Source organism: Macaca nemestrina, chromosome 5, assembly GCF_043159975.1.
Source record: "Macaca nemestrina isolate mMacNem1 chromosome 5, mMacNem.hap1, whole genome shotgun sequence".
Classification (NCBI taxonomy): Eukaryota; Metazoa; Chordata; class Mammalia; order Primates; family Cercopithecidae; genus Macaca; species Macaca nemestrina.
The window spans coordinates 27,570,428-27,714,606 of NC_092129.1; the positions used below are offsets into that span (position 1 = coordinate 27,570,428).

General features: G+C 36.5%; 1 protein-coding gene across 1 annotated transcript; it reads left to right on the forward strand.

Annotated features, from left to right (window-relative positions):
* Positions 1-40,780: 40,780 nt before the first annotated feature.
* Positions 40,781-112,486, forward strand: LOC105465536 (clavesin 2). Its single transcript, XM_011713988.2, has 6 exons — positions 40,781-40,919; positions 41,395-42,352; positions 55,175-55,349; positions 92,114-92,224; positions 98,837-99,057; positions 106,705-112,486. Exons 2-6 carry the CDS (start codon positions 41,964-41,966, stop codon positions 106,790-106,792), a joined length of 984 nt encoding a protein of 327 aa, XP_011712290.1. The 5' UTR covers positions 40,781-40,919; positions 41,395-41,963; the 3' UTR covers positions 106,793-112,486.
* Positions 112,487-144,179: the final 31,693 nt, after the last annotated feature.

Below are 144,179 nucleotides of genomic sequence, written 5' to 3' on the forward strand. Positions count from 1 at the left end.
TAGTAGAAGCTGAAGGGAAGCAAGGCACCTTTTTCACAAGGTGACAGGAAGAGGTGCAGAGTGAAGGGGGGAAAGCCCCTTATAAAACAATTAGATCTCATGAGAACTCACTCACTATCACAAGAACAGCATGGGGGAAACCACCCCTATAATCTAATCACATCCCACAAAGTTTCTCCCTCAACACAGGGAGATTACCACTCAAGATGAGATTTGGGTGGGGACACAGTCATATCATATCATTCATCCTCTGGCCTCTCTCAAATCTCATTTTTCTCACATGTCAAAACACAATTATGCCTTCCCAACAATTCCCCAAAGTCGTAACTCATTTCAGCATTAACCCAAAAGTGCAAGTCCATAGTCTCATCTGAGACAAGGCAAGACCCTTCCATCTGTGAGCCTGTAAGATTGAAAGCAAGTTAGTTACTTCCAAGATATAACAGGGGTACAGGTATTGGACAAATGCATCCATTCCAAATGGGAGAAATGGCCAAAATGAAGTGGCTACAGGCTTCACGCAATTCTAAAATTCAGTGAGGCAGTCTTTACATCTTAAAGCTCCAACATGATCTCCTTTGACTTCATGTCTCACATCCAGGTTACACTGATGCAAGACATGGGACTCCCACAACCTTGTAGCTTTGTCCCTCTGGTTTTGAAGGGTACAGCCCCTATCCCAGCTGCTTTCATGGGCTGTCATTAAGTGTCTGTGGCTTTTCCAGGTTCATGGTGCCAGCTGTTGGTGGAACTACCATTTTGGAGACTGGAGGATGGTGGCCTTCTTCTCACAGCTCCACTAGGCAGGGCCCCAGTGGGGACTCTGTGTAGGGGCTCCAACCCCACATTTCCCTTCAACACTGCCCTAGCAGAGGTTCTCCATAAGGGCTCCACCCCTGTAGCAGATTTCTGCCTGGACATCTGGGTATTTCCATGTTTCCATACATTCTCTGAAATGCAGAGGTTCCCAAACATTAATTTTTGTCTTGTGTGTACCCACAGGACGAACAAGATGTAGAAACTGTCAATTTTTGGGGCTTACCCCCTCTGAAGCAACCACCTGAGCTGTACATTAGCCCCTTTTAGCCACAGCTAGAGTTGAAGCAGCTGGAATACAGAGAACCACATCCTGAGGCTGCACAGAGCACAGGGGGCCTGGGCCCAGTCTGTGAAATCATTTTTTTCCTTCTAGGCCTCCAGGCCAGTGATGGGAGGGGCTGCTGTGAAGACAGATGACATGTCCATGCCAATTTCCCCCATTGTCTTAGTGATTAACATTCAGCTCCCCATTGCTTGTGCAAAATTTCTGCAGCTGGCTTGAATTTCCCCATCAAAAGTGGGTTTTTCTTTTCTCTCACATCATCAGGTGGCAAATTGTCCCAAATGTTATCCTCTGCTTCCTTTTGAATGCTTTGTCACTTAGAAATTTCTTCTGCCAGATACTCTAAATTTTCTCTCTCAAGTTCAAGCTTCCACAGATCTCTAGACAGGGGCAAAATGCCACCAGTCTCTGTTAAAGCATAGCAAAAGTGACCTTTACTCCAATCCCCAGGAAGTTCCTCATCTCCATCTGAGAGCACCTCAGCCTGGACTTTATTGTCTATATCACCATCAGCATTTTTATCAAAGCCATTCCACAAGTCACTAGGAAGTTCTAAACTTTCCCACATTTTCCTGTCTTCTTCTGAGCCTTCCAAACTGTTCCAACCTCTGCCTGTTACCCAGTTCCAAAGTTGCTTTCACATTTTTTGGTATCTTTACAGCAGCACCCCATCATCTGCAGTGCTAAACTACTGTATTAGTTTGTTTTCACATTGCTATGAAGACATACCCGACACTGGGGTAATTTATAAAGGAAAGAGGTTTAATTGACTCACAGTTCAGCATCACTAGGGAGGCCTTAGGAAAGTTAAAATTATGGTAGAAGGTGAAGAGTAAGCAAGGCACGTTCTTCACAAGGCAGCAGGAAGAAGCGCTGAGCAAAGAAGGGGAGGAAATCACCTTATAAAGCCATCAGATCTCATGAGAACTCACTCACTATTATAATAATGGAATGGGGTGGGGAATGGCACCCATGATCTAATCACAACCCATGAGGTCTCTCCTCCAACACGTGGGGATTACAATTTAGATTATAATTCACGATGAGGTTTGGGTGGGGACACAGAACCAGACCATATAAACTGCTATTGAAAACAGTGTGGAGAATTTTTTAAAGAACTGAAACTAGATCTACCATTTGATCTAGCAGTCCCACTGCTGGGTATCTACCCAGAGAAAAGGAAGTCATTATACAAAAATGATACTTGCACATGCATGTTTATAGCAGCACAATTTGCAATTGCAAAAGTGTGGAACCAGCTCAAATGCCCATCAATCAATGAGTGGATAAAGAAGATATGGTACACACATACCGTGAAATACTACTTAGCCATAAAAAGGAATGAAATAATGGCATTTGCAGCAACCTGGTTGGAATTTGAGATCATTATTCTAAGTGAAGTAACTCAGGAATGAAAAAAGCAAACATTGTATGTTCTCACTCATAAGCAGGAGCTAAGCTATGAGAATGCGAAGGCATAAGAATGGTACAATGCACTTGACTTGGTGGAAAGGGTGGAAGGGGGATGAGGGACAAAATAGTACATATTGAGTACAGTGTACACTGCTCAGGTGAGGGGTGCACCAAAATCTCAGAAATTCCCACTGAAGTACTTATTCATGTTACCAAACATCACCTGTTCCCCCCAAATCTATTAAATTTAAAAAAATGAAATAAAAAAATTACTCAAAACTATACAGTTGCATGGAAATTAAACAACCTGCTAGTGTTGAGGGAAGTTTATAGCACTAAACACCCACATCAAAAAGTTAGAAATATCTCAATTTAACAACCTAATAGCACACCTAGAGGAACTAGAAAAACAAAAGCAAACCAATCCCAAAGCTAGAGGAAGATAAGAACCCAAATCAGAGCTGAACCAAAAATATTGAAATTTAAAAAAGTTACAAAAGATCAACACATCCAGGAACTGGTTATTTCAAAGAATAAAGAAAATGATAGACCGCTAACTAGACTAATAAAGAAAAAGAGAGAAGATCCAAGTAATCACAATCAGAAATGCCAGAAGGGACATTACCACTGACCCCACAGAAATACTAAAAACCCTCAGAGACTACTGTAAACACCTCTATGAAACTCAGCACTCAGACTAGAAAACTTAGAACTCCATAATTTCCTGGAAACATACCACCTTCCAAGGTTGAGCTAGAAAGTAATTGAACCCCTGAATAGATCAATAATGTGGGCCATAATTGAATCAGTAATAAAGAGCCTACCAACCAGAAAAAGCCACCAGACCAATTCATAGCCAAATTCTACTAGCTGTGTAAAGAAGAGCTGATACCATCCCTACTGATATTGTTCCAAATAAATTGAGAAGGAACTCCTCTCTAACCCATCCTATGAGGCCACCATCATCCTGATACCAAAAACCCAGCAGAGACACACACACAAAAAGAAAACTTGAGGGTAATGTCTTTAATGAACATATACACAAAAATTCTCAATAAAATACTAGCAAATCCAGCAGTACATCCAAAGGCGAATTCACCACAAGCAAGTAGGATTTATCCCTGGGACGCAAGATTGGTTCAACATATGCAAATCTGTAAGTGTGATTCACCACATAAGCAGAACTAAAAACAAAAACCACATGATCATCTGAATAGATGCAGAAAAGGCTTTGGATACAATTCGATTTCCCTGTATGTTAAAAATCCTCAACAAACTAGGCATTAAAGGATCGTACCTCCAAATAATAAGAGCCATGAATGATAAGCCTACAGCCAACATTATGCTGAATGGACAAAAGTTGGAACTATTCTTCTTGATAACTGGAACAAGATAAAGATGTGCACTCTCACCACTCCTATTCATTGTAATACCCGAAGTTCTAACTGGAGCAATCAGGCAAGAGAAAGAAATAAAATGCATTCAAATAGAAAGAGAGGAAGCCAAATGCTCTCTTTCGCAGATGATATGATTCTATATCTAGAAAATTCCATAATCTCTCTCCAAAAGCTTCTAGATCTGAGAAGCAACTTCAGCAAAGTTTTAGAATACAAAATCAGCACACAAAAATCATTAGCATTCCTATACATTGACCATGTCTAAGCTGAGAGCCAAATCAAGAGTGCAGTTTCATTCATGATAGACATACAAAGAATAAAATATCTAGGAATACAGACAGTCAGGGAAATAAAAGATCTTTACAATGAGAATTACAAAGCACTGCTCAAAGAAATCAGAGATGATCCAACCAAATGGAAAAACATTCCATGCTCGTGGATAGGAAGGATCAATATTGTTGAAATGGCCATACTACCCAAAGCAATTTGTAGATTTATTGCTATTCTTATAAAAATCCCAGTGACGTTCTTCACAGAATTAGAAAAAAAAACTATTCTAAAATTCATATAGTACCAAAGGAGCCTGAACAGCCCAAGTCAATCCTAAGCAAAATGAACAGAGCTAGAGGAATCACACGACCTGACTTTAAACTATATTACAAGACTTCTGTAACCAAAACAGCATGGCACTGGCACAAAATGACCATAGACCAATGGAATAGAATTGAGAGCCCCAAAATAATGTTGCTCACCTAAAATAATCTGATCATTGACAAAGTGGACAAAGCAAACAATGGGGAAAGAAATTCCTATTCAATAAATGGTGCTGAGATAACTGGTTAGCCATAAGCAGAAGATTAAAACTGGACTCCTTTCTTACACAATATACAAAAATCAATTCAAGATGGATGAAACACTTAAATGTAAAACCTAAAACTATATGAAGCACTTAAATGTAAAACCTAAAACTATAGAAATTCTGGAAGATGACCTAGGAAATGCCATTTCCTGACAAAGATTTTATGACAAAGACACCAAAGCAATTGCAACCAAAAAAAAATTGACAAATGGGACCTAATAAAACTAAAGAGCTTCTGCATAGCAAAAGAAAATATCAACAGAGTAGACAGACAACCTACAGAATGGGAGAAAATATTTGCCTCCTATGCATCTAACAGAGGTCTAGTATCCTACATCTATAAGGAACTGAAACAAATTACTAAGCAAAACAGAAACAACCCCATTAAAAAGTGGAAAAAGGAATGAACACTGTTCAAAACAAAAGGCATACACATGGCCAGTAAGCATATGAAAAAATATTCAACATCACTAATCATTAGAGCAATGCAAATCAATACCACAATGAGATACCATCTCATAGCAATCTGATTGGCTATTACTAAAATTTGAAAAATGACAGATGCTGAACAGGCTGCAGAGAAAAGGGAATGCTTATACATTACTGGTGGGTGTGTAAATTAGTTCCACTATTGTGGAAAGCAGTTTGGTGATTTCTGAAAGCATTTAAAACAGAATTGCCATTCAACCCAGAAATCCCATTATAGAGTATGTAGCCAAAGAAATATAAATTATTCTACCATAAAGACACATGTGTGCGTATGTTCACTGCAGCACTATCCACAATAGCAGAGACATGGAATCAGCCTAAATGCCCATCAATGGTAGATTGGATAAAGAAAATATGGTACATATACACCATGGAATACTATGTAGCCATAAAAAAAGATAAGATATTGTCCTTTGCAGAAAGATGGGTGGAGCTAGAGGCTATTATCCTAAGTGAACTAATGCAGGAACAGAAAATCAAATATAATACTAGATGTTCTCACTTATAAGTGGAAGCTAAACATTGAGAACACATGTACACAAAGAAGGGAACAATGGACATTGGGGCCTACTTGAGGGTGAAGGATGGGAGGAGGCAGGCAGTAGAAAAACTACCCATCAGGTACTATGTTTATTACTTGAGTGATGAAATAATCTGTACACCAAACCCCTGTGACACACAATTTACCTATATGTAAAACATGACATATACCCCTGAACCTAAAATAAAAGTTAAAAAAAAAAAGAAAAAGAAAACATAAAAGAACCATAGCCTAGAAGAATGGTGGCCAGAAATTAGGGAGTGGGGACAATGGGATAATGTTTGTTAAAGGGAACAATCTTTCAGTTATGTTATGAATAAGTTCTAGAGACCTCATGTACAGCATGGTGACTACGGTTAATAATAATGTATCTTTGAAATTTGCTAAGAGAGTAGATCTTAAGTATTCTCACCTCTCTCTCTCACATACACAAGGAAGGTGAAGTTATAGATATGTTAATTAGCTTGATTGTGGACACTATTTCACTATATGTATATCAAACATCATGTTGTATATGTTGAATGTATACAATTTTTATTTGTCAATTATACCTCAATAAAGCTGAAAAAATAGTAATCTAGAAAAACCAAAATGAAAAGAAAGTTGAATAATAAAGAAAATTGTATAATTCTGGAGTGGAAGGAAGAATTGAATGGAGAGTTGCTGTTCAATGGATATAGAGTTTCAGTCATGCAAAATGAAAAAGTTTTGGAAGTTTGCTCTATAATAATATGCATACAGTTAATAATACTGTACTACACACTTTTTGTTTTTCAAGACCGAGTCTCTCTCGGTTGCCTAGGCTGGAGTGCAATGGCATGATCTCAGCTCACTGCAACCTCTACCTCCCAGGCTCAAGTGATTCCCCTGCCTCAGCTTCCCAAGTAGCCGGGACATTTTTGTATTTTTAGTAGAGACAAGGTTTCAACATGTTGGCCAGGCTGGTCTGGAACTCCTGGCCTCAAGTGATCCACCTGCCTTGGCCTCCCTAAGTGCAGGGATTATATGCAGGAACCACCTCTCTGGCCCTACACTTAAAATTTTAAGTGGGTAGATTGTATGTTATATTCCTTTCTACAAAAAAAAATTGTTAACGAGTGTTTCTTAGGAAGGAAGAAGGGAGTTTGCATAGATTCTTGGTAAGTGAAAACATTGTTAACGATATTCTATTAAAACAGAATCTTTGATTCATCACGAATCAGGACTGTACTTCAGTATCCAAGACTGAGATTTGTTGGCCTATGGTCTATCCATTTTAATTAAAAATAGAAAGAAACAAAGAAAGAAAAATTAGAAAGACTTATATGTTGTAATGGGCATAATATTATCTACCAGTTGTAGAGTTCCTACTACATGTCAAAATACTAAGCTAAGCCCTTTACATGTGGTACCTAATTTAACCCTTGCAATAATTCTATTACAGTAGGTACATTGATATCCATTTCATAGATAGAAAAATTAAGCCTCAGAGTTTCAGCAGCTTGCTCCAGATAAGTAACTTATGGAAGAGAGATTCAAACCCAAGCAGTAAAATAGCAAAGCCCACTCCCTTAGAACATTCCAGAGAAAAGTCAGAGGGCTCAATTATAAGAAAACTTGCCTTCGAGTTTATCTGCCTTAAGTGATTGACAAAGTCACTATAGAATCATAAAAGCAGAAAAATATTAACATTGATTCACAACATTTTGTGTAATCACTTGAAGGTAAAAGAAAGAGCAGGAATAATATAATGATCATATTTTATCTCTCCTAATATGGCTCCAACTTGTATTTTCCCCTTCACTGTTCTAGTATGGGATGACCTTGACTTTCTAACACAAAAATATGAATTTTGTTGTCCTAAGTTAATGCAGAAACAGAGACTCCTAATGTTTCCACCCTTCTCTTTTAACTTCTGCCTAATTATAGAAACCCCAAATATAATCAAATGCTCAGAGAGGTTGCCATAATACTTTGAGGTAGTTAGCTACTCTCTGCAGAAAGTTCAGTTCTGTGTTTCTTTAGAAAAGTTGGACAAATTGCTCTCATGGACCAGTAAGCAGATTGTCTTACTGGCCACTTGCTTTCTTATTCTGAGTGCTAATTTTTGTCACTCTGGGTAGGGGAAAACCTGATATTTCACGTCTTCATTTTTACTGGGTTAGGAAAAATATGTATTTCCCTTCACAGGTGACATACTAAGGGCCATCACACCTACTATGTGGTGCATTTATAATAAATCTGAGGTCATGTTCCTGCATCACTTTTCCCCTGTAAGGCCATAAAAGGGGTCCAGGGTAAAGCGGTCACACTTTTCATTTTTCTTTTTCATGCTATACTAAATTTGTTCCCATCCTTGGTTTTATTCTTGCATTATTTTAGAGAGTATTCTCTACGTTCCATAAAAATTCTGAAATTTAAAATGTGTCAAGCTATATGCATATTATAAAGAATTTGAGAATAATGTATTCAACTGGTGTTTTCTTATCATTTCCTTTTCCCAATAGCTCTTCTCATCCATTATTCTGAAAGGAATTTTAATTTTTGCTTTTATGCATAATTTTTCCATTAACTTTGTTTTCTTTGGCTAGCTCATGGAAGAATTTGAATACTTGGTAAATGTTTTTTGCAGAGTAAACATTTTGTTTATTGAAAGGAGATGAGTTGAAGTAGAATCTACAGGTCTAAAGCTCTAAGAGTTATAATCTTGGACTTCCTCCAGAATCATTCTGTTGTCAAGATCAGAAGGAACCATTTACTTGAATAATTTACCATCTATGCTCCCAAGTGAGTGTTTAAAATTGCCTCTATTTTCTTTAACTTTTTATTATGGGCATTTTCATACACACGCAAAATTAGAGCGAATAGCATGGCAAGTCCTCTATATCCATAACTGTGCTTCAACACTTAGCAACATTTTCTCAATTATTTTGAAACTTTCCACTACCCTCACTTTTTCCCCCTACAGTGTTTTAAAGAGAATCCCAGACATAACATCATTTCACCTGTATGTAACTTTATTTGCATGGAGCCCTTGTTAAAGGTTAAGGATTGTATAAAAAAAAGAATCAAATGAATGTGACAATCCCAAGTATCTCCCCTGGATATGCTCATGTGGTACAGTATTGAGGAGCCCTGGGAAGTTTCTAGTTTCCTTGAGTTAGAAGTCCTGACTCAGATATATGCTACCAGTGGGATTTTGGTCATGTACCCTGTGTTCTATGTCCTCAGTTCTCATCTCTAAAGTAGGAATTAAAAACTCCTTTAGCTCAGAGGCAAATACTGGCTTGTTGTAAAGATGAAATCTATAAAGAATACAGGTTCACTTTAGAAACTTCAAATATAAAGTATTAAGACACATTTTATAGACACTTGAGCATTGTAAACACCAAATAAATGTGCTAAATGGAAGAATGTGCATGTAAAAAATGAATTAAAGTTATTATCTGTACAAAGTTGTGTGGAAAGCATTAAGTTGGATCACTTAAACAAATATTTTGCTCAATTGACACAGAATAGGCAGCTTTTTAGAAATAGCAATTGTGTATATAGCCTATAAAATGTATGCCTTTAAACCATTTGTTATTTTAATCTTTTGTCATTAAAACGACCACATAATTGACAGATGTTTTTACTTTGGTGCTTTATTATAGTATTCAATAAGAGCAAGAAAAATGTTATGTTTTGCACACTACTGCTTATGTTAAATGTCAGATCTTTGCATCTAGTTTCTATCCTGTGTCTTTAGGGAACACTGCTGCCTAATGTGATCACAAAATGGATCTTCTTGCATGGACTCTTGTGGATCATAGATTGTCCATAGTGATCACAGAGGTTGACTGTTGTCAATATGTATTTTTTCTCTCTAAATCTCTTACAAGCAAGATTTTTTGACCTGGTTAGTTAAACTTAGTTCAATCAGACACAAGGTCTCTGGAAGCTACGTTTTTTTTGTGTGGCTGTTAGGTACGCAAACATGAAAAAGCCATGTGCGCCACTCTCTTAAGAGCTTGCACATCCTTCCATAGAGAAAAACACGCAGCAGAGATCCACTGCTGGACAGAATAAAACAAGTACTTTTATAGAGGTCCAAATAAATGAAGACAGAGAAAGGAGCAATTAAATCCAGAGGAAAAGAAAAGTGAGAAAGAAACAAAATGCTTAACTAGAGGGTTGCAATTTATCTCCAGAGCCTGAGAAAAATCAAATATAAGGTAATATATTTTCTTGCCCTGAGAGACCACTTAAAACAAAACAAAACAATCGTGTGAAACAAGTTTGAATTCTAAAGAAAACAGCATAGGTTTTTCTTTCTTTTTTTTTTTTTTAATCCACAATCTCAAAGGAAGGTTGATAATATGTGTGGTATTTGTAGTCAATAACAAAAAAAAATTAATAAGATAAAAGAGGGTATAATGAGGAGTTTTTCTAAATGTACCATAAAACATTATAGGTTTAAATAGTTTCCGTGAAAAAAATAGCATCAAATTATAGTACGCTTTTTAGTCAAAGCAGCTGCTCTCATGATTTGTATATGGTTTACTGAATTCACACAACTCAAAGAGCTTTTTCAGGCATCCTGTGGTTGTTCTTGTTTCATTGCACTGCAATGCTCAATTGTCTGTACAAGCCATAGAAGGTTCACAACATCTAATAAATGGAGCTGATGAGATTTTTTAGGCCTTCACTCTCACCATCCTAGTGCTATGTAGCAAAGTGTGTAAAATGTAAGAATTTGTTTTTTCTCTTTTAATAAATGTTGTTGGGGAACCTTTGAGTGTATGACAGCAGCACCAGGAGGATGCAGTATGGAACTCAGTTGTTAGGAAGCAGAAGGTAAGGGATACATTGACACCCACCAATTTAAAGCCAGGGACCTTATCCTTCCAATTTTTATTTTAGGTTCGGGGGTACATGTGCAGGTTTGTTGCATGGGTAAATTATGTGTCCCGGGGTTTTGTGTACAAAGTATTTCTTCACCCAGGTAACGAGCAGTGTACCCAATAGGTAGTTTTTCAGTCCTCACCCTTCTCCCACCCTCTCACCTCGAGTAGACCCTGGTGTCTATTATTTCCTTCTTTGTGTTCATGTGTACTCAATGTTTAGCTCCCACTTATAAGTGAATACATGTGATATTTGGCTTTCTGTTCCTGTGTTAATTCACTTAGGATAATGGTTAAACATAGAGTTACCATATGACAGCATTTCTCCCCAAGAAAATGAATATCTCCCCAAGAAAAATGAAAACACATGTCAACACAAAACAAGTACATGAATGTTTAAAGCAGCTATTCATAATAGCCAAAATGTAGAAACAACCAAAATGGCCATCAACGGATGGATAGATGCACAGAGTATCCTAACGGTGGGATACTATTCAGTCATATCTAGGAATGTATTGACACATGCTACAACATGGATAGACTTTGAAAACATGCTAAGTGAAAGAAGGCAGTCACAAAAGACAACGTATAACTTAATTGATATAAAATGTCCAGATTAGGCACACAAAATAGAGACAGAAAGGAGATTAGTGGTTGACTGGGGTGAGGTGTGGGAGGAGGAGAAATAAAGAATGACTGCTAATGGCATGAGTGATGAAAAAGGCCTGGAAGTAGATAGTGGTGATAGTTGCACAACCTTGTGAATATACTAAAACCCACTGAAGTGTACACTATAAAATGATGAACTACATGACATGTGAATTGTATCTCAATAAATCTGATACAAAAAAAAAAAGAATAAATGGGAGATGAGAAGGAAAGAAAGAAAAGTAAAGGCAGATGCTTTTCACTTTTGCTCTGAGGAATGCACACTGGCTGGCTCTAGTGGGAGAAGGGGCTTCTTCTGTCCCTCATCCAGACACTCAACTTAGTTCAATCTTCTTTGTCTTTGGAGAAGCCCTGGGTCTGGCTGAGGCCAGCAGTTCACAGTATTCCCTCTACAGTTCCCTCTACAGGCTGGCTGGCCACTAAGTAAATGGAGGGGTGTGTGTGTACAGGCCTATGTCTGGTGTTTCCTTGGCCACACATCCTTTGGGACTCACCCTCATCTTTCCTGAACTCCAATACAGCACTCATGTGACATATCGTGCCCATCTTTTTCCCCAGCTGTCTGCATGGCTCCTTCTCCAAGCGCGAAGAGGGGAACATGCTTATTATACAGATAGAGTCGATTGATTTCCATTCAGTGTGAGTCATGTTCGCTTTAATTGGTACATAATCAATGTCCATTCTACTAAGACAGTCCGTATGCTCTTTTGATGAATTGCTTTTAATTTTGCTCTGGCAGTTTGTGGATAGATTCTCAAAGGTGATATTACCTTGTTCATCTAAAACTGGAAATTCTAGATTTATAGCCACGTGGCAATGTTCTGACATTAAACTCATTTGAAGAAGTATAATACTAACGTTTGAAATTCTCTATGCCAGTTTCTGTATTTATCTAATTAAAGACGGCAATACATAGAAAGATACTAATAAAACACAGAGTCAGAGGAAATGACTATTCAATTGATAAGTGAGTTTTTATCTAAAGTTGAATTATACTGGTTAGAACTGAATTACTAAGAGAGGATTTAAGAGTGGGTTTCCAGGCACCATTTATAGTTGAGACAAATTGCTTTCCACTACAATTTTATTTAAGAATTAAATTTTTCTTTCAGTAGCATAATCACAAAAACAAACCAATTTATCAGGATAGTGTGAAAAATATTAGTCAAACATTGATGGCTTACAAAGATTTTTTTTCTCCCGCTTTCTTTTTAAACAACTGAATAGAAATAAGTAAACTACATTGTTAATTTTGTTGTCTGGGAAACATTTGTAACTTACATAGATTCTATCTACAATCAATTTTATTATCTGATTAGAGGATTTTAAATTTGAAAGAAATATTAAAAATAACTTAAAAGCACAGCAAGTAAGAAAGATGTAACTAATATTGAATCTCTTGAATTCTCCAATTTCTAGCATGTAATTTATAAAACTATTTATTATATGTTTTAGATTAATGCTATTATAATATTTTGCTTGATACATTAATTGATACATAATTTGCATTTCTTTAGAAACCTGCTATATTCTCTAAACAAGAAAGCCAAATACTGTTATACATTAATTCAACATATGTTTATCACATCACTACAAGACAAACCCCTAGCTTTACGAAATTTATGTATACTAGGGAGTAAGACCGAAAAGGAAAGAAAAGAAAACAATGCATTATATGCCTGTATCAAAGTATCTTATGAAAAAGAAAAGAAAAGAGAAAAGCAGGCACTTATCATGCAGTGGAGCATGATAGATGATAAAATATGAAGATAAAATATAAAGATAAAATATAAAATAGATAAAATATAAAGATCATCATATAGTATTTTGATTGCAAAGAAAGGGCACAGATCAAACTTTGGATGTGGTTGGTGGATGCCATATAACAGGGTTAATTTTAAGTTGAATTCTAAATGATTAGTTGTTACCATAGTGAAGAAAGATGGAAATATGTTCCAGAATTAGTGAAGGAAGTGTGGAACAGAGTTTGCAAAGGCTCAGAAGTAAACTGTGCAGTACTTTTGTTTCCATGGGGTGCTAGAAGACTGATTTGGCTGAAGCTGAGTTTGTTAAAGCTGGGTGAATAATAAGATATATGAATAGAGAAGTCAGCAGGGATCAGATAATACTTGGACTTAAAACTGAGGGAAATAAAGATCTGTTGAAGGGTATTAAGTAGAATGCACAGAATTCACTCTGATTTGGAGGGCAGGGACAGACACCCCTGTGGCCAGGGTGATCATTTTACTATGTGATGTTCTTGCTTCAAATCATACAATGGCTCTCATTCTCCCTAGGACAGAATGTAATATCCTTATAAATTTTACAGGAATCTGCCTTGGTTTCTTCCATTCTGATGACAGATAACAGCAACACTGGAACAGACGGTTTCATACTAAGAAGAATGGCCTCTAGAACATCAAAAATGCAGTTTCTGACCTGGGATACTTCTTTTCCTCTTTGTCTGACCAACACCTCCACATACTTTAGATTTCAGCACAGATGTTGCTTCCTCCAGGAAGCCTTCCTTGAAATAACCTACTCTAAGCTGGTTTTCATCTACTCTGTGTCTTTGAGATTCTCTGTACCATCACTATTATACCATTGTCATCCTATAGTATGATTGCATTAAAATGTTTGTGTTCTTAAAAAAATTGAACATGAATAAGATATGTGTATGTGTGTATAATATAGGAAATAAGAACCACATCAGCACTGATGAAAGCAGAAGTTACGATTGCAAATTTATTTGTTTCTCTCCCCAGTGGTTATAAACTATGCTCAGTAAAAGTTTGTTGAATAAATGAATTGGGATGATGTAAAACTGAGACAGTGAGTTCAATAGGAAGCAGTTACAGATATGTTGTAGGACCTGACCAAGGGAATGGCAGTGGAGTTGAATAGAAGTGTATGGGCTCTCGAGCTACGAAGGAGATAAAGGGGAAGAATCAACTGCACACAGGTATCAGTTGTAAGAGATGATGGCAGAATATTGGTTGACCTTCAGGTTTCTGGCTTGCACAATGGATTGATGATGGTATTAGGCACTGAAATGGGGACCTCAGAGGCCAAGTACTTATGGAGGGTCAAGATGAAGACTTTGGCTCTATGCGCATTGCATTTTGGGGCTTGTAGGATATACAAGTAGAACTGTGCTCAAGACTATGGCAGGTGGGTCTGGAGCTTCATAGGATAATTTGGCTAGAAATGTGTGAGTTAGTGGCACAGGAATGTCAGGGGAAGTATATAGAGTGATAGAAAAGAGCTGAGGTGGCAACCCTACTGAACAAAGCATTAGGATTGGGAGGAGAAGAAGAATGAAACTACAAAGGTGTAATGAAGTAATACAAATAGTTAACATTTATTGTGGGTTTATGATGTCCAACAGACAGTTAAACCCACAATAAATCCAGGCAAGTCCTGTGTCATTTAATCAACCTGACAATACAATGAAATCTATTACATCCCTATTTCTCACTTTCTCTTTCATATTTTATAGCTTTCAAAGTAATATATGCTCCTACAAAATTCAAAATGATATAAATATAGAATTTAGAAGGTAAATATCCTATGTAATCCACTCTACAAAACAACTTTTGGTAAAGCATAGCACATATTTCTTTAATTTTTCCTTCTCTGAGCATTTATATTGCTATCAACAATTCTTTTTTTTTTTAATGTGTTATTTTGTGCCACTTACTTTTTCCAAATGGTCATAACTGATTTACCTTATACTTTAAAATAGTTGCCTGGAATTCTCCTGTATGGACACAATAAGCAATCTAGGTCACACTGCAATGAACAATATTCACAGTGAAGAAAGTTAGACTTATGGGTAAAATTAGGTTTAGAGTAAAATTGTAAAGAGAAAGTGGCTAAGTGGTGAAAACTGGACTCAGAAGAGAAAAGCCAAGTCAACATATTATGGAAACCTAAAGATGACAAGATAATGTGACAAGAAAGATGAGAAGATTAACAGTGCAAAGGCTACAGAGATTAAGTAAGATTTAGCAAGAATTTGTTAGTGACAACTACTAATGCATGACTTCAATGTTAATGGAGTGAGTCACAGGACACAACTGAGGATGAATGGAGGGCAGCTAAGAGGAGATGGTTACTTTAAACAGCTTTTTTGAAATGTCGAAGTCGAGACGAAGAAAGAGGGTGGTAGTTTGAGAGGTTTATGGGGTTGAAGAAGCCTACAATCAATACGATTTTTTACAGATGATAGATATTGAAAATCGAAAGCCATCTCAATAGCTCATCAAAATATCTTCCTTTGATTTGTAATTAAATAACTATAAAAGCATCAGAGAAGAGGGGCGATCACATTCCTAAAGATAAAAAATTTATACTAAATAAATGTGTAGCACGTAATTTGACCTGCGTATAAGGTCATTGTAATATATGTATGAATGAAATAGCTATGATTTTTCATCTTTCTTAAAAGCTTACTATGAAACAATTAAGATAGAAACAGATACAGAGTATTACAAGAAAATCTTTATGCTCACCATATACCCTAAAATATAAAATAGTGCTGATCATTTAAACCCTCATGGGATACCTCTTTTATCTTATCCCTCTGCCTTTACCTGAATAGTTACAAATATTATGAATTTAGCGAATCCTCTGCGAGAGGTCAGTTTTTTTCTAAAAATATATTCTCATTTTGTCATTTTCATGGAGGTAAGATGACAGTTAATAAGAATTAGTATAATGTTGTTCTACTATTTGACAGTATAAAAATCTCAATTTTGAAACAGTTCAAAACTACTTTATTATACAAGTAGTAAAATGGACTTTAGAGGGTGACTTAAACCATACCAGCTAATGAATTTTCACATCAACCAGACAGTCTGGGCATTCATGTGAAAGATAAAACTTACGATATAAGCTAAAACATTTGCTTTGTCTAATGCTCCTGATTTCATATCATTTCCTTATTCTCATGGTATCTAATATAACATTTTATGCTCAAAGTGACATTTTTCAGGGTAAGTCTCTTAGGCTGAAGCACTTCCTTCTGAACTACGCTATTCATCTATTGGAAAAAGACATGATGAGTCTCACAGCAGTCTAAGTTCGGGCACTGGACCAGGGATGTGAGATGGAGGGAGGCTAAGACAGGACAGTATTCCAGACACATCAGTGGCTATTAAGCTCATTGCTCTTCCACAAGGTACTCCTCATCCACCCAGTGATTTAAATCCCGATCACACTGAGATCACTCTGCCACCAGAGTATAGCTAACCATTTCCTGTAAGGGTAGAGTGTTCGGTTGTGCATAGAAATATCAGTAGTTTATGGTGTTCAAAGATAAATAGTACAGTTTCCTATAAAGAAAGAGAAACTTTTTTTTTTTTTACCAGATTACTTTTGTTTCCCTTTGCTTTTTAAAACATTCTCAATTATATCTTGATTTATTGATCATTTTAAAAACAAATACAGCTCTTGATGCTGTAAGAGACCAATTTATTTTCTTTGGAGAAACACTATTTTTAGGCTCATAACTATAACAAATCAAATCGATAGACATTTAGAGTCATGTCTTTTGAATCAAGTTTGTATCCGTTACTGGGGAGTCAATGATGAACAAGGTCCTATCCTTTTCTTGAAGAAGCTGAAGGATCCTGTGGAGGCAAGACAGACATAGTTGTGCTTGCTATTTTTACTTCATTTAAGCCACAGGGTATTTCAAAGGTTGGAATTATACTCAAAGACACATTTAATTCAAATGTCCACAAAATATTTCTGAACTTCCAACTCTTCACCTCCTTGGTTCCCTTTCATGAGACTTTTGGAAGTAGAGTCTCTGCCCTACTTCCAAAAGTAGTTAGGGCAATCACATAAGATAGGTCAGATAAGTCAAATGACTGCTTCCCAGCCTGCAGGCATCCTTATTGAGCTCCTATGCAAAGTTCCTCTGGAGTCCACTCCTTATATTCCACCCACTGCCATTATCCCATAGTCTAGCAGGCTACTCTCCTGCAGACATTTGATCATCTGACCTGGCAGGTGCAGTGCCATCACCATGAGGTTGATGTTGCTAACCAGCTCCTTCCTGCTTCTGTTTCTAGTATTGATAAAAGAGGCCCTGTCTTTTACTGTTAAATATTACTCTTCTTTCTTCCCCTCTGTAGCCAACTGACTTTTCAACCAGGGTTGCTGGAGAAAAGATAGGATGTCTAATTAGATTTAAGTTTAACTTAAAAATTTTAAATTATGTCTCTAATACTGCATAGTACATACTTATTCTGAAAATTTTTATTTGTTGTTTATCTAAAATTCAAATTTATCTGAACATCTTTCTTTTTTTTTTTCCTCCATAAATCATCCAACATGGCATTCAATAGCCCAGAGCCCAAGTGACCACTAAGCTTTTGATCACTGGATGTTAGTCAAGGTCTATCAAATTTACAGCTCCCTCTGCTGGGAAGCCACACCAAATCTTCAACTAGAGCTCTGTGAGCATGGAGGAATGGAGGGCACTGGGAGAATGGATATGTTGATTACAGGGGATAGTGAGTGGATCACTTTGCGTGAAGTAGGGAGTATTTTGAAGATTTGGGTTGAAATTTTCTTCCATAAATTGTTTTATAGTTAAGAAATTATTACAGTCGTATTAAGTCAATTATTCTTTGACTAATTTTGAAATCATGATGCCAGTATTTTATTTCTTCTATTTGACAATAAATATATAACAAACTCTTTTGCTATTCCTTTTTACTGCCTTTCAGCAAACTTGGAACTATCTTTAGTGTCCTGTTTTGTAGCTTTTAGAGGATTACAAGATCAGAAGGAAGAAGTAAGATGATTTTCAGGGATTATTGTTTTAGCAACAGACAATTTGAAAGCACTAAATGGAGAAAATTGCTACTAACAGTTTAATGATGTAATATTCTTATTATGTTTTGTCTCATTGTGAGAGTTGCTCACATCTTTTTCAGAGTGACTTGATAGGCGTATGCTACAAAGTTGCGGAGTTGTAGGAAAGTATTTATAGTGAAGATGCCTCTTAACTTTTGCAACCAAGCAGCATGAAAATGAACCGTTTGGCCAAGCTGCTGGCTGCACAAGGCAGAGTATCCTGGTCAGTATATTATGAGTGGTTTTCCCTCTAGTGGTCAACAGCAAATTATCATGGTTTCTTGAAATGTGGAGAGAAACATGCATAATTCAGTGGGTGGAAAACTAAGTCCTATTCTGTCCTATTCATTGTATATTCTTTTTTTTTTTAATTTATTATTATTATACTTTAAGTTGTAGGGTACATGTGCATAACGTGCAGGTTTGTTACATATGTATACTTGTGCCATGTTGGTGTGCTGCACCCATCAACTCATCATCTACATCAGGTATAACTCCCAATGCAATCCCTCCCCCCTCCCCCCTCCCCCCTCCCTATGATAGGCCCCAGTGTGTGATGTTCCCCTTCCCGAGTCCAAGTGATCTCATTTTTCAGTTCCCACCTATAAGTGAGAACATGCGATGTTTGGTTTTCTGTTCTTGTGATAGTTTGCTAAGAATGATGGTTTCCAGCTGCATCCATGTCCCTACAAAGGACACAAACTCATCCTTTTTGATGGCTGCATAGTATTCCATGGTGTATATGTGCCACATTTTCTTAATCCAATCTGTCACTGATGGACATTTGGGTTGACTCCAAGTCTTTGCTATTGTGAATAGTGCTGCAATAAACATACGTGTGCATGTGTCTTTATAGCAGCATAATTTATAATCCTTTGGGTATATACCCAGTAATGGGATGGCTGGGTCATATGGTACATCTAGTTCTAGATCCTTGAGGAATCGCCCTACTGTTTTCCATAATGGTTGAACTAGTTTACAATCCCACCAACAGTGTAAAAGTGTTCCTATTTCTCCACATCCTCTCCAGCACCTGTTGTTTCCTGACTTTTTAATGATTGCCATTCTAACTGGTGTGAGATGGTATCTCATTGTGGTTTTGATTTGCATTTCTCTGATGGCCAGTGATGATGAGCATTTTTTCATGTGTCTGTTGGCTGTATGAATGTCTTCTTTTGAGAAATGTCTGTTCATATCCTTTGCCCACTTTTCGATGGGGTTGTTTGTTTTTTTCTTGTAAATTTGTTTGAGTTCTTTGTAGGTTCTGGATATTAGCCCTTTGTCAGATGAGTAGATTGCAAAAATTTTCTCCCATTCTGTAGGTTGCCTGTTCACTCTGATGGTAGTTTCTTTTGCTGTGCAGAAGCTCTTTAATTTAATGAGATCCCATTTGTCAATTTTGGCTTTTGCTGCCGTTGCTTTTGGTGTTTTAGACATGAAGTCTTTGCCCATGCCTATGTCCTGAATGGTACTACCTAGGTTTTCCTCTAGGATTTTTATGGTATTAGGTCTAACATTTAAGTCTCTAATCCATCTTGAATTAATTTTCGTATAAGGAGTAAGGAAAGGATCCAGTTTCAGCTTTCTACTTATGGCTAGCCAATTTTCCCAGCACCATTTATTAAATAGGGAATCCTTTCCCCATTTCTTGTTTCTCTCAGGTTTGTCAAAGATCAGATGGCTGTAGATGTGTGGTATTATTTCTGAGGACTCTGTTCTGTTCCATTGGTCTATATGTCTGTTTTGGTACCAGTACCATGCTGTTTTGGTTACTGTAGCCTTGTAGTATAGTTTGAAGTCAGGTAGCGTGATGCCTCCAGCTTTGTTCTTTTGACTTAGGATTGTCTTGGAGATGCGGGCTCTTTTTTGGTTCCATATGAACTTTAAAGCAGTTTTTTCCAATTCTGTGAAGAAACTCATTGGTAGCTTGATGGGGATGGCATTGAATCTATAAATTACCTTGGGCAGTATGGCCATTTTCACGATATTGATTCTTCCTATCCATGAGCATGGTATGTTCTTCCATTTGTTTGTGTCCTCTTTTATTTCACTGAGCAGTGGTTTGTAGTTCTCCTTGAAGAGGTCCTTTACATCCCTTGTAAGTTGGATTCCTAGGTATTTTATTCTCTTTGAAGCAACTGTGAATGGAAGTTCATTCCTGATTTGGCTCTCTGTTTGTCTGTTACTGGTGTATAAGAATGCTTGTGATTTTTGCACATTATTTTTGTATCCTGAGACTTTGCTGAAGTTGCTTATCAGCTTAAGGAGATTTTGGGCTGAGACAATGGGGTTTTCTAAATTCATTGTATATTCTTGAATTACAATTTTGGTGAACTGAGGAACAATGTTTGTTGGATAAAGAAAGAAGGATGGAGCCCTAAAATTTCTCTGAGATGCTGCTAGGCTTCAGATGCTTATATGGTGGGGATTGCATTCTTAGGTCACAGAATTAGAAGAAAGACTTGCTCTCAACCATGATTCTAGTAGCAGTAGATTCTGGGACCTGGCTGCATGTTCAGGTAGTCAGGCTGCAGCCTCCAGTCCCCATCAGGGTGGAAGAACATTCTGACGTCGGTGGGTCTGTGGTCAGCCTCCGGAAAAATTGTCTATTAATAGTGGGGACCTAATTTCAGACACAAGGCAATGTTCCAGCTGTTACAGGTAGATAGGCATGAGTAGAACAGCAGAGGTCTCTCCCCACACCCACTAGAAATATCGGGTGATGATTCAGCAATTATTGCATTGCTTCTCTCAAAGCGATAAATTGTAAGCCTGCACCAGTCAGAGGCGATTTCCTGATTGCCCACACCTGTTAACATTAAAGTGTTAATTAAAGGTAGACCCCAGGGACAAGCAACTTCCTGGGCATGCACATTAAGAGACAAAAATGGTGAGGTATGATCTTCCAGGTAGGTTCCACCAGATGAAGGAAGAAAGCCTCAGATGGTCATGTGTACAACTCCCTAAACAGGCTGTGCTTGCCCACTTCCCAAGGGTGAGGAGGACTCTGCTCATGCGGGCAGCCCACCCTAAGGGAAGAATCATGGGAAACAGGCAAGCCTGTAAAGTTCCAAGGATTGTGGTTAAATGGGGACTTGACCTCTCTCTTTAACCGTCACATGCCCTCTTGGATCTCTTCCAAGTGAACTTTCCTTTCTTTCCTGTTCTAATGCCTTTTAAATTAACTTCCACTTCTGTTCTGAAACTTGCCTCGGTCTGGTCTTGTTTTCTGCTTTATGCCTCTCAGTTGAATTTTTTCTTCTGAGGTGGCCAAGGCCGAAGTTGCTGCAGAGCGTATGGATTTGCTGCCGGTAACTTGGAGTAACTTAGATCTCTTCCACCACTAACACAGCCACAGGGAGAGCAACCAGAAGGAGCAAAACAGAGTAACAGGTGGCTAGTCAGTGTGTAAGGGTGTGGGGCATGCTTCACAGCTCAGTCCTGTGGATTGAGTCCACCTGTGGGTCAGATAGAAGGAAGTTTTCAGGTGCTGTTGGGGGAGGTCAGTGTGGGTGCACAACTTGAGCATCCAGAAACTGGAATGGTCCCCAAAATCTCAGGTTTGAAGAATAAGAGAGGAGTAGCTTGGGCAGAAGGTTTTCTACAATGTCAACAGTTGCAAACTGGTAGCCCAGCAGATGTTTTGGTTGCCTGTGCAGTATGAAAAGAAATCAGGACATGTGGAGGCTGAGCATGTTCTCTAGTTTGCCACAATTACCATCAGTTCTTGTGGCCTCACACAGGCAGCTTCATATCTTCAGATGCCCTGCTGGGCCCTTAATGACATTGGGGACCTAGGTTTACACTTTTGTTTTGGGTGATCTGGAAAGCAAAGAAGGACCAGAATCTTCTAATGCAGCCAACATTGATTTCAGCTATGCAAACCTGGGTCAATCAGAGGCAGAGAAAGTAAAGTTGCTGCTGACACTGTTAAAGGGAAAACTGTCATCAAAAGTAGTGTTATCAAAGGCATCTAATTATTCAGACACAGAAACTAGCTAAGCTTCACTTCAGTTGATGAAGCCAAGGCCAGTAGCTCTTAATTACAAGGAGCTGACACACATACTTTGTGAATGATCAATTGTGGTGTATTGCATGTAATGTGCTGCCACTAGGACTTGAAGGAGTGAAGTTTGAAAATTACTGACCTTTACACAGAAAATTGACAGTAAAACTCCTGGTTATATTCTTATAACTCATTCTCTTTTTTTCTGGTATACTTTTCTGAGTGGAAAATTACTGGACAAGGAAAGCTTTCCAGGGATTAAACAAAACCTAAAGGCCTATTTTCTCTGAGGGTTCATGGATGGTGTCCTCACATGTGTTGGTATCCTAAACATGTTGAGAAAACATGGCTTGAGTGGTTAAGAAAAACGAAGCTTCTCCTGAAGGGATGCTAAAGGATACCATTTTGGTATACCATTGATTTGAAAAGCTACAGTATCACTGGTAGTGACTGGTTGCTATCCTGACCGGTTTGTTTGAATTTCTAGATAGGTCCCCATCTTAAACTAGAAAACATGACTATAGCAATAAAATCCTAAAAATAAGCTTTTGAGAAATAAGCCTCTATTAGTTTAGATAGTTTACCTGCAGTATATCCTACAGTAGTGAGCTGACAATGAAGCAGAGGGGAGAGTTGCCTAGTACAAAGCCTGCATCATAACTGGTTCTCAACAAATATTTTGTGAAAGAATAAATGCATTAATAAGGGAATGAAACTCCATTTGTATGTTAAAACAACATCTTTTTCAAATTTCATGTGAGGATTAAATTCATGACTTATTTGAGTGTTTTTTTAAAGTGGCCTTTAACATATGGCAGCCAAAAAACATATGAAGAAATGTTCAACATCACTAACCATCAGAGAAATGCAAATCAAAACCACAATGAGATACCATCCTACACAAGTCAGGCTGACTTATATTAAAAAACCAAAAAACAACAGGGACTGGCCAGCCTGTGGAGAAAAGGGAACATTTATACACTGTTGACGGGAATGTAAATTAGTAGAGCCACCATAAAAAGCAGCTTGGAGATTTTTCAAAGAAATTGGAACTATGATTTGATCCAGCAATCCCTTTACTGGATATAAGCCCAAAAGAAAACAAATGGTTCTATCAAAAAGACACATGCATGTTCATCACAGCACTATTCAAAATAGCAAAGGCATGGAATCAACCTAGGTGCCCGTCAACAGTGAACTGGATAACAAAAATGTGGTACATACACACCATGGAAGACTACACAGTCATGAAAAAAGACAAAATCATGTCCTTTGCAGCAGCCTGGATACAGCTGAAAACCATTATGCTAAGCAAATTAATTCAGGAGCAGGAAATCAAATACTGCCGGGTTCTCACTTATAAGGAGGAGCTAAATATTGAGTAGTCATGGACATAAAGATGGAAACAATAGACACTGGGAACCACTAGATGGGAAGGAAAGAAGTGAAGAAAGGGTTGAAAAACAAACTATTGGGTACTATGTTCACAAACTGGGTGACTGGATCATTCATATCCCAGACCTAAGCATCACACAATACACTCATGTAACAAAACTCCACATGTACTCCTTGAATCTAAAATAAAAGTTGAAATTATAAAATAAGATATAAATAAATCTCCCCTCCTCCTACAAAACGTGGTTTTTAAAAAATATGACTAGGATGTTTTCTTAACAATCCATCAGTGAATATCCAACTGGACAGGCTCAAGGTCTTCTTGTACTGTATAAGCAACACTCGTTGCCTAGTAAGCCAGAAGATAAACAGTTTGGAAAGGCACATGAGTATCCGTAACTATTGCCGGAGAAAAGGTGAATGAATGGAAATCTAAGAGAAACAGTTTCAGAGGACTATTCAACTGAAGTGCAAAAGAAATCACAGCAATTGATCACACATTGAGTCAAATGTCAAAAAGAATTACTTTAAATAATTAGAAATATTTTATTTGCATATCATATGAAGTATTTCCACAAGGAAAACATGGCCCATATCTGGAACATATCAGGGCTTTTTTTTTTTTTTTTTAACCTTCATGAGTTTCACTTTTCTTCTACTTTTTTCCCTACTGGTGGCCTTTTTGAGTGTTTAATGCATGCTAGAGGCGAGGGCTATGAGGCAGGACAGACATACATATGATTTCCAGTTTTCTGGAACCCTGGAAACAAACTCGCTTGTGCTTGTGTTAAAAAACTTACTTCTAACACTTATAAAGTTTAGCTAATCATGTTCCACTAAAACAAACCCAGGTTTGGCCGGGCGCGGTGGCTCAAGCCTGTAATCCCAGCACTTTGGGAGGCCGAGACGGGCGGATCACGAGGTCAGGAGATCGAGACCATCCTGGCTAACACAGTGAAACCCCGTCTCTACTAAAAATACAAAAACTTAGCCGGGCGAGGTGGCAGGCGCCTGTAGTCCCAGCTACTCGGGAGGCTGAGGCAGGAGAATGGCGTGAACCCGGGAGGCGGAGCTTGCAGTGAGCTGAGATCCGGCCACTGCACTCCAGCCTGGGTGACAGAGCGAGACTCCGTCTCAAAAAAACAAAAACAAAAACAAAAACAAAAACAAAAAACAAAAAAAAAACCCCAGGTCCTATTGGATGATTTTTAACAGATAGGATGCAATTACAAGATTGTCAATATTTTTGAGAATAAAATTACTCCTGAGAAAATGAAAGGGGTTCAAATTTGAACAGTTGGTAGAAAAATATGTTACAACCGAAATTACATGTCTCAAAACAAGAGCAACGAGGCAGAATTGACTTTGTTCTTATCTACTGATGACACATCACCAACAGGGTGACATTTAGTCACAGCCATGTTTGCTGCCATTGACAGTCCTAGGTATAACTGCATTCATTTAAGAAATGATCACTCTGAGAGAGTCAGCAAAATAGCAGTTTTCGATATGTTTATCTATTGAGGTATCTTCACCCTAAATAGACGCTTTATGGGGGTTTGCATCGCTCGTATCAAGCTGCTGCCCAAGGATTGAGCACATGGTTGCTGATTATGTTAAAAACCGTTGAGACTCTTATATATCCATCCAGATCTTCGTTAGTCTTTGCCTGCACACGTGCATGCACAGTCATGCACACATACCCCTCTCAAAACTATTAGGGAGTGTTTTTCTTTGAGGTGGCCCTTGATGATTATTTCAATCTAGTTCTACCTGTATAATTATGTTGGAACAATTGACCCATGGAATTAAGTGACTTGAGCAAATTATATCCTTTTGTGAAGGCCCTTATTAAAAGTAGAGTGTAACGTTGCAAAATAAAATAAAATAGCCAAAAACTTGATTTAATATGATCCATGAAATGAAAACTGTTAAAAATATTTGTATATATTATGTGTTATAATTTTAGATAAAACTCTTCAGACTAATAAGATTTAATATAATCACCTCCTTATTACTGCTCAGAAAGAAAGGAGAGCACTACAATCTCCACTGCATCTAACAGGATATCTGGAAAGCATTTCTATCACAAAGGGACTAGCCGGATCAATTCGCTGTTACTGGCTTCTGTGAAGGTGTGATATTATTGATAACACAACACTAAGATGAAATGAGAATTTGCCAACTATATTTGCAACATCAATTCTATGCAGTGCTTTTAAAGGCAATACCCTCATTTTAATTAACTTATATGTAGTTCTACCTAGATCTGAAAAAAAAGAAAGAAGAAACTGACGTAAACATCTGGAGGTAAGCACTTTGCCTATTAAATACAACAATGACAACGGTGATTGTGAATTATTCTCATGACAATGATGATTGCCAAATTATTATTTCATTGTTCTTAATGTTCCCCTGTGTTTAGGAGACTCCTAGTTATGAACCCTGTAATACAGCAGGTCTCCCCAGAAACAGAAGACACTATGCTCCATGTACAGCCTGCAGAACCATAGCCAAGTAAACCTCTTTGCTTTATAAATTACCCAGTTTCAGGTATTTCTTAATATAGTACTCAATGAGGATATTGATATTGATACAGAAAAGAGTCTGTTCTGAGAATTTGCCAACTACATCTGCAACATCTATTCTATGCAATGCTTTTAAAGGTAATACCCTCATTTTTAATTTAACTTATCTGTAGTACTACCTACAGATAATTTTGGTATCAGCTGTCACTTGTCTGTGGGTGATACTTGCAGATGATGAAATAAATAAGCACTGAAAAAATAAATACTAAAGGGAAAACTTAGAAATATGTTTTAACGCTTAAGTAAAATGCTTTGTTGTCGTTATGAACATGTGAGCTTTGGGTAGTGATTTAAAAATGCAGACATAGTTTCTTTTGGTGAATTAGTTTCTAAATTATACATTAAATATAGAGATAGAGCAGAAAGAAGATTCTAAAGTGTTTGGTCCCTTTAGATATATCAGGGGAACTGGTCTTTTGGGGTCTGAGGGCTAAATAGAACTTATAGGAAGTAAGTTGGCTTTACAAGGACAACATGATAGATCCCTGTGTTGACCATTTTAGTCAGACTCTTTTTTGTATCAATATCCTGATTGTAACAATGTAGCATAGTTTTATGTATTAGTCCATTCTTACATTGCTGTTAAGAAACACTTGGAACTGGGTAATTTATAAAGAAAAGAGGTTTAATTGGCTCATGGTTCTGCAGGCTGCCTAGAAAACATAGTGGGTTCTGCTTCTGGAGAGTCCTTAAGAAACTTACAATCATGGTAGAAGACAAAGAGGGAGTAGGTGTCTTACATGGCAGGAACAGGAGCAAGAGTTGAGGGAAGGTGCTACTCACATTTAAACGACCAGACCTCATGAGAACTTACTATCGTGAGGACATTACCAAGAGGGATGGAGCTAAACTGTTCATGAGAAACGTGGTCCCATGATCCAATCACCTCCCATCAGGCCCCACCTCCAAGAGTGGGAATTATAATTCAACATGAGATGTGGTGGGGACACAGATCTGAACCATATCATTTTTTAAGATGTTACCATTGGGAGAAACTGGGCTAAGGGTCCATGGGATCACTCTGTATTATTTCCTAAAACTGCAGTGAATGTATAATTTTCTCAAAATAAAAAGTTAAACAATAATTCCTAATTTTAAAGTTTAATTTAATTAAATTTTAAATCTACAAATCTCTTCCCATACTTTTGGTATCAGCTATCACTTGTCTGTGGGTCATACTTGCAGATGATGAAATAAATAAGCACTGAAAAAATAAATACTAAAGGGAAAATTTAGAAATATGTTTTAGTGCTTAAGTAAAATTCTTTGTTGTTGTTATGAACTTGTGAGCTCCCAGTAGTGATTTAATAATGCAGACATAGTTTCTTCTGGTGGAATAGTTTCTAAATATCTTCTAATTATATACATAAATATGGATAGAGATATAAAATTATAATCCCTGACATTAAAAAATCGTCTACTAGTAATAAGAACATTTGGAAACTGGCTTAAGTTATTCTTCAGTCTCGTAAGGAAAAAGAATCAGTTTAGGTATTTTGGGAGATCAATTCTCTGGCTGAGGATGTCTAGAAGTGACAATAAATATAAGCAAGTTCTGCTTAGAGATATCAGACAGTTACTATGGTAGAATCAGAGGAAGTTTAGATGATATAAATCCAGTACTTGGGGCTACTTTTTTCACTGGAGACACTTGATGATTGAAGAGAGAACAGCTTACCGTTTGAGAGGCTGACCACTACTTTTGACATCTTTGAAGTTCTGGGGGATTGGTTAGAGTCCATAGCTTATAAAGGGGAAGTGTATTAGAAGCATCATAGTCTGTTTTGCCTGCTATAACAAAAAATACTATAAACTGAATGGCTTATAAACAGCAGAAATTTATTTCTCACAGCTCTGGAGACTGAGAGGTCCAAGATCAAGCCACCAACAGATATGTCTGATGAGGGCTGCTTCCTGTTTCACTGATAGCCATCTTCTTGATGTAATCTCACATGATTGAATCGGTGAACAAACTCTATGGGGTTTGAAATAATAGCACTAATCCCCCCATTCATGAGAATTCTGCCCTCATGATCTAATCACCTCACAAATGCCCCACCTCCAAACACCATAACATTATGAATTAGGATTCTCCTTATGAATTTTGGAGGGAACATAAACATTCAGTTCACTGCAAGAAGTATACTTATCCTCATAGAGTGTGCAGCTCATTTCCAAACAATTTTATTCCCTGAAATGGGACTGAGTTGATCTGCAGTTCTAGTGCCCAACTGTCCATGAGTGCCAGTGTTTTTAGGTGACTGATAGAGGCCAATGTAAAAACTCTTTGGAGACAGATAACATCATCCTAGGCCTCAATTTATTTTGCAAGTGTAAGGACAAGTATATAATAAAAAGATAGAGTCATACACTGAAAAAGATAATGCAATACAACTAAAAATAAACATAATCAATAGATAAAATAATAAATAATGAACATATCTACCAGGGACCCAAATATTAGAGTTATTAAAGACTTTAAAATCACTGATTATTATGTACAAGGATATAGAAAAATATTTTGTGTGTGTATATTTCTGTGCATGTATCAAGTAGAAATCCTAAAATCAGAAAATACAATAATTAAAAGTAAGAATCAATGAGGCTGGGCGTGGTGGCTCATGCCTGTAATCCCAAAACTTTGGGAGGCCAAGGTGGGTGGATCACGAGGTCAGGAGTTCAAGATAGTGAAACCCTGACCAAGATAGTGAAACTCTGTCTCTACTAAAAAATACAAAAAATTAGCAGAACATGGTGGCAGGTGGCTGTAATCCCAACTACTCAGGAGGCTGAGGCAGGAGAACCGCTTGAATCCAGGAGGTGGAGGTTGCAGTGAGCCTAGATTGCATCACTGTACTCCAGCCTGGGTGACAGAGGAAGACTCCATCTCAAAAAAAAAAAAAAAAAAAAAAAAAAAGAAAGAAAAAAAAAAGAATTCAATGAAGAGACAGTGAAGACAGAGAGCAGCAAATTAGAAAGAGCTGAAGAGTGACTTAATAAACTGAAAAACACATTAGACAGAAAATATCCAAAATAAAAGATGGAGAGAAAAAAATGATGAATAATGCACATGATACAGTAAGAGATATAGAGAAAATAGTGAGGAGATACAATATGTGTATAACTGGAATTCCAGAAGCGGAGGAGAAATAAAATGAAGCAGAAGTGATATTTGAAGATGTCAAGACTTAGATCACTCCAAAATAGATAAGAGTCATCAAGATAGAATCAAGAAGCCTTATAAATGCCATGAAGAATTTTTAAAATGTATAAAAAGTAATATAAGAAAAACAGAGTGATAAAAGAGTAAAGCAATAGGTGGCTGGAAAGATGGCCGAATAGGAAGAGCTGTGGTCTGCAGCTCCTAGCAAGATCAACCTATAAGGTGGGTAATTTCTGCATTTTCAACTGAAGTACCTGTTTTATCTCACTGGGACTGGTTAGACAGTGGGTGCAGCCCACAGAGGGTGAGCCAAAGCAGAGTGGGGTGTTGCCTCACCCGGGAAGCACAGGGGGTTGGGGAACTCCCTCCCCTAGCCAAGGGAAGCCGTGAGGGACTGTGCCATGAGGAACAGTGCATTCTGGCTCAGATACTACACTTTTTCCATGGTCTTCACAACCTGCAGACCAGAAGATTCCCTCAGATTCCTATACCACCAGGGCCTTGAGTTGCAAGCATAAAACCGAGAGGCCCTTTGGGCAGTAACTGAGCTAGCTGCAGGAGATTTTTGTTTGTTTATTTTGTTTTGTTTGTTAATATACCAGTGGCACCTGGAATGACAATGAGATAGAACTGTTTATGCCACTGGAAAGGGGGGCTGAAGCCAGGGAGCCAAGTGGTCTAGCTCAGTGAATCCCACCCCCACAAAGCTCAGCAAGCAAAGATCCACTGGGTTGAAATTCTTGCTGCCAGGACAGCAGTCTGAAGTTGACCTGGGACACCTGAGCTTGGTACGGGGAGGGGCATCCAACGTTACTGGGGCTTAATAGGCAGTTTTCCCCTCAGAGTGTAAACAAAGCCCCCCGGGAAGTCCAAACTGGATGGAGCCCACCGCAACTCAGCAAAGCTGCTGTACCCAGACTGCCTCTTTAGATTCCTCCTGTCTGGGCAGGGCATCTCCGAAAGAAAGGCAGCAGCCCCAGTCAGGGGCATATAGATAAAACTCACATCTCCCTTGGACAGAGCACCTGGGGGAAGGGGCAGCTCTGGGTGCAGCTTCAGCAGACTTAAATGTTCCTGCCTCCTAGCTCTGAAGACAGCAGCAGATCTCCCAGTACAGCACTCAAGCTCTGCTAAGGGACAGACTGCCTCCTCAAGTGGGTCCCTAATTCCTGTGTCTTCTGACTGAGAGACACCTTCCAGCAGAGGTCGACAGATACCTCATACAGGAGAACTCCAGCTGGCATCTGGCAGATGCCCCTCTGGGACGAAGCTTCCAGAGGAAGGAGCAGGCACCAATCTTTGCTGTTCTGTAGTCTCCACTGGTGATACTGAGGCAAACAGGTTCTGGAGTGGACCTCCAGCAAACTCCAGCAGACCTGCAGCAGAGGGGCCTGACTGCTAGAAGGAAAACTAACAGACAGAAAGAAATAGCATCAACATTAACAAAAAGGATGTCCACACAAAAACCCTATCCGAAGGTTACCAGCATCAAAGATGAAAGGTAGATAAATCGACAGAGATGAGGAAAAACCAGCGCAAAAAGGCTGAAAATTCCAAATACTAGAATGCCTGTTCTCCTCCAAAGGATCACTACTCCTTGCCAGTAAGAACAAAACTAGACAGAGAATGAGTTTGATGAATGGACAAAAGTAGGCTTCAGAAAGTGGGTAATAACACACTCCTGCAAGCTAAAGGAGCATTTTCTAACCCAATATAAGTAAGCCAAGAACCTCAAAAAAAAAAGTTAGAGAAATTGCTAACTAGAATAATCAGTTTAGAGAAGAACATAAATGACCTGATGGAACTGAAAAACATAGCATGAGAACTTTGTGAAGCATGCACAAGTATTAACAGCCAAATCGATCAAGCAGGAGAAAGGTTGTCAGAGATTGAAGACCAATTTAATTAAATAAAGCATGAAGACAAGATTACAGAAAAACGAATGAAGAGGAATGAACAAAGCCTCCAAGAAATATGGGACTATGTGAAGAGACCAAACCTAAATTTGACTGGTGTACTTGAAAGTGACAGGGAGAATGGAACCAAGTTGGAAAACACTCTTCAGGATATTATCCAGGAGAACTTTCGCAACCTAGCAAGACAGGCCAATATTCAAATTCAGGAAATATAGAGAATACCACAAAGATACTCCTTGAGAAGAGCAACCCCAAGACACATAATCATCAGATTCACCAAAGTTGAAATAGAGAAAAAAATGTTAAGAGCAGCCAGAGAGAAAGGTTGGTTTACCCACAAAGGGAAGCCCATCAGACTAACAGCAGATTTCTCTGCAGAAATCCTACAAGTCAGAAGAGAGTGGGGGCTAATATTCAACATTCTTAAAGAAAAGAATTTTCAAACCAGAATTTCATATCCAGCCAAACTAAGCTTAATAACCAACGGAGAAATAAAATCTCTTACAGACAAGCAAATGCTGAGAGGTTTTGTCACCACCAGGCCTGCCTTAGAAGAGCTTCTGAAGGAAGCACTAAATATAGAAAGGAAAAACCGGTACCAGTCACTGCAAAAACACACCATATTGTAAAACATCATCGACACTATGAAGAAACTACATCAACTAATGGGCAAAATAACCAGCTAGCTTCATAATGACAGGATCAAATTCACACATAACAATATTAACCTTAAATATAAATGGGCTACATGCCCCAATTAAAAGACACAGACTGGAATATTGGATAAAGAGTCAAGTCCGATTGGTGTGCTGTATTCATGAGACCCATCTCACATGCAAAGACACACATAGGCTCAAAATAAAGGGATGGAGGAATATTTACCAAGCAGATGGAAAGAAAAGAAAAAACGGGGGTTGCAATCATAATCTCTGATAAAACAGACTTTAAACCAACAAAGATCAAAAAAGACAAATAAGGGCATTACATAATGGGAATGGGATCAATGCGACAAGAAGAGCTAACTATCCTAAATATATATGCACTCAATACAGGAACACCCACATTCATAAAGCAAGTTCTTAGAGACCTACAAAGACATAGACTCCCACGCAATTATATTGGGAAACATTAACACCCCACTGTCAATACGCGACAGATCAATGAGACAGAAAATTAACAAGGATATTCAGGACTTGAACTCAGCTCTGGACCAAGAGAACCTAATAGACATCTACAGAACTCACCACCCCAAATCAACAGAACATACATTCTTCTAAGCACCACATCACACTTACTCTAAAATTGACCACATAATTGGAAGTGAAACACTCCTCAGCAAATGCAAAAGAACAGAAATCATAACAAACAGTCTCTCAGACCACAGTGCAATCAAATTAGTACTCAGGATTAAGAAACTCACTCAAAACCACATAACTACATGGAAACTGAAAAACCTGCTCCTGAATGACTACTGGGTAAATAACAAAATTAAGGCAGAAATAAATAAGTTCTTTGAAACCAATGAGAACAAAGAACCAATGTACCAGAATCTCTGAGACACAGCTAAAGCAGAGTATACAGGGAAATTTATAGCACTAAATGCCCACAGGAGAAACGGGAAAGATCTAAAATCAACATCCTAACATCACAATAAAAGGAACTACAGAAGCAAAAGCACACAAACTGAAAAGCTAGCAGAAGACAAGAAATAACTAAGATCGGAGCAGAACTGAAGGAGATAGAGACATAAAAACCCTTCAAAAAATCAATGAATCCAGGAGCTGGTTTTTTGAAAAGACTAACAAAATATATAGACGGCTAGCCACATTAATAAAGAAGAAAAGAGAGAAGAACCAAATAGACATAATAAACAATAATAAAGACGAGATCACCACTAATCCCACAGAAATACAAACTACCATCAGAGAACACTATAAACACCTCTACTTAAATAAACTAGAAAATCTAGAAGAAATGGATAAATTCCTGGACACATACACCCTCCCAAGACTAAACCAGGAAGAAATTGAATTCCTGAATAGAACAATAACAGGTTCTGAAATGGAGGGAGTAATTAATATCCTACCAAACAAGAAAAGCACAGGACCAGACGAGTTCATGGCCGAATTCTACCAGAGGTACAAAGAGGAGCTGGTACCATTCCTTCTGAAACTATTCCAAACAATAGAAAAAGAGGGGCTCCTCCCTATCTCATTTTATGAGGCCAGCATCATCCTGATACCAAAGCCTGGCAGAGACACAACAAAAAAAAGAAAACTTCAGGAAAATATCCCTGATGAACTTCAGTGAAAAAATCCTCATTAAAATACTGACAAACCAAATCCAGCAGCACATCAAAAAGCTTATTCACCACGATCAAGTCGGCTTCATCTCTGGCATGCAAGGCTGGTTCAACATACGCAAATCAATAAATGTAATCCATCACATAAACAGAACCAAGGACAAAAACCACATGATTATCTCAATAGATGCTGGAAAGGCCTTCGATAAAGTTCAACACCCCTTCATGCTAAAAACTCTCAATAAACTAGGTATTGATAGAACATATCTCAAAATAATAAGAGCTATTTTTGACAAACTCACAGCCAATATCATACTGAATGGGCAAAAGCTGGAAGCATTCCCTTTGAAAACTGGCACAAGACAAGGATGCTGTCTCTTACCGCTCCTATTCAGCATACTATTGGAAGTTCTGGCCAGGGCAATCAGGCAAGAGAAAGAAGTAAAGGACACTCAGATAGGACTAGAGGAAGTCAAATTGTCTCTGTTTGCAGATGACATAATTATATATTTAGAAAACCCCAGCATCTCAGTCTAAAATCTCCTTATGCTGATAAGCAACTTCAGCAAAGTCTCAGGATACAAAATCAATGTGCAAAAATCACAAGCATTCCTATACACCAAAATAGAGAGTCAAATCATGAGTGAATTCCCATTCACAATTGCTACAAAGAGAATAAAATAACTAGAAATACAACTTACGAGGGATGTGAAAGACCCCTTCAAGGAGAACTACAAACTACATTTCAAGGAAACAAGAGAGGGCACAAACAAATGAACAACATTTTATGCTCATGGATAGGAATAATCAATATTGTGAAAATGGCCACACTTCTGAAAGTAATTTATAGATTCAATGCTATCCCCATTAAGCTATCATTGACTTTCTTCACAGAATTAAAAAAACTACTTTAAATTTCATGTGGAACCAAAAAAGAACCCATATAGCCAAGACAATCCTAAGCAAAAAGAACAAAGCTGGAGGCATCATGCTACCTGACTTCAAACTATACTTCAAGGCTACAGTAACCAAAACAGCATGATACTGGTACCAAAACAGATATATAGATTAATGGAACAGAACAGACGCCTCAGAAATAACACCACACATCTACAACCATGTGATCTTTGACAAACCTAACAAAACAAGCAATGGGGAAATAATTCCCTGTTTAATAAATGGTGTTGGGAAAACTGGGTAGCCATATGCAGTAAACGGGAACTGGACCCCCTTTCTTACACCTTATACAAAAATTAACTCAAGATAGATTAAAGACTTAAGTGTAAGACCTAAAACCATACAAACCCTAGAAGAAAACCTAGGCAATATCCTTGAGGACATAGGCATGGGCAAAAACTTCATGACAAAAACACCAAAGGCAATGGCAGCAAAGTCAAAATTGACAAGTGAGATCTAATTAAACTAAAGAGCTTCTGCATAGCAAAAGAAACTATCATCAGAGTGAATAGGCAACCTACAGAATGAGAGAAAGTTTTTGCAATCTGTCCATCTGACAAAGGGTTAATATCCAGAATCTATGAGGAATGTAAACAAATTTATAAGAAAAAAACAACCCCATCAGAAAGTGGGCACAGGGTATGAACAGACACTTCTCAAAAGAAGGCATTTATGTGCTCAACAAACATAAAGAAAAGCTCATCAGAAATATGCTGAAAATTAAAGATGAGAAGAGAAAATAAAATCAGTTAGAGACAGATATTACTTTCAAAGGAATAATGAAAAAATTGACAGTTAACTTTACTACAGAGATAATACAAGCCAGAAAAAAAGAAGCGAAATATTTAAAGTATTCAAAGGAAATAGCTGCTAATTTAGAATCCTATAGCTTACAAATATGTTTTTAGAGTAAAAGTAAAATAAAATAACTTTCAGACAAATAAAACAATTTATAACCCTCAGATCTGTACTAAAGGAAACATTATAATGTGTTCAAATGAAAAAAAAAATCACTACTATATGGAAACTCAGATACAGGAAGGAATAAAGAAGAGTAAAAAGGATACATATGGGGTTAAATCTAAAGCATTAATTCTCAAATTTCAGTGTAAATTAGAATCACTCAAAGGACTGAGCAGAAAACTTTGTGAGCCCCTGAATTTTAGGGAGGATTTCTGATTCAGTATGTCAGGCATGGGAGTTACATTTCTAACAAATTCTCAGGTAATTCTGATGTTGCTGGTCTGGGACCCACACTTTGGGAACCACTGAGGAATATTGGTTGTATAAAAAAATGTGGAGTTTAAAATTTACGTTAAATCACAGTCTACTCACATGTGAAAAATTATTTTTGTGTGACAACAGTTACCCTGTCTAGTAGGGAAAAAAAAAAGGTGATCTTTTCAACAAAGAGTCTCCATAAACGGTACTGAGTAAACAGGTTACTGACATGGAAAACAAATTACTTGACCTCTTTTTCACCTTATGTGCAAAACACAATCCGGTGAATTGCACGTCTAAATGTGAAGGGCAACAACAACAAAATTTCTAGATGGTATACTGGAGAATAAATATCTGAGTAATTATGGGATATTCTAAGCAGGACTCAAAAAGCACTCTTCATAGAAGAAAAACTGAATTACTTAAAAATTTAAAATTGCCGGGCGCGGTGGCTCAAGCCTGTAATCCCAGCACTTTGGGAGGCCGAGACGGGCGGATCACGAGGTCAGGAGATAGAGACCATCCTGGCTAACACAATGAAACCCCGTCTCCACTAAAAATACAAAAAAATTAGCCGGGCGAGGTGGCGGCGCCTGCGGTCCCAGCTACTCGGGAGGCTGAGGCAGGAGAATGGCGGGAACCCGGGAGGCGGAGCTTGCAGTGAGCCGAGATCACGCCACTGCACTCCAGCCTGGGCGACAGAGCGAGACTACGCCTCAAAAAAAAAAAAAAAAAAAAAATTTAAAATTATGTTGATTAAGAGACAGGGCTAAGAGAGTGAAAAACAAAAACAAGCCATGGACATGGAGAAGATATTCACGACATGTGCAAGTGACAAAGTGTTTATATTCAGAATCTATAAAGAAGCTCTACAATTCAATATTAAAGCAATCAACACCCCACTATAAACATCAGCCAAATCTCTGAAATGACACTTCACACAAATAATGTACAAATGGCCCAAAACAATGTGGAAGTTTATCCTCATTAGTAATGATGGGAAAGCATACCAAAACCATAATGCAGTACCCTTGTTCAGAATGGATAAAGTTAAAATTATAGACAATAATAAGATTTCTGAGAACATGTCACAGTAGGAACACTCATATATTGCTGGGGGGTTGGTGAAACAACCATTTGGAAAAGAGTTTGGCATTATTTACTAAATTTGGAGATGCACATCACATATGACCCAAACATTTTCATTCCTAGGTCTCTCCATGTGCACCAAAAGACATGTACCAGAATGTTAATACATCATGGTTCATAAGATCTGAAACTAACCCAAATTGAAAGCAACCCAAATTTCCCTCCACAGTAGAAGGGACACACATATTATAGTAGGTGTATAAAAATGCAATTCTAGGGCTGGGTGCGGTGGTTCATGCCTGTAATCCCAGTACTTTGGGAGGCCAAGGTGGGCGGATCACAAAGTCAGGAGTTCATAAGCAGCCTGACCAACATGGTTAAATCCTGTCTCTACTAAAAATACAAAAATTAGCCCAGAGTGGTGGTGCATGTCTGTAATCCTGTAATCTCAGCTACTCAGGAGGCTGAGGCAGGAGAATCACTTGAATCTGGGAGGCAGAGGTTGCAGTGAGCCAAGATCATGCCATTGCGCTCCAGCCTGGGTGACAGGGGAGACTCCGTCTCAGAAAATAAATAAATAAATAAATAAATAAATAAATAAATAAATAAATAAATGCACCATTACTGAATATGAGGGAGCTACTACATACAACAACATTGCCAAATCACACGAATTTAATATTGAATGAAAGAGGTCAATCATAACATTACATATGAATGATTACGTTTAAGTTCAGAAACAGAAAAACAAAATTATAGTTATTTAGTTGGTAAAATTAAAAACAAACAAACAAGGATTACTTTTAAAATAAAGACAGTATGGCTTCCTTTGTTGGAAAGAGGTCAGTAGTTAGGAGGGGAATGGGAGGGGGCTTTCCGGCTACTGACAATGCTTGGTTTCTTAACCTGGTTGGACACCTACATGTGTGTTTCCCTTGTAAGATAGAATTGAGCTGTATATCTTTATTTTGTGCTCCTTTTTGTGCATATATTTTATTTAACGATAAAGAGAATAAAATGTTTTAAAACGTAAACTACTGTCATTTTAAATTTAGCAGTAAACCAAACTCTTCTTTCTAGTTACTTGAAAATACCTGCAGTCCTTGATTTAATTATTTTTCCAATAATGCTTTAATTAATCCTTTTATTAAGATAATTTATTCTCATATTCCAGTTCCTACATTACTTTGCATTAATTTGGCAAGGTAAATTAATATTGAATGAAAATCAAATGCTCTGATGTCATCTGAATAAACACCTTGTTTAATTTTAGATGGCTTTGTGTATTCATTTTGGTTTCAGAACTGAGTCAAATGTATAAGTAGAGAGAGAATAACAGTATAATCACTAATGATTTGTAAATATGATTTAAAAATCTCATATATACCTAACTGACCCTATCCAACAATCCTAATGGGTGATAGAGACTATTTCTGTCATATGTTGATATGTTAAGATAAATTTATTTTAATAATAAATAACAAATATGTCATCTTTCAATATTGGTCATATCATATGCTGGGCAAAAAAAATAAATTTTATTTTATAAATTTCATTAAAAATATAGTCTAATATGTCCATCTCAGAGAACAAAGTTAAGCGATTGGTTTTTCATCAAGGTGAAAGATCTGCATTTTAACTCTACTTACAGGCTAACAAGTTAACTGGCTATAGTTTCATGGATGCAGATGGAAGATGCAAAACTCCTGGCTTAGAGATAAAGGATTTTGTCACTCAGGCATAGCAGGCAGTATGAGTATCTGCATATCTTGCACTGTTCCCTTGAGCTCTAATTCCCACAGAGCTAAGAAAGAGCATCAAGTGATACTGGCATAAACAGTGGGTGGCATTACAGTAGAGTAGCTCTGAGTTTAGGGAATTCAAATAAGCCTGCCTACCTTTTGGTCAGGAGAGGGATATCACAGATTTCAAGGCTTTGTTTCAGGTGGAGGTACTATCTCTATCTTCCAAGATCTTCCAAGACCATTTACTGTACAAATACCCTTGAAAAAATAGTCTAGGCAAAAGGGTAGTTAGTGCCTTGCTCATAAGACAGGTAGAAACACAATGGATCCAGGGAGAATTGTCTCACCATGTTGGTGATGACTCTAACCTCTTCATACAGTTGATACGAAACATAAATTTTCTTCAACCTCTAAAATATTAGACAAAAATGATTTTTTTCCAATTTCTAAAAATGAGAACCAAAAATTTAACAGTTCACATTGGATTCAGAATGCTTAGAAAGTCATAATCACTTAAAATCCTATAAGGACCTTATGTGAAGAGTATATATACAACACACACATGTATTAACATACATACACTCACCTAAGTGGTTTATTTTCTGCCTTCTCCATTTAAAACATAAATTCATTGACAATAATGACTGTGTATGTGTGTGTTTGTGTGTGTGTGTAATTTATTGTTTTATTCGAGTTCCTACATTAATTTGCATTAATTTAATAAATGCTCTAGCTCTACCATACAACCCTTTTCCTTCTTTCTTTTTGTCAGCACCATCGCCGTGAGAACAGCAAAAAAAGTGTGCCTGTATTTTGAGGGTTCTCGTAGTCATTAAAATTGAAAATGACAAGGTAAGAAATGTCAAGATAAGAAAATGACAAAATTTGCTTGTGTTGAAGACCACTTCCTATACACAGAATTCAGAAAAATGACCCACACCTCGTGGAACTCAGTAAATATTAGTTGCATTGAGTTAACTTCAAGACCCCATTCTACAGTTTGTAAGTCAAAAGTTGCTCTTAGTAACACGCTCAGTAATACGTGCTGTGTTTTGAAAATAGAAAATATCCCTTTTCCTTAAATCCGTAGTCATTTTAAGCGCAATGACTCCTGTTTATTTATAATGATTCTCATATGCAGATGTATACAACTGAAGGAAGGATGGTATGTGTTTCCAGAAATATTTGCTTTATCATGACATATGACTGAAGCACCTATTTTTTTCTTCCTTTGAGAATTATGTTTTTATTATCATTTACCCTCGTGCTCATTTTCATCCTCTCCAACAGAAATTTAGCGGGGAGACTGTATGGTTGAAAAACTACTCATGTAAGTTCCTCCGGAGGCTTAATCATAAACACATTGACTTGGAACCACTCTGGTCTTTTCTAAATTAAATATCTCTGTCTACAACAAATGCGAAAAGTACAAAATGTTTCCGTACTCCTTCTACATCAAAATTGCCTCCTACAGGAACTAGAAAATGCGTGTCAATATGAATTACCGTCTACAACAGCTACTCTCCCGGCCGATCTGGGGTCTTGCACACAAAGGGAGAGAGAGGGGCGTGGGGAGGCTGGAAAGCATCGCTGCACCCGCCCCCCACCCCGCTGGCCCGGCGACGTCCGCTCAGCAGCCTGCTGAGGAGTGGGGACGAAGAGCAGCCTAAACTTAGTGCTCGGGATATTTCGATGCCACCCAAATTGCCGTCCTACCCCAACCAGGCAGGGAGAGGAGCGGAGTGCGCTCGCGAGCTGAGTGAGTGCTTACGTCGCAGCGAGATCTGTGCTGGGATAATTAGAGAGGAGTTGGGCTGAGCCGAGTCCTCTTTTAGCAGCAGCAGCCGGAGCCGCCGCCGCAGCCCGGAGGGGCGCGCCCGACTCGGACAGCTCGGGAGAGCCCCAGGAGAGGCCAGCGCCGCACAGCAGCCGCCCGGCTTTTCCCACCGCCCCGGCTGCTCCCGGAGGGCGCACAAAGGCGGTGACCGCCCGAGTGGCCTTCTCCGTCCAGGCATTCGGGTCCTCCTCCCCACCTTCTCTCCCGAAGGCGAAAATGGCAGGGCCAGGCGAGGACCTGGCACAGCGGTGGCCCTAGCCCTGCGATCCCCACCCCTCCTGCTGGGAGAGGCTGCGGGCTGCCCGCGGACGATGTGGCCGCGGCTGCCCCCGAGCGCATCTTCGGCCCGGGTCCCTGCTGCCGCCTCTCTTCTCTGCTCCTTCCATCCCGCCCAGAGGAGTTGATGCCGCTGTCGCCGCCGCTGCCGCTGCTGAAGCCGCGGCTGATGGATGCCAGGGAGTGCCGCATTGCTTAGCGACCCCGCCTCCGGGTTTGCTGGTAGGAGCGGCTGCTCTTTCTTCTTTCTTGCTTTGGGGTTTTATAGAAAAGATAAGGACATTTTTATTTCATTCTCCCAACGCTCTCCCCTTCTCTTCGTTTTTGAAATGTGCATTCCCAGAGAGATCCCCGGTCTCCTCCTTCCCTCCCCCCTCCCCCCTTTTCTCCCACCCCGCGGCAAGTCCCTGGAAATGAAGGGCTAGAGGAAGGCAGAAGTTGGGGGTGGGGTTGGGGGAGCCCACGCTGGTACCGACGCCACCAGAACCCCTGCTGGTGCCTTATGAGATCACGGTGTATCTCAAAGGGGAGGTGGGAAGGTACGCTATCTGCAGAGTCTTCACCTAATTGGATCACAATAATCTTAAATCAATCACACAAATATGTCTCTTAAAAATATCGTCTTTGAATAAGTAGAGGGAGAAATAATCTCCTTTCTCCCCATCTTTCTCTCTGTCTCTTTTTCTTTCTGGCAAAGATGATCTCTCTCCGCCCCGGAGCTCCGCGCTGAAGAGCTACCTTATTATTAATCAGAATTTCCATCGCCACCCCTGGCAGGCGTATCCTTCAGCAGGGACCGCAGGAACATTCACAGTGCAGGGGCTGAGATGTGCGTGGGGGTTGTTTTTGTTACATCTTGGAAGAGAAGAGAAGAGGACAGTACCAAGATCAGAACCACCCGTGCTAGGTGGGATTAGGGGTGATTTGTTAGGAGAGAGAAAGGACAAGAAGAGGAGTGCAGAGCCCTTCAGGGGTTTACATCTCTTTAAAGGAAAGGGAAGAGGGAGCCAAAGTGGGGTGTTGTATTTTAGGGGGCTGAGGAAGAAGTTTACACCACCCCGTACCCCACCCCCACCCCAGTAAAGCTGGGGGAAAGTAGGAGCAACAGGGCACTTGATTGGACACCAAGATTATTAATTTCCTGTAGGGGAGAGGAAGCAGGCAGCAGGAGGTCTGGGGGCTGGAGTCTGGTGGTGGCAAGGGCCAGGTTTGCTTTGGGACAGTCAACAAGGGCTTCTGAGGGAAATCTCCGGGATAGGCAGAACAATGACTCATTTGCAAGCTGGTCTCTCCCCTGAGACCCTGGAGAAAGCTCGCCTGGAGCTCAATGAAAACCCAGACACGCTGCACCAGGACATCCAGGAGGTGAGGGATATGGTCATCACCAGGCCGGACATTGGCTTTCTGCGTACGGATGATGCCTTCATCTTACGCTTCTTGCGGGCTAGGAAGTTTCATCACTTTGAGGCCTTCCGCCTCCTGGCGCAGTACTTTGAGTACCGGCAGCAGAACCTGGACATGTTCAAAAGCTTTAAGGCCACCGACCCTGGCATCAAGCAGGCACTGAAGGATGGCTTTCCCGGGGGCCTGGCCAATCTGGACCACTATGGCAGGAAGATTCTAGTCCTTTTTGCTGCCAATTGGGATCAGAGCAGGTAAATCCTAAATCCAAACTTGTGTTCTCCTTTTACTCTCCCATTTTCCAGAATTTACCCCTAGTGGTGTCATGGTTTTGTAGATTTGATATTTTTGTTTATTCGGCTTGGAGAAAAGAGAAACAAACCAGGAGATGAGTTTTTGGTGGGTACCCTGGGAAGGGAGGAGGGCTTGTATTTTTGCTTTTAAAACTTACTTCATTAACACCCAGTTTCTACTGCAGCTTTAAGGTGCTACTTTAATCATGTTATTGCAACTAGATCTAAATCACTTAACTTGTAAATAAAGCTTCTCTATATGTTTCACCTTCCGAATAAGTTTATTAGGCTGGATAAACCAGTATGAAAATGAGGACAACTTTTCCTCCTTCTTCCTAAAAAAATTAAACTAGACTCATCATCATGGTCATCATCATCACATCATCATCGTCCTCTCTTTGGTACTGACCTTATATCTTTTAAGCGTAGCCTGGTGTTCGACCAAAAGCAAGTAGTTTTGTTGCTTGGGAACTTCTCTGCTTGATGATGTGTAGAAGAAGGAATAATATGATGTGTGTCCCTTCAATGAAAGGAAGAGTTTCATCCTCTGTCGCTGAGCATGCCTGCTGAAACTGAAAATGTACACTGACTGGTGTATGTGTTCTACACCTGCCACTAATCTAAAGAATCTGTTTCCTGTCTTATGTGATTTTTCATCTTTTGGAAGGAAGCGGAAAATATTCAGATGTGTCAGTTGGTGGACTTTTTGAGCTCCTGTGCTATTTAATAGAGGAGAAATAATATTCTTTTAATCAACATTATTATAGAAAAATGTAGACAATGACACTTCTGTATCCTCAATCAGAACTGTTTTCTCAGACTGAAAGATATAAGAAATTATAAAAGGCTCTTGTGTAAGGTAGTTTCAATTAAGTTCAAAGTTAAATATATTTCATGGGACTTAAAAATGCTACCAGAGCTATGAATCATAAGAAGCTGCTTGTTAAGACATTGGTGTATTTTTAGTTCTGTGAATGGTGACTTTCGATGCATCTGGTTAGTTTAAATAATCTCTGGAGCCATTGTACAAGACATTTACAGTTACTGAGAAGGCTTGTAGATCGTAGAGATTTCCAGATAGACTTCCGAGTCTTGGTATTTTAGAATATAAATTAATATTTTAAATTATTTTTTCTCTCATTTTATTGTGATTTTTTCCCCTGTAATTCTAGGTTAAGAATCACTCTGATTTTTTTAGGCAAATAGAAAGACAAACTACTACCTGAAGATTCATAATGCTGAGAAACTCATGCAGAGTTAGTCATTCAGAGGGAATGGAGTTTTGTTACTTACTTTGGCCAGTTATAGAGATGTTATTTGACTTTTTATCAGGTAGCTTAAAATTTTAAAGAATTACAACATTTTATCCATTGACCACAATTTTTGTTTAAAAAATGTTTTTTTCATCATAAAAGTACATTGTAGGATCATGCAAATCAATGACTGTGTATAACAAAGCTGAAACATTTTATTCAAGGAAAAAAACTAATATTCTGTATGTCAGATTGGAACTTTGTTAATTTAGCTATAGTGAAATGGAAACTGGAAATTTTATATTTATATAAATCTTGAAGTCTGTTAGAGATACCATTATGGAGGCAGATTGCAATCAGATATATATATATATATATATATATATATCAGACCTATTTTCATTAATTTCTATAAGTACATTAATATTCATAATGATTTGTAAACCTAATTAAGATGAAAGTCACTTATAGTTTTCATATATAGGAGAAGGTGATAATTCTGAATTTATTAAAGACACTGTGTTTTAGTTGTCCATCTCATGCTTCCATATAAAGGGAAGATAACTAGTAATCAAATTCTCTTTCTCTGGAAATCTACAATGTAAAGGAAGTTAATAATTGGTATATAGAATTATATTTTATTAAACTTACACATAATCTTAAATACTAAAATGTTGTGTATTAGAACAAAATGAAAAGCTGTGTTCTGTAGAAATACCCTGTCAAGATGTCTAGAATTGTAATTATGAATTCTATTTCTATGGTTGGAAATAAACAGGTATAATCAAGAAGTTATAGCATATCAAGGTGAAAATATATACAAGTGATTTAGAGCTTAGTCGAAATTTCAGTCGAGTTTCTTCCTATATTAAAAAAATAGTAATTCCCTCTTCTTCCCACCTTCCGTTTATCCCAAATCTACATAACCCAATGACAGGGACTAGTGGACAAACAGATCCGTCATCTTGGCACCCTCTATAAACCTTTATCACTGGAACATGTGCATAAAAACTTCCTTGGCTCCTGCACTGAAACTCAAAGGACAGCTGCCTTTCTGCCAATGCCAGGATGTTACCAACCCTTCTCAGCCTGAATTCCTTTCCTCGACCCTGAAGGCTCCTTGACTCCTACAGAAGTCTGCCTCTTTCCCTAGATGTTTGTTACTATTATTGCTCTGTTAGGTGGATGATGCCATGTGCTAGTTTCTCTTGTCCTTCATCCCTCCCTTGTTCTGTGAGTGAGATGTTCTCACCTTTCAGGCCTTGATCCCACCAATCCAACACTACCTGGGTTTCTCCAGAAGACTGCATGTCTGAAAATAATCCTAACAACATTCTTTGAGTTGTTAAGTGAATCACCTGGCTTTCAACAACTTTCTTAAAAAGTAGCCTGTTTTAAAGAAACAGTATGTGAGAAGTGTAGATGATTACATAGGTAAATTCTAGAAACGAGGCAGAAGAAAATGCCTTCATGTATTTGGAAAACAGGTTATTTATAACTTTCCAACTACAAAAGGAAAAACAAGATTTTATGAATTTTTTAAAAATTTGTAAAGACCCCCAACAGAATTGATGTAAGAAAAAGACTACATCATGTTATCATATTTATTACAGCACTTGAACTAGAGTAGATGCTCAATAAATGTTAGAGTTGAATTGAATTAAGCCTTTGTATAAAAAGAATTCTGAGTAGAGATTTATTTGATATATGCTTTTGCCCCTATCAAATCTGTGGGACAATTTTCTGTGCTCCTCAGGACACTGAAAACAGTAAAAGCGTGTGAGACAGTGACTATAAATAACATAGTGTCTGTTTCTGCTGCAATATAGTGTAGGTTAGTTTTAGGTTATTGTAAAGAATTGGATGATTTCCAAAGTCTTTTTGAGAGACATGGCATCATTAAGAAGACTAACGTAAAATCGTAATATTTACAGTGTACCCTCCTTCTAACAAATCTAAAAAAAGAAAATGGAAATACTCAAATGTCAAAATGACTTGCAGTGTGGTCTGTGGTTCTTTCAAAAAAAGAATAGAGCAGGCCCAGATGACCTGTTACATTTGTTGAGCTGTGCCTTGGAAAGGATTCATATAATTTTATCTCCTTTTAGATTGCCTTATATAATTTCTGACAACAAATGTAAACGCCATGGAATTAAAAACGATTTGACTGTTACACTGCATCACAAGGATGCCTTTATCCTCCATGCATTGCATACTGTTTTCCTTCCTAAATGATAGTGACCTGCTTAGGACTCCGCAAATACCTTCAAATGGTTTGCATGATCTTTTCAACAGAGTGTGAGGATAATGTGTCATAAAGCTAGCAGAGGTTAACACGGCTGGAGAAAAGGAAACTTGGAAAGAAAGTACATGGCATTCTAGGTCCTAGAGCATGCAAGCAGGTATCTAAGAAATTGAAATCTGCTGTCACATAATTATTGGAAATATTCATGAGTGAAATTGTGTCACCTGAAACATAGTGATGATAGGAAGTATGAGAGTTCACCTGTAAGTTGTCAGCCTGCAAGTCATATTTCATTTCTCTAGATCTCATTAGAAGTACGTAGTTCACTATTCTTTAGTACAGCAAACAACCATTTATCTGGAATATGGTTAATAGTCATTAGAAACAGTAATTCTCTGAACTTTAGTGTAGCAAACCACTATTTATCTGGAATCTAGTTAATGGCCATTCGAAAACAAGCACAGTTAGAACCAAAATGATTCTTAGCATGGTGGCAATCCAGAAATCACTGGCCGTCATGCATGGTCTTTGGCTTATCATAGTGGACATTGATTACCACTTACAGTAGTGAAGCTCTGGAAGGGGCAGAAAATTGATTGCTCAGACATTGATATGATCCTTCAACTTTCCTGGAATTTGCCCCACAAACTTGTCAGTTTTCTCCTATTTTGTGGCTTTTTCATACAAAAGCAAACATTGTATGAATGGTTGCTATTTGTGGTTCAGTTTGAATTAGGATCATGTTTCCATTTACTAAAATAATATGGCCAATGTTCAGAATAGAAGATTATGGTGCTGATAGCTTACAGTTTTAAAACATAGCCACAGACTACACAGATGTGCATTAATGTCAGTCACAAAGCTTTACTTATCTCTGGAATTGTACTAAAAATAAATAAAATAAAAATAAAATAAAATGAACAGGAATAGACTAAAACAGTCCAGGGCAATTATCCAGATAATTGTGGAGAAATATTTATACTCAGCAACAAAAAAAGCAAAAAAAAAAAAAAAAAAGAGATTTAACTTTGCAGCTTAATTTTTCAAGAATTTTTTTCTCGGTTTATTAACATATTAAATAATTCCCAACTTTTTGCTTCAATACCTAGTTATAACTAGTGGCACAGTCAGGAGTTCTTCTCTTAAAAATTCTGGAGGCATAGCTTTGCTGTCTTTTGGGTGGATACTGGTTAGGGCCAAACCACAAATGGCAGGTGTGTATTCCATGGGACCTCTGTCCCAGCAGAGCTTCCATCTTGCTTCCTTTCAGGGAAACTCTTTTAACAAGTCCTCTGCTGACTGCAACTTATTCCAAAGTATACTCTTGGTACATATCATGGCAAATAGGGGAGGGAAAAAGTTGTCCTGATAAATGTTGGAGGAATACTGTGATGAATCTCTGCAAAAATAGGACAATCTTCAAAAACTGGGGCAATTATGCAATAATTAGTAAAATAATCCCGAAATAACAGCAAAAGCTACAAGTGCCAACCTTCAGTAGGACGTTGACTAAGTCTGGCCTGAGCCAAGCTATTTTCATGTTTCAAAATCAACTTTAAACAAGGTCGAGAAGCAAAGGATTTGAGGTTACTACAGTGTCCTGAAAGGATGCCTCAAAAGAAATGTTTAAAGATATTTTAAAACATGAGCCAATAGTATATTAACAAGTTATCCTTAGTAAATTAATAAATTTCCTCCTTTCTGAGGGAAATATTAAATTCTCTTACTTCACTGAGGGCAGGTACATCTATTTCACTATTACAGTAAGTGGTTATTACACTATTATAGCATCATGAAGGAAAGGATACTCCTGTATGTGGGATCCTTATGATATCAAATGACAAACTGAATGATTACTATTTCGCTCAAATGAATTAAAAAAATACACTTTGATTGAGCATTTGTTATGTACGTAGCATTTTAGTAGGTGCTGGGGGCAAATAAAGGCACATACATTGTACTATTAAGCGATATGTAATAGTATCTCTCTGGGAAGAAAAAACATGTAAAGCTGAGTAACTCTCAGAGGTCATGCGCAACTAATGAGGATATTGTTTACCAGTGCTAGAAGTTGGGGACAGGTGGGCAGCTGTGGGCTACTCAGTGTTGTGTAGGAAAAACATTGCCTGCTTGTTTAACTGAATTCAACATTTATTGTTCCATTTTTATTCATTATTCATTTAAAAATAATTCTACTGTGTGTATTGTAGCAATTAAGTACTTCATTCATGATCATACAATTAGTAAATGAATTAGTCACTTTTTGTGTGTGTGTGTGTAGACCGTTACCAACCTAAATCTAGGGAAAGGCAAATGTATTAAAAAATCAAGCTCTGATAATTAAAGACAATTCCATCTATGGTTTAGAAAATCTCGATTAACTATAACAATACAGGCAATTAAGAGCAGAATGTTAAGGTGGAAGAATAAACTTTCTGAAGACAAAGACTTTACTAACTAGATGTTTGCTTAAAGTACTTGGCCCTGATAAAAAGAGTTGCCTTTCTAATGTGTTTGTGTGCTCCCAGCACAGTTCTGTTTTATTTTATTTTATTTTTTGGTGGCAATAGATGCAAAAGTTTTTCTTTACCCATCTTCTTCAAAGAAAGACATTTTGCCTGTGGATGTTTCATTTCCAGTGATTCTCTTGTTCTCATTCACCTACATTCCCACAGCAGTAATATTTAAGCAAGGCTCAGACATCTAATCATCTGTGCTCAGTAATACAAGCCAGACAGATGAAATTTCAAGAGATCATATTTCCTCCAGGGATTGTGGATTTAGCCATTTCTTATTCTGAGTCCTAAGGATGTCTTATTGCTTTTCCTCCACCAAAGTTCCCTATTGTGGTGAGGCTGGAGAGTGCCAGGATATTGACTTCCTGATCTCCTATTTTCTGATATACATATTATGCTACCATGAAAAAGCAGACCAGGCCAGGCATGGTGGCTCATGCCTGTAATCCAAACACTTTGGGAGGCCAAGGCAGGTGGATCACCTGAGGTCAGGAGTTGGAGACCAGCCTGGTCAACATGGTGAAACTCCGTCTCTACTAAAAATACAAAAATTAGCTGGGCCTTGTGGCGGGTGCCTGTAAACCCAGCTACTAGGGAGGCTGAGGCAGGAGAATCGCTTGAACCCAGGAGGTGGAGGTTTCAGTGAGCTGAGATCATGCCATAGCACTCCAGCTTGGGCGACAAGAACAAAACTCCATCTCCAAAGGAAAAAAAAAAAGAAAAGAAAAGAAAAAGCAGACCAATTATTTATTCATCAAACTCTGTTCTGAGTAGGAGGCACCATGAGGAGGGAAGAGCACTGGTCTATGTGATATTAGAGAACTTGGCTTTGAATCTAGGTTCCCTGTTTTTCCTAAGGTGATTTTAAGCAAACTGTTTAATTTCTCTGAGACCCTCTGTCCTCGTCTGTGAAATAATAGGAACAAATTCAGCTCAGAGATTTTGCAATTGTTTTGAGATTAAGATAATGCATTTGAAATTGCTTTGGAAATCTTAAACTATTACCCAGATAGACATATTATTATTATTACCACTCAGTAATATAAAACACCTAGAAGGCTTCATCAGCTTTACCATTAACAGTACCCTGAGGCATTAATAAAGGTAATTCTTCTGCTTTTTTCCCTCCCCCTAGCACCTTCTACTATGAAGTGCTTCAGACATTAGAAAATGTGGCTTAATGAAAACTGAGGGGTGGGGGCAGCCTTAATGAAGAATTTAATAATGGCTGATTGATTTATTGACAAAGAGAAATTGCTGGTGTTGTACTGCTCAATGCGATGCCAAGATACTAGTTTTTCCTTGTCATGCTGAAAAGGTTGAAAAGTAGAGGGACATGACCTATTTGTCATTAAGTTGATCTTTGCCCTGATTGAAAGCTGTGGTAGAGGAGGGGATGCTGTGAACCCCAGCAAAGAAGCATGGGTCAGGTAGTCACCAAAAAAGTTGCATGGCCAGAGGCAGGAGAGGAAGCTTCTCTGATCTAAAAAGTTGAGGGGGCTCTTGGTTGCAGGCAGGGTGCCGCCCCTCCACAATGTGGCAGTACAAGGCTCTTGTCCTCTTTCTGGTCCAGGAGCATGTTTTGTATTGGGCTGACAGGGAAGCCTGGAGTGAATGTTATGTTGAAATGATACCATTATGGCACTTTGATGACTGTTGTAGGTAAAATAAAGCAGCATGGTCTATGCCCTTGGGAAATAGTTTGATTTTCAACACATATTATTATGCACCCACAGTGTGCAGTGCACAGTGTTTGGTGCTGAAGATAGAAAGTGGTATCAAACAGTGAAAGAGTTTTTAAGCTAAGTTTATATGTCTGGGGCCATAGAACAAACACTGAAGCACCAGAATTTCAGAATATGAGAGAAAGGGCGCTGAGGTCTCCGGCAAGTAGACAATTTTGAAGAGCAGGGCAAGCTGGTTGTAGGCCCAGAGAAGGGTAGAACTTAGGTGAGGTGAAAAGGAAGGGGAGTGTTCCCCTAGATTTAAGTGAAGATAAAGCATCAGAGTGTACCAGATTGTTGGCGTTGAATATGACAAGACCTTGGTGGTGGGGGTGAGCCTATGCACGGGTGTACAAAACGAGAAGTATGGTTATTAAGGGAATGGTGCAGTTTTGAAAGAGCCATGGGGGAACAGTGTTGTGTGCAGGACAATTTTTCAGGCCAATTAATGTTTTAGGACAATTTATCACACAATAGAGGGTAGGCAAGATTTCTGGAAGAGAAAGATGGGAGAGAAAGAAAAAGAAACACAGGTGCTATTATATTAGGAAATAAAGCTAGGACTCTAGTAGAAAGAGTTAGATGCCAAAGACGTATACATATATAAAAGACAAAAAAAAAAAAAAAAAAAAAACTTGGTGAATAAATGTAGGACTTGGTGAATAAATGTAGAGGGAGAAGGAAAGGGAATATCTGAGAATGATTCTTCATAAATTGATTAATGTAGGCAATCCCAGAGGAAAATGGGAGACACTAAATTGAGTTACACTAATATATTTCAGGTAACAAGGAGTCACTAAGGTGCTAATGTTCAGATGGCAACTAGAAAGATGAGGGTGTTGCACAGGACTGACACTAGCTCTGTGGATATCGAGCCATCACCAATGTATTGACCAAGGGGATAAGTGCATGATTCGGTAACTCCAGGAGATACTATATGATGACAGCAGGGGAATAAAATCTTATTTCTACATTTGGATAATTGCAGCAGGGAACCAAACATGAAAGATAATACAGTGACCAGAAAAGTGGAAGGAGAGAATGTTCAATGCAGCATCACAGAACCAAATAGAAGAGTTTCAACAGCAATGATTGCAGCAAATATTTATGGTTTCTATTCTATGTCAAGTACTGTTAAAAACTTTACATATATTATTTTGTTTCATTTTGTCCTCACAACAATTCTATGAAGTTAAGATTAAGTGACTAAAAAGTACAAAAAGCAAGTATAGAATATGTGATTGTTGAAAAAGCAAAAGTAATACAAATGTAGAAGTCGTAGAAATTAACATTTATTGTTTGCTATGTACTACCCATTGGGCTAAGTATTTTACATTCTGTCCTATGATGTAACTATTATTATCACCATTTTTAAAAGAGAAAATGGAGGCTTAGCAAAGTTCAGTAACTTCAAGGTGTATGAGAACAAGCTAAGATTAGACAAATAATCAGGAATTCGCATTTTATTTTGTATTTGTTAATAGCTATGAGTTTTATGTTATAAAAGGCTTTTAAGTTACATAAACATGCCCCAAATAATTAATTCATGAGTATATATCCTACTCTGCAAGGAAGACCGATTTCATAACTGAAAAATTTCGAGAAGGATTAGATGTTTTCCTTCTGATTGCACAGGTAGTACATAGTTGCTACGGATATTAAAGTCTTCTCCATATGTTGTCTATGTGTTCTAGCAGCTTTGATTCTTTCCAAGAGCAGTGTTCTACATAGTCCGGTGTCAGTTGTAAAATTTCTTATTGGTGTCATGATTTCTTCTTACTACATGCTACACAGCATTCTTTTCACAAATTCAAATTTTACTTAATGCTATTTTGAGAAGCACAATCAGGAGTCAAGAGCTGCAATAATGTGGTAGTTTTGATTTATAGCTTGCTTTCTGCATATACAAGAGAAGAATAGCTATGGTGGAACTCACACAATTTCAATGTAAACCCCAAACATGAACGAGTAGAGTATTTCATTGTGGCGACCTCTAATTTGTAAATTATAACAGTTAAAATAATTTTAAAAAGGAGAATATGGCAGGAGTCCTGAAGAGATAAAATTCATAGATGCTACATTTCTTTGGAAGATATTTTACAGATTCTGGCAAGATCCTGTGTAGTCCTGTTCTGCTGAGGAATAGCGTGCTGAGCTGCTAATGGTAATAATGTGAGATGTTTGACAATAAGGGACTGGAATTAAGTCAAGAGTGGTTTTGACCTGCCCATTGAATGGAGTTAACTACTATATTTTTATGTTTATTTTTCTAAACTTCTAAATTAATATGATTTTTATAAAAATCATTTGATTATCTTCCTGGAGCCAGATATTGAATTCAAAAAACGTGGTTAGACTTAGTCTTGAAAATTTTGCAAACCTACTTTTCTTCATTGCTGATTTTGGGATTTGCCTTATATTATTTCCTTTGGAATAATGATATGTGTATCAACGTTTATCTTGATTTTGAAACAGTTTAGGAGAACCATACTTCAAGTGTGTTATTTAAAACACACTGCCTCTTGTTTTCAGTCTGTACTGGTACTTTGATTAATTTTTATTACATACAATGTATCATTCTTCCAAAGCTGATTTCAAATCTACATTTTATTTAATGGCATTTTGGTATTAATGCTATTTAATTTCTTATGGATAACATAAGAATGGTCGATCTCATAATGAGGGAAACCTTTGAAGTCGGACTTTTCGAATCCCTAATTTTCTTTACCATGATATTATTATGAATTTCAGAAACTAAAACTTATTTTTTATTTTTTATTTTTTTGGTGGGGGTCTGAATTTCAACCAGAAATATGGTCTTCCTGCTCCAACTTTCCAGTGCCTATGTTTATAGGCTTCAGGTCCTGACAGTGTCAGGTCATTATGTTTAAAATGGAGGTAGGTCAGCCATAAAATGACTTTCAAAGGTGTTCAGCCACACATGCTTCAGAGATTTAATAACAAATACATAGTAGAGGTCTATAACAATTTTATTTTTTATATATTCAGGTAGTTTTTTGGATGCTGTATCCCTAAGGCTTTTGCCTTTTGCCTTTTATGATAGTAATAGGCTATCCTAAAGATGATCACTTCTGATTTACACTCTGCCTAGTACACTATATCTATGCTTATCATTCTAACAAAAAGTATGCTCTGTGTGTATTCCAACCAACATTTACTGAACACCTGTTTATACCTAGAATTGTGCCAAATTGTACAAATGTTTTCACTTGAGTCACCTCTTTGATGACTCTCTGGTGCTGCCCCCAACCCTCCCCCAACCATGGCCAATGAGATGAGAATACCGTGAGATAGGGACAGTTAAGTGATCCTCAGAATTATAAATCAGCGACATATCCAGGACCATATGGCTAATGAGGCATTGGGCAGAGATTGCATCTTGAAGTCTTCTGACACCATGCCCTGTGCTTGATTAATGCTAGGATTCTAAACAAGATTCTGTTCCAAACTGCTGATTTTACAGGTGAAGAAATGAGATCCTGAAATAGTGAGAAATTGCCTGAAGTTCCAATGTTATTCTTTCCTTTCTGAACTACTATGCTGTCTCCTAGCACATCCAAGTGTTTTTAGAAGTAAAAATAGACCTACTCCCTCATATATCTTCACTGTATCATACTGCCTTTGTAACGAACTCATCATTTCCAATAAATGGGAATGATTTTGACTCCTAATCCACTCCCCTCCCCATCCTGCCTCTTCCCTGAGGTCCAGATCTCTTTCTCTAGCTATTCCTGAAATCTCCCCTGAATGTCTTACGAGAAAAATAACTTAAAATGAAAGGTGTTTAAAAATTGAAATTATTAACATCTTCCATAAATTTTCTAACTCCTCTTAAAGTGCTGGAATTTCTAGAGATTCCCTTTTTAGAATAATTATCTGATGTATCTCTCAACTCTGACTGCATTACCTCCTTCGCTTCCTTGAACGTAGGGTCCATATGCTTTTAATTCCACAATTTTCAGTTTTGAGCTCTTCCCTGAGTTCAGGATCCATTTTTTTCAGAATCTTGCTTGATAGACCTCTCTGGGTATACTACATATTTCTCAAATACAATAAGTTCTGTTCAAAACTTTGTATTTCCAACCATTTCCAACAGTATCCTATTTTTTCATTATTGATATTGATTAAAAATTTTACTGTGTATTCAGACTCTGAAGCTAAAATATGTGTCATTTTTTACACTTCCCTAATTTCAGTCCTCACATTGTCACAGTATAGCAAGATTGTCTAAAATGCCACTCAAATTTGGCTTCTTATTTTTGTTCTTAGTTCCATTGCCTTCATTGAAGTGGTGTCTTAATCTCCAACCAGTGTCTTTCTACTCTAGTCAAGTCCCTTTTACAGTAACATAAAGAGCATTTATTGGGTTACTGGAACGTTCCAGGAACTGTGCTAAGGTAAAAAGCAGAAAACAAAACAAAACAAAATCCAACCCTTGAGTTAAGATGGCTTGTATTATTGTAGGTAAATTTCCATGATTTTTCCACTTTTATTTATATTTATCTCCTTCTCTTTCTATCCCTCCCACCTTTCCTTTTCTTTATGATACAAACTCAATACAAGTCATTTGAATTGAGTAACTTTTATTCATAGCTGTCATGTACAGTGTTTTCATTTATTGATGAGACTCACTCAAATCTCATTCTCAGTTTTTTCAAATATGAAAAAATTAAATGTCAATATTACTGAGGGCATTTTTGAACCACTTAAAAAGTGCAATGCCTAATTTTGGGTTAGTTGAATGAGATTTTAGAAAATCATAAGAAGGCCTGGAGGTAAACTAAATGATGATAAAATGTGAGAAAGCATTGCCATTTGTTTGGGCAGAATACATGTTACATTCGATTATGTTCTTGGAGTACATATAAATTAAACCTCTTCCTAAAATAGTTTTTTAAACAAAATTATTTCCTTAAGATTCTGAAGGTATTTTAAAGTGAATTTTTAGTGTGCTAGAAAATATTTTATAGTTTTTTATAAAAATGGTTGTCAGACCTAATTTAGTACTTTTCTGTTGCCGATAGGTACACACTGGTGGATATTTTGCGCGCCATCTTACTTTCTTTAGAAGCCATGATTGAAGATCCTGAGCTTCAAGTGAATGGGTTTGTTTTGATCATAGACTGGAGTAACTTCACTTTCAAGCAAGCCTCTAAACTCACACCAAGTATGCTGCGATTAGCTATTGAAGGCCTGCAGGTAGGATATGCAAATTACCTACTTCCTTGGTCTCTTCTGTTTGACTTCTCTTGTCTAATGTGTTAGAATGACAAAATGTCTTACTTTCAGAAAAACAAAAACAAAAAAAAATTGTAGTTGTTGAGCACAAACATTAAAATACTATCTGAAGAAAGGATTATAGAAGAAACGCTGAAGGAAGAGAGTTTGTGACACTAGTACAGTGCTCCCTGTCTAAACATAAATGCAGGTAATGAGCTGAGATTTTTAATCTTGAAAATCAGAACAAGCAATATTTTTTAGATTGTAATGATTAGTTATTTAGGCTTGTTTTTGTTTCTCTTTTCTGTACATATTAATTAGCTAAATACTTGCTTCATTATTTCATTTAACCTGGTGAACTTGGGATATGATCAGCAATATGTTCAACTGTTGGAAAGTCAATCAATATGTTTTTTGGTCTCTAAGATACAAAAATATCTCTCTGAAATTTTCTTTAGACTTCATTAGGTCTTTTTGTGAGTGGCAGGGGCTGTCACATGGAATTTATATAGTAATAGTGCTTCTTCCAGTGAATAATGTTTAACTGCTTGGGAATTAGCAGATGGGAAATATATTATTATTTATTGGTCTGTCGTAAACCTGCTATTGTCAAGTTGCTTTTAACTTCCAGGGTGTCCTTCTATTCTCTCTCTTTGCTTTATGCTACTTTGTGTACAATACTTATGGAATTGGTTTTAAACTTCTAAAAATATTTGCAAGTTAGTCCTTGAGTGATGTCATTCATTAGACCGGGGCATCAATGTTGAGTAAGCCCAAGTCATCTAGATTTTTACTCATTAGTAATTTCTGACTGCATGTATACACACCTAAATTGATGATTGCTGACCTCTTAAAAGTGGGCAACTTTTCCAGGTGCTGGAAATCTTTGATTTCTGCCTCTGGACTTATTAAGACACACTGATGATTCTTCTCCACATAGGTTTTTCCTGATGTAGGCTTCCTGACTTGCTCTTGGTGAGACAGCCTTGCTCTGTCTTATCTTAAACAATGCTTTTTAGAAACTTCCACAGGGACAGTTAATATAAGATGGTAGACAGCATAAGATAATGCATGTTTGGAAATGTGTATATTATATAGAATCCGTCCTAGCTCTGCCCTATTTCCAGCATGTATACGGTGTTCTTCAGTTGTGAACAAGAATGGTTACCACCCACTATGTTACCTAACACAGAATGGTAATCTAGCCTTTTACAATTGTTGTCCCTATTTAACCTGTGTCTTCTCTTTGCTCTGGAGCTAGACTAGGCCTTCAGCTCATGAAGGACTGGAGAACTCATATTTTTTCCCAAGAAATTTAATAAAAAACTCTTCAAGAATAGACTCAGTATCTTGCTACTTTCCAACTTACTTTATGGAGTTTTTAAATAATACTGTGATAAGTCATCGCAGGAGAACAAACTAACAACTTGGAGGTGTTTGGGAGCTTCCTTGTTAGCTGTAACTACTATCAGAAGTTCTCTAAATGCTACATGTGAACACCACAGGAGCTACCCTCAGAGAAAACCTCTGTGCTTATTGTCTAGTGAGGGAAATAATCCCCATACCTGTATGGACCTGTTCTGGCTGCACATTTGGAGCTGCCTTCTCTCTGTTCCCCACAAATATCTCAGCCCCTTTCTCCTTCTTCCCAGAACACAAGACAGAGTAAGCAGGGTTGATTCCTCCTGATTTGCAATTAAGAAGCCACTTAAGAGAAGGAAGCTCTTCCTGGGAATAGATTTGATGTGTTACTAACCTTTAAACTCATTTTTATTTTCAGTTCAAATTGACTTTTAAATGCTGTATAGTTATATCTATACCTACGTCTGTGTCTGTATCTGTGTCTGTGTCTACTACATGTGTATCTAAAAACAATGGAATTCTGAATGAGAATATAGGATTGCTAGAAATGTTCCGTTGTGACACGCATGATCTCATATTTACTCTTGTATTGAAGTAACACTTTCTGACTTTTTAAATCAAGTCACTGTTTTACTTTGCATTTGCTATGTGAGAAATGTTGTGTACCACTATATATTTCATTCAGAATATGAATAAACATTTTTTTCAATATCATCATAAGATCACAAAATGTTTGAAGTAAAGATACATACACAGTTTTAGGTTGCTAAACACAGCCACCACCATGCCAAGACCACCACCACAACAGTAATAAATCCCTTCCAGTTAGTCAGGAAAATGAAGAAATGAGAAGATTTTAAATAAGTCAGTTAGCACGTATGCCATAATTCTGCTATCATGTCACCTTTATTTAGACAAACTTAAAAAAAATTATAGGGAATTGAACCATAAATAAGAAAGGCCACCAGTCTAGCAGCCAGAGAGGAAACTTATATGCATTATGAATGAGATGTAACTCTGTTTTGAAGATTCCTTTTCTCTCTTCCTCTAGAGTTGGCTGTAACCTATCAATCCACATCATAAGCTACGTTTTTTTTTTTCTTAAGCAAAAGAGCATTTAAAGTGACCTGGCTAGAGATAGCACGCTATACCTTGTATAAAGATACATGAACCATTGTTATATATATTCATACATGAATGTAGTATAAGATCAATTAAGGGACAATGTGGAAAGGTAGAAATAAAAAAGGTTCTAGAGTCAGACAGAACAGGATTTGGATGGCAACCCTGCCATGCATCAAATACCTGGGCACTTGTTTGAATCTCAGTCAACTCATTTATACCAATTTTCAAGTGTTATTATATTAGAAATGATACATCTTGTACCTAGCAGGTAATATCAATGATTAAAGTAATTGATGTGGATCAGCTCATTTTTCGGGTGGCATATTTTTCTGGATGTGCGCTGCCTTTCTCACAAGTCAGTGACTACATAAACTGTGATGAATTAAAGTTGACTGACTTTGGAAATCTGAATAATATCATAGTATTTTTTGGTGCTCAGACTTTAGATACACAGACTGCATTCTTTTCTACAATTTTTCTGTGGTTAAATAGCATCTAGATATATTTATGTTGGGTGGCAAATAAAATACATTTTTCATTTTAGAAGCAAAGAATGGGATTGTTTCACCTGGTGAAATTTAATCTTTGTTTCTCTTGGAAGAAGCTCTAGGCATAGCTGGAAAGGTGGGGATTGTGGAGATATCCTTGGCTTTGAAAGTTGAGCGAAAGTTTGCTAAGTAGACAAAAACAGGAAGGACATATTGATCAGAGCAACATTGGGGAAGTACTCTGAACAAACATGCAGCTATAGGGGGCTGAAAACACAGGATGAATCTGTATTGACATGGCTAGAATGGGAAATGAATTGAGGAGAATAACCAGAGATGAGGCTGGAAAGGCAGTCTGCGCCCTGACTGTATGGCATAAAAGACTGCATACTATATGGTGTGGCTTGTGCTCTCCAAATATAGGGATCTTTGGGACAGGAAAGCGTCCTAATCACTTCTCTGATTTGGAAACATCCTTTGGATAAATGAATTGACTTAGATCAAAGGAAAGAGAAGTTAGATCTGGAGAATCCCATCCCAGCTTTGAAATAATTGTAATAGTATCATTTTATAGGATAGGAAATGAAACTTTAAGGAGTTTAAGATGCTTAATCAAATTTTCTCAGCTGACCTCAAGGCTTGAGTCCTGGTTGTCTGACTCCAAAGGCCAATGTCTTTCGTGAATCTTCTATTGTTTCCAGGTCTGTCTCTAAGAAATAGTAGGTAGGCTCAGATCAGAGTAACTTCTCCCACCAATACTCAAATTCTCACATATTAATATAGGTGAAATTTATTTATTGGAATAGACAGTGCAATTTTAACTAAAGACATCACAAATGGCTGGCCTGTGGCTTTGGACTTTTTTGACACCGTGTGGCAGAACCATGTTCTTTCCCAGTGAGCCATCTCTTTAAGTTACTGTGAGCCTCCCAGTTCTCCAGGATAAAGCATGAAAGCCAAGGGCAAGCCACTTTGCTGATCACCAAAGAAAACTTTTATTAATATAACAACAAAGTGATAAGCCATTCATAATATTGGTCCAAGGCAAGTTTATGTGTTTTCTTTGTGCAAAAATCTTCAAATGTTTTCAAATATGAAAGACAGCAACTATTTTTACCAACAAAATGTATTTCCTTGATAGGTAAGGCACGTCAGACTTTTTTTTTTTTTTTTTTTTTTGTGGAAAGGAAATATTCAGGGTGGCAAACAGAAAAAAAAAGAAAAAATTAAGAAAGTATTCAGCTTTATTTGATAGAAAAGAAAAATAGAAAATTGTCTTGCTACTTACAATAAGTTAATTGATTAGGGTACTCATAGAAACAGAAAGTTTCTTCGAAAATCAATACAAGATTAAGTGAACGTGACTGGTCGACTAAGATATCTGCCTGGAAAGCCAACTAAAACACAAATTGTTTAGAAATATCTACAAAAGCTTAGACTCTGAATTTAGAGTAAAATTACCTGCTTTTTTTCGGGGGGGAGAGGGAGGGTTACTTTTTTTTTTTTTTTTTTAATAAAGTATCCCTATAACTCTTTAGTAATGAGAAACTCAGACTCTTGTATAAATCCAGAATCTCCCAATTTGTAGATGTTTTTTAGCTTGTCCTAACCCTACCCTGCTGCCTTTGAGACATATTTATCTGTTTTTCTCCCTTAGCTCTGCCCTACTGGGTCTCTGTGCTTTTGCCTTCACAATTTGACAGAACTCCCCAAACTCCATCTGCCAATAAGTACATAATGTAGTCAAGGCATGGCTTGCTGGCAAGGGTTTTGGCTGTAACAAGGGATTGAATAGCTCTTTGAATTGCTACATAAGACTCAGATGTAGGGCCATCACAAAATGCCTAAAATAGTGCCAGATATTGTAAGAGCCCTTAATAAGTAGGACTTGTGACAGAATAAAGAATATGTAATCAATTCACTGGCCCTTTCACTTGACTCAAAAGCCCGGCGTTACCAGCAGCCACCAATCTGCTAGTTCTGAGAGCTGTGATCATTCATGTGGAAGGCAAAAAGTGCTGCTGCCACACATTCTGGCTCTAAGTATTTGGAAGCCCAGTCCTACCTAGGGAATCTTGCCAAAAACAGAGGACATGCTAATGACTTAGAACATCACTGTCCAAGGCTGCGGCGTGAGGAGCTCCCTTAGCTTCACTAGAGCATTTGCTTATTCAGTCCTTCAAGTCCTACCTATTTGTAATTTCTAACAGTTTTGAAATTGCACGTGTGCATGTGTGTGTGTGTGTGTGTATGTGTGTGTGTGTAAGATGGTTAAGGGAGAGGCAGAAAAGAACTTAGTGAGATATTGACTAAATTAGGAATTCATAATAAAACAAAAGGAGTCTGTGTTTTACAACAGTGTTCTTTGCAGTGGTTGTTAAGCTGCCAATAGTTTTCAGGCTTAGAATGCTTTGGACAATAGCAGAAACCTCTTGTTTACAAGCTACATTTTAAGTTTAAGGCTGCATTTTGAAGCATTGATGGGAGGGGGCCGAAGCAATGCCTATCTTTTTGAAAGTAAACACACAGACTCATAAACTGTATTCATTCAGGCAGCCTGGAGATGGGAACGTTTATTTCCACATTTTGTATGCACAGGCATAACCACATTGAGAAACAGTGACAAGGGTAGTGTGTAAAAAAAAGTGACATTTTGTTCATCACATGCATAACTGACTGAGCTAAGTGTGCTTCCTCTTAGTTGTTACTTAACCTAAAACAAAATGAGTGGAAACCCTAAAGTTGCTTTTTTTCATGGTTTGAGAATGTAGTTTGGCTGAGAGGTTTAGTTCTCACAGTAGGACGTTGTAAGTCTTTCTTAAAAGCTGACAACAGGTAAAAGCTATATATAATATTCTGTTCAGCAAGCAGGCTAAGGATTATGTAACCTTTGATAATGGACTAGATTAATTCTGTACATATACCTATGTATGTATGTACATATAATTGATGTGTTTTTCTTGTGTTAAAATTGCTGTTCATTTCTTTTGATTAGCAGCGAAATCTGTTAAAAGTGTTTAGTTGTAGGAAGCAGGTGTCAACCTTGACAAAAAGTAAAATAGAGAAATGAGTACTGTAGGGTTATTTAACATTTACTGAATTAAAGATAATTATTAATAAAATGTAATAGTTCTAAACCTTCAACCACTGACAATGTGACTTGTTATCATTTTGCTTCAAATGGTAGAATAATTGAAATAACACAAGGGAAGAAGAAAAAACACTTTTTGGTCTGAGTCATTGAGCTAATGACAAATGGATAAAAAGTAATTATCTATAATGAAAAACTGAACAAAGCATATGAACTACTCTGGATTTCATTTTATTGGCTATGTTTAGACATGTCCTGAACTAGAGAACAAAAAAGATGAGTGAATGCAGGCCCTCTCTTATTCTTTCAGCAGCAATGTAAATCCATCTTGATGTGTTTTTCTTTCCCAGCATTTTTTTCTCTCTTCAGATCAAAACTCCAAAATGTGAACATCAATTTATCCTTTTAAAACACTAGTTTAGGACTCAATGGCATCCGTTTTTTCTGTAGATACTGATGAAATTGACATACTTATCTTTTAAATGTCTAGTCATTTCACTTTTATAAATTTTATCTCATAAACAATTAAAATCTTTCAAAATATCAAATTAAGGGGTTATTTTTGTTTTCTTATATTTAAAAATTCTGGTACTATATTGCCAGAATTTTAGAAGTGAGTGATTCTTTTTTCTTATCCATGAATAACACTCTTGTTCTATTCTCTTAAGATTGTTCTGAAAACTAAAATACTCTTTATTCTTTATATTGTGAATAGCTTTTTTTTTTTTTTTTTAAAAAAAAGGGGGGCCTGGTTTTCTTTTCATCTGCATTTGGAGAAGCCACAATAAACTCACAAGAGGAATGCCTGCTTGCATTCATCCTGGGATACCATTTGATGCGCAATTAATAACAGTGTGTTTCTATGGCCTGAAGTCAACTGCATTTTGAAAGTCTTCAATTTGAGTTTTAAAATGTGGATGAGTGTAAGGTCATTACTTAATTTAATGATAGCTTCTGTAACAAACAAACCAAAATGTGTTCATTGACTCAACCATCTCTCACATGAAGTCTAAGTGATGTTGCTGCTCCTTTTGATTCAGTGGCCCGTATTCCTTCCAACTTCTTGCCCTGCCGTCTTCTCTATATGGTTTCCAAGGCCACTTTGCTCAATTTTATTCCTTTTCCCTGTAGGGTAAAAAACAGGGAGAATCACATGTGATAGATTCCTATGGGTCAGATCTGGATATGTTGCACATCGTTGCCATTTGCATTCCATTGGCTAGAACTCACACAAAGGGACAGTCATTATGACAAGAGAGGCTGAGAAATTGAATATAACTTGGTCTTAGGAAGAGGAGGAATGGGTGGGCACCTTGTACTCTCTTTCACAATGCTGATCCTCTAAAATAATTTTGATGATTCTTCAACTGGCACTGTTAGGAGTGTTTTGCTTATGTTCTGTAAAAGGAAGTGTTGATAATCAGACAGTGTTTTGAAGAACTTTAATTCCTACATTCAAGTATGAAGGAATAAATACATTCATCCCTACAATTCATTCTATGTACTGACTGTTATCTGTATCTGACTAGCTTTGCATAGGTTAAGGGGCAAGCAATTTCTATTTATTTGTATCAGTATAGCTATGTCTCTATACCAAATGCAATACACCTGTGATTCAATCAATTCTACTCTCCACAAATTTCCCTGGCTCCTATGATGAGTATTTACAAACATCCTAAATTAAAAAGAAAAAAAAAAGGTAAATTATTCCTGTAAATTCTTAAGATTATCTCCAGGACAGCTGTATTAGTCTAGGTTCTCCAAAGAAATAGAACAAATACATCAGGCAATTTATTATATAAGACGTTGGCTTATGCAGTTACGGAGGCTAAGAAGTCCCAGGATATGCACTCACCAAGCTTGAGACCTGGCAGAGCTGACGGTATAGGTCCAGTTCAAGTCCAAAGGCCTGAGAGCCAAAAGAGCCCATGGTATAAGTTATAGTCCAAGTTCAAGTTCAAAGGCAGGAGATGATCAGTGTTCCAGCTCAAAGACAGATAACTAGAGTGAGACTTTTACTCTGCCTTTTTTTTTCTATTCAGACTTTTGACATATTGGATGAGGACTCTCCCCTCTGGGGAGGGCAATCTGCTTTACTCAGTCTATCCATTCAAATGTTAACCCTATCCCAAACACCCTCACAGACACCCATAATAATGTTTAATCAAATACCTGGGCACCCCTTGGTCTAGTCAAATTGATACAATAAATGATCACAATAGCTACACAGGTTGAATATTCCTTTATCCAAAATGCTTGAGATCAGAATTATTTTGGATTTCTTTATTTCTCAGAGTTTGAAATATTTGCATTATACTTACCAGTAGAATATCCCAAATCTTAAAACCCAAGATCTGTAATGTTCCAACAAGCATTTCCTTTGAGTGCCGTATCAGTGCTCAAAATGTTTTGAATATTGCAGTACTTCAGATTTTGAATTTTCGGATTTGTGATGGTCAAGTTGTAGCAATATAGCTGTGGCTTTGCCTTGAAGTTAGAAATCATCCCAACTTGGGATTTAGTTGTCATAAAATGAGGATAAGATATTTTTAAAAAATGAGGTGGCCTAACAAGAAACTTTCAGAAATGAATACTAGCTGCCACAATACTGAGTTTCACAATAAAGTCTTGTTGTATGTGTAGACTTAGAGAATAGAATCACTGTTAAGCTTCAGCATGTCAATAGGATTCACCATATCATCAATATTTATCAAGTACTTTAAAAACTGGTTGGAGGTTTACTTACTGTTTGGCCAAATACTGAAAACATGCAGAAGTCAATACAATTTTAATCAGTATAGAAATTAATAAATAAAATTTAAAACTACATTATCATTACTTAGTTTATTCATTATGTTATAACTTCAAAGAAGCAACTTTCCTCTTGGGAATATTCTAGAAGCTCTTTATGTTTTATATATATATTTGTTTTTCCTCTTTTTATTAGTCCTATATTAGAGCTGTCATCCTAGAAATTTAAAAAATTTCACCTTTGTGTCATCTTAGCTCTTTCTCGAATTTCATTGCTGCAAGTCTTAGAATTCTTTTCTCTCTCTCTTTTGTTTTGTTAGACTCAATCTTAAGGGTTTTGTCATTGTTGTTCACTTATCTGAAAGAGTACAGGGGAGGTAAAATTGCAGGATATTTGCATTCTCTAAAATGTGTTTATTTTATTTTCACATTTGTTTGATAGTTTTTCTAGATATACAAATATGACTTCAAAATAATTTTTTTCTTAGTACTTTGAAATTATTATCTTATAGTTGTTAGGCATCCGTTATTTCTGATGAGAACCTTAACTTCAAACAAGTTCTTATTACTTTGTAGGTAGCTGAAATCTCTCTGTAAAAGATTTTAATATCTTTTTTGTTATGTTTGGCATTCAAGCACGCAACCAGGAGGGGATCTTTTTATGTGACCACTAGACACTTAATAAATTCTTCAGTTAAAAAAAATTTATTATTTTTTCCTCTGATTCTTCTTTTGGTGTTTCTATAGCATGACTTTTGTATTTGTGTTCTTAATCCTCTGTATATAATAACATTTTTCGTTTGTAATTACATATATTTGATAAATGTTTTATTTTTGAGATCATTGTATTATAGATTTGTATGCAGTTGTAAGTAATAATGCAAAGAGATCCCAAATATGTCTTTCCCAATGGTAACATCTAAAACGATTGTATAATATCACAACCAGGAAATTGGCATTGATACAGCAGGAAAGAAGGACCTGGCTGCCTATGCAGCCTTCTCTGGCATCACTCAGATGAGGATGAGATGCCTCATTATAGCTTTGTGAGGGTGTCCTAACTGTAGGCTCCCCTCTCAACCTTTGCTGGTATGGGTGAGGATGAGGCCATATTTTTTCTCCTGATATCTGGCTAGAATAGTACAGTTATTACCTAAAATTGTTGCTAGTATATATCTTTCCTGGTTCTTTGGTTAGTGAGAACAAGCTTTTCTTACCGCTTTTAGTCTTTGTGTGCCCATAGGATTTTCCAGTTTCTTTAGCTTTAAATTTGGAATCTATGAGGCAAAATCAAACTAAGGAAACTTACCACCGTGTCTTTCTTTGGGTATCAAGGTCCCTAGGTGATATGCCTTATTCTCCTTACCTTTCAGAGTATTCTTATGTTTATTTTGTATATAATGTTTAGGCATTTTAGTTATACTTAATGGGAGGAATGGGGAAAATTATGACCATCCCATCTTTATGGAAGCAGAAGTTAGAGCCACATGTACATTTTATCTTCTAAAATTTTATCAAACTGTCTGATTTACTAATGTAATCTGCCTCATTTGGTTTCTAGTACTGTTGAAAACTCATCATAGTTTGTACTGTCTACTGTCATTTAAACTTGTGGAGGGAGGTAAGGAAACTGTGCTTATTCAGTCTGCCATGTTGACTTGGAAGCTCCTTAATGCCTTAAAGCCAGTGATTAGTTTATGATTACAAGATGATAAAAATGAAGGTCATTAGCTACCATTTTTACCTTAGCATAACGGTGCTAGGAGATAAATTATTCTTTTTCTCTATGGTAATTGTTGTATGGTGATGATGATGGTAATGATGATGATAAAGATGATACTCTTTGATCTGGATCCCCAGAGAGGTCTTCCCCCCCTCCCCCGGGGTAAATTATGGAACAAATTCATTTCCAAAATCAAAATTCTAATGGATGTACTTATAATTCTTGGCAAATAAATACAACCAGACTTGAACTAAGACTCTTAATCTTAGAAAACCACGCTTACTTATAGCTGGGTAGTGATGCAAGCAGATGAGCAACTTTATCATTTGGTTTCAAAAGACCTCAGGGAGATACATCTGGTCAACCCATTATTTCTCCTAAGATGACTAAGGGAAAACATATTCTGTCTCACACAGAATAATTATGGGTTTCTGCAGGACTGGACAACCAACTGTATTTGATGATAAGTGAGGTATGGTGTCTTAACTTAAGGTAGATGATAAACATCAAAGCAGGTCCTATTAAACGCTAAATGTGGAGACATAATTTAGTTAGTGAAAGGGAAGTAAAAGCAATCTTATGTAAATAACAGAAAACTGTGTTCCAGTTTTACGGATATTTAGAAGTAGGAAGAACCTTAACTCAAAAAGAGTAAAAGTAACTTAAATGTTGCTTAGGAACCATCAGAGGAAGCCTAGATTGACTTGAGCAGCACCATGGAGAGCTCTCTGGAACTCAGTTGCTGTAGTGGGTCCTTTTCTCCCTTTGCAGTTCTGTTTCTCTCTAGCTATCAAGTCCTTTAAAGAAGGCCCGTCTCTTAGAATAACTTGAGGTTGCTGCAGAAGTAGGGCTTTCCTGCATTGTCCCTGAATCTCACAGTTTATGTGTTTGAGTTGCCAAGCTTCTCCCTACAAGAGTCCCTGTTTTTCATTACTCAGCTCTTGTTTTTAGAGTTGGTGGAATTATTTACTGGAAGCTCATGTGTTGGTATTAAGAATAGAATTATCCCCTCCCTTTTCTTTTCCCTTGGAGACTTCCCATAAGGTTATTTATAACCTAATTTACAAGCACAAAACATTCTTAAGTTATATACAATAAGAGATAATTGATGTACTGTGATTTGAGTTTTATCATGAAGCCGTATAAGGAAGAGATCTACTTTTTCTCATCCAAGCAAGCTTCTGGGAAAATCATATTTTGATTATCTGCCTTCTTCATAAAGAGATTTTGGAGAACAATTACATAAGATAGAGTCCAATCAGAGTTTTCTCTTCTCTTGACAACTGCTAGGATAGGTTAGACTTTAGAATCAAGCATTCCTGGACTCAAATCTTGCCCCTATCATGTCCAGATTTTAATTTTGGATTGAATACTTGACTGATCGAAGTCTTTGTTATCACATCTAAAAATAGGGCTAAAGCTTCTACCTGGTATTGTTATAATTATATGAACTGACATACATGAAAGAAATTGGCATGGTACCCAGTCCTATAAGGTTAAAATCAGCCTTGGTCATTCCTTTCTTTTTTGTCCTATGCTCAAAAAGAGAATGTAAGTAAACTTATGTAACAAGAATATTAACCCTTCAGGCTGAAATGTGTTTTTTATATAATGTGATTAATCAGCCAAACCTGGCATGTCATACAAAACTCACCAACTGAAGTTTGATATGAAGAACATACACCACCCTCATTTTCTGAAAACAATGTTCCTTTTAAAAAACTGTTAGGCAGTCATAGGCAGTTTTTCTCTTAGAAGTTTATAGCCACTGCCTCTGGCCTTCCAGGTTGTAAGATAATGATTAGAAATGATTATAATAGGTATTAGTTCTTTACAACAAATGGAAATCACTGGTTTATTCCTAGGATATAAAACTTGAGATTTTCACTTTTGGGAACGTCACAAATATTTTCTACTGAAACCACATTAAGAGATTTGATAGACATGATTAATAAACACATATCTCCTCACTGTTCTCTACTAGATGAAGAGACCCTCAATGGTAAGAAAAACACTCAATTCAGTGAACTCACCAGATGGCAACAAGGAGGGTCATACCATTGGCTCCGGGTGGACTACAGGCATATGGTAGAACTTTGATTATTAAAACTTCCACCTGACATGAAATAGGGTAGGATTCTCTTTAGAGATCATACCATGGAGGGTTCAATACCTCAAGCATTTGAAGGATTCTGGATAAGTAGTCATCAAAAAGACTATGAGAAAGATATCTAATGTATTACAGAAATACTTTCTTGAAAAATGGCGATAATAAGATTTGGAAATAATACTGGCCACGTTGTGGCATTTTAATGTTAGAAGGATGCTGGGCGCAATTATTGTAACGAGTGTCACACTTGGAATGGCAGCATAGGGGACGCCTAGTACTCAGGAAGTTTTGGATATAATTATTAAGCCATATGTTCCTATGAGAAATATAAATGGGAAGACAATAAAGGTATTAAAATAGTCAACCAAAAGAAATCAAAAGGATGAGGGCAGCTATCCCAATATAAGCTTAGGAAACCATGTCTGCTTTCTTCACTTGAGCCAGTTCTCAGACTCCAAATCATGAACTGAAGAAGAATATAGATCCCCATGAGAAAAGACCCTGCAATACCAAGGGTATATAATTACTTCATCAGTTGTTTTCAAAGAGATTTACAGTCATTCACTTGAGACATTCATGGGAATAAGGGGGTTGCCCAGCCATTTAAAGGTCTGTTGGACACAGGAAATAAGCCGATATCAATATCCAGAGACCTGGAAAACCGTTATTAAGCCCTCCTTCCCCTTACATTACAGTGAGAATGAATAGGTGCAAAAAAATGAACAAATGGAGTATTAGCTGTAATCTGATTCACAGGTGGTGGACTGAATCCATAGCCCAGTTCTTGGGCTCATTGTCATTGTCTGGGAAAAAATTCATTGTAAGAAGGAAGTGCATTGAGACCAGTAGCATCTGTGAGAGCTGTGATTTGTCTCACTATCCTGTTTTAAGTTCCTCTCCACAAAATAATATGAACATATATGAAGCAAATGAATCTGAGTGGTATAAAGGGTGAACTGTAATGGATAATGTGGTGTGCTCTTTAGATCCCTTCCTTAGGACCAAGGCAGTTATACTCCCAGGTGTCAGAAATGCTTGCTGCTGATAGCTCAAGCTGAGTCCCTCTCCAAGAATTACCTTTGCTTAAAGGGAGCTACTTTGCCAGAGTTTATGTCCCCAGGGAACATAAGTAAATATAATGTGATAGCTTCAATGCACAAGTACAAATATTGTACCCATTTCCTCCATTATGGACAATTCTGAGAGGCCACCTCAACTCCAGAGCTTTCTGTGGAGTTTCCTCTGTTGTAACTGCATCATAGTTGAATGTCTCCCTCTGCCTAGTTTCTTTCTCTTCCTTATGAGTTTTGTTCCTGAAATCACTCCCTGATAAAATTTCTGTAAGCAAATACTGGTCTTGGTATCTGTTACCTAGGAAATGCCACTTAAAACACATAGCACTATTTATGATATTTATTTTAAATTTATGAATATATTGATAATTTTAAGGCTGAAAAATTGTGACCCACATAATAGGCATATAGTAAGGAAATAGAGTGAAACAGATTTCTATGAAGGATGATCTTTCCGTGTTAAGAGTAATATTTGCAAAGTGTAATAATATGAACAATCATTATGCATAATATTAAGTAGAATATGTACAATATAATCAAATGTAAAATATTGTCACATTGATGTAAATAATACATTCAAAGACAGAAGAAAAGGCATTGGAATGGGCACAATGCTTATATGAGACTAATAGGACTATGGTGAAATTTTCTTTTTTATTTTCTGTATTTTACACATTTTGCTATTTGGAACATAATATTTTCACCCTAAAAACTTTATTTCAAAGAGACATGATATATGGTAAAAAGTAAAGCAAATTATTTTGCAAATAAATATACAATGCATTGTGTTGAAAAGTTTAGTCTTTATTTCAAAAATAATATTAGCATAGTTTGATGAGCAAATTAATAGCATCAGGCAGTTGCAGCTACTCATCTTAAGAAAATTATGCATTGCAAATACATATAACTGTGGTGGGTCACATTTGGGACCACAAAGGAAATTTATAGCAAGACCTGAGGAAGCAGAGTTAGTGAAAATGTAAATATGCCTTAGAGAAAAATATCAGACATCTTTTGAAAAGCATATTTTATGAAGTTATCAGATATATATAAAATCCCAAATATTATGCTAATATTGTACCTGGCATGTACTGATCTGTTTTTGGTAGAGGAAAGGAAAGAAGTTGAATTCAGTCCAGTAGCCATCAATAAGCACCATTTAAAAATAGTTTTATGAAAATCTAGAATAAGATAGCCATGAATGAAGTTAAAACAAAAAAAAGGAAAAATTACATCTTATGGAGACACTCATGCTTTTAAACAATATGCATTGTTCTTGTCTGTTAGTTATATTCTCATGTTATTAAAATCAATTCAACAAATGGCAAAATAAATTTTACAGGATTCTCTTTGGGTATGTGGAGAGATGTAGGGAGGGAAACAGCATGAGCTAAAGTATAGAGGCAAAAATGCATATATTGCATTATGGGTATCATAATGAGTCTAGGCTGTCTGATGTGAAGAGTTGATCAAAGGAAGGCAAGCAAGATAAAGTGAAGAAGTCATCTGTTAGATAGGGGTCAAAATGTGATGAACTTTGAATTTAAACTCTATTTTATGAAGAATGGAGAATCAGTGAGGTCTTGAGTAGAGGAACAAATCGTGAAAAATGGACAAGAGAAAAATTAATGTGACACCATTCATTTGTTTATGCTTTCACCCTATAAATACTCATAAAATGGGATAATTTTAAAGAAGAAAATTCAAGAAGTAAGAAGTTTAGAGACTTTCATAGCAATCCAGCCCAGAGATGCTAAAAATCCATATTAGTGCAGGCCAAGTGATAATGAAAAGGAAGGGAAAGGTAGTTTTGTCTTTGTCCTCTCCTATTCACATTTTTCTTCTGTCCTCATTTAAATCTCTGTTTCATCTCACCTTGGTTACCTCAGAACCTTGCCTTTAGCCTGCCCCTGTTTAGTCTCTCCTGTGCATGGTGATCACAATTGTCTTCTGAAAGCATGCTCTCTCTCACAGTCACTCTCTCCAGTCCACTGGTTTTCTCATCTTGTTTCTTCTGCATAGAGTAGAAGTAAGGGCTCTGCCATACTGTGTGTACCTGGAGCTCATCAGGCTTAACTTAAGTGAAATAAACCAGGAGTCTTGGCAAAACAACAGTTTGCGACCTAATTTAGAATGCTGCTTAAAGAGATTCTTTGAAAAAAGAATTAAATAACTTGTTATGCATGCTAAAATCTTTTGTGGAAAGGATTTGCTTGAGAAGGTTTATGTTTGCATTTGCTCTGTATCTGATGATAAGTTGTGTTTATTATATTAATGTACTGTGCATTTACAGAGAAGTTCATTAATAGCATAATATCTTACATGAATTTTTAATAATAACATTTATTTACTTCTAAAATCGGATCAAATGTTGGTAAATCATAAGCAATTACTTGTGTACTTTAAAGGTTTAAGGGTTACAAATTCACAGTTGGACGACTTATTTTTCATTTAGACTTTCTAGACCAATAATTTAGTGCACATGAGTGAAAAACTGAGTGTTAAAATATCAGAGAGCACCTAAATGTGATTGTTCTCATTTAATAGGGATTCTATTTCTTGGCATTTTGTGTTGAACTGTTGGCTATGCTATACAGATCTAAATCAGTTTTAGCAGATAAGGAAGCACATGCTGTGTTAGATCCTGCAATGAAAAGTTTAGTGCAGACATGTCTAGAATATTAGAATTTTAGCACTTGAAGGAAACTTAGAAATTGCAGAACATCTTGTGTACACATAACTTCCAGGCACTGTGGCTTATGCCTGTAATCCCAGCACTTTGGGAGGCTGAGGCAGGTGGATTGCTGGAGCCCAAACGTTCGAGACCAGCCTGGGCAACAAAGCGAGACCTCATCTCTAAAAAACAAACAAACAAAAACAAACGAAAAAAAAAAAAAAAACAAGGTAATGCAGCTTTTGTTTGTGCACATTCAGAGCATGCTAGTGTACTACTTCACATAGCAGCTCTTTTCATCTCTGAGTTTGGCAACAAAATTCTTTCCTAAATTTAGCTAAAATCTTGAACACAGGATTAATGCCACTCTACTGAATGCACTGTCTTGTATGAAACAATTTTTCAAACACATAGGCAGCCTGCTTCTTTGAACACTGGAAGCTGTCTGGTATTTTTCATTTTTATAATTTTTTTCTCCAAATGTTTACGACCTGTTCTCTATCCCTTTCTCTTCATGACATAGTTTTAAAATAGAGTATTATTCACCTTCTAAACTCACAACGTTTTGTCAGTTTATCGTCAATGCTAGGGACTGAATGTTTGTGTTTGCCCCACCCCTAAATTCACAGGCAGAAACTCTAATCCCCAGTGGGGTCGTTGGAAAGTAATTGGGTCATAAAGGTGGAGCCCTCCTGGTAAGATTAGTGCTTTTATGAGGAGAGACACACAAGAGAGTTTGCTTTATCTTTCTTTCTCTCTTCCACATGAGGAAATCAAGAAAACCCTCGCCAGAACCTGGCCATGCCTGCACCCTGATCTTTGACCTTCCAGCCCCCATATCTGTGATAAACAAATGTTGTTTAAACCACCCAGACTATGATATTCTTGTTATAGCTTTTCATACTAAGATACCAAAGTAGGAAAGTAATCACTCCACATATGTTTTGATCAGTGTGGTGTACATTTCCCACTATTAGAAAAGTATCTTATTAAAAAGCTAAAGACTGTGTTAATTTAAACTTTCAAATGCTCTGTAAAAGTGAAAACAACATATGAAAGGAAAAGGAAGTAAAGAGCCATAAGATCTTACTTAGGGAAAGAACTGAGAAGAAAGATATCCATAGAAGGCCTTTTGAAAGAAAGAAATGCATTGTTGGAAGCATTATAGATGAAGAAACAGTTGATGAAGAGATGATCATATACTTGAGGCATTTGAGTATTAGGAAGTAGGTTAGTTTAGTTGTATCTTAGTATTCATGAATAAATAGGAAATAAGGTTGGAAAATTTAGTTGAAGCTAAATAGTAGAAGGACATAAATGCTACTGTAAAAAAAAAAAGTAAGTTTTGTTTGTTTGTTTTTGTAGGAGAGTTTTTGACTTGACAGGACAAGTGTATTTTAATAGATAAATCTAGCATCCCTATGATAAAGAATGGATTAAACAGGGGAAGATGTTACAACAGTTGCAACATGCAGTTGTTTCACTTTAAGTATGTCAGCAGCCATATTTCTTACAAACACTGCCTGATGATGGAATTCATAGGTAGCAAGGAGCCTGAGCATTAAAACAGATCGATGAAGCAGTTTTTGTCAAGAGCATGGTGTGACCAGTTCTCACGCATCGTCCTACATGGAGAATGGCTGTTAGACCTGAAGATGCATCGCCTTCACTTAGTGAAATGCTCATAACCTCTGCACACTGGACATTTACCAAGTCATACAGAGAGAGCAGAGTAAAAACTGTGCAAGTGCTGGCTGTCAGAAAAAGAAATACAGTTTATCACCATCAGTGTTGTCTTGTAATATTCCATTGTCTCCTTTCATATCACTTTTTCTTATTTCTTTGAAATAGAATTTTAAATGCGCTGCTAATAAAAGTGTGTAAATTTAGTTCTTTTTTTTTTGTTCATTTCTATTCGTTAGGATCTTTCATCTCATCTCTGTTCCTGTAGAGCTATTATAAGAGACAGATAAGAGACTGGATTCTTGAATTCATTGTGTAGTGTTTAATCTTCAGTGGAGTCCCAGTTATCCAAGAACCTTGTCTAATGTTCTGTTTTAATGTTTTCAGTGCTCTAGCAGGGAGAAGAAGGAATGAGTCATTTTGAAGTCAAGCTTTATGCCACCTAAAACTATCTGTTGTTCAGATTCATGTATGATTGCTTGTTTGGAGAATTGCTCATTCCCTGCTGGCTGAGCATGAAGGTCAGCCCTATCTTCAGTAATATTTTCTTCAGTTCTGCTTCCCTTTGTCTCTTTCCATAGCTCCAAAATGGACTTTGCAGTACAGCTAATATTGAAGTGGAACTAGACTGCAGACTGTGCATATCCAAATGATAGCATATACTTTCTTCTTAATGTTAATATCTGAGACCAGCACATACTTTCTTCTTTATGTTAATATAGGAGTAGTTCAGCCAAACTAAATGGAGTTAATCCTAGGGCTTTAAAGGTTACTTCATTTGCTAGCATTAGAGCAGGGTCAAAGTACTTTAGTAATGAGAATATATATGTGCGTGTATATACACACACACACACACACACACACTCTCAAATATATATATCATATATATTCTCAGATATATATATCATATATATTCTCAGATATATGTGTGTGTGTGTGTGTGTGTGTGTGTGTGTGTGTGTGTGTGTGTATATATATATATATATATATATATTTTTTTTCATATTTGAGGCAGAGTTTCACTCTGTTGCCCAGGCTGGAGTGCAGTGGCACAATCATGGCTCATTGCAGCCTCAACCTCCTGGGCTCAAGTGATTCTCCCACCTCAGCCTCCCAAGTAGCTGGGAATATGGGCATGCACCACCACTCCTGGCTAACTTTTTGTATTTTTTGTGCACCACCATGCCTGACTGATTTTTTGTATTTTTGTAAAGACAACGTTTCGCCATATTGCCCAGGCTGTTCTCAAACTCCTGGGTTCAAGTGATCCTCCCTTCTCAGCCTCCCAGTGTTCTAGGATTACAGGCGTGAGCCACACCATGCCTTGCCTAGAATCTCAATCCTACCTAAAATGTTATCATTACCTCTGTTTGCACAAGCAAATGGCAGTTCTAACTCCAGCTCCTACATCTGTTAAAGGAGTGGGAAATGGGGAGATGTTGGTCAAAAGAGACAAACTTTCAGTTATGCAAGATGAATAGTTCTGGAGGTCTCATGTACAGCATGGTGACTATACTTAATAGTAACTGTATCATACTTGAAATTTGCTAAGAAGGCAGACTGTGTTTTCACCACACACACATACAAATAGTAACCATATGAGGTGATGGATATGTTAATTATCTTGATTATGGTGATTATTTCACAAAGTCTGTGTCTACCAAAACCCTAAGTTGTACACCTTAAATAGATACAATTTGTATTTGTCAATTGCACCTCAATAGACCAGGGGGAAAAAGAATCCAATGATCTTTTAAGTGGTTGTTTCCAGGAGATTGTCAGGGAGTGAAACTCCAAACTCTGCTGCTAAGACACCCAGGGATGTATTGGAGGTCTACCAGTAGTGCTTTTTTTTTTTTTTTTTCTTTTTTTTAATTGCCTTAGCCTCATTATGAGGAACTTGGTATTATTTTTCTTTCTTTGACACTTAACTTGATTTAACATTATATCAAGTAAGATACTTAACTCTTCGTAAAGATTAAGTAGAAGAGATTACAGTTACATGCCAGAACCCCCTTTTCACTATTTACTGCCATTATCTTATAGTTAACTTTTCATAATATTTATTTGGGAAATTATTTCTATTCTTTTAAAAATTATTCTTTCAGCGCAGTCACTTTCTTTTCTAATTTGTCTAATTGATTCCTGGTCTTGCTGCAGGGTTAATATCCCAGATTGGGTTCACTTAACTCTTGACTTAAACCTACAGTTTCTTGTTTAATTCACCTACCTTTTCCCCTTGGTTTTTGCATCTATAGTGCTCCTGATCTTTCCTGGTAGGCTTTTATCTCCTTTTCCTATTTGAGAATACTTTGAAATAATTGCATGATAATTTTTCCTCCAGTTCTTTCACTATTTGTGCTTTTCTTTTAAAAAATATTGTCCTGTTATTTTAAATAAAATCTCAGGGGTAGCGGAGACAAATACATGTTTTCAGTCTGTCACTTTAAATCAGAAATACCTACTTGTAATGATACTTACTTTATCAAAGGCATTCTGGCAAAATATAGAGTGAAACATCTTATTTCAATTAGAAAGGAAAATCCATGGAGGCAGGCATGGTGTCTTACACTCACTAGGGGAGTGGCAAAAATGGCATTTAACAAATATTCCTTAAATTACTTTATCATCAATAAAATATGATGTCTTAACCTAAATAAAAAAATTACAAAAGTGAGTGTTGGTTGTAGAGTTGGTGAATACTGCATGGCTATGAGTATGTGAAGTAGTATATTCTTAGTATGATACTGAGCTCTGGTTTAATATTCAAATTTGATCTTTCCCACTTATCAGTGAATACAAAAATTATAGGTAAGTGGAATAAGCAGTAGATTTGAAACTGGTAGGGTCCATGCTTACCTTGATCAACAACAGCTCGATTACATCAGCCTTTAAACTTTCTGTGCCTCAGTTTCTTCAGGTATAAAATTAAGATCATACAATGACAGGTTTGTCCAAGGCATTATGGGTATTCTATAAATCCAGACAAGCAAGGATTTTTTTGTTATTTATTGTTTCTTTATATGGTTAAGAGTTTTTTGAATTAGTAATTTTTTAGTTGTATTTTTTTTCTACTAATTTTTCTCAGTCTTTAGATAATGAATCTTTGACTTAGGTGTACCATTTTCATGGTGGCATATTAGCCATTTTTGGTTTAAAGGAAAAATTTCACACTAATATTATTTGGTTTAAAAAGGTGAAAGATTTAAAATGATAAAGTAATTTGTCAACTTTGGGGGTAAGGAATTATTTTATTAAAAATCATCTTTAATTTATCTTTTAGAGAACAACATAATTATATTTGAAGGATATTTTTAATGTACATAGTGAAAAGAAGTAGATTTTGTTCTTTTTTGTCAAATTGATATAGCAGTAATAGTAGTAGAGAGATAAATATTAGAATTTGGAACTAACAGAGAGATAAACATAGATCAATGGAACAGAATAGAGGATGCAGAAATAGACATATACAAATATGTCCAACTGATAATTGAGAAAAGTACAAAAGCAATTAAACAGGTGAAGTATAGCTTTTCAACAAATGTTGCTGGAAGTAATTGGAAAATCATAGGCAAATGAAACAAAAGAACCTCAACTAACAGCTCAAACCTTAGGCGAAAATTAATTCAAATGGATTATGTATTTAAATGTAAAACAGCAAACTATAGAACGTTTTGAAAAAAATAGGAGACAATCTTTAGGATCTATGGCTGGGCAAAGAGTTCTTAGACTTGATGCCCAAAGCATAATCAATAAAATTAAAAATTGGTAAATTGAACCTCACCAAAATTTAAGAAAAAATTTACTCTGTGAAACATCCTGTTAAAAGGATGAAAAGACAAGCCACCGATAGGGAGAAAATGTTTGCAAACCACATATATGACAAAAGACTTTTATCTATGGTAATATAAAAAATCATTAAAAACTCAACAGTGAAAAAACAATAAGAATATGTTTAAAACACACGAAGAAACATTTCACAAAGGAAGAGATACAGATGGCACATAAGCACATGAAAAGATGTTCAACATCTTTGCCACTAGGGAATGCAATTAAAACCACAATGATATATTACTACATACCTTTCAAAATCATTTAATTTTTTAAAAGTGAAAATAGTAAAGGCTAGCAAAGATGAGGAGGAAGTGGCTCTCTCATTCCTTGTTGGTAGGAATATAAAATGGTACAGGCACTCCGGAAAACAATTGGCTGTTTTCTGTAAAGTTGAACATGAGACCATATGATTCAGAAATTGCATTCTGGAACATCTAATGCAGAGAAATGAAACCTTATTTTCACACAAAAACTTGTACACAGACATTTATAGTGGCTTTATTCATAATAGCCCAAAACTGGAAGTAACTCAAATGTCCTAAAATAGGTGAATGGTTAAAGCTGTAATACATTTATACCATAAAATACTACTTTGCAGTAGAAAGAAAAAACAAAAAAGCTATTGATACATACAACAATTTTTGTGATTATCAAGGGCATTATGGTAAGTGAGAAAAGCCTATCTCAAAAGGCAGCATACTGTATCATGTACATAAAATTCTCAACAAAATCCATCAAAATTACAGAGCTAGAGAAGACATTAATGATTACTAGGGGTTAGGAATTGAGGTCAGATAGGTTAAGTGTTACTCTGAAGGGGTAGCATGAAGGAGCGGTGTGGTGATAGAACATTTCTGTATCTTGAATGTGGTAGTGGTTTCACAAAGCTACATAGGTAATAAATTGCCTAGAAGTACATAAATGAAAACATTCACAAATGGGTGCTTACAAAACTGGTGGCATGTGAATAGGCTCTGCAGATCGTACCACTGTCAATTTCCTGGTTTTAGTCATTATTGTAGTAATTTCATTGGGAGAAGCTGGGCAAGGGGTGCATGGGACCACACCCAGCTCAGTTTTTGCAACTTCCTGTGAATCTATTATAATTTCAAAGTGAAAAAGTAAATAAATCAGTAGATAGATTCAGGTACTTTCTGAGTGGTGAAAGGTAAAAATATACAGTCAGCATCCCACCACCAGCATTGTACCAATACAGAGTACAGCAGGCACAATAAATACTTGTTGAATGAGAAGAAAAAAAAAAAAACATTTTTGTTAGAACACCATGATGAACATTTTTGAAGAACACCATGGCATTACCTTCAGAAAGTATTTTTGTTTTGCATCATTAAAAGAAGTAGGGTATTTTGTTTCTGTTTTGTTTTTGGTCAAATCTGTATGGCAGAGAGAATAAAAGGGACAAAAGCAGAATTCTTCAAAGTAAAATCTACCAATTTGCTAACTTTTACAAGGGAAGGATTTTTTGATTTTTTTTTATATGTGAGGATTTTTTTAGGATTAATACATAAATCTTAAAATGGAACTTACCATTGGGTACACATATATATACCCATACAAACGTGAACACATATAAGTCTCATGTTCAAGGAATGCGAAACAGATGGTAGAAAAAAAAGAAATATTATCAAAATCTGATCTAATGACAATCTACATGGATGAGGTCGGTTAGAGTGTTGAAGATGAAGATGTTGGGTAAAAGGTCTCATATTTTGTCTTCAAAAATCTCTGGAATCTACCTAGTTGAGCTACACTATCTATTCTAAAGAGTAGAGATTAGGTTTCAAAACAAAATGAAGATTGAAATATAATAAATATGTCACATACTTCCATGTTTAAAATGACATGCATTGCCCCAGTGTCAGATTCTCATGTTCTGTAAAACAGGTTATTGAACCATCTTTTTTTCTACTTTCAGAATTGCTTTGTTCAGTTAGGTATCAAGGGTGGGTGGAAAGGCAAGGCATGTAATCTTGGAAAGGAAAAAGGAAAGTCAAAAGGAAAGGAAAAAGTCAAAGAGCTAGAGAGGTCTCTTAACCACACAAACACACACCCATATACACAGCAACTGTTGGAAACAACATTTCTTTATTCAGAAGATCTGTTCTTTCTAGAGGATTTTATGCAATAGTGATGTGGCTGGGATGGAAATTTTTTCTTTGTATGACTGAGATTGTGGAAGGAAAGACTGCAGATGTGTGTGGTTGTCCTGATGTGTACGCTGGGACAAACAGAGATGCTTGCATATCTTCCACATGCATATTAGTAGACCAAATACTAGCATAAACACTCCAATTCCATTGTAAAATTTGAGGAGTGGAAGCATTGAATGCACAATAATGCTAGGGGGAGACAGTAAGTGCTAATCACTGACATCTCCACTCCCATGAATTGCATCATGGTTCAACAACTTGTCAATTATTATCTCCTGAGAAGCTTTATTTGTTGGAGGACTTTGTAGCAATGTGAAATAAAACTTCTAGAGAATAGCTTTGGGTGATAATTACTTTCCAATAAAGTCACAGGGGGTAAAGCAAAAGGAGGAAGAATTTTACTCAGGCCATCTGAATTTCCTGGTGTTTTAATTAGAATCTTCTCCAATTAACCAAAATTAATAAGTTTCTGTAAGATTTTTTGCAGTAAATGCAAGAAAGGCTCAGTAAAATCTTTGAAGCATTGAATTAGATGTTCTTTTTTGTGTTTAGAGGTACATTCATTAAGTGTTTCTGGATTTTGAAAAGAGGGTAATGATTCCAAGCTAAATGCTTGCTTCCTTCTTGTTGTGTTAAATAAAACTAACAGGTAAGAGGAAGTAGATCTTCTCAGATTAGCTAAACTGAGGTACCATCCCCCTTTCCCCTCACCTTTTCAGGAAACATTTGGAGACAGAATTAGAGTTCCTCATCAGCAGTTTCAGACTGAGGGGCTGCCTACACGCTGAGCCCCAGTCTTGCTGTTGTTCATGTGTGCTTTTTTGAAGAACATGTGCCTGAAACATCTTTAGATCCTCTCAAGCTATCTTTATAATCGACTGCCTCACAATCCATATGGACACCACACAGTTCTGAAAGGAGGTGGTAGAGCTAAAAGCGTTCTGGCAGATGAGTGGAAATCATCCCTCTGGCTCAGTAACCTCCCTCTTCTCTCCAACTCCTTAGTCAAGCCAGCTCCATGATATTGGTCAATAACTTAGAGACAAAATTGTGTATTCTTATTATTTTCAAACATACAGATTACTGTGGCACTTAAAAATGCCTTTACATTTATTCACGAAACTTTTATATGTATATATATATATATATTTTTTTTTCTTTTCTTTTCTTTTTTTTTTTTTCCCGTCTTTCTGCTTTTCTACATCTCTACCCTGACCTGAGCTATCCCACCTCAGGAACATCTCCATGTGTGTGGCCTACAGACACTTGAAATTCACATCACTCTCTCAAATATGATTCTTTTCAGTTTATAGTACAATTAGTGGTCTCTCAACTAACCCAGATTAAACTGTGTCAGACTGCTTTCAGCTATTCTCTCCCCATGTCCCCACCGTATTCAATTGTTCATGAAGCTGTAGAACCTCATGTCACTCATATGTTCAACATGGGTACCTAGTTTTTCTTTTATAGTTAACCGCTTGGTATAACTCTGATTTGGGCTCTGGTTACTTGCCAGTACTGACAGCTTTGACTTGATGTCTCCAAGTTCACTTCTCTCTACTTGAAATCAAGTAAAGTAGAGAATTTTGCAAGTATTTATCAAACAACCTTGGCAGGCCAAAACATAAAATCACTGTTTTCTGCTGAAAGAAACGTGCACCAAAGGCACCCACGACCCTAATTCTACTCAGATCTCCATCAGTTCCCAAGTCTGACTCCAGTGCTTACCCAGCCCTGACCCTCACTGCCTTAACCCAGAGGTAGATGGCCATGATGTGAATTGGGGGAACCTGGTATATGGATGTCTGTCTCACACATCACTTAATCATTAAGAAAAGCTAAACTAAACTAAAATAAACTAAACTAAGACACTAGTTGCTACTGCTGTTTTTTTCTTTACTTGTGACTCAATGTCTCCACATTAAAGTGGTCACACTAAAATATAAATATTAAAATGCGAAGTTTCTATATCAAGCCACATACCCCTACTAAATTAATGTTCCCACAGTACAGCTTCAACATGGTGTCACTCCCTTCTCAAGAATACCCAGTGCCTTTAAGATACGCACAAACCTTTCTGTGAGGCAGTTGGCACCATCCAGGTAGGCTCCACATTGTCTTCTCAGCTGTGCTGCCAAGACTTCCTCACACTTACCTTCAACTCCAAACAAACAGTTCTGGCAACCGGATCCTAGAGGTGGCCTGCTCTTTCTTATCTCTGTTCCTACTGCCCCTTCCTGGGACACTCTTCTACCAGATTCTTATTGACACTCCCAAGATCCATTCCCAGTGCTATCTCTTTTGTGAGTTCTTTCCTCATCCCTCCAACTTTTTAATCTCCCATTCTTTCTCTTCTTTAAGCTTCTTAACACCTTATGGAAGTTATCTTTCCATGCTTTATGTTACTTATTCTCTACCAGAATATAAACTTCTTCATTCACATACTTCATTCACATTCCTCTTACATTTCCTATCTTGAGTAAGTCTTACTAAATGTTTGTTAAGTTTAATTAATGCTTAGAGTGCTATATAGTTTGTCTTTGTGCCGATTTCTTTTAAAGAATGTGATATTTTTCTATTATACATATTTGTAAATGTGTATACGTGCATGCATGTGTGCAGTACATTGGCCTCTTCGAACATTTGCAAAATATAAAATGTACAAAGAATAAAGTAAGTCATCTATTATTACACAAATTTAATCAGGTTAATATTTTGATGTATTTTTTCCAAGTCTTTTATATTATTTTTAAAATAAATTATTTTTCCTAATTATTAACCTAATATTGTATTTTGATTTTTTTTTATCATTAGGAATTCTTTGAAAATGCCGCTTACTGGCTCTTTGATATTACATATTATAAATACATTATCCACATATTCTCTTGTTGAAGTAAATTTAAATTGATTCCAATATTTTTCCGAATTACAAAATGTAAAAATGAAACAAACATTCTTGCACGAAACGTTTTGCCCAAATTAATGATAATTTTCTTATAACTGATGTCTGGAAGCAACATTAGGGATATAACGAGTATGTTTTGAAGTTTATTTCAATAATATTTTACCCACGTATGGTCTCTCCTCAGAATAAGACAGTTCCTGTCTTGCCAAACCCTCTCAGCATTGTTTCATCATTAAATTCAATCTTGGCTAGTTTCACATGCCTGATGTAGGCAGAAGTGTCCTGGAATATCCACTAAAGAATTTAGCCTGATTCTTACTGTAATTTGTTCCTCTTAGTTTCTCTAGCCTACATTCTGCCACTTACCTCCCCTTTGGCAATTTTAGGTGTGAGAACATCAGCACTTCTAAATGTGTGTTATCTAAAGTAGTTTGAAAGTCAAGTAGGAGACACAATCCATTATTGATATACTAGCTGGAGTAATAGTAAGGCCTTCCTGCTGTCAGTTGACAAATTGGAGCTACAAGTCTCAATACAGTTCATAGAAAATTAATACACTCACTTCTTTGATTAAAAATGACACAATTATTTGTGATCCTTACTGTGCATTTAGTTTTAATGAAGGAGCCCGACTTAGGAACACATTTTTATAAGGTGGTAGTTTTTAACTCTGTGTTCTCTCCTGCTGTTGTACTTGATGGAGACTGGTGCTTCCTAGACTGTGAGGTGGTGTGAGAATGACTTTGTGTCACATTCTCTAGGCTACTTTACTCCTGATTGTACCTGGCACACACCAGCAGCAGCTGACTTAAGCCCTGCATCTTCCTGTTGAGGTGTGTGACTGCGACTTGCTTACATTTGTTATCAGCCATCTCTGGCAGAAAAGGTTAACTGGTGAGAAGGCCACATATGTTTTGCTCACAAAAGAGAGATCTTCTTGCCCATTCAGTTATGATGACTAAACATGTTACAGATGAGTTTTTAGTGTTGATTTTACTTTGAGAAATAGTTAGCTAGGTAAAATTAGCTCTTTAGCTATGTAAAATTCCCTCTTTCAAGGGAGAATATTTTATATAGTATTCTACTTTAAGTTGTGTATATTTTAATGTACTCAGGACTCAGACATTCCACTCCATGTGCAAAGTTGATGTCATTGAATCACTAATAAAACAGCAGTCGCCAAAGCTGAGTTTTTTCCTGGTATAGAGATCTATCCATACAAATACATTAACATCGTATCAAGGGTCCAGACTTGGACAGGGGTTGGGTTGTATTTGAAGTGCTGTTAGGCAGCACCAAGTGATCAACTCTAGGCACAGAAAAACTGTAACAAAAGAATGATTTGTCAATAATTAGAATATGCCTCAGATTTTGAGACAGCTTAATCATGTCTGGCCCCCACACATCAGAGGCCCTGTGCATATAGTCATAATATATTCCTGTAGGCTTTTTCCCCATAACAATTCCTCTGCTTTATTTGGTAATTCTGGGTATGTGGCTGAGACTGAGAGGCAGGGATACCTTTGCTGATAGAGACACATTATCTAATAGATAAGTGGATTATTACTGGAATCTGGGAGTCAAGAATGTTGTAGATTATTTCAGTACATGTGTTCAAAACAGAGGAGAAAAAGAAAAAAAAACAGTAACATTGTGTCCTCCCTGCCATGGAATCAATATATAATTGTTAATTACGCACCTGGCATGGTGGTTCATGCCTGTAATCCCAGCACTTTGTGAGGCCAAGGCAGGTGGATCATGAGGTCAGGAGTTCAACACCAGCCTGGCCAAGATGGTGAAACCCCGTCTCTACTAAAAATACAAAAATTAGCTGGGCGTGGTGGCGGGTACCTGTAATCCCAGCTATTCAGGAGTCAGGAGGCTGAGGCTGCAGTGAGCCAAGATCTCGCCATTGCACTCCAGCCTGGGTAGCAGAGTGAGACTCCTTCTAAAAAAAAAGAAAAGAAAAGAAAAGAAAAGAAAAGAATTGTTAATTACAAGTGATAATTAAGTGGTAAAAGAGGAAATGAAGTTATTCATTGTATATTTGGACTATCCATACAGTTTTTTTCAGATTTAAAAAAATTAAAAATTTGGAAATGATAGTCTACATTAAGATTACACTAATGATAAGACCATTACAAAACTCTCATTTTTCTATAGGCGGGTGACAGTCATGTGCTATCTTGTATGAAGCAAGTGGAACTCATGCCATTGTATGGGCCTGCATTTTCATAAACTGGAGCAGTCCTGGGCACCACGGTGTTTTTTAAAGTTAATTAGAAATAATGCCCAAGTGCAATGACGTTGTCTGATAGTCTCCTCTACAGGTTGTATAAACAAAAACTTAGAGGACGGAATAGACGGACAGTTCTGAGTTGCAGGGAAAATTCCTTCCAGTCATCTTGAGTAGAAGTTGAAAACTCTCCCTATCCAAACTATAAATAGTGATTGTAGAATCACCAAAGCAATGCAGCCAAATCCTTCTGCCTTCAAAATGTTAGTGTGAGACCTGTTCTCCCTACAGTAAATGCCCGCCCACAGTTTAAAGAACACGATTTTGTAAAACCTTAAGAATCCATGGCAGATTTTCTAGTAGTGTGCACTGAGAAGATATGTCACTTGGGCATTATCTCTAATTAACTATAAAACAGCAACAACAACAAACAAACACCCTTAGACAGAAATGAAACAGAGTAAAGCTGCAGGTCTCTATAATGGGAACTGAATTCCCTAAAAGGAGAGTGACAGGGCAAAACAGAGATTTTCTAGGAGTCACAATGTTGTGAAGTCTTCTTTAGCCAATATTAACACATATAGAATGGGGAAATTATTATATTCTTTATAATAATGGCAGAAAGGACATGCATGCCTCTGGATAGAGCGCATTCTGTTGACTGCACTTAAGAGAAATACATGTTGACACAATTATATTTGTGATGGAAAATTTAAACAATAGCTGGCATTTGGCTGAGGGTCTTAAAGGGATACTATAAAGTATCTAGATGCGAAGCTAGAACATCAATTTTCAATTTAAAAATCAATGCTAAAAATTGTCTACATTCTAGTGCATATTTGTAATTAAGATTTTAGCATTTGAGAGGGCACAATTATTTCAAAATATATTTGTATTTCAAAAATTGAATATTCTAAAATTTTTTACCTACAAAGCCACATATTAACGGGAAATGATTGTATCATTTTAATCACTATTTTAAGTGATTTATCATGGTAAATCCATATTATTTCCTAAAACATTTATTAAAATTCAGACACTATTTTTAAGGAATTATGAAAATGTAAATATGTGATTCATGTGTATTTCGTTTTAGAGAATGCTCAACAAGTAAAAGCCCTTTCTAACCATTTATTTTAAAATACAGTGTTGTATATCTCTATGATGTCTCCTGTAACAGGAATTGACTCTTCATTTTTTAAGCCATTCAATTATCTTTTTTTTCTATTTTCTCTGATGGCAAACTCTTAAGTGTTAAATAACCTAGTAAGAAAAAAATATTCTTTATTATTGCTTTCCTACATATCAGATTAATTACTTTTTTTTGGGTGGAATTTGGCTTCTACACAATTCCTTACATCTAATCAAGTTCCTTTATTGTATGTGTGCCAGGACAGCATGAGATTTTAATGAGGAACGAAAGTTAAGTGGACAGAGGTGGGGCTGCCTCTGGCATGTGTACAATCCCAATTTAAACTCTTATCTCTGTATGAAGGATGAAATCTTTTGTTTTCAATCCATTCGTTCAAATATGGCTCATTACCAGTTATAAGTGAGGCACAGAAAAAGACATTCCAATTAGCTGGTAATTAAATAGTTTCCTGGCTGTCTCTTCTCAATTTGGCAGAAGACACTGGTTGGAATGTTTTGGTAAAAATCTTTGCTTTCGTCAGGAAAGCACGTGAATGGCTTGCCTGGATCTGTCTGTCCACTAGTGATAATAAGCAGCGATTTGGAACTGGGAAAAGCATGACTTTCTTCAGGAATCAGAACCTTCTAGAAGATGAATAAGACCTGTATACAAACAGCTAATAAAACATTCTAAAAACAATGGACACAAATGCTGTTATACTATCTAGAAAAGATACACCCAAAAGTCCTAGTTAGGGAACCACGGTGTGGTTAGTACGTCAAGGCAGACCAAACTTAAATTCAAACACATCTGAAGGAAGCTAATAGTGGTGCTCCTGAGGGAATCAGTAATACCAACTGCTACAAAATCACTTCTCTTTAAACCAAATCACTTTCAGAAAGAGTAATATTACATATGTTGTACACTTCTGAGCCATTACCAATAACTATTTTCATAATTCCAGACAGGTACATCAAGTTTCATATTATCTATATAAATCTTGGAAAAAAGCTTGAGAGCATACATCAAGATTCTTAGAGTATTGTGTTTTCCTCTGGTTGGTAAAATTATGAGTGATTTTCTAAATTATACTTTTTTGTATCAAAAATTTCTGGAGTAAGTATCTTTTATATTTCTCCACATAGTGTATTCCTAGTGTCAGGTAGGAATAATGCAATATTTTAGGTCCTAGTATAATTTTTTGGGTAGAGTTATGGAATTAAACATGTAATTTCTAGGTGCTGGGTGCTATACCTTATCACTATATGCCCTTTGCTATGGGGCCTATAGTAGTTGGAGCTAAATGTTTCAAAAAAGTATAAGAAAGTGATTAAACAAAAGTATTTTAAAGGCTGATAGATTTAATTTTAAATAAGTAAATTATACATACAATTTCTGCTTGTGTTCACACTGAAAACACATATTAACACAACTGATTGGTTTAGGACCCTAGACAGTGTTACTTGTGAAATGAGATGAAAGTTGTGGATTTAATTCTCATAGAAAAGTTCATTTTGCTCTCATTTGGAGCCATAAACTGTATCCTGATTGATTGTACCAGAAATTATACTGATTTATTTTCTTCATAAATCAGACAATATTACTTGTAATAGTACTTATCCTAACACATAAGTTTTGTGTTCCATCAAAACTTATTTAAAACTTAGAATAATATGCTATGGTTCAGATTCTTTACTTTTTCTTTTTGAATAGTTAGATATGTGAGGCAAACATGTTTTTCTAGAAATATATGAATAATTCACTGATACACACACATGTAATGATACATATAAATACATTTACCCCATAAATGACATCTAACTTTCCATTAATGAAGCATTGAAGCAAGTTAATCTTTGCATTAGGCACAAAGTGCTTTGCTCAAAGGAAAAAAGGGAGTAGAAGCAGGTGAATTAGCAAAACCATTTGGAAGTTAGAAATATTATTACCTTTTTGCAACCCATCTTGGCTGTACTCTTCCTGATTGCCAAGCCATTCTTTTTCATTGTCTCCAGTGAAGAACCGTATAGCCAGCAGAGTCAATGATGGGCATATTGAATATTGTGATTTTTATTATTACTTTGTACTTTGTAGTGCTATCTAGGGTCAAACAACTGCCTCTTAAACCACACTGTAAAACTACCTCTGTAAAACCAAAAGTGCTTTAGATAGATCTCAATCAATTTAGAGGCTTATTTTGCCAAAGTTGAGGATGTGCCTGAGAAAAGGAGACACAAGCCACAGTAGGATCTATGGCCTGTGTTTTTTCCAGAGTGCATTCTGAGGACTTCAGTACTTAAGGAGGGATGAGTGGGCAGGAGGGAAAGGGGAAAGAAAAAAAAAAAAAAAACAAGAAAAAACAAGGAAGAATAAGTAGTGAGATAAAAGGTCACATTCTTGTGAAGCTTTGATTAGCTGCTCACTGAATCTACATATTAGGTGTGAAGGGAGGGTCTAGAAGTACAGTCAATTATGCATTCATCTCCTGCTACTTGGTAAATCTGCATTTGTCCCGGCTGGTAGAGGGATGATTTCTAGTCTCGTCTTTGTCCTGGACCTGTGAAGATAAGCTGTTAATTTGTATTGTCAGGATGAGGGAGACCACTTGGGAAGATATGTGGCCTTCTATCTTGCAGCTATTTATTTAGGAACAAAGGTAGTTTTTTGTGTAACTCAGTTTCCAGGCTTAACTTTTCCCTTTGTCTTAGTGAGTTTGATGTCCTGACATTTTATTTTCCTTTCACTCCTCCATGGTCATTTCCACATTTGTCAGATGGGGCTGGTGGTTAATATGGTGGCCCTGTATCTAGAGGGTGTGCTGAATAATTAACAGATATTGTGAGTGATCAGCAATCCTATTAAATGTTGTTCCCATTTTACAGATAAGGACATTATGGGTCAGAGAAGATAAATAGTTTATTTAAATAGTATGTATCTAGGTCTATTCAGTGAACATTTATCTACCTCTTCTGGGACACACACACACACACACACACACACACACACACACACACAGCACATTTTTGAAATTCTGGGAATATAAAGATGAATGAGGCACAGTCTGGCTCAGAGTTCAGTACAACAAAAAAACAAAAATCTCTTTGGATAGTTCAAGAACAAATGGATTTAATACAGGAAGTTAGTGTTTAAGGCCTCATTGGAAGACCTAGGGCCATGGAAGTTAAAGGAGGACTGCTGATGAATCCTTGGTTTTGAGACCACATCCCTGTGGAAGTGAGTCAGAGTCAAGAAACTAGTGTCCATCTTGGCTGCTGCTGTCCCAGAGGCCTCTCACCTCCTAAGTGACACCTAGAAAGAGGAAGGTGTGGTTCAGACATTGCTGCAAACAATCTCTCAGCTAATAAGGTGCTTAGTAGCTGCCACTGCACAAAAAGGTGACTGCTGCCTCCCTTTGGTCCCTTAAATCTTGCTCAGGTACATCTCATGGGTAGAACTCTCCCACTTAGAATTATATGTTTAACCTTCCATTTCCTACCTTATAGGGTGGCGGATGATGTGAGTGGAAATGGATTACAGGCCAGGCACCAATAGACTGTGCATTTAAGGCGCTCACGGTTTAACAGTGGAGGCAGACAAAGAGACAATTTCAGGGTCATATGGCAAGTGCAGTGATAGACCTAGGCTTTTGCTAGTGATGACAGAGAGTGGGCTTTTATGAGTGAGAAGTGAGAGAAGGGATAAAAAAGAGATTCCTGGAAATGATGTTTTTGGAGCTAAGTCTTAAGGAATTAGTAAAACCAGATTATACTCAAAGGGAGGAAAGGCCACAGTAGGCGTGTGGGAGAAAACAGTTAACAAGCCGTAAAACAGCATGTTGACCACAGAAGTGAAGGGGAGGCAGGAAAATGACATGCAGTTGGGCATGATTGGAAGTGAGGAAGCTCACAGTGAGGGAAAAGGACCATGTTCTTGTTTTGGACTTTGATGCCTGACAGGTGACATTAAGCCAGAATTTTAAGCTAAATCTACTTGATTGCAAAGTCAGAAATTTCTCTGCTCTTTCACTCTGCCTCAACTGTGATTGGGTATTGATCAAGTATATCTAAAGAGGTGTCCAAGAAAGCCCATGACATGTGTGCAAGTTATGTGTATATGTTTGCATATTCATATTTTTCAGGAGAGAAGCATGACCTTCTTGTGATTCTCAAAGTTTAATAATCGTTTGAGCCAGCCAGATGCAGTAGCTCATGCCTGTAATCCCAGCACTTTGGGAGGCTGAGGTGGGCGGGTCACCTGAGACCAGTCTGACCAACATGGTGAAACTCTGTCTCTCCTAAAAATACAAAATTAGCCGGGTGTGGTGGTGCATGCCTGTAATCCCAGCTACTCAGGAGACTGAGGCAACAGAATCGCTTGAACCCGGGAGGAGGAAATTGCAGTGAGCTGAGATCGCGCCATTGCACACTATCCTGGGTAATAGGAGTGAAACTCAGTCTGAAAAAAAAAAAAATCACTTGAGCCAAGACTTTTGGCTTAATATTGTTAGTGTTCATTTAGTTTTATTCTAGAGGTTGCTTCAGGTAGTGTAGCAGGTTAACAATTTTTAAAGATCCTTTTGCCATAAAGTACCAAGATGTTGGTTTCCTCACAATAAAATTATTTCCAGGTGCATTGCTGAACTCTCAGGAATGTGAGACAAATCCTTCTAAGCCAAGCACACACGGAAATCTACAGGAGAAAAACAGGAGAGTAGGTGAAGGCTGGGAGGAAATTGTTAATTACAGGAACCCAGAACTTTGGAGAATAGTAGTTGCCTGAATTATAGGGTGCTCAGGGGGAAAGACTAGGCTTGCACATATTGAGGCCAAGTGGGGGACTGGATGTGAGACCTCATTCCTATAGGTGCTACATTCTTAGGGAAACATTAAACTAGGAAAATCCCTGCTGGCCAGGAAACCTCTCTATCACTCCCATATCCAGGTGAAATAATAATTATTAATAACTATAATAAGATACATGAGTATTTGTCTTAGTATTCTCTTTATTATTTAGGTATAGAATATCTTCTTTTTACTTATACATATTTCATAACTTTAAAATATACTATGCCTGTATTTCAGATTCATTTTATTATTATAATAACTTCCCGATGAATGAAAACCACATATTTACAAAAGAAGTGAAACACTGGCATAAAAAGTAAAAGTTTTATCTTAAGCTATTTTAATTATTTATTGAACTACTATTGCCTTATAGTGTATTATTCTCAGAGATAGAAGTTGCCTTGCAAAATACAATTTGATAGCTCTGCAAATCAATATGCGAATACTAAATTAATTCACTATTGCTCATAAGTGTCCAAAATTTAAAAAAAGAATTAATGGGGTTATGCCATGCAAGTTTTTGACCAGAGACTCTTATTCAAGAGAACATTTAAATTGAAAAAATGCAATTATTTCAGTTCCTTTACTTTACTTTTCTTCCTGCTCATGCTCTAAATAGAATTCAGAATGCCAAGTATTACGATGCCACTTCAGAGGTGCTTGTAGTAGGCTAGCTTTTTTTTTAAAAGAAGACCTTTGTAGTCGATTCCATGTGTAACTTTGAAATAGTAGCAAGAATCAGATCCATTTATGTAGAATCGTTAACATACTCAAGCGCAGTGTCGAATGTTGCCATTCATTTGGCTTAAGGGTTCCCTTCATATTTTGGAATGGGCTAGGGCTGTACCTGTTTAATCATGGGTAGGAAGAGGAGGAGGCTGGCTTTACATTTTTCTCCTGTGGAGTGAGATCAGAGAGCTTTGATTTTCATTTAACCTAGCAAAATGCATCCTTAAGTTTCTTACAGTATAACTCTGCATTTTTATTTTGCTAAAGCACGTTACTTTTTTGTAGTTAAAATAAGGAAAAGATAATGTTTATAACAAAGTTGATAAAATAATAAGATACAGAGAATAACATGAGTTTTGTGTCTGACATTGCTCACACTATGGATGACTAGATAGGGATTTAATAAAATATTTTATTAAAAAATAGATTTTAATATAAATATAAATAAATGAAACTTTTATACAATGTAGATTCATTATTTGACAAATCTCTAATGACTTTTCTTTTTGTTTCTTGGCTTGTACTGACTATTAGCATTTACAGGTTTAAAATACGACCTTCTTAAAAATGCTGACATTCTTATCAATAACCTATTCTTGGGAAAGATTTGATTTATTATACATTGCTTCGGTTACTGTATGAAAAGTACAATGTTTAATGTGGTAAGGTTCTTTCTTCTTTTCTCTCCTTAACTCTACAGATAATCTCATCTAAGTATGTGAAAGAATAAATTTGTATGCCATATAACCATTCCTAAACCTTCTCAGTATATTAAAGCATATTTGGATTTTTCTTTCTCCATGTTACTCTAGGATAGTTTCCCAGCGCGATTTGGAGGAATTCATTTTGTGAATCAACCATGGTATATACATGCCCTGTACACCGTGATCCGGCCTTTCCTGAAGGAGAAAACTCGGAAAAGGGTATTCGTTTCTTTGTTTTTTAATCCTTTCTCCTCCCCCATCCAGTGAATTATAATGCATAATGTGTATATAATGTTAGCTACAGTAAAATGTACTTCTACATTGTATGTAAATCAACATAGAAAACATTTTAAGATTCTTCCAGATCTTGTGGATGTGAACAGTATATCTGTGAAAGAAGCATTTAAAAGCTAGCTCTCCTACTTGCTCACAAAAAGGACGTTTTAGTACATTCATTATATGTTAAAGACTCAATTTAAAGGCAAAAGCAAATCTCTTATGCTGTGTTACTATAGTGCTATTGATGCACTTAATTTGAAGTAAAGTCTAAACAAAAGTTATAATTTTATATGCCGATAAGTGGATGTTCTTTCACAGTATATACTGCAATGAATGTAGTGAAATCTGTGGTATCTAATACAATTTTTTACAATGGTTATGATCAATCACACATTTTGAAAAGACTGCTAATTTGTGGTAATTTTAATATTTCTTTAAATTACATGTTACTTGAAGTCTCTTTAAATTCACTTTCATCTAACAATGATGATAGTCAAATTGCATAAAACAAAATAATTTTTCTGAGATTGCGATAATTTATGTAAAACATTTAATACAATGCAGGGCATTAGGTAAATACTGAACACATTATTTTTATTAAAATACATCTTGATGTACAGTTCACTAATTCTTGCAACAGCTCTGAAACGTAAATGTAGTAAGCATTATTTCCTGTTTTAGAGCTGAAGAAACTAAGTCCTGGAATGGATAAATAACCTGCTTACTCACATACACAGAAGAAAAGTTGCAGAGCTAGTATACAAACCCAAATATTTCAGCCCCACGTATAGAGCTATTTTTACCTCCTGGTGCTGTTCTCAGTTTTCAAATGATTAGTTCCACAGCAAAATACACTTTCCTCTAAATCTATATGGAAGATAATTTTCCATGTTTCTCAATGACCTAGAAGGCACTTCAGGTAGAAGCTTTATTGTGAGTGTGAAAGTGCAATAATTACATGTTCATATTAAGCATTAATGAACAAAGGGTTTACTGTAAATGAATTTGCACTCATGAAAGTGCAATAATTACATGTCCATATCAAGCATTAGTGAACACAGGGTTTACTGTAAATGAATTTGTTGAAAATGTTTTAGTAGTTTAGGAGGAAGAATTCTATAAGGAATTATAATTTATAATAAAAATTGTTTCTACCACCAAGTATCAAATTAATTCATATTTTGGAATTCAGAAAGTGTATTGAAGTGCCTCACAAGTGCTTTTTCGAGATTTGCTTTAATGAAAGGATGATCAAGTGATCCAAAAAACCTGCAGGGGCTTTTAGTACAAATTATACTGGTGAATGCTTATACAGTATTCACTCAATGTCACATGCTGTTCTCAGTGCTTTGCATATGTTAACTCATTTAGTACTTACAACACCACTTTGGAGTATATATTGTTATTTTTCTCATTTTGTGGATGGAAAAATGAAGCTTGAAAGGTCAACCAATTTGCTCTGAATCACAGCTAGCAGATAGTAGAGCCGGATACATGAATTTATGGGAAAGAGAGTTTCAGGCAGAATGAATAGCAAAGACAAATGTACTTAAGTAGAAATATGCCTAATGTATTTGACAAACAGCAAGAAGGTAGAAAAGCTGGAGCAAAATGAGCTATGGGGGAAGATGATAGGGGATGGAGTAGGTGGTAGAGCATGGGATAGGAGGGACTGTGTTGCACCAGATCACATAGGGACTCACCTACCATTGCTGGGATCTGGGCTTTCAGTCAGAGTGAAATTTGAAGCCTTTGAAGGTCATTGAATACAGGGGTTACTTGTTCTGAAATGATTTTTAACATGATTCTGCTCTGCTGAAAAAGACTGAAGAGGATCAAGTCTAGAAAACAAGGAGTGCACTGCATTTGGGGTTTTGTAATTGAATTGGACAGCTTTGACAACCTAGAAGTATGCATTGGTAGCGTTATTCCAGATGGAAGGAAGGCATCTAAACTTTACCATTTTAGTTAAAATTATATGATTTGGAAATTTTCATATGAGAAAATAACTATATGTTTAAATACTTAAAATTTCTACTTATATAATCAATACACGGTGCAAAGCTATTAAATTTCTTCACTGATATTCCAAGTGAGTCAGCATCACAATATTACTCACACACCTTATACTTCAGATGCTATAAGTCTATGTTCTGAAAAACTAGTAAAAGAGAACTGAAGAAGCAGCTGTGAATCTTTTTCTACAAATTCAGGTGTGCAAGAATCACCCGCTTCTTCATTTTCTTAAATTAAATTAAATTTGACTTTGAGTCTCCAACTTACTGGGCTGCCGGGAATATCACCCTTAGTACAGGTGTCCTTTTTCCTCAAAAGCTCACCAGTATCTGGAGTCTCACGCAGAGCCAAACTTCCCACCCATCATGGCCCCTTCTGATGTCCTCATCGTTCAAACCAATATTAGTTCCTTGAACTAAGGTCTCCTTCTGCTCCCAAGTTATCTGTGAAAAAGGGGTATCTTTGCTGAAGCTAAAATCCAACGAAACCCACTACCCTAGTGCATTCTTCAGCAAGTCAGTGATTGTGCTCCTGCTACTTAAAAGTTGATGGGAAACAGGTTTTCCTACTAGTTGGCACAAATTTCTTCCTCTTAGTCAATATGGCCAATGTTGTTTTCTAGTCCTTGGTGATTCTCAAAAGTCTTTCATCTGTTCTTTTCCACTCCAGATCACCTAGCATAATCTCTTTAATGGCACAGTGTAGAAAAGTAAAATAAAAATGAAAGTATTATTCAGGCTAATTCTCAGAATTTTAAGGTATTCAGAGATACAGGAACCAACAAGGACCAGACTTCTTGCATGAAATGGAGGAAGAGAAAAAATATATAAGGAAAGAAAAATAGTAAAATGTTAATAAATGATGTTATTACACAGAACTAGTGAAAACAAAGAAAAATCCAAAAGTAGAAACTTAACAGTTGGGCAATTGCAATGCATCTTTACTGCCGAGTCTGGAGATGCAATTCACATGTAAGAGTTCTAAAAGAGCATCATCATATAATATATATTTTTTCAACAAATCTTGGCTTTGGAGAAATAACAGCATTGCACTTGATGAATTGCCAAGACAATATATGCATAATTTAAGCAAGAAAATTATATGATATATTAGAAGATGGGAGGTGCTGTCAAGAAACATGATACATAGAAAGTGGATAGGCTTTCCAGGTTGGGCAGGGTTACAGTATTAAATAGGTTTACCAAGGGAGGCTTTCCTGACAAGAGGAATTTTAAGAAGAGAAGTGCAGGATGTAGGTCAGCAAGTCATGAGGACATTTGGGAGTAGAAATCTCCAGACAGAAGAAATATCCATTATAAATGTTCTGAGGCAAGTGCATAGTAGGAGATGTGTTCAAAGAAGTAGTTCTTATAGGACCTTATAGGTTTATGCTAAGAGAAAGAAGTCAATGGGGAATTGTGAGCAGAAAGATATGACCTGACTTATATTTTGACATGATCATTCTGGCTGCCCTGTTGAGAATAGAGTGTAGGTGAAAGAGTGGATATAGAGAGGACAGTTAGGAGGCTCGTGCAAGAGCACACCTGAAAGGATAGTAGCTGTGTTATGGGTGTAGGTGTAGAGCTAATCAGAATGATTGGATTCAGGATACATTTTGAGGATAGTACCAAAAAGATTTACTGTCAACTGAGATGACGAGAGGAATAAAAGGCTGAGTTGAAAGTTTTGGTCTGAGAAAGTGGAAGAATAGTCACACCATTAACTGATATTGGAGATAGGGAGGAACATATTTGGGGTGGGGGAAGATTGTGAGTCCAATTTTGAACATGTTGAATTTGCAGTGGTCATTGAATATTTAAGTGGATATTTTAAGTGGAGAGTGGAAATACAGTTATAGAGGTTGAAAAAGAGGCCTGGATTAAAGACATACATTTCTAGTGCAGGGATATTATTTGAAAGTCACTGACTGAATACAGCGAACTTATGAAATCACCAATGAGAAAGTATAAAGAAGATAATAAATCCAAAGACTGAGACCAGTCATTCTCCAGTTAAGATATTAGGAAGATCAGACTGGGCACAGTGACTCACACCTATAATCCCAGCACTTTGGGAAGCCAAGGTGAGTGGATCATGAGCTCAGGAGATCAAGACCATCCTGGCTAACATGGTGAAACCCCGTCTCTACTAAAAATGCAAAAAATTAGCTGGGCGTGATGGCCGCCAGCTACTCAGGAGGCTGAGGCAGGACAATCTCTTGAACCCGGGAGGCAGAGGTTGCGGTGAGCTGATATTGCACCACCGCACTCCAGCCTGGGTGACAGAGTGCGACTCCATCAAAAAAAAAAAAAAAAGAAGAAGAAGATATTAGGACACTCTGCAAAAGAGACTGCAAAGAAGTATCTAGGGGGGTAGGTAGGAGAAAATCAGAGCTGCATGAAGAAAATGTTTCAATAAACAGAGTCATCTACTGTATCCATTGCTACTGAGGGTTCAAGATACATAAGGACTGGGAATTGGATACTGAATTTAGCAATGAGAAGGACCTTGACAAAGCTTGTCTTCATTCATTGGTAAGAGACAAAGCCAGACAGGATTCCATTTAGGGAAAATGAGGAGAGAGTATTTGGACTATGAATATAGACAACTCCTTGGGTGAATTTTGCTATAAAGAGAAGGAGAGAAATAGGAAAGCAACTGGAGATGGAAGTAGGGCCGAGAGAGGTTTTATGTGTCTGTCTTGGGGGAGTGGAGTCAGGATGTTCTTTCTCTGATGGGAAAGATCCAGCAGAGAGAGGAAATCTGAGGATGTGTGAGAGATAAGAGAGAACTGTTAGAAATACAACCGAGTAGGGGAGAGAGGATGAATTCTAGTGCGCAGGTGGAGAGGTTGCCCTTTGTAGGGTTTATCTGTTCATTGTACTAGCAGTGAAGGCAAAATACATAGACACAGATGCTGGTGGGTGGGTTGATGTCATCTGGTTGTCCTATTTTCTCAGTGAAAGTGGAAGCAAGGCCAAAGCGGAAAATGATGCTGCGGAAGGAGGCAACAGAGTGTTAGAGAAGAGAGGGGAAGTAGTGTGCTAGGATTACATTGACTGCTCCAGGGATTTATTACCATGACTCTTACATGAGTTGAAGAAGATTTCTTATGTGAATGATCCCATCTGATAAAGTAAAAGTTATATATCTAATAAAATAAGGGTTGCATGTGCCATAACTTAACTTTCACAGGAAAATTATTTTTATTTCTTCTTATAAGAATAACACAGGGGTGCACATGTTTTTTCCTGGACTTAAATACTGGCTGTTGTGCCCTCAGACAGGAGAGGGAAGGTATAAAGTTTGCAGTTAACCTGGTGTGCTTTGGGACAGACAGCATCTTCCACCTCCTCTGGGCCTCATGTCATATTCTCCAGGCAGCTGTTTGCTCTGCCTATTTTGGCCAGTGACCTGCTGTTATCTGCTTTTACTCTTCTGTAATTTGTTGAAAATACTTATTAAGTGACAACTACTATCTTGTAATTTTATTTGATATTGTAGAGCAGTCTTTCTCTGTTTTCCAATATATTTACTTCAGTGGATTCTAAAGGTATGGAAAGCAAATATGAATGTATTAGCTTATTCTTCTTGAACTGAAGAATGAAATTATTTTTGTTACTTATAAAGTATATTTTTAAAATAAATATTATATAAATTTAGATGAGACAGCAGTGTTGTAGCAGAGAAGGCCAATCTGCAGTTTTGAAACTGAAATGAAAGAAGAGGAAAGGTAGCAGTTTATGGAAAAACAAATCTTGAGTATGTGGCTTGAATATTGCTCCAGTTTTTTTAAAAGCATTATCTAGACAAAATAATTAAGGTATGCATACAGCTTTACATTTTTAATTCATTGTTTCTTTTTCTATTTGTAAAGTCAGTATGAAAATCTTTAGTAGAGAAGATACTGGCAACATTACAGAACATAATGTCCTTTGGGACATGAACTTCACTCAGCCTTTCATTATGATGATACTCATCTATTTTGGTTATTTACATCATCCACTTTGCATTATAAAACAGTAATTTAGTGGTTACAATATTCTTATTTTTATTGATGATAAAGAGAAAGCCATGCAAGTGACAGCTTTTGGGTGTAATAACTCGCATAGGCTCTGTAATTGATGAGCCCCTTATGAGAAGGATCTGTTTTCACTGCATTCATTATACACATCATCAAGTTTGCACAACTAACACCAGGATGATGTACAGATCAGCATGTACATATCATTCTGCTCATGTCCCTGCCTATGAAGCAGGAAACCAAATTTGTGGTTGCAGCTCTTTTACCCAATAACTCTCTGACCTTCCAGAAATTACTCGAAGTGTCTGAGCCTCAGGATTTTGGTATAAAATATTAGGATAACAGTACCAGTTCTACCTGTTTTACAGAGTAGATGACTGGCTAACGTATTTTAACAGACATGGAAAACTCATATTTGCTATTGCTATCCTCACTTCCTCCCTGTAGAATTTAGATGGTGTATTTAGTTTCCTCTGTGTCTTTCCCTTCCTCCCGTCTTCTTGCATTTATAGATATTTTTGCATGGTAACAACCTGAACAGTCTACACCAACTAATTCATCCCGAGATCCTGCCCTCCGAGTTTGGAGGAATGCTGCCTCCTTATGACATGGGGACATGGGCAAGAACACTGCTAGACCATGAATATGACGATGACAGCGAGTACAATGTAGACTCCTACAGCATGCCTGTGAAGGAAGTAGAGAAGGAACTCTCCCCCAAGTCCATGAAGAGGTATGCTGGAGGTAGACTGGGGAGTGGGCTGGGCCAGGGCAGCGAGAGGCATCCTGAGTCAAACCCAAAGCTTTCTATTTTTCTGTATATATTTTTCTGGTGGGATTTTAAAACTCTTTATGCCCTATGATTGGATATCTAAGAGTTTTGAGTCAAAGATAAAGTCATTTTCTTATAGTGAGAACATTTAAAATTGATTCTCTTAGCATTTTTCAAATATACAATACGTTATTATCATATATTTGAAAACTATCGTAACCCTTCTGTAAGGTAGATCTCCCAAACTTATTCTTCCTAATTGAAACTTTGTACTTTTTGACGAATATGTCCCCATCCACCCCTCAAACCGCCCTGCATCATCCCAGTGCTTGGTAACCACCATTCTACTCTGCATTTTTATGAGTTCGACTTTTTCAGGTTCCACATAAAAATGAAATCATGCAGTATTTTTTCATTATATTGTATTCCATAAATATATGCAATTATTTGTCAATTAAGAAAAAGATAAAGTAATTTGAGGTAACCTCAACTTAGTGTTGTTCTAAATTCATAAACAGTCTAGCAGGGCCTTTAGAAGTCACCAAATCTGGTGGTTTTCAAATTGTATCCTGAGAAACCAAGAGTTTTGATGGGGTGCCTCAGGCCAAGTAGGTGGAGTAGAGAGAGTGCCCATTTCCACTGCAGTGGGAGCAACTCGCCTATAAGCAATTTATTTGATTTCTGTGTAAGATTTCTTTTGAAGAAAGCAACTACACACATCAGTTCAAACACTGTGTTCAAAGTTTGTGGTCCTTTTTCAATATCTCTGCCAAGTCTTTGTCTAAAGGTCTAAACATTACTAATACAAAACATTGTATTTCACTTCAGTTTTAATCTCTATAGAGTTCATTGTTGAGTCAGAGTCCAAATACCTGCTTTGACTCTCACAGCACTTTTATGCCTTTCTTCTTTCAGTCAGTAGTCTGGGGAGTTGTCAGACATGCACAAATGCATACCTGGCTCTGAGTTTGCATTCTGTCACAAACAAGTAGATGTGTAATTCTCAGACTTCCCAGGAAACAACAGCTCTGGGTCCATTTGGATAACAGTAACAAATATGACTTCTCCGGTTCATTTCACATTCACAGAAATATGGACACCATAACCCCTGCAAGTGTCCCCTCACCTAGCTCAGGGAGGATACAAGGACATTGAATGGGTCATGCCAATGTCTGGCATCCTTCTCTGATGAAAGCATTAAGGCCCTTTGCCCATAGCTCTGACTCATGGAGTAATGTGCCTGTTCTTTAAGGATGGTCTTTTTTTTTTTTTGAGATGAGTCTAGCTCTGTCGCCCAGGCTAGAGTGCAATGGCACAATCATGACTCACTGCAACCTCCACCTCCCTGGTTCAAGGGATTCTCCTGCCTCAGCCTCCCGAGTAGCTGGGATTACAGGCTCCCACCACTGCACCCGGCTAATTTTTGTACTTTTAGTAGAGATGGGGTTTCACCATCTTGTCCAGGCTGGTCTCAAACTCCTGACCTTGTGATCCACCTGCCTCGGCCTCCCAAAATGCTGGGATTACAGGCATGAGCCACTGCGCCCAGCCAGGATGGTCTTTTTTATGCTGCTGCCTCTGTTGTGGTTGTTCTTAGTATATGTGTGCATTGATTTCCTCTCTCCAGGCTGCTGTACAACTCCTTGGAGAATGGAAAGGCCAGAAACTTTCCCTGCTCTAATTTTCCACTAGCTAGCAAGCTTATATTTAAACCAACTTTAGGCTTCTTAACTCCCTTCTTTTAGAACAGAACTTCTTGAGATCTATGCTTTCCTAAGGGGTTCATGGATGGGCTCTCGAAGGATTCTGTTAAGTGCTAAAAGTTGTATGCAAAATTTTGTGTGCATAAGTATGAATGTACTCTATGTATATGTCATGCATTTATTTTCTGTGGAAAAGTCATATATTTCATCAAATTATTTAAAAGTTTTCTAAAACAAAAGTGGTTAAAAGAAACTTCCCCTAAAATAGTGCTCTTCTAATAAAATAATCCTAATGATAACAGTTGTTATAATCTATCATTTACTAGGTACTTATCATGAATTAGGTGTCTTTTTTTTTTACATTAATTTATTAAATCCTCACAGCATTGTTAAACAGATACTGCCTCCTCAACGTTAGGTAGTCTATATGTAGTGGAGCAGGGCTCCATTGCATGAGATGTGGCGTCCTTCGCATCACTGACATAAAGCCTGCCTACCTTTCGTGGCACAGAGGCCCTTTCTCAGGAACTGAACTACATAAGGATTTGGAGGCAGCTGTCATTGGTGTCCACTAGTGTTCTTCTTTGTCAGCTAATGAGGCCCTTTTTCTTCAGTCATTCTGCCTGAGGCATGATTCCTCGTGTGGCCCATCACGTGAGCACATTTTTCTCTCTATCTTCTACACATCACCTGCACTCTGCTCAGCTGCACCCTTCCCCTAAAAATATTTTAACTGTTCTTGGTGATTCCAGCCTTACCTGCTCCCCTACTCCCAATTTATTATTCACATGGCAATCCAAAAATCTTTTTAAAATATAAATCAGACCATATCACATCTTGGCTTTATTTTTATTTTTATTTTTTTGAGGCAGGTTCTCTTTGTGTTGCCCAGGCTGGAGTGCAGTGGCGTGATCATGACTCACTGCAGCCTCGACCTCCCTGGGCTCAAGCAATGCTACCACCTCAACTCCCCAAATAGCTGGGACTACAAGTGCCTGTCAACATGCCCAGTTAATTTTTAATTTTTTTTTTTTTTTTTTTTTTTTTTTGTAGAGACCGGGTCTCACTATGTTGCCCAGACTGGTCTTAAACTCCTGGCCTCAAATGATCCACCTGCCTCGGCCTCTCAAAGTGCTGGGATTACAGGTGTGAGCCACCGTGCAGGCCTTGGCTTTATGATTTTAATGACTGTTATTTATACAATGAATAGAATCACCTCCTTATCATGGCTTACAAGATGCTACCTGATCTAACACTGCCTTCCTCTCTGCTCCAGGTGTATCCCATATTCTTCCTCTCCCCCTGCTTTTCAGACACAATAGTCTTCTCTTTTTAACCCTGTCACCACCACCTGGAATGCTCTTTTCCTTCATCTTCAAATGGCTGGTCCCAATCAAAGGTCAGCTCCTCAAAAGAGTCTTTTGATCTTCATCACCTACCTGGTCTTAGTCAGTTCTGCTTCCTCCTCATTCCGGTCACTCCGTGTCCATCACCCTTCTTTATTTTATTCTCTTCATAACACTTTTAGCCTGTGAAATTGCTGATTTTGTTCAATTTTATATCCATTCCACACCCCAAAGTAAGCTTCAAGGAGATGATATTGCCTGTGTTTACCCTATTCTCTGAATCCCCAGTGCCTGGAGAAGGTCCTGGAGCAACATAGGGTGCTCAGGAAATACAAGTTGAATGCATGGAGGAGTGCTCTGCTGCCCATCAGTGGCCCCCTTTAAGTGCAGTATTCATAACTGAATAGGGAACATCTGACCTGGTATTGGTACTTGCATTTAAGTTGCAGAGTTCTGACTTTGCAGGATAGACTTCAGTGGCTTCTTTGAGTTGCTGTTGTTGTCACTGTTGCTATTGTTCAAGCAGCCAGAGCTGACTCATATGGGAGTTCCGAAAACTGGAAAGTCTCTTTACTTACCAATCCATATCCTCCTATTGTTTAGCTTTGCCCTCCAATCACATGATTTTAATTGATTAAGGCCCATCTTGTTAGATTTAGCCCAGTCTATCCACCTTTTGTATCATGATTCCTTTCTCTAATTAGGCTATTTTCTCCTCTGCACACTTTGCTTATAGCCCATTAATGGCCCCAATCTTGAGTTTCTTGCTGGTGTCATGGGCTGACTAGAGTTTTAGGCATTGTTTGGCATATGTTTGGTATCATATGAAACATTTATGATTCTATTGGACAATTCCTGAAGAATGAAATTAAGAAAGGTTTTGCACTTGATTCTCATGTTCTCTGTCAGGAAATGGCAGTTCACCATCAAGGATAAGAGAAGATTGCTCCCATGTTCCACATTGATTCCCCTTGTCCCTTTTCTTTTGGTAGTTTTATGATATCTTTACATTAAGAGAGAGAAAATAATTCCATCACTAAAGAGTTGTGGATAATTCTTCTTTTGGGTAAATGTAGCTAGACATGTAAAAAGATTACTTTGTCTTTTGGTATAAATTTATGGAGGAACAGCATAGTCATCATGTGTAAAGATACAATGTTCACTAGAGTAAGTATTTTAGAACTGGAGAGTGCCTTTTACCTTATGTTGCCAATGCCTATGATAGTGCCTGGCACATAACAGTAGTGAGCAACAGTACTTATTTTCATGATACGCACTTCTGATTATTGAATATTGAATATACTGTTATTGAATAAGGTTAAACATTTATTGTTGCTCTATGCAAAACCCCGTTCCAATGCTCTGTGTATGTTGACTCATTTGCTTCTTGAAGCAACTAATCAAGTAGTAGTATCCCCATTTTATTGATAGAGAGACTGAGAAACAGGAAAGGTAAGTGACTTCCACATGTTGCATAACTACAAAGTAGCAATGCTAATATCTGTACATAGGCAATAGTATTCCATGAGCCATTTCCTTAACCATATGCCAGAATTTGTGCGGGGTTTATGGATGCATTGTTGCATCTGATCCTCATCATAACTGTATGATGTGGGTATTATTTTCTCCATTTTACAAAAATAGAGAACAAAATCTTAGGAAGCTTAGTCTTCCCATGATCACACAGCTAGTAAACTGCTGTTATTAGCAACTGGAGTTATGATCCGCTTCTGTTCAAAATCTAGTTTCTTAAACACTATGTATTGTAGATGCATGAGAAATGAGTATTGGATACCTAAATCTAAATTACTGGTTTTCAAGAAAGAAAGAAAATATATTCATTGTGAAAACAATAGAAGCTGCATAGAAACCCCTGAGATAGGCTGGGTACAGTGGCCGATGCCTGTAATCCCAGCACTTTGGGAGGCCAAGGTGGGTGGATCACTTGAGGTCAGGAGACATGAGACCAGCCTGGTCAACATAGTGAAACCTCATCTCTACTAAAAATACAAAAATTAGCCAGGCATGGTGATGCACGCTTGTAATCCCGGCTACGTGGGGGAAGTGAGAGGATCAGTTGAACCCGGGAGGCAGAGGTTGCAGTGACCTGAGATGGCGCCACTGTTCTCCAGCCTGGGTGACACAGTGAGACTTTGCCTCAAACAAAACCAAAACAAACAAAGAAAAAAAAAAAAAAAAAAAACAGAAACCTCTGAGATGTATGAGTTAATGAGAGACAGCTCCCTCTACTGTGGCTGGAATAAATCAATTCGTTAACACTTTTGATCCTGCACAAATAATCCTATTCTGTCATAAGAGAGAGTAAAAAAATTTGGACTAAAATAGCCATACACTTGGGACAACTAAATACCAAAAAGAAAAAACAATTAATCTCAAATTGTTTCTGACTCACTTTTGTTCTGTGATTGAGGCATTGTTTCACATATAGAACCAGAATTCATCGTCCAACAATCCTCATATCTGTAGTGCATGATAAAAGCAAACTAGAAACTTAATCCCAGGTTGAATAATACACTGTAATTTAAAATATTTTGTTAAAAATGTCACATTCTCTCATATTTTTTCAAAAACAGTCATGAAACACACATACTTAGAATGCGTATATGTGTGCATATCTGTATAATATACAATAGAATATTATGGCAAATTAACTATTGTGTCTTGTGCTGTCTGAAGAGCTTTGGTATGTACTTATGGAATATTATTAGGATATACCTCAATATTTATATAATAGACTTAATTTTATGAAAATTTTAAAATTTATGTTCTGTAAAGAAAATAGAATTGCTTTCTCTATTATCCTCATTACTCTTCATTTTGAGTGCTTAATACTGAAGTTCTTTTAATATGGAAATTATTTACTGGCTGGAAGTCAAGATATGAAGACCTTACTCTTTTCCAAGCCCTATGATGGATGTTGTGTTCACAATAAGGAAAGAAACTGATAAAGTCCCTGCTTGTGGAACTTGCAGTTTAGTGCATATCAGTTGTCAAGTTAATACTTTAGCACAGGACATTAAATGAGTCTCTTTCCCTTTTGACATGAATTCTTCTGAAATCCAATTTGCTTGGTTGGGTCTCACCTAAAAACAAAGTTAAAAGTCTAAGTACTTTGTCTTTTATGGAATTGTCTCCTTTGTTAAAAAGTGTTTTATTCATGCAGCTGAAATAAAGATGATTATGTATTATTGCATTTAAAAGTGACGCAAACTCTCTATTTTCTCTATTCTTTCTCCCTATTGTCCTTTTCCTCATCCTATTCTTACATTCGTATCTTATCCTATTCTTATATCCTCATCTATTCTCTCTTATACTCATACACACACAACTTTAGTCTTTTTTTCCGTGATAGGCATCTAATGCCTATTTAATATTGAGATAAAATAGTGTAAATGACACTTAGGAAACAAAATCTCTCAATTTTTTAATGCTTTCACCTTCATTTTCATTCCCTCTTTAGGAAATAATTTAAGTTTATTTAAATTTAATCAGTTTATCAGTTAATCCTGTAATTATTTTTTCTGTGATAATTAGTTCCGTTGCTGTTCTTTTTCATTTGCATGTGCAGTTGTGTTTTAGGTTATAGTCTTTTCAGAAGTTAATGAGGTCTGCTAAGAGGCATATTGCCATAGCAAAAGCCAATTGGCTGGAATGCAGCAGCAGGGGAAGAATTCATTACCAAGGAGAATTCTAAAAGGGCAGCTGCTTACTAAATGCTATAGCTATTAAGATGGCAGCTTCCTGCCACGACAGGAGCAGGTTTCATTGATTTTCCTCTTTCCCACTCTCATGTTGTTTCCTAATGATAAATTGAGATATAAGCCCCAACTGCTATCGAAGGCATGTATAAGTGAGTTTTCAAATTATGTGCTTTACTAATCATAAAGTGTTGCTGCCTAAACAAGAGGGGGTTTTACTTTTTAAAAATCCATGAAATTTAAAAATTCCATGACATTTTCAAGATAAGGTTGATTTTATTTGGATATTCTACTAGGAAATTTACAAAAAACGTAAAAATTTTGATCTTTTTCTTGATACAATCATTAGTTGAAAAATGACAGCCAAAAAAAGGTGCGTTCTTGTTGCATTATTTTCATAATTTTTTTTAAAGACTGGAATTAAGCCTCCTGTTATTTCTATTTAGTTTATCATAATAATCATTTCACTGTATTTTTTTTTCCATTTGGAGATGTTTTATTGGAAAACATCTATCCTACACTAGAAATTTTTGGTATCTCAAAGAAAAGAATCTTGCTCAACTGTGAAGAGCTCTTAAGTCACGTATAGTCTATTTAGAATCATTGGCGGCTCACTATTCTATTTAGAGGCCAGAAGGGATTGTTTCCTCACTCTAGTGAAAAACATCACCAGCAGTAGTTTTTCTCTAAATGTGCAACATCCACAGTTCGTAAATTTCTTGATATAGAGGAAGGGAATTCACATTCTTGGGAGAAGTAATGACGAAAAGACAGAGGAGAGAATGTCATCTGTGCAATTAGCTGATAATAACTCACTGACGCTGGCTTTATCCTTTCCAGATCTCAATCAGTAGTGGATCCTACAGTACTAAAACGCATGGATAAAAATGAGGAAGAAAACATGCAACCATTGCTTTCTCTGGACTAATAACTTCTCTACATCCCCTTCATGGATTAGAAATGGGAAGTATTGGTTTTCAGCAACAGGGACAGCACTGTGGAGGAATTACCAGCTGGAAACCGACTTATTCATGTTAATGTAGCATAATATATAATAAGGCATCAGGCTTTCCTTGGCCTGAACCATGGGGGCCCTAGGCTGGATTTTTTAAATGTCAATAATTTATTCTGTAAGTGCCAAGTTATTTGTAAATATAATGTAATCTTCATGTCAAGTTTGTAAATTTCAGTAGTAACTCAGTTTGGAAAAATGTTGGCTCAAAAGTCCATGCCAGTGATATGAACTATAACAAAAAGTAGAAAAGACACAATCAAAGCTAGTTAAATGTAGCCCTCTTTCCTATGAAGCCATATTTCAGCTGTCATAGTGGTTCTTTCATTGTTTTTCTCTGAAACTCTGTCAGTATTCAAACATACTCTTAAAGGGCACACACAACTAAATGATTCCAGGAAATTTTATGATTAATGTATTTCCTGTCTAGTGATTTTCATTTCAGAGAAATGTGTCTTAGTAACTATCATTGGCCTTGCATTTTGGAGACAAGGAATGGCAGATGAGATGGTAAACTAAACACTTGAACTCTTCTATGTTGTTTAATTCTTGAAATCTCATGAAAAGATGTGTTTCCTCAATTAAGATGTCGAAGTGTAAAAGAGAGTGGCTTCTTTTTAAATTACTGTCTTCACAATGTGTCCTTTATTCAAGACCCCATTATATTTCTCTCTAATGTACTCAAAGTACATTTCCTCCCCAAAACTGTTTGACCAAGAGAATGAGAATTCATATGTGAATAGTGTTTTGACAGCTAATTTTGAACATAAAATTTTCCACTTACAGATGAGGGGCTAATTTCTAATTGTTGTGCACTGGTTAAAAAGTATATATATATATATATATATATATATATTCACACATATATATTTTTACTGAGATCTAACAAATACTTGATGTGACAGGCTTATAAAATAAATCATAGATATTCAATGATCTTATAGATAATTACATGAGATAACTCTGGAAAACTACTTCCACTGAAGTTAATGAATATGAGAAATAGTGAAACTGACTTTCAGTGTACCTATTTAAGGGAGTTCCAATTTAATTTATAATGCAATTTTAAATATGTGCCATCTTATTTGAACTATATTTTTCCTTCAAAGAAGCAACAGGTCTCAACCTAGTGTAGGTAGCATCACGTGACAGAGAGCCAATTTTTATTTTTCAAATTTAAGTTAATTATCTTCGTGATCCTATTTATCCACAATTTCTTTCAGAAAAGGCTGAAGAAACACATTATATTCAGGAGATATAATGAAATCATTGGAAGGCATCTAAGACAGCATGTAATCATTTATACATTGATTTAGAAATTTGCATATTTAACATTTTATTTCATAAAATGTGTACAATTGCAGCAAATTTTAAATTTTTTTATTTTAAATTTCAATGTGAAAAAAAGATTTTTATCACCTGTAATAAATTTTGAGATTTAGAGTTTACCATTAAAATATTCTTTTGGAAGAAAAACATCTCAGAAACTCTTGGAAATCATCAAAAATGAAGGCATGTGGCAGTCTTCATATTTTTTAGCCAAAAGCTTCAAAAATTTATTACAATTCTGCAGCCAAAAATTATAAAAGCAAGCTGAGTACACCAATGTACAGTGCATCAATGGACTGCCTCATGTGTGTAAAAATACATTAAGTAACACAAATGAAAGATACCTTAATAATGCCAACCTCCAGTCAAGTGCAGAAGAATAATGACTGTCAGGCACTCTGCCCTCCTTGTGACTTTTACAGAGATTGGAATGCACTGGGAACAACATGTCTCAGCAGTTTCTACCTTTATAAGAATTCTAAGCATTGATATTCTTACATTCTTGCCTACCTGACATACATTTTGTAGCCATGGGCTTTATAGACTATATAAACCTTAGGCAGGATAATCCATTGGAATAAAATAGAAACATTGTAAGTGCAGAGGGCAGTCAACTTTTCATTCTCATGAGTTTCTCTTGATGGGTACCATTTATTTCCAGTTTTCAATATTCTCCCAGTTTCAGATGTCAGCCAGCATTGGCAGCTTCTTTCCCCTATCATAAAGTTAGAGTCATATATAAAAATAACTAGAAAGGCGTATTTTATGTGTATGCCTATCTAATTATAAGTATCATTCACACTGTCTCCCAGACCCGCATTTGGAAAGTTTGCATTGCATTACTGCTCATCTTTAGATGAGCAATTGAGAGTTGGCTAGATTGTGTAAAATATTTTAAAGCGAATGAACAAATTACAATGATGATGCCTTTTGAAATCACCATATCTAGTTCATTCTGTGAATAAACTAATTTTCTAGTAATGTTTGTGAACCTTAGTCAAGGGATATTCATTCAGCTTTATAAATTTACCCCTCAGCACCAGCTAGTTAGCACTGTTTAGGAATTTTTCCCTTCATGATATTCTGTGTCACATACCTATGTCTATGTATAACCTATACACTATACTTGTATGCCTATAAGCACTCCTATATTCTTGTATTTTAATTGCAATAGTATACCTCCTCATACCTCCTCTCTCTCTCTCTCACAAACACACACACACACACTCTTACACACACACTAACACACTAGACTGTTTGTCCTAATGAATTTTTCTCTGTACTTTGAGAGCTATTTTAGTTGTCTTGTCACTTGAAATTTGTGGGCTTCAAAGAATTACCACATTTGACTTGGAATGGTGCAGTAGTCCATTTACTTCTTTCACCCTACCTGTTCCATCTTCTATTTTTGCTATCTTTTCTTTCTTCCAGTTATTTCAGGGGCAGGTGATTCCAAAACTGATTTAAAAATAACTTCTCTTATCATGTTGTCAGTGATATTTGCCCGCATTTTTGACTACTATTTAAGGAGGAAGAGATTATCATGAAAATATACTCTAACAAATATGAAAAAGTGCCTCTTTGAAAATGGAATAAAACAGTGATACAGGCATATGGATTTTATTTGTACTCTCTTCCAAAAAGTAAATACATAAATCTATATTATATAGGTGAAATATAGATATCATTTGAAGAAGGACATTTAACGCCTTTATTTGAGCATACTCATACAGTATTAAGTCTCTGTTGTGTAAGTTAAATACAGTAACTTTAATACATGTTAATGATAAACGTGACACTATGCTGGAATGATATACAAGTATTAAACAGAATTTTGCAAGGAAGTTTTCGAAGTGGGCATGCATGAATTCTTTTATTTCAGTAATGGTTTGCGTAAGTGTAGACAGGGATATTTCCTAAGTTTTTTCATACAGAATACTTACTTACTTTATAGTACCAAAAATTCATACATTCATAAGCAGGAAAGCCAAAAATTCATACATTCATACTTAGCTTCCTTTAACACTGTCAACCAGGCTATATTGTTAAACATGTGAAGCTTCTGTAATATTACTGAGGGAACAGAAGTCCCTGTATTGCATCAAGAAATTGGAGAGTTGTTTTAGACATTGGGGAAGATGTTTATGACTCTTTACAAAAAGACACCTTCAGAGCCATGGAGTATGTCTTTAGGGACAGGGTTCATTTACTTCTACAATGTAAAGGTTTATGGACATGTCTGTGGTCCTTAAAGAAGTTACATTAAGAAAGTTCGCTAAGAGGCTTTACACTCTTCTGTTGTTTTATTTAAAGATCTGCCTGGTGTGGTTGGTGAATAATATCTCAGCTTCTTTTTTTGTGTATATTTATTAATGATTACGTGAAAAGTTGCCATCAGCCATGAGGACACTTCAAACAATTTTTAACACACAAAATAAAATGAGCAGAGCTCTAGCATGATATTTGAACTTTCAGATATGGTATATGTACATTTTTCCAACAATAAGCTCATACGCATATATTCCATTTTAGATCTGCTATATAAATACATAGCTTGAAACATAGTAATGCTTTTGAACTTTGTGAGGTCACTGATCATACAAGAAGAGGCAGATTATAAACCAATGTATTAGAACAAAAGAAGATTGGTTGAATATACAAGGTGTGTAATTATCTTCAGTAATGAAAAGGATTTGTTTTCTTGCTTTTGGTCTTTGGTTTTAATTGAAAAAATAGCTTCCCATATGCTACGGGAACTATTTGACATTATTTACTACATGAAAAGGGGCAAATAAGTAAAAATACAAAAGAAGCTTGGCTTTGTAACATTATTATATTATGATCTCAATGGCTTAGAGAATATATTCTTTTTTAAGAATTAAAGTTTTTATTTTATAAATATTTGGAGGTTAACATCAGATATGAAAATAGTGCTGTGGATTCTATTATGTACTAAATATGGGAATGAATACCCAGGTACTATAGGAAAAAAAAATACAAAATAACAACGTTGTGGATTGAAACACTCATATTAGCCTTTTTCAAGGAAGGAGGTGTACAAATGATGCTATTGAAATAAAAAAAATTAGAAATCACTGAATTATAGGACTTAAATATAATCAAGGCACTCATGTTAAATAGTGGAAATTGTTAAAATTTAGAAGATGTTTTGTCTGTATTTGACTTTATTTTAAGTCTCAATGCAAATATTTCTGTCCTTGATATCGGTGCATTTATTCTGTAAGACTTATTTCACCTCGTGAACGAGAGGGACTTAGGTAAAAATCAAAATAAATTTTAACCGCAGTTTTCAGAGTCAACCAATCCTCAACTACTTAAAAAAATTGCAGTGTATTTTAATTCATTTACATTGAACAGAGATACAAAGCATTATCTTGTTTCTAATCCAATTTTTCAATTTTTTAAGATTTTATATTTGCTTAAACAATAAATAAAACTCAGAAAACCAAATAGTTTTGTTTTCAAAGCTATCCAGGAAAAATAAAAGATGTCTAACAGGAAACCATACAAGTCCTTGAAGAATACTGAGTATATTATTTGCTATTTTACTCCAATGTTATTAATTTTTACTACTATATACTATTTATTTAGTACTACACACTATTTACTACTTGGACTTTTGAAGGAGTTATAAATTCCAGTACAGTATAATATAATTTTTGGATAAGTATACATTTCTGTTTGAAAGAAATGTATACTTTTATTTTGTATATTTTATATTTTACATGTATACATTTATTTTGCACATGGTTAATGTTAAATTTGTGAGTTCTGGATCTGCTACATCTATAAAGTGAATATTTCTTTAAAAAATCATCTAAAAATTAACAATATTTTTATTTTGAGAGAAATTGTGCTTAGCTATTTAAGTTAGGATTCCTCAAATTTGTGATATTTGCATGTGTGGAGATCAAAAAGGAAAATATATAGTAATTTGTTTCATCAAAATGACATATTCAATATGCTATAACTTCTAGTCAAACTTTCAAATGAAAGTTTGAAAGGAGTAAACTAATGTTTTAATTACATATAGCAAAGGAATGATCAGTAAATAAAATTACTAGGGTTTTTACATTTGCACAGAAAATGGCTGGATTAGGCAAGATATTAAATTTAGAAATTTGAATTACAGAAAAGCATTGGTTTAAATAAATCCTCAAAAAAGTAATCCCAGGTCAAAATATGACGTGAAATTTAAAAAAAAAAATCAGCCTGATTTGAGAAATAATGCTTACTCAATAAATATACATTTGTGTCTTCTGTGAGTTTCCCTCATTTACCCTATTTGTGGATGAAATGTCATCTAATAAAGTATAAGAGACTCAATTACATTTACCTAGAACCATCTACAAGTAGACTTCGTGAATTTCTTTGGCTCAAACTCAGAGGATTTCCTTTACACAGAATTCTTGAGATTACCAAGAATCATTATTGCTGCTCCCTCCCAAAGGCAGGCCAGGAGAAGCCACATTTCCAGCAGTAATACCCTCAGTGGGAATGAACCGGGGCAACCAGAAAACACAGAGAAAGCCAGAGATATTGTCTCAACTCTCGTTACCAAAAAGTGTGTACCTTCTTCAGGAGGATCGAGTAGAAAATATTTTTAATTATAAGCAGAAAGCTATTTCAAAAAAGTCAAGGGTTTCTAATATCAACAGTTAAATACTTGACAAGTGAAAAGAGACCTTGGGGAAGTGATGATCAAATCTCTGGTGTGAAGCAAGTTTCCACATAGAAACATCATCAAGAACACGTACCTCTGAGCATCACTTCTTTCTCTAAAAATAAAAATAAATATGCTGTTTTCCTCCCTTTTTTTCTAATTGGTATCATAAAAGTATAAGACCGAAGCCACAAATGCTTAGTTGCCATTAAGAAAAAAATCCTATATTATACATATATGAACATAATTCACTTAGTTGCATATGATTGAAATATTTGCATGATGGTTTATAAAATATTACCTAAAAGTTTTATGAAATATAATCATAAAGTTTTAGTGCTAGAAAATTGTTGTGTTTTTTGTGTCTTGTATTCATAGGGAAGACTGGTAATATCCCTTACTCCTCATTCATATAGCTAACAATTTTAATTGGATGGCTAATGGACATGGGAAATTTAACATTTACAAAACCAAACTACTTACACTCTGACCCTGCTTCCCCTTTAGCCTTCTCACCTCACTATGTGTCGACCCCAATTTCCATTTTCTAGGAATAAAAATTTTGGAGTCATCCTCTCTTTTCTTCCTCTTTTTGTCTCAAAACTACATCCAATCAGCTAGCTCATGCTGTTGGGTCTTCAAAATATATCCACACTCTAACCACTTCTCCAATCTTCATCATCACTGCATTGGCCCAAGTCTTCAACATTTTTCATCTGGAATATTTTAATAATCTAAAAACTAGTCTCCTTGCTGCCAGAGTCAATTTTCAACACATTAGCAAGAGTGAGTCTCTTAAAATGTAACTCAGATAATTTTGTTCTCAAAACCATCTGAAAGAATAAAAGTTAATGTCTTTATATCGGTGTATGAGAAGTGTTGATATGAAGGCAGTAAGCACCAGTATAGCAACATACCAGGGTTTCTGATTGGGCTGACATTTTTGCCAGTAATATGCAAAAATAGTTGTTAAATACTTTAATTACTTGCTTTTGAGGTTCTCTACCCCGTTCTTGTCTTTTCTTAGATCATCTCTTAAGAATCTCTCCTTTATCTACTGCTGCCAAACTGTCATCTTTGCTGTTCTGGGAACTTGCTAAGCATGCCTCTACCTCAGGACTTTTGCATTTCTGTTCCCTTTGCCTCTAATTTCAGATATCCACATGGTTTATTCCCTCATCTTCTTCAGGTCTTTGCTTATATGTCATCTTCTTTGTGAGGACTCTCCCAATTTTAGATGAAACAGCCCTGTTTTCCTTTCCTGCTGTATTTCCTCTCCATAGCATTTATCACTTGATACCCCATTCAGATTATTTATTTACTTTACATTTTCCCCCAGCAGCAATGTGAACTCCATAAGGACAGGAATTTTTTTTTTTCTGTCTGTTTATTACTGCATTACTGGTGCCTTGAACAGTTCCCGGAACTTAGCGAATACAAAAGGATTTCATGAAGATCCTAATTTGTTTCAGCAAGTTATATAACAGCCAATAGTATGAATTGAAAGACAGTTTCTTGTTCTCTTAATTTAAAAGTTTTGTTATTTATCTTCAAAGGGGAAATTTTATTGTCTCATGATGATGGAATCATGAATCAAAAATGATATCCTCTTCTCCCCAAATGTAGTCTCTATCCCTGAGCCTAAGTTTTACGTCAGTGTTTCAGTTTTGTCTTTAGAAGTTACTTCATGGTCACTGGACCCTGTATCTATCCACATGGCTTACTCTTGGAGAGACGACAAGATAGCGCACGGGAAAAGTCATTTTGAGATTAAAACTATACGGAATTGTCCTTCATGGATTATCATAGTTAATTTCAATTTTTAAAAATCTGCAGAGAGTTAAAAGACCATAATTCCAGTATTGGAAGCCAGTTTAAGAGAATATGACTATGTAGTTACTTTTTTTTAATTATTATTATACTTTAAGTTTTAGGGTACATGTGCACAATGTGCAGGTTTCTTACATATGTATACGTGTGCCATGTTGGTGTGCTGCACCCATTAACTCGTCATTTATATTAGGTATACTTTTAATGGAAAGGAGAAGAAGAGAGAAAAAAAAGAAAGACATTGTGTTCGTACCTTCTCTGTAACAATTATAAAATGAATGAGGAAGTATTTTGGTGTTTCTAAGGTCTTTCCATGATCTTGAAATCTATATATTACAGTCATTTAGTCTGTGAACTATTTTAGCAGTTGGGTTTCATGTTACATATCTTTAAAGTTTTATGTTGAAAATGTATAGCTCTGACACAAGATGATAGAAATTGCTCATGCTCACATACATTTGAACTGGCTTTTCAACTTGTTCCCTTCTCTTTATTTTAATTTCAGCTATCGTTTTTAGAGCCTTACAGTCACAATTGTTCTTAACTATCCCAAATTTTTATTTCCTACTTGAACTGACTTCTCCATAATTTTAGTAACTAAATGACCTAGATATTGGTTCTTGGTGTGATAGGTTTATGATTTGTACCCTTTGCAATTTAACTTTTAATCCTTACCAAACCTGTTATTCCTTTTACCTGTTATTCCTTTTTCTCAGCTACATTGTTGTGCCTTGCCCAACACTGTAAAAATTTAAGCCTCCTGTTTTATAATCTCCTATCAGAACCTATATTAAGAAGACATTGAATTTAAAGGAACAGCAGGTTATGTTGAAGAAGAAGTATAACCTGAAGAATAAGGATAGATATTTGAAAATGTTTCAGAAGTAGTCTTTTAGTGGCTTTGTGATGGGTAGGAGTTTTATTCTTCTTTGTGCACTACGTAGGACATTGTTAATCAATATAGATTATGTTTCTTGTCAGTTACACAAGGATACGGTAATAAGGGTTAAACAGTTTGGAAAACATTCTCTAGAGAAGAGACTAATGATTCTTGCTCACAAACAAGGCAGAATTTTCTTATGTTTCTTAATATTTGTTCCTTGATAGTCTGTACAGTGGAAACCATTTCCCTCTGTGACATCCTTTTTTGCCAACCTTTATGAATGTGTTTAGCATCACTTCAGATATAGAGTTCAAGCTCAAGTATACACAACACATGAAAGATATTATAGTTCATGTTCTCTTAGGTGGAATTTTCTTTTCATAATTTCTTATGATTGAATCCTGAGGGTATGTTCCTTGGTAAATCATGTTAATTATGTCCACTTTATAATGCATTCAACAATTTTACAAAACAGATAATTGTTTATTATATTCTGAAAACCATGATATTAATATTTTATTTCCTTTTTTAAAGAGAAACTATTGTCTTTTTTATTTCTGAGGATGAATGAAGTACTGTTAAATAAAATGTCACTAAATGAAATTTGAGATTCAGAAATGCAGGTGTGTGTATATGCCCTTTCAGCTTTTTCTTCATTAACTAAATTTCTGTAAATTTAGAAAACATCGTATCAAATAGCTACGAAGAAATTTGTCATATAGACACATATGAATTTGGTGCTAGCATTTGGACGTATAAAATGCTTTAAAAACTGACTTAAAACATATATGGCCATATTGTAATATTTTGAAATTATTGTTGATTTGGTCAAACATATTTGATACATTGGTATTATCTCCAAGTCATTAGAAAGAACTTCCTGACTTCTAGAATGATAGAATGGAGATACAAGAAAGTGTCAGTTATATATAAAGTCTTCCCTTTAAAGCAGTGGACTGGGTTGAATAATGATTTCCGTTTATTTCATTTTTTACACTAACATAACCTATGTTCTGTATACTGGAGGTATGGGAATGAACAAAACAAAGTCTTTGCCCTTCTGAAAGTCACTCTAGTGGAGACAACATATAAAAAGCCAGTAAGAGTTGCAAGTGCAATGAAGACCTACTAGTTTAATTGACCGCCAGCACACTGTTTTCTCATCAATAAAATAGGGAAATAATTGTACCAACAATATGAGCTAAGTTTCCTGTGTATCCTCTTGAAAACTTGGCTTCTTCCTTTTCATGGAAAACCCGAATATAATCTCCCCTTATCCATGCTCTTTTGAGGATGGCGTTAGGTCATGTGTAGCCACAGTTGCTCTTTTATCATTTAGTGAATATTATAAATATGTTTTAACAAGTTTCTCAAAAATAGTAAAATAGGCCAGGCATGGTGGCTCATGCCTGTAATCTCTGCACTTTGAGAAGCCGAGATGGGTGAATCACCTGAGGTCAAGAGTTCAAGACCAGCCTGGTCAACATAATGAAACTACATCTCTACTAAAAATACAAAAGGTTAGCTGGGTGTGGTGGCACATGCCTGTAATTCCAGCTACTTGGGAGACTGAGGCAGGAGAATAGCTTGAACCCACAAGGTTGAAGTTGCAGTGAGCCAAGATCACACCACTGCACTCCAGCCTGAGCAACAGAGTAAGATTCTGTCTCAAAAAAAAAAAAAAAGTAAAATAAACTGTAGAAACAATTAAATACTTTAAAAATAACTAGAAATATCTAAGCAAAAATATTTTTAAATTTAGAATAATGATGAGGATATTTAAAAATTATATAAAATATTCAAATAACAGATACTGCCAAGTAGATAATTATCAACATCTAAGAAAATACACGAAGTATAAACTTTCCTATTTCTTCTCATCCCAATAAAAGCTACCTCTTTTCTTTCTTTCTTTCTTTCTTCTTTCTTTCTTTCTTTCTTTCTTTCTTTCTTTCTTTCTTTCTTTCTTTCTTTCTTTCTTTCTCTTTCTTTCTCCTTCCTTCCTTCCTTCTCTCCTTCCTTTCTTCCTTCTTTCTTCCCTGCCTCCCTCCCTCCCTCTCTTTCCCTCTTTCTCTCTCTCTTTCTCTCTCTCTCTTTCTTTCTTTCTTTCTCTCTCTCTTTCTTTCTCTCTCTCTTTCTTTTTCCTCCTTCCTTTCTCTTTCTTTCTTTCTTTATTTATTTTCTTTCTTTCTTTCTCTTTCTTTTCTTTTCTTTTCTTTTCTTTTCTTTTTCTTTCAAATAATAGATGCCACTGCTAGAAGATCCTTTAGAGCTTTGGGGATAATGAAAACCTGGCTGGGTGCAGTAACTGACAGCTATAATCCTAGCACTTTGGGAGGCTGATGCTGGAGGATCACTTGAGCCCAGGAGTTTGAGACTGCAATAAGCTATGATCATGCCACTGCACTCCAGCCTTGGTGACAGAGCAAGACCCTATATCTAAAAAATAATCAAAATCAAATCTTTAATTTTATTAGTATATAAATAGAGACATACAAGGTCTGTCTTGATAAAAGTAGTATCACTAGTTAAGAGAAATACTAGTACTAAAACCAAGATTTCAACTGGTCTGGTCATGCTGCTGTTCCTTTTAATAAGTTTCCCGTGGCTCTCCTAAAACTTTTTCTATTAAATTGTATTCTACTTGGACATGACCTCATTTCCTTTTCCCTATATCATTAATTATGCTCAGAATTATTCATCGGTATTATATTAGGTAAACATCTACCAATGCAAAGGGGGACAACACTCTGGAATCTTTACATTGGAAACAGATTGTACATATCCACTATTTCCAACCTTTCAAGATTTTAGCAATCAATGGATTTAGGATGAGCTCAGTCCAGTAGGAAGATGAGATTTCAACAGGCCTATGTCTAAATGAAATGATAGTCACTCAAGGAAGCCAAACTTTCCTGATTTTAGAAGCATGTGCTCCCTAACTTCAAGAAGAAAACTGTGTTCTCTGCGCCCTTTTCACTTTCCCTTGCAAATAGCCTTCATCTGGCTGACCAAAAGAGGAGCAGCTCAACACAGGTAGTCAACTTTGCTCTTGACTTTCTTCTCTACATTTGTCAATGATTTAGGGCAAGTAGAAGCTCAGGACGTTGACTTTTTCTTTCATTACAGCTGCCAAGCAACTATGTGGTGTATCAGAAAGCTCTGATACTGCACGGGAGAGAGTCCTTCCCAAAGGTTGATTCAGGAATTTCCCCCTATTAGATTAATTTATGAAATGCTTTTCTAATAAGACTTACCATAGTAATTTTATGGATTAGAATGTTAATACATTGGATTATCTTAAGTCTTAAAAAAATGGAGAGAGGTTGTAGATCTTAATAGATTGGTTTAATCTAAACATGCAAAAATATTTAATTTGATTCATTACAAGGTAACTAAAAGGTTCTGCATCTGATATTGCTTGAGATTATTTTAGCATTGCTATTGTTGAGTTTGGAAAAAGGCAGCCTTGGAGTTACTTGGTCTCTCATTTTATCTAACTTTGAACTGCTTTTATATGGTTTTAAAAATAATGTGTGAAAACATTGCATTAGACTCACACTGAGGATATAAACATTACAGAGTCATACTCTCTTAAAATAATGCATTTTAAAAAACAGTATTTATCATACTATTCTCTTCTAAGCTGACAGTAATCTATTTTAAATAGAATTTCTTTCTGAGAAAAGAAATTATGTTTAAAAACAGCACAACTCCATGCATTATACCATAGATTATAAACTCCAAATGTATTAAAAATTTCAAATATTAAAAAAGAAAACCATAAAAGTATCAGTAGAAAGCATGAAAGAATGTCTTTATAACCTTGGGGGTAGTGACCTTTATGCCAATTATTCAAATTCCAAAAGTTAAAAAAAGAATAAATTTCATCAAGGAAAATTTAAAATTTCTGTGTGAAAAAAAGTATAAGCAAAACCAAGACAACTGACAGCCTGAGAAAATTTTTCAACTCATATAACTGACATAGAGCTAACATCTCTAAATTTAAAAGCTTCTACAAATTAATAAGAAAAGAAAAAACTTAATAGAAAAATAGCTAAAACTGCTGGGCATCGTGGATCATGCCTGTAATCCCACCACTTTGGGAGACGGAGGCAGGTGGATCACCTGAGGTCAGAAGTTTGAGACCAGCCTGGCCAATATATATAGTGAAACCCTGTCTTTACTAAAAAGTACAAAAATAGCAGGGTGTGGTGACACAAGACTGTAGTCCCAACTACTTGAGAAACTGAAGCAGGAGAATCGCTTGAACCCGGGAGGCAGAGGTTACAGTGCACCGAGATCACGCCACTGCGCTCCAGCCTGGGCGACAGAGCGAGACTCCATCTCTTGAAAAGAAGAAGAAGAAAAAAAAAAAAAAAAAAGAAAGAAAGAAAGAAAAGAAAAATAGCAAATATGAACACATGGTTCAGAAAAAAGAAAATATAGTGGCTCTAAAAATAAGAAAAGATGCTACGCCATACACAAACTATGCAGTAGTTTCAAAACATACCCTCAAAGAGGCTGTGGGAAATATCTTTCCCCTACCTTACTATCAGCAGACTACATTGATACAATTTCTGTGGATGACAATTTGGCAATATCTATTAAAACTACAAATGGAAGTAGCCTTTGACCCGCCATTTCTCTTCCGGAAATGTATCCTTCAAACATACTTGCACATTTGAGAAATATATGTACAAGGATACTCATAGGTAAATTACAAGAACAAAAAAAAAGTTGAGGAACCTAAAAAAAGTTAAAAAATATATAGTGTAGCCAAAGAGAGGATACTATACAAATCTAACATAATCGACTTAAATTGATATAGCCAATCAAAAGAATACTATGCAAATCTAAAAACAGTGAGGAAACACTTTATGCACTGATATAGATCCCTAAGATATACTACTCAGAAAAAAAGTAAGGTACGGCTATTGTACTAGGTATGGTATGTGTGATGTTTCATGTAAATATGCGGCAATGAGGATAAAAATAAGTGGTCATATTTGCATGTATATTCTTAAGGAAATGTAGAAGGCTATAACAAGCTAATGATATCGGTTGTTTGTCAGGAAGAGTTAGACACTGGGTGGATAGGGACAAGGTGAGAAGAAGATTTTCACTTTTCTACAATTTGTTTTCATTGTTGAACTTTGTGAATGTATTATCTATTGACTTTTTTTAAATGACTTAATCTTTTATTATCTTACATTATTTTGACATTGCAAATAGTTAAAGATTGTAATATAGATGTGTGTTTTATAGATGATTGTAATATAGATGTATATATTCTGTTATATATATATATACAGTATTCTGTTTACATATATATATAAACTGCTCAGCCTAAGATACAGACCACTATCCATAGTTTTAAATCCTCTTGCATGTCTCTGATTTCCCCTTGAGGCCTTCTGATTTCTGCGTAAAGCTAACTATCCCAAATTACATTGATTATTATTTTTATTTTTTGTATAGCTTACCACTTACATATATATCTCTAAAAATATATCTTTGCATGCTTGAACTTTACATAAATTTCTTACTATATGCATTTTTCCACAACTTCCTATATTCACTCAATAGTATGTTTTTGAGTTTCATTCATGATGTTGCACTGAAGATTATACATTTTCACTCTTGTAAATTTGATTATCCAAAAGAGTTCATGCAAGGTTGGAATGATCCCTTCTTTGAATGTTTGACAGAACTCAGTTAAATTAGCTGGGATTGGTATTTTCTCTATGGAAATATTTAAATTATTAATCTCATACCCTCAATGATTTTAGGACTAGTATTATTTTAAGTTTCTTGTTGAGTCCATTTTGTTATTGTATTTAATTTTCTAGGAATTTGACTATATTCAATGAGTTTTAAAATATTATTGCTTGCATTTTATAATATTTTCTACCCTTGAAAATACATACACTACGTTTGTCTTTATTGCTCCTTTCTATTCTTCATATTATTTTTTTTTAATTAATGTTTTACTTAATTGAAGCCTTCTCTATATAACTTAGCTGGAATTCTTGTACCTTTGCTTCCTATTCACTAATTCCACTATAATCTTTACTGTTTGCTTCTTTCTTGTGTAAAATTTTGTGAATCTTGTTTTTTTAAATAATTTCCTAATTTGGTTCTAATCTATTAAATTTAAGTCTTTCCTATTTTTTAATAAAATTTTTTTGAAAACGATGAATTTTCCCTTGGGAAATTATTTTTTTTTCAAACTATCTTCATTTTTGCCTCTCATGTTTAATTCTAGACCTACGTGGAATTGAGATTTGTATGTAGTGAATGGTACAGATGAAATACTGCTTTTCCCTCTATTGACCAGGAGATAGCATAGCCTGAAGTAATTATTTATTGTTCTGTGTTTCAAATGATCCCCTTGCTTTGTTCTGTACCTTCAGTAACTATTCAAACCAAAACTTTAGATGAAACAAAGTCAGCAGAAGATCCAGCCTTGTGGCTGTCATTAGTCTCTGATATGGATTCTTAAACCTCTCTTGTATTTATAAAGTGAAGATTTCCCTTATTTTCTTGCCAGTTTAGATTTATTTAAATAGTATGGGTTTTTTGTTATTGTTGTTTGTATGACAGCATTTCTACCTGTGTTGTTGAAGGAGAAGTTGATGGTGTATTACATATCAGTGGTACAAGAAATCTATTAAATTTATTGTCATTATAAGAACTTGGAACTCCCACAGAATAAAGCCTTTGGGATGATGAACCTAACTTAGTTTTAAAGAAATTTACATTAATGTTGCTAATCCCTTTATGTGTTTTTTTAATCATCAACACTTTTGACATATGCCTCAATACAATGTGTTCCAATATTGTTCATTCAAGAAAAGAAAATTATGGGAGTAGGATGCGAAATAGCCACTGATTTAAAGATATATATTCTAGATATTGTAGGTGCACATTAAGTAAGGTATTCCATATTGGTTGTAATTGACAGTAAGTTTTCTTGGAGTGACAATTGCTTCATCATTTATTTTTCTCTTAGAGACAATTTATGTATTGGCATAGGCAAAAAGCTTTGTCACCTGGTGCCTGTGTACTCTTCCATAATATTAGGCAGCACTTTCTGAGAGCATGGATACACAAAAAGTATTCAACAAAGAGTCTGTCATTTCTTCTTTTTAAACAATCACATATGAGAAACGAATTCATTTTGGGATTATAGGAGGCAATGTTAAGATAACCAAAATAATCGGGTAGGCTTCTTTCTACTTCTAATTCTTCAGAACCTTCAGGTTGTCTCTGAAGCAGTTTATTTACAAAAGTATTTTATACTTTCTGGAATGAGTGGTCCAGAATTATATAATTCTCTTACAAAATTTTTTCCTTATAAGATTTATGATGGTCTCTTACAAGATTTGTTATTTGTGGACCAACATGAAACCTGTCAAACATTGCTCAGAACCTAGGGTGACTTTTAGATTCCTAAGTAGTTTTCTACAATTGTCTGGATAAAAAGGTTCACAGTGGGTATTAATAATATGAATAGACTAGAACAACTGATAGTTATGAAAAAATCAGGGACAAACTAAGATAACCATGAGAGGAAGCCCTGATACCCTAGAATAGTGGTTAGGTGGTCACTCAGATCAGACTCTTGAGTTTAAGTCCTTTGCGTTAGCTTACAAGGGCAGCCATAACAAAATGCCAGGGACCAGGTGACTTAGACAACAGAAATGTATGTCCTTGCAGTTCTGGAGTCTGGAGCCCAAGATCGAGGTGGTTTATTCTGAGGGTTGTCTCCTTGGTTGCAGATGACGCCTTCTCGATTCCTTCACATGGTTCTCCCGAGTGTTTTCTGTATGTTCAAATCTCCTCTTATGAGGATACTGGTCAGTTTGGATTAGGGCCCATCCTAATTGCTTCATTTTAGCTTAAGTACCACTTAAAGGCTCTATCTCCATGTCTTAGTTCATTTTCATGCTGCTGATGAAGACATACCCGAAACTGTAAAGAAAAAAATATTTAATTGGACTTACAGTTCCACATGGCTGGGAAGGCCTCAGAATCATGGTGGGAAATGAAAGGCACTTCCTACATGGCGGCAGCAAGAGGAAAACGAGGCAGAAGTGAAAGTGGAAACTCCTGATAAACACATCAGGTCTCATGAGACTTATTCACTATCACGAGAATAGCATGGGAAAGGCCAGCCCCCATGATTCAATTACCTCCCCCGGGTCCCTCCCACAACATGTGGGATTTCTGGGAGATACAATTCAAGGTAAGATTTGGATGGGGACACAGCCAAACCATATTATTCTGCCCTTGGCTCCTCCAAATCTCATGTCTTCACATTTCAAAACCAATCATGCCTTTACAACAGTCCCCTAAAGTCTGAACTCATTTCAGCATTAACCCAAAAGTCCACAACCCAAAGTCTCATTTGAGACAAGGCAAGTTCCTTCTGCCTATGAGCCTGTAAAATCAAAAGAAAACTAGTTGCTTCCTAGATACAATGGGGTACAGGTATTGGGTAAATAAGGAAGTTCCAAATGGGAGAAAATGGCCAAAGCAAAGGGTTTACAGGGCCCATGCAAGTCCAAAATCCAGCAGGGAAGTCAAATTTTAAAACTCCAAAATGATCTCCTTTGACTCCAGGTCTCACTTCCAGGTCACACTGATGCAAAAGGTGGGTTCCCATGGTTTTGGGAAGCTCTGTCCCTGTGGATTTGCAGTGTACAGCCTCAATCCTGGCTGCTTTCATGGGCTGGCTTTTCCAGGCACACAGTGCAAACTGCCAGTGGATCTACCATTATGGAATCTGGAGGACTATGGCCCTCTTCTCACAGCTCCAGTAGGCAGTGCCCCAGTACGAATTCTCTGGGGGAGAATTCCCCCAGAGAAATATGGGGGCTCTGACCTCATATTTCCCTTCTGCACTGCCTAGTAGAGGTTCTCCATGAAGGCCCCACCCCTGCAGCAAACTTTTGCCTGGGCATCCAGACATTTCCATGCATCTTCTGAAATCTAGATGGAGGTTCCCAAATCTCAGTTACTGACTTCTGTGCACCCACAGGTTCAACACCACGTGGAAACTGCCAAAGCCTAGGGTTTCCACCATCTGAAGCTACAGTTCGAGCTATACCCCTTGACCCCTTTCAGCCATGACTGGAGCATCTGGGACATGGGGCACCAAGTCCCTAGGTTGCAGACAGCACTGGGACCCTAGGCTCATCCCAGGAAACCACGTTTTTCTCCTGGCCTCTAGGCCTGTGATGGGAGGGGCTGCCGTGAAGGTCTCTAACATGGTCTGGAGACATTTTCCCATGGTCCTGGAGATTAACATTAGTCTCCTTGCTACTTATGCAAATTTCTGCAGCCAGCTTGAATTTCTCCTCAAAAAATAGGTTTTTCTTTTCTACTTCATCGTAAGGCAGAATTTTCTGAACTTTGATGCTGCTTCCCTTTTAAAACCAAATGCTTTTAACAGCACCTAGGTGAACTTTTGAATGCCTCACTGCTTAGAAATTTCTTCCTCCAGATCCCCTAAATCATCTCTCTCAAGTTGAAAATTCCACAAATCTCTAGGGCAGGGGCAAAATGCTGCCGGTCTCTTTGCTAAAACATAACAAGAATCACCTTTGCTCCAGTTCCAAACAAGTTCCTCATCTCTGTCTGGGATCACCTCAGTCTGTACCTTATTGTTTGTATCACTAACAGCATTTTTGTCAAAGCCATTCAACAAGTCTCTAGGAGGTTCCAAACTTTCCCATATTTTCCTGTCTTCTTATGAGCCCTCCAAACTGTTCCAACCTCTGCCTGTTACCCAGTTCCAAAGTTGCTACCACATTTTCGGATATCTTTCCAGCAGCGCCCCACTCTACTGGTACGGATTTACTGTATTATTTCATTTTCATGCTGCTGATATAGACATACCCAAAACTGGGAATAAAAAGAGGTTTAATTGGACTTATGTTCCACATGGCTGGGGGACCTCAAAATCATGGCGGTAGGCAAAAGGCACTTCTTACATGGCAGCAGCAAGAGAAAAATGAGGAAGACGCAAAAGCAAAAACCCCTGATAAACCCATCAGATCTTGTGAGACTTATTCACTATTATGAGAATAGCCTGGGAAAGACTGGTCCCCATTATTCAATTACTTCCCCTGGGTCCCTCCAACAACATGTGGGAATTCTAGGAGATACAATTGAAGTTGAAATTTGGGCGGGGACAGAACCAGACCATATCACTCCAAATATATTCAGTCTGAGGTCCTGAGGGTTAGGACTTCAACACATGAATTTTAACGAAACACAGTTCAGACCATAATATCCATACTTGTCATTTAGCAGCTGAAGACATCAGGCTATTTTTTTTTCCTCTTTTGTATGTCTTAGGATTGTTGTGACTATTAAAGGAAAAGGCACATGCTGAGCACTTAGGTTAATGCCAGGTAAAAGCAAATGTTGGTGATTGGTTTTAATTATGATGTAATAGAAACTTTACATTTTTACATTGAGGTGAAAAATTATAAAATACAAAGAAATAAGATAATAGTGTGAAGTGTGGTGTTAATGTAAAGGAGGGCATCTAAAACTGGAGGTCATAAACCTAGTACCTCTTTTGCTCCAAATTAGTCTGTTACATTTATAATTGTAGTAGGTTTTTCCCAGGTCCTCGAACTCCATTTGAAGACAGAAGAAACAAAAAGTGTTTCTGGCCTGTGTCTCTTGCCTTGTAGACCATCCATTTCTATCTTTTCTTACCACTGAGTAATTATTGCCCCTACCCCCCTATCAATGGGAGGTTGCAGCTTACAAAGGGCAAATGGGATGGAAAAATGTCAGCAGAGTCATGAAGTTGAACTAGAAGATGGGGAGACAAGACTTTTCAGATTGAGATGAGTGTTTTTAAGTAACATTAAAAACTATGTCAAAGAAAAGTCTCAAATAATAATGAATGTTGAAATAATATTGGTCATTAAGTTTACTAAGTGTTGTTAACAGTACAGACAATCTAACTAATGATTATTGAATTATTAAGTCACTAAACACTGAACTATTTTACTTCATTTATTATTGAATATATAACATTCTACTTTTTAAACATTTTTAATAAACATAAAATAAGGGAGACCATCTTATGTTCCATGTACTTTTTAAATGAAAGGTAGTTATTTTTATACTTTATTTTGATGAAAGTAAAGATTTTCTGAATATGAGTTCAGAGTAATAAATGATAGAAGCAGGATTTTTAAAAAAGTACTTAGTTATCTAATACCTAAGATATTTCTACTATTGCTTTCTGCTACCTATGTGTACCTTGATACTACCAGAAAGTTAATTTAATCAGGATATTCTGCTTTTTAAAGAATTCTGATTCATAGACATTTTGCAATATGTGTTATACTGTGCAGCATATCAAGCATGTTATAGCTAATATGTTTTGCGTAATCCACACAGATTAGTTGTATAACTGCTAATGGAAATGATCTTAAGTCATTTTATAGTAATAAAAAATTTATCTCTGTTAGCAATGTGGCTTTCACTATTGATATATTTGCCAAATGTGTCAACAAAAGCAAGATCTAAAATACACGGAAGACCTATCCCATAAAAACAGTTCTATCTACATATTTTGACAGATTTTTAGTGCAATGTAATGACTAGTGATGTGAAAATTATGGTGTGTGAATGGCATTATTTCTATATCAAAGGCAAAACTGAATGAAATATATAAATTTAAAATAAGAATGGACACTCTCAAAAAGGAGATTCATATTGGAAGTGTGTATTAAATCTAAGCCTCTTGGAAATAATCACCAGGAAATGGCTTCTAATGTTCTCTGAAAATAGTACAAACGTGGCATGTGCATTACATGTGTTAGAATTTTTAAAAGATTTACTTTTTAAGCAAAATCACTTTATAGGCTGGGCATGGTGGCTCATCCCTTTAATCCCAGAACTTTGGGAGACCGAGGTGGGCGGATCACTTGATGTCAGGAGTGCGAGACCAGCCTGGTCAATACGGTGAAACCCTATCTCTATTAAAAATACAAGAATTAGCTGGGCGTGGTGGTGCACACCTGTAATTCCAGCTACTCAGGAGGCTGAGGCAGGAGAATCCCATGAACCCCTGGAGGCGGAGGCTGCAGTGAGCCGAGATCATGCCACTGCACTCTAGCCTGGGTGACAGAACGAGACTCTGTCTTAAAAACGTTTTAAAAATCACCGTGAAAAAGAAGAAAAGTGTTAGAAAACTATCTCTAATGCTATGTTATTTGCAAACAAGTGAGTTTTATTAGGGTATACATGATCTCCATTGCATGGAGCATGACTCTCCTTTCTCCAGATAGACTTGGCAAGTGAAACGGCCAAAACACATGGCATGAGGAGCATTAAAATGCTCATCTTCATCCTTATCTCTCTTAATTTAAAAAAATCTCTTACACTGGCTCTGTTTGTCTGATCTTATCATATTACGTGTTCTTCAAGATGACATAGTGACAGAAGCATGGAATAGATTTCTGGGAACTCTTAACAACTAAAGCCAACCGTTACTTGGTTGATTAGATTAACTATATGCCTCCTACCAGTTTCCCATAATAAATAGTAACAGAAGTTTTGAAAAAATTAAAGAAGTACAAAGAGAGAGATGAGAAATATATAAAATAAAATTTTAGTTGCTTAAAAAACATTTCTGGGGCCCTCTGGAATGAGAAACAAGAAATTGCATAAAGTGAATCATTTGATTCTTTCTATAGCTAGATAGGTGATATAAAGGATCTTTATAGGACACAGAATGTTCTTTATGGAACAGGGAAACATTGACATATTTTGAAAAAAAAATTAAATTGGCCCAGCTCTCACTCCCGAGTGGTGGGGGTGGAGAACACTGCTTGATAGCACAATATCTCAGTTGGGTATTTTTGCAATTTACATGACAAAAGTAATTTGGCAGCCAGTCACAGTCGATGGAAATTCTGAAAGCTAATAATTCATGGTGCAGTGCTGTTTGTGGGACATTATTCCTAATTTTAAACTCTTTAATTTACCTCCCATGTGATTCCCAATTAGAAAGAAAATGCATAAAAATACTGAAAAGAAAACAGAAACCATAGGCTAGAGAGTTTCTGCTAATTGTTTTTATAACATAAATCCTGCTTTTCCCAATTATAGTAAATCAGTGAGTCCACTTGATATATAATATGTTTAAATAGAAAAACAGGATATTCATTTATAGCATACAATCAGCACAACTAGAATGGGTACGATACTCAAATTTTTTAAAATGAATACCTGAGCAAACAAGAAAATAAAGGAAATATTCAACATTCCTGCTTCTATCATTTATTACTCTGAACTCATATTCAGAAAATCTTTACTTTCATCAAAATAAAGTATAAAAATAACTACCTTTCATTTAAAAAGTACATGACACATAATATAGTCTCTCTTATTTTATGTTTATTAAAAATGTTTAAAAAGTGGAATGTTATATATTCAATAATAAATAAAGTAAAAGTGGTAGGTTTGTGAAATGGAGAGGTGGGAAGGTGGTGGAGAAGTTTGCTATTTTTGGGCCCAAGAAAAGGGTGACAAATCAGAACTGAGATCCTATACTAATGTAGTTCCCACAAAGGGCTGTACTCAAAGTAAAAGGTTAGAATAGAAAGAGCCCACTCACCCCCATAGGTAAACCCACACTCATAAGGAGCCTGATAAGCCTGAGTCTGGGTTCTGGTGTCAAACATAAGTCTCCTTTGAGAATTCATCACCATTGACCTCCTTCTTGCTCGTGTGGATTAGAGGTTCCAATTTATACCACATGAGTGGTCCAGAAAACCACAATCAGAAATCCTATTTAAAAAGCAGACCCAACAGACAGCACCCCTGGAAGGCCCGTGAAAAACAAACACACCTTTCTGGAGACATGGCCAACCCATATTCTTGGGATTTCCACAGAGAAAAGCTTCCTGAAGAGAAGTTCACCATCCAGTTTTAAAATCCAGGAGGAATAAATTTACTATGAACAAGAATCATCAGCTACAAGAAACCGTAAAAAGCATATCATCTCCCTGAAAGTTTCAGATACGAAACTATCAAAGATTATAAAATACGTAAGTGTGCCTACTGACTTATTTATTCAACCTTCTTAATAGATTCACACCTTGTTTTTGCATTCAATAAATTGAGGGCTTGAATATGAAAATAAAACAAAAATTTTAGAAGAAAGTACAGAAGAATACCTAATGCTAGAATAGGAAAGAATTTATTAAATCCTCCTTCCAAATGATTGTAAAGGAAGTGAGAGATAAGTTTGACTATATTAAAAATAAAATCCCCTATACAGAAAAAGATATCACAAATAAATGATAAGCTAGAGACTAGCAAAGGCTTTCTGCGAAGAACATATCCAACAAAGATTTGAATCTGGAATATATAAGTAACTTCTGAAAATAAAAACGAAGAGGTAGTTAATGCAGCAGAAAAGTGAGCAAAGTATTTGAGAGAAAAATAAGAAACCTGAATTGCCAAAAAAAAAAAATACATAGAAGATGCTCACTAGATATTAGAGAAATATGAGTTAAAGTAACATCACGATACTATACAAAAATTAGGAAACTTCTAAATATTTTATAATATCAAGTTTTGCTGAGGTTTCTGGAGACAGTATAATTAGTGTCACCTTTTTGGAGAGTGATTTGGCAATATCTAATAAAATTGGAAATATGGAATCCTTTCACTCTCAGGGGTATATTCTAGAGAATTTCAACATGCACACAATGAGATTAGGTACAACAATTCTCCTTGTATGATTTGTAGTAGCTAACAAATTAAAAACCATCTCAAATTCATCAAGAGAAGAACAACTAGTTACATTGTGATATATTTCACCCTGGAATGCTATACAACAATTAAAATAACTGGTGCTACATGTATAAAAATTTTGAAATGATACCCATATTATTATGCAACTTACATAACATTTAATATTAAGAAAAAGAATGTTTTATTCATATAAAGCAAAACTATAACAACATAACAAAGTCAAAAATTGATTACCTGTGGGGAAGGAAAGAAGGAAGTATGATCAAGCAGGAATTTAAAGTAGCTTTAAATATATGTATTTTTTAACAAGAAATACATATTTTAAAAATAATGTATTTTTTAAAAATAATTATCTTAATTTCTTTTAAGTTTTGATCAAGATGCATGGTGGGGTATATGAGTCTTTATTTTATTATTCTTTAAAATTTCCTGTATGTTTGAAATATTTCACTATAAAAAGGAATGTCATGATTTTGGCTTACTCCACCACTATATAAATATTGTCCTGACAAATAATTTTGATGAAGTGCCATTCTGTTATCCTGCCCAAAAGGCCCACATGTGTCCATGTTTTCAAGGCCCTGTAAAATGTGGTTAAGTTAGGCCCAGGTGCCATTTAAGGTGAACATGGTTCTCTGTGCAAGCTGCTTATTAGGGTAGTGTTTAGCTATCTCAGTTCTAGTAAAGAGAGTCAGAGGGATTGATCCTCATCAAATGACTAGTCTGCAAGACTGTTTTTACGGACTGAATTGTGTTCTTCTAAAATTCATATGATGAAGGCACAATTCCTGATATGACTGTGGTTGGAAATAGGGCCTCTAAAAAGGTAATTAAGGTTAAATGAGGTCATAAGGGTGGGGCCCTGATCTAATATGACTGTTGTCTTTATAAGATCTTCTTATAAGGGACATGAGAGATGCCCATATGCAGAGGAAAAAGTCACAGCAGGAAAGAGACTGTCAGAGGAGAGAGAGCTCAGGAGAAACCAAACCTCCCAACACCTTGATCTTAGACTTCCAGGCCTTAGAGCTGTGAAAAACTGCATTTTTGTTGTTTAAGTCAATGAGGTTGTGGTATTTTGTGGGATGGAATTTTTTGGCATGAAATTTTGTGATTCAAAAGCCCTAGCAAATAAATACAGCTATTATAGAATGAAAAGATATGAGATTGAAAGCCTAGAAATAGATGAAAGACCAGAAGCTGACAAGTTAATTAGTCTATGAAACTGAAGATATTAAAGGAACGCCAAATGGCCTTTTCAGCAAAGTTGCTGGTTGTATCAGATTGCCTAATATAAACATTTCCTAGCAGCACCAGGTGGGCCATGGCCTCATTCTAACATCAGATGATTGTCAGCATGGCTGAACACGCAAGTATAAGTCATGTCTACAAGTAGAAATAGATTCTGTTTTAGCTGTTGTTACAAATAGCTTTCTTTGTTTTGAGTTTTATACTTTGTTTATATTATTTATCACACAATACCCTATAAATTCTGGCATATTAGTAATTACTCCAAGGTTTAGTGCCCAACTGCCTAATTTAAGTCCATTTTCTGTTGTTGAAAGGTAGAAACTATAGGAAAAAAACAAAACAAAACAAACAGAAACAAACAACCAGCACAACCAGGTTTTAAATGGGCTTTGGGTTCCATTATTTTAATGATATGTTAGTCTTTGAGTATTTTTTTTTTTTTTTTAGAGATGGACTCTCACCCTGTCTCCCAGGCTGGAGTGCAGTGGCGCAATCATCTCTGCTCACTGCTCACTGCAAGCTCCGCCTCCTGGGTTCACGTCATTCTCCTGCCTCAGCCTCCTGAGTAGCCGGGACTACAGGCGCCCGCCACCACGCCTGGCTTATTTTTTTTTTTGTATTTTTAGTAGAGACGGGGTTTCACCGTGTTAGCCAGAATGGTCTCGATCTCCTGACCTCGTGATCCGCCCACCTGGGCCTCCCAAAGTGCTGGGATTACAGGCGTGAGCCACCGCTCCAGGCCTAGTCTTTGAGCTTTAAAAAATAATGTTAGTGTTACCTGTTACCACTTCTTCTCAGACATGAGAAAATTTTGTCTTTATTCCTTTTGGATAAATGGATTGTTTTGAACAGAAAGAGAAGATTTGCGATAAAGGGGCATGCTGAAGAGAGTTAAGCCAAGGGAAGGACTAAATAAGAAGAATGAATGATGGTAGTCTCAGCTAAAAGACCATTGGATTACTATGGAAATAAGACAAATATAACACTCATAATGATATCTACCAGTTTTTGAGCCCTTGTCTTACACCTGGGTCTATGCTCTGCCTTTTATATATTTTATTCAATTAAATCTTTAAAACCACTATAAAGATTTAAACCACTTTAAAACCACTTTAAAACTATAGAGTGGATACTAAGATTAGCCAAAATTCTCAGATGAGAAAACCGCCATTTAGTGACATCAATTAATCTGCTCAAGGGCAGTATCAGGATCTAAATCCAATTCTTTCTGATTCATAAGCCTAGGACTTTGTCTTAGTCCATTTGGAATGCCATAACAAAATACAACAGATGAGGTGTCTTATAAACAACAGCAATTTATTTCTCACAGTTCTGGAGGCTGAGAATTCCAAAATCAAGACACCAGCATATTCAGTGACTGATGATGGCAAGCTTTCTCATAGACAGCTCTTCTCACTGTAACTTTACACGGCAGTCCATAGAGGAGTCTCTCTAAGGCCTCTTCTGTAAAGGCCCTAATCCCATTCATGAGGTCTCTGGCCATATGACTTAATAACCTCCCAAAGACCCCATTTTCTAATACCGTCATCTTAAGGGTGAGGATTTGAACACATAAACTTTGAGGACACATAAGCATTCAGATCACAGCAGCATCTTTAACCACTGCATCATACTGCTCCACAAAAGACAGATATTTCTTTTAAGACATTCCAGAAGTCCATGTGAAGCATTATAATTGAAATCTCTTGGACATTATCAGCAGTCAGAAGACAGCAAAGCTGAAGACTGCTTCTGCTTTGCCCTGCATAGTTTCAGGACACCTTGTACTTCAACTCATGTTTGCTGATGACTCAGTGTGGCTGACATCTCCATGACACACAAATTAGACCAGAGAAGCAAGGCTCTCCCTGAGCTGGAGTTGGCCCTCAAGGTGGTGTATACCAATCAGATCTATCCTTGGAGGACTCCATAATCAGATTTGGGAGGTCTGGAAGGAGCCCAGACTTTCTATTCAGCAGGAGTGGGCTGAGATTCAGCTGTAAATAGAAGAGAAAGACTGCCATAGCAGTGGAAAATAACTATGTAGCCCTGGCTTGTCCATTTCACATAAATGCCGCAATGATTCATCTTTGAGTTGATAAACATGTTTTCCTAAGTGAAAGTCAGACAGACAGGATGTGATTCCCAGCTAGAAGGGCTTCATTACTAAAGGATTATAGAGAGAAGCTGCTCAGCCTATGCCTTTGCCATGCTGGAAATAGATTTGTGCTGGGGGCACAATTTTTCTTTTCAGTGAAATTCAGATAAGGGGAAATTCTGGCATTTTATTGTAGTGGGTCTTTAGTCTTACTTTCCTTTTAGTTCTCATAGTGACACAGGTCCAGTGTCATATTCAGGGCTCACATTAAGAATATAAGCAGTGCTCACTGACCTCAGTGATATAGTCACCAATGTATACCCAAACCTGAGGGGGAAAAAAAAGCCACAGCCTCAGAATTTGAAATATAGATGACACTGTTAGACTCAGGATCTATGTTTAGAAAGAAATTAGGCACGTAGCTACCAGATAGATGCAAGGAAAATACCACACCTCAGTTATTAAGGCATCAAGTTTACTTTACAGGTTCTTGTTTACAAGTACAACCCAAGTTCACCACCATCACCCCACACCACTCCAGACTTTCAAAAATCACTTTATAATTCCCAGGGGAGAATTATAAATCAATGATGATTGATTGCTCTGTAGGATATGTAAATAAGTAAAACCAACAGGCATGGGGAACCCAATTCACTGCTTTCCTTGTGACAAGATTCATTTCAAGTCAATCCAGCACTGAACAAACATGTATTGGTCATGTAATATTTGGTGGAGCCCATCTGGTTGCTGGGATAGGAATATGAATAAAAAGCAGCTTTTAATTTTGAGGGCCTTACAACCCAGTAAGGGAGACAGAAGCAAAGACACAAGTCAGTATAATGTGGCATGAAAAACTGTAGAATTAGAAAGTATACATATGTAACAAAACTGCACATTATGCACATGTACCCTAGAACTTAAAGTATAATAATAAAAAAAAAGAATTAGAAAGTATGATGAGAAGAATAATGAAGAAGCAAATTTTTCCTGACTGAGAGTAGAGTTAGGAATGAAAACAGAATTACAGAAAGCTGGAGTTAGGAGCTCCATAGGGTGTAAACATGTGTCCCCACCAAATGTCAAGTTGTTGTGTGATCCTAAATGTTGGCAGAGGGGCCTGCTGGGAGGTATTTGGATCACTGGGGCAGATGGCTCTTAAACGTCTTAGTGCCCTCCCCATGGCAATGAGTTCACTTGAAACCTGGCTGTTTAAAGACCCAGTACCTCCCCACTTGCTCTTGCTTCCTCTCTGATCATCTGACACCTTCTTTCCTTCCCTTCTGATTTGACCAAAAGCTTCCTGAAGCTTCACCAGAAGCTGAACAGATGTGAGTGTACAGCCTGTGCAGCCCGCAGAAATGTGAGCCGAATAAACCTCTTTTCTTTAGAAATTAGCCAGTCTCAGGTATTCCTTTATAGCAACACAAAATGGACTAAAACAGAGATGATGTTGTGATAGATTTTAAAGTCTGAGAAAATCATTTTTCAGGTATACTAGTGAAGAAAGGCATTCTAAGCCTGGGGAAGAATATGGGCAAAATCATAGCAGAGGGCCTGTGTGTGGTATATTTTAGGAATAGTTACACATCAGGCATGGCTGTAGAGTGAGGTTTTGTGGGGACAGTGTGGAGGCAAAACTAGAAAGGCACATTGCAAGTAGGTTGTGGGGTAAGTGGGGCAGGTTGTGGGTGGGAGTGGGGAGGTGGGGAGTAACATTGTTGCCTTTTTTGCTGTAGAAGGTGGAATACTAGCCCAGAGGCCTTTAAACAAGAATCTGACAGGATCTGAGTTCAGATATAGATAAACCACCTCTATCAATTTATTTATCTTTTATTAAATTATTCTGCATTTTTCTTGTATGTAAAACCTGCTTTTCATAAGGCTGTATTTTAATCAGAAGTGCATTTATCAGGCAGCGCCATCAAAGTAGAAGGCAGAACATGGGAGAATGAAAAATCAGGAGAGTAATTTTATCTCCAGGAAAGAAAATGAGCATTGAAAGGTCAATGTTCTGTCCTTTGCCTCTTGAGGCTGGCAAATCTAGACATAAGGAGTCAGAGTGGGTACTCTTGGCCTTAATGATACTAATATCAAGATTCTTTCAAAGCACACAATGGCACTCAGAAGAAGGGTCCTGCTTACCAGACAAGCCTCATACTTCGGCACTGCCATGTGGGAACCCTCAGCTTCCGTTTTACAGCATGAGCTTCAGGAGAATGAATTCACCATAATTTCTTCTTTCTGTGCTTTTTCATATTCTGATAAATACTTAAAATAGTCTTTCGTTTAATACCCTTTTTTACTGGATAATTCCTATTAATTCTTCCAGCTCATATATAATTTGCTCCAGGAAGCCTTCCTTGAACATTCTGAACCTGGGTTAGTTCTTCCCTTATGTGTCTCAATGATATCTCACAAATATTTTCATTATACCAATTTTCCCATTGTATTAAAGTTGCTTAACTTTTTCTACATGAAATTGGAAGCTTTTGGTAGGCAGGCACTTTATCCTACCACAGTATTCTTAATGTCCTATACTTAGAAGATCCTCCAAATGTTTGTTAAATCTAATGCAACAGAATGAGAAAAAGAAATAAATTTAATTATTTAAAGTCAGATAAGGGACTCTTCTATAGCCAAGGCCTGGCAAGTAAATATAAGTAGATCATAAAGAAAGCCTTTTCTTTCTTCAATATGGCAGAAAAGTTAAATAGTTGAAGGCCAGCATATAATAAAGGACAATAAATTGGCAATACGTGACAAAATGTATATGTGCTTGAAAACCAAAGTCAGTTTTAGGGAGAAGGTCATTAGCCTCTCGATGCCCCATTTTCATTTCCAAGGACGAAGACTCTTTAAAATTTAGGTGTAAATGGTGCCTGTGGGAACGTAAGCTAAACATCATTATCTCTATATCCTCGTTTGTCCCCTAAAACCTTAATAAGCAATGGTGACTCTATACAGAAAATAGTGAAATTATAATTTTTAACAGGCTTTTCAGGTGACACCTATTGAAAGAAGAAAAAGATTATAGTTACTCTTCCAGAAACAGAAACTCATTGACTTGGATTTAAGTTAGAGATAGAAGCACAGTGCCTGGATTTTAGCTCTTACACCTCTCTATCTACAATGCATCCAGTTACCAAGTCATGTTGATTCTGCCTGCTAGATAGTTCTCAAATCCATTTACTTTTCTATGTATTCTTCCTTAATCCTAGCTTTATGGACTATCTCAATAATCTTTTATTTGGTTTTTCATATTTGACACATTCTTTTAAAGTACAAGACTGAGTGTACCAATCCTAAAATTAAAACCCTTCCAAAGAAGTCTTCCTAATGCTTTGGGATTAGATACAAAATGTGGAGTGTAGATCCTCCATTCTGGGCCCCAGCAGCTCCTGTCTGTGCTCTCCTTCTTGACCACTTTTGCTGCTGCCCACTCAATCTCTGCCATGGTGACTGTCACAAACTAATTGTCATTCTTAACATTTTCTTCATCTGTGTGCTCAGAAAGTATCTATGGGTTTTCTATTGCCATCTAATAAATCACCACAAATTTAGCAGCTTAAAACCATAGTTTTCAAGAAAATCACCACAAATTTAGCAGCTTAAAACCATAGTTTTCAAGAGTCAGGAGGAGTCTGTGCATAATTTAGCTGAGTGTTCTGCTTAGGGGCTCGTGAGGTTGTAATTAAGATAAATGTCTGGAATATGATCTCATCTAAGCTTTGGGTGTACTTCCAACCTCAATGGTTGTATGAATAATTCAGTTACTTGTGACCACAGGATTGAGAACTTCAGCTCCTGGAAATCACCACCATTCCCTGCCACATGGGTCTCTCCACAGCATGGCAGTTTGCTTCTTCAAGGCCAGCAGGAGACTGTTTCTGCATCTTCAGGTCTGAATTCTAGATCCTACTTGAAAATGCTGACCTGACTAGTACAGGCTTTTGAGTCCTTTAAAGTCAACTGATTAGGATTTTCATCACATCAGCAAAATCCCTTTACCTTTGCCTTGTAACCTAACCTGATCAAGGAAATAACATTCAATCACATTCACAGGTCCTACTCAAACTCAAGAGAGGTGGCTTATAGGAGTATAACTCTTTGGAGGAGATCTTAGAATTTTGCTTAACTCACTCGAATCTGTAACTTCATTTGAGATCATCTTTCCTCATTCTAACCCTTACTAAAACTGTAATCAAATCAGGCATCATAAGCTCAGATGCCACAGTGACCGTCAGGTTTTGTTAATAAGTAGTGACAGTAAAGAGTGGTAGAAAATGTGGTGATTTCAAAGGCTTTTGACCATCGAAGTAACCCAAATCTCCTCAACTCTAGTCAATTATTTCCTTGCAGAATTATGGCCCAGCAGCCTTATCTAACTTTTTCAGATCAGCCAGGAATCCAGATGTGTGTGTGTGTGTGTGTGTGTGTGCGCGCACGCGTCTGCGCGCATATGTGTGTTTGTTATGCAGTGAATGTGTTTCCCAAAACTTCATATCTTGAAGCCTAATTCCCTGATGTGATAGTATTTGAAGGAGTGGACTTTGTGAGGTAATTAGGTAATGAGGGTGCAGCCCTTATTAATATTTGTGCCCTTATAAAAGGGATCTCAGAGAGCTTGCTCTCTTTCTGCTATATGGGGATACAATGAGAAAACAACCATTTGCAAACCAGGAAGAATGCCCTTATTATATACCATATCTGCCAGCACCTTGATCTTGGATCTTCCAGCCTCTAGACTGCAAAAAATAAATTTCTGTTGCTTAAATATTCTGTTTTAGTAGTTCTAACTGACTGACACAGTGTCTGAGCATAAAATATTCTGATTTACAAATGTTCTAATTAATTCAAATAATAAAAACTCTCCCCAGACCAATAGTATGCAGAATAAATAAATATATTTTCAGTCAGGATTTTTCCTTGTGCTATTACTTTGAAAATTTTAAGTGATTCCATCAAGATTATAAGTTATACATATCTTTTTCAATACATTTTTACCCTTGTAGACTATAACTCCATGAGAACCTGGATTATATTCCTCTTATTCATTTATATATTCCAGCACTTAACACATTGAGGACACATAATGGATAATCAATATATATTTGTTGAATGGATTAATAAATGGAAACCTTGTGAATTCTCGGCAAGGTAGACCTGAGTTAAAATTTTAACTCACCAACTTGGCAGTTGGGTCTTTGATGAATTGTTAACATTCTGAGCCTTACTTTCATTATGTACAAAATGGATTATCTATAACTACTAGTTTTATTGTGAGGACTAACTGGAATAATGAATATAAATGACATAGGATAGCAGTTTCTCATTGTAGGATGATTTTTCTTTTTTAGAGATGGCTCACAGATATGAGTGAATGAATGTACAGTATGTTTTAGCACTAAATACTTCAACCATCCACTTTTGTACAATTTCTATGTTTTAAAGTTACAGTGGTGGATGGTCTTATCAAATTCAAGTGTTACATAGGAAAATTATGTATGTGTGTTACTCTATATGCATAGAAGATATATAAAAATTACTTTGTATATATACAATTTACATATCTCAAAGGCTGATAGTTTTGGTTAAGGTCATAGAGTTGGATCTTTGGCAAGGAGAGCAGGGAGCAGGGAAAGAGGTGGTGCTGAAGAGAATGAGGCAGTGTGATGTAGGCAGAGCCTCTTCTCTGCCGCCCACACAGAAAGCATGAAAAAGGAGCTACTCTCTAGTAACAATATTCCTTTGAAATATTTTCAAAGGAAATGAAACCACAATTTGTTCCTAACTGCTTTATTCCACAAACTATCAGGAAAGGAAATTCCTATTGTATTTAGTGGATGCCTTAAATTCTGGACGTTAATATTATGCTTTTCCAGGTATAATTACAAACATTTTCATAAGCAGACAATTATAGATAGCTTATAATTTATTATTGTATGGTTATAAAATAAAGGAACAAAAAAGAAAAAAATCCTCCTTTTAAAATAATGCATGCTTTAGTTAAAATGATCAGATAAATCCACATGAGCAAAGACAAAAAAAGTCACAGGAAGCACTTCTGCAGAAAGATCAGTCCATCATGTTAGGAATATTCAGTGATATTGTCCTTATTTCATTTTTTAGGCTCCCACTGTGTCTACAGTGAAAGCTATTTTATTTTGTTTTACATCAGAAGATGAGAATGTGCTTAAGGGAATTTGATCCAATTAGTATTACATTGCTGACCTTTAGTAAGGAACACACCAAATGAATTCAAGAGTAGCATTGAAATATATTGGTTACACATAGCAAATATTCTAAAGGTTCAAGAGTACCAAAAATTTAACTTTGTAATTACAAGCAAATGCATTATAAGATTTTAGAATCTGAATTGTTCATAGCTGTAGGGAATCATTTCAACAAACGATTCTTGGGGGAGAAATACAATCAAATGAAGCTGAACCATATGACAAAATTAACAGTATGAACTTGATAAACTCCTTCCTACTAAATGTATTAATATCATCAAAGACAGTCTCTCCTACTATCTGCAGAAGCAGTGAGAACCTACAAGGGTAAATAACTCCTACAATTGTTCAATTTGTTATTACCAAACTTGTAAAATTATTTTATTATTTACTTTTTAAGACATTATCTTTTATAATCATTAAAAATTTTGCACTGCTATTTGCTGTATTTTTAAATGTAGATGCAAGCAAAAAAAATCTAGCTGCAAAATAGACCCAAATACATTTCTGCTTTTTATCTTTTTCAAGGTCATAATAATTCAATTTTTACCTTTTGCAGGTACTACACTGGAAGTAACCAGAAAAAATACTTTTGACTACATAAAACAAGACAGATTTGGGATTAAGAAATAGGGAGTTTAACAGATGTGTACTTTGTTTTACATAGTAAACGTATTTCCAAAATTATATATTAATGTGAAGCAAGCAACGAGTTATTTATGCATGTAAGTGGTAGCTGAACTTATTTAAGTAAATAATATTGCCCAGGAAATATTAGTATCCATCCTAGTGCCAACTGAGATGCCCACATTTTTTCCTTAGTCAGTGTAAGAAGGCATGCTCACAGTGGCCCTTTCGACTCACAGGGCGTTGTAGAAAATATCTGCTGCTGCTCTGAGCTAAGAGCTGACAATTTTGGAAGAAAACTCAGGTATTAAGCCGGGTGGCCTATATGACCCTCAGTTTTGCTCCAGGAGCTTGAAAATATGGCACTCCTCAATCCTGTGTACCCAGATCAGACCATTCAGGCTCTTAACATCTTTCTTAGTGTGCTTTCATCTTGGCATGTATTGCCTTAGTCAAGGACTTCACTCCAGTTTTCCCTTCTTCTCGTATCACCTTCTTTTCCTCTCATTGGATCATTCACCTCAACAAAAATATATACTGTTGTTTCTCCCACCTTCAAAACAGAACAGAAAACCTCCTTTGACCTCACATTCTTTTCTAGCTATTCCTGAATTCTCTGCTCTCTTCTAGCGCAGATCTCTTTTAAAGTGCTCTTGGTTTTTGCAGTCCCCAATTCTGCACCACAGTTGTTTCGTGAATTTGTTCCAGATTTTTATCTCTACCTCTCAATAAAAGTTGCTAGTGTCAAGGTCATCAATAACCTCCATAATAATAGATCAATAAATTCAAATTCTAGCCTTCATTTTTCTTGATTTTTCAGCAACATTTGAAATACCCTTTCCTTCTTGTATTAAACATTGTCTTGTCTTGCCTTCTGGAAGAGCATTCTTGTTTACTTTGAATTGTTCTACGTGGATAGAATCCATCTTCTTCACAACTAAACATGTCATGCTCCAGGCTTAGTTCTCAGCTATCTTCTGTTCTCTAACTGAATTTACACTCCTTCATTCTCAGGATTTTAATATCATTTATATATGGATGACTCTCACATTCATGTCTTCAACCCTAACTTGCCTCCTAAGCTATATATTTTTATCTCCAAATTTATACTTGATTTTCCTTTAAGGTATGCAATAATTATCCCAAATTAGCTTAAGTTAAAATAAATTCTTGACAATTGTCTTTCAAATATCTTCATTCTTTAGCCTAAAATAGTGGTTCTGGGGAATAATTTTGTCTCCCACAGGACATTTGGCAATGTCTGAAGATACTTCCAAGTGTCACAAGGGGTGTATGCTACTGACATCTATATTCAATATCCAGCCAAAGTGGAAAACTTCATTCTCCTCTTCCTCTCACCCTCATGTTCAACCCATTGGCAAACCTTGTCAAATCTACTTTGAAAATATATCTGGAATTCCTCATCAGTTCCAGTGCTACTTCTCCATTTTATGCCACCACCAACTCTCACTTACATTAATTCATCTCCTGTCCCAACTTGTCTCCCCTTTTCTACTAGTGCGGATGAAAATTCTACACATTAGCCAGAGCAATCCTTTTAGAACACATAGGAACCTCCAGAGGCTTCTTGTCTACCTCAGAATGAAATTCAGAGCTTTTACTTTTCTTCATAGCCTATTTACATTTTTTAAAATTATTTGTCTCATTTTACCAACAGTATAAACTTAAAAGGACAGTGACTCTGTTTTGTTTGTTGCAGTATTCCAGAGTGTAAAAGAATATAGTATACATAGTAGGTACATAATACATGTTTATGGATTGAATAAATATCCACAAGGCAAGTGTATTAGTCTGTTTTCACACTGGTATAAAGAACTGCCTGAGACTGGGTAATTTATAAAGAAAATAGGTTTAATTGATTCACAGTTCCACATTGCTGGGGAGACCTCCGAAAACTTACAATCATGGTGGAAAGCAAAGGAGAAGCAAGCACCTTCTTCACAGGGCAGCAGGACGGAGTGAGTACAAGCAGGGAAATGCCAGGTGCTTATAAATCCATTGGATCTTATGAGACTCACCCACTATCACAAGAACAGATGGGGAAACCGCCCCCATGATCCAATGACCTCCCATCAGCTCCCTCCCTAACATGTGGATATTACAATTTCAGATGAGATTTAGGTGGGGACACGGAACCAAACCCTATCATTGAGTCTTGCCTGATGACCCAGTTAGTAAGGATCTTCCAAACACTCTGGAGTGGACAATTCTAACTGCAGAAAAAGCCATGAAGTTAGAATGTGCTTTAAAAATATCCCTTCTTAGTAAAATAGAATGTTGGTAGCCCTATGGTAGCCCCCATTTAAAGAAAAGTATTCATGTCTTATAAAATTCAGATTCTGGGGATCCAGGTATAGATTTTTACAAAGTCTTTCCATCCCCCTTTCTCTTTCCACAACTCTAAATTAGGACCAAATTCTTCCCTGTATAAGCTACTACAATATCCTCCTGACAAGTCATTAACTAACTTTAATTCACGATTTTCTGCATTAAAATGCATTTGAAAACTAACCCATTGTTTGTCAAATTAAGATAAAGAGTCTCTTTTTGACACTGATGTTCTTGATGATACAAGTTCAAATAAATTTCCAGTTTTAGTTTTCACTATTCCTTCAGACAGATTTGCCACTGAGCAATTCTAGGTTACCTTTTGAGTCTATGTTTTTTGAACTTCATGTCTTTACTTAACCTGGTCTCTCTAGATAAAATGACGGAATTCTCTTATTACTATCTGCAACACCCCACCCTTTGATATTCTACAGAATTCTTGAGATTCACTTAAAATGATATTTTTCCTTATAAGACCTCCCCTATATTCCCTGAGAAGTGACTTTCCTTCCCTTAAATGCCACAGAGCTCAATTAGTAGTTTCTTTATGTTCTAGTCTTCCTTCAACCAGGCATTGAAACGTACAGATTTGTCTTTTTCTTAGATGACACATTTTTAAGGAAAGTTTTTTCTTTTTTTTAATTTTTATAACTTTCTTAAAACTTACCAAAATATATTTGGATTTAATATAATAGCATATAATGTGTGTGAGCTTCACATTTTCAGTAGTATTGTAAGTTCCGTAAGGTCTACAATTGCGCCAGATCTTTTTGCATTGTATACACTATCTTTTGAATATCATAATTTCTAGATCCATAGTAAAAGCTTAATAAGGAATAATCAAACAAAGTGCCTGAAAACTTTTAACATTTGTAATGAAAATAAGTGTTAGAAATATATGCATTTATATCTATGATAAACTGAATTCTAAATTTTATTTGTGAAGAAAGACATACAAAATACAAGACCTTGCTGTTTTTATTTATGAACATTTTAATTTACATTAATATTTTGATGGTATTAGCTTTCCTTTTAACACAGCTAAACAAAACTCTTTTTTGGACTCAAAACTTATCATTATCCTATTCAGAACTGGACGTATTGAATCTTTCCCATATCATTCATTCTCTTTTCCCTGCTGGGATAACTTCTATGAATTTCTAAGAATAGCTTAAGATGTATTTATCAAGAAGCCTTACCTGAACTTCTAAATATAA

Excerpts from the sequence above, each read along its gene's own strand:
- LOC105465536 (XM_011713988.2), top strand. The coding sequence starts at position 41,964 with ATGACTCATTTGCAAGCTGGTCTCTCCCCTGAGACCCTGGAGAAAGCT. Across the intron at positions 42,353-55,174 it reads GCCAATTGGGATCAGAGCAG|GTACACACTGGTGGATATTT; the intron begins GTAAATCCTAAA and ends TGTTGCCGATAG. Across the intron at positions 92,225-98,836 it reads AGGAGAAAACTCGGAAAAGG|ATATTTTTGCATGGTAACAA; the intron begins GTATTCGTTTCT and ends TTGCATTTATAG.